This window comes from Sturnira hondurensis, unplaced genomic scaffold (assembly GCF_014824575.4).
Source record: "Sturnira hondurensis isolate 20B ecotype Veracruz unplaced genomic scaffold, ASM1482457v3 Scaffold0005252, whole genome shotgun sequence".
NCBI lineage: Eukaryota > Metazoa > Chordata > Mammalia > Chiroptera > Phyllostomidae > Sturnira > Sturnira hondurensis.
This window is the reverse complement of record NW_028077883.1, coordinates 6,642,305-6,786,483: the sequence shown is the minus strand read 5'-3', so window position 1 is coordinate 6,786,483 and position 144,179 is coordinate 6,642,305. Positions and strand designations below refer to the sequence as shown.

The following is a 144,179-nucleotide window of genomic DNA, read 5'->3' as shown; positions in this document are numbered from 1 at the left end:
CAGACTAGAAGTTCAGATATCCATTAATATGCACTTGATTGATTTAGAATGGGAAAGTGCATCATTACTTCATCTTGCCTCTGAATTCAGCCTTCTGAAAGCATATGTAAGTGTTCCTTGGAACACACTTTGGCAAATGTGTGAGATAACGATGTAAGGTTGCCTAGCAGCAGGCTCTGCAATGGGCAGAACCAGGCTTTTAGTCCCCGGATGCCCAGTAACTGCAACACTATGAGGCTGCAGAGTGTTTCCATGCCCATTTTCTCACCTAGCCTTCTCATCCCTCATTAAATCATCGCCCAGCTGCCACTCATTCAGAAAATAATTAGGCAGTCTGCTTTGTAACTTTGCACAGGCCTAGCCATTAAGAGTTGCTTTAGGATTGATCTGGAAGAATCCAGCACTTTCTTTTCTTTGGCTTCTCTGAACATAATTGAAATTCTGCCTTTTTTTGTTTAATGTCCCTTAGCAAAATCACCCCAGCAGGTATTTGTGCCGTGTCTTTGGATTTTCTTTTTGTGTCTGTGTCACAGCTGTGGCTGCTGAATTCAGTTCCCCTAAGAGTAATGACGCAAGTACTCATGATAAATATTTGAGGTTAGACGTGGATTTTGATGTGAATGCATTTCTGACTCTTGTGTTTTGTTTTATTTTATTTTATTATTATGTTTTTATTCTCACCTGAGGACCTGCTTCCTGATTTTAGAGAGAGGGGAAGGGCGGGAGAGAGAGACGGAGAGAAACACAGATGTGAGAGAGAAATACTGTCAGTTGCCTCTGGTACACACCCGAATCAGGGACCAAACCCGCAACCCAGGCATGTGCCCTGACCGAGAATCAAACCCGTGACCTTTCACTTTGTGGGACAACTCCCAACCAACTGAGCCACATTGGCCAGGGCATTTCAAGGAATTACTGTAATCTAAGTATCACTAACTAAAAATATGTGAAGCTCATTGTGAAAAACTCCCAGTGTTTGTCAATATCCTTTGCTTCTTTAGAGCTTTGGATATAGACTTCTAAGTGAGAACTGTGTGTGTGCTTCGTGTTTTGTAAGTATGTGTGTTAAGAAATTTCTCCTGAAATAAATAACATTATAAGCAAAATCAACCTGCACGGTTAATTGAACACTTTCTTAAGAGGACTGCTCTCTCTGTAGTCCTCACCAGGAAGTTGCTGGAGTGTGTTTTTAACTTTAAAGAGATAGAGACAGCAATAGATAATTAGGAAGGAGTAATTTCACGATCCAACATGCATCGAAATTAAACATCCTTTGCTAATCATCTCAGATCTAACTGTATATGCTGGCAGATAATACCAAACTGCATCCTTTGCTAAATAGTTCCAGGTAGAGCCTTAGGAGTTATCTGCGTGGTCTAAGGTGGAATAAATCACAACAGTAGAATATAGCTCCTACATTTGACATTGAACTTCATTCGCAAAGCCTCTCCACAGATTGGTTTTTGGCATTAGTTTGAGTGTCCCCATTTCCAGCAGCTGCTGCCATTCAGAAAGCCGGAAAAACTCAAAGAGGCAAAGATCACTCAGCTCCAAACACTGAAGAGTGTTTGGCACCTTCAGTATCACGGGAGGCCGGCCAACTCATGCTCCAACCCAACTTTAAAGAGACCTTTCAAAGATATCAGTGTCTTATTGCTGAGCTCCTGCTTAAGAAAGTCTTCCCCATGTTCTGCCCTCCTTTGTCCCAGGACCAGCTGCAGGCAGGCCCTTAGCAAGGGAGAGCCCAGGAGGGGAAGCTCTGACTTGCACTGTCTCCCTAAATCTCTTAGATGCTCAGGGTGACTGGGTTCCTATCAGAAGGCGCAGGAACAAAAGGAAAGTCATGTTGGCCCCTGCTTTGGATGTAAGGAGTGAAACGATAGTGTTTATTCTTCTTGTTTTGTTCATTCCAATACCTGTTTGAAGCCAACACTCAGTGATGCATATCGGGCCTCCGTCCAGCAGGACATCTCCTGGCTTAACCAAATGTTCCTCCACATGGGTCTGTTCCCTATAGCTTAAAAAAAAGCATCCATCAGTTCCTTTTACAGTTAGAAATTGAGACAGAGCCCTTCAGAGACGAGGCACTGACTTTTGACTCATAGCTTTAAAAATAATAATAGTCGGTCTTTTTTTTTTACTTACATGTATGTTCTAGACAGTGCCAAAGGCCCCAAATCACTAAGGGCATCCAGTTCATTGGTGGTGCAAGGAGGGAAGATTAAGCGGAAGTTTGTGGATCTGGGGTAAGCATCTTAGAACATAAAAAGTAAAGCCCTCTGTGAAAGGATTAAAGGAGAAAGTGTCAGCTTTCCTCTTCTGACTGTGTGCTGTCCTTCTAGGGCGCCGTTGCGAAGGAACTCCAGCAAGGGAAAGAAATGGAAGGAAAAAGAGGCCAGCAGGTTTTCTCCAGGTAGCAGGTATGGGTGAGTGATTAAGAACACAGAGTTGTCTCTGTATCTGAACTTTCTGGCCCCCATCCATTGTTAACCAAAACCAGTGGTCAGTATCTTTGATATATATACCTAGAGGTGAGATGAAAGAAAAATTTCACAACCTGTTTGTCTTCCTCCAATTAAAGCCTGCCCCTGGCCTTGGGTGTATCTGTTGGCTTCACTGCAGAATTATGATCTCATAAACAGTTTCACCAAATACTCATCTAAATACAGCATCATTGTATCTCTGAGATATTAAGGACCCATTGACTTTCAAGACTGTTCAGTCCACATGCATGTAAGAAGGACTGCCACCTCCTGCTGGACTCAGCTGTGAGTTTGTAGGCCTCACTACCTGCTGCTCAGTAAAGATTGTCCTTTAGAGACGTGGGCTCAGTACCGTGTGTTGCCAACGTTCCCCAAGTTTATTCGGAGATGACTTCGTTTAAACTTGGGTTTGTGTAGGGAGACAGTGAAGCACAGAGCTGCGAAGCTCGACCGCCTGGGTCCGAATCAGAGCCCTCACCTTCTCCATTCTTGGACCAGTTATTTCGCCTCTGTGTCTCCATTTTCTCACGTGTGAAATGAGGGCAGTGACGAATCTACTTTAGACGCTAGTGTAGGGGCTAAATGGGTTTTCCTGTGGAACATTTAAATGCTGCCTCGAACATGAGAGGTATCCAAAAATAGTAATAAAGACAACAGTTTGTAGGCTGTGGAGTTTTAGAGTTGCCATTTCATTTGCCCCTTAAGGTAAGATCAGGAGGACTGACAGTAATACCATACTTTACTGATGAAAAACTTCACCTTTATATAATTTAATTGATTACCCCAGGATTATGCAACAGGCAATTAATGCCAATTAGCCGGGGCTGGTGCCTCCTGTCTAGCTGCCTTTCTAGCACTCTGACATCCTCAGGTTCCTATGCATTTAATGCTTTAAAAAATTTTTAATTATAGTTTAGACTGAGTATTATTTTGCATTAGGTCCAGGTGTACAGCATAGTGGGTAGACAAGCATTTACTTCACACAGGGGTCCCCTGATATTTCAAGTGTCCGCCTGCCACCACACAGAGTCACTACAATATTATTGACTGTGTTCCCTGTGCTGCACTTTACACCCCTGTGACTCTTTTGTAACTCCCGATTTTTACTTCTGAGTCCCTTTACCGTTGGAACTCAGCACCCCCAGCCCTCACTCCGACAACTAACAGTCTGTTCTCTGTATCTAGGAGTCTGTTTCTATTATGTGTATTCTTTTATTTCGCTCCTTAGGTCCCACATGTAAGTATTTGTCTGTCTCTGTCTGACTTATTTCTGTTTCTTTATAAAATTTGGGAATCATCTCCAAAGCAAAGACCACGGAAGATGCAGATAACGCACTGAGAACAGAAGGCTGTACAATTCTCTGGGGACTACTCCCTTTCGTAGGTTGTCCTCTGCTGTTACCTGTTTCCTTTTTCTCTTTTCTGGCACACCACACGGCGAGAAATTATGCCCTCTCCCTGGGATTACGGAAGAATGGGGTGGGAGATGAGAAGAGAGAATCCCAAATTAATTTTGTTAGTGTGGGTTTTTGTCATTCTGTACAATCAAGAAAGGGTGGAAAGTTGTGTGTGTGTGTATTGAGGGCAGCAATCGCAGAAAAAAAAATAAGACCATAATGCAACTCAAAAGAGATTTAACTTTGTGTGCTTTTGGGGTGAGAAATATAAAGCAGTTTACTTTTATAGTTAAGAATAGAGAGTTAAGAATAGGAAACTGTCAAATATATAAGGGGAAGAAAAGAAACAAATAATAAAGCTTTGAAGAGAGAGAGATGCCCGGATACACAGTGGTAGAAAACTCGCAAGCCCCTGAAGGGATCTCGTCCCCCGTCTCCCCCCTTGGCCTCTGAGACAGTCCCTCTAACTTCGAGGCTAAAAGGGACGCAAACACAGGCGTTCAACAAGCGTGAGACCATTTGACTTGAGTGTTATCAGAGTAGCCAGAGAGTAGGACCGCCTTGTATAAATTCCAGAGGAAAATCAAGCAAATCTTGATTGTGTTGGTGAGCCCTCACCTGACTTTGGGCAGCATCATGGGTGGTCAGCTGTCATCACGGGCTGTCCTCCATGTGCAGTGCCTCCTGGTAGCCAATGCCAGCTTTTGAACCCGCCAGGTTTCTTGCTGGAAAATTTTCAGGTGGTTACTGGAAAATTTAGAAATAAATTTAGGGAAGAATAGAGACTTTTCTGTTTCAAAAAAATAACTTTTGAGCTCTCACAGTAATTTGGTTAACACTAGTCAAATCTACGGCAACCTTTGTTCTTCCATGAAGATGGATCACGGGTCCAGGACCTTGGGAAACGTAGTCCAGGAAAAAGCAGCCACTGACAGATGGCAGCGTGGTGCCCCTGAGCCGGTTTCACAGGGTCCCCGAAGGCAGGTGGCTGGAGGGACCAGTAGCCGCAAGGCCCCACTGCCGCTGTAGAAAACTGGCGATAAATTCACCACCCTGTGAGGCTTTCTCCAAAAAAGTAGAATCTAATTCACAGATTGAGCTTGTAATCTTATCTCCTAGGCATTTCTTCCAGTTGTTATAAGGTTGTAAAAATCTGATGAAATCATTCCAATGAGGCAAAAAATCTGATGAGGCAATTCAACATTAAAAAGGTGAGGCATTTGCTAAATTTGGTCTTTGTTTTAGTTTTTTCCTTCCCGAAGAGTAAAGAATTTACCTCTTTTAATTCCTTGTGGTGATATAACGTCTCAAATATATGACCAACATGAAACAAATAGATGCCGTTAAAATAATAAACAAACGAACCCCACAGATAAACATTGGCTGGCTTTATCCTTTTCAGATATGTGCTCAGTGAACATCCTGACTTAAATAGGTAACAGAGCAGAGAACAAAAGCAGGAGACATTTAGTTGTTCAAGCTTCTTCATCCCCTCAAGGACACATCAAAGAGTAAAATTAAATGCCAGCTGCAGTTCTAGATTGGCCACCACTGAGGTCAACACACTGTCACCTTTGGAGCTCTGGGTGGAGCTCGCAGCTCAGACCCTGCAGCAGAGGCCCTGCAGCGGATCTGGGGGTCTCGGATCAGGGCGGGTCAGGGCCCAGGGCGGCTGTGGGCACCTGTGGGCACCTGACAGGGCAGGGCACTGGCGCTTCTGTGGGGAAGCGAATCTTCACTTACCTGAAGTGTGAACAACGGCAAAAAGCCTGACCCTGACTTTGCCATAGGTAAGTCTCGGAATTTCTTGGGCCTTGGTTTCCTACCAAAAAATGAGTGAGGGGGACCCAGACAGCCTGGTCTCTGACCCGCATGCATCTCCAGCTGCACTCTCTGGTACTCAGCCTGTAGTCACACAGGGCCACTGAGCACCAGAGATGCGGCACATTTCCGTGGAGATGTGTTGTTGGGGGAAATGTGTGCTAGATTTCAAAGACAGTTGAAAAAAAGAATGGCAACTGTCTTATTAATTTATACTGATTACATGTTGAAATGATATTTTGAATATTTTGGGTTAAGTAAAATATATTACAAGAATTAATTTCTTACAATTTTTTCTGGTGGTTATTGGGAAATTTTAATTTGTATAGTGTGGTTCATATTCTGTCTCTCTTGGGCAGTGTTGATCCATACGATTCTATGAAAAACAAATACTCTTCGGATTTCTAACAAATACTTTTTTTAAAAGATTTTGTTTATTTATTTTTAGAGAGGGGGAAGAGAAGGAGAGAGAGGGAGAGAAATATCAATGTATGGTTGCGTCTCATGCATCCCCTGCTGGGAGTTGGCCTGCAGGGAACCAGCCTGCAACCCAGGCATGTGCCCTGACTGGGAATCAAACCACAATCCTCTGGTTTGCAGGCCCGCGCTCAATCCACTGAGCTACACCAGCCAGGGTACACTACTTTTTCCGTGTATAAACTAGCATGTATTCATTGGTTTACTCTTTTTTATCTATACGTACTTCCCTTTATTCAAAATATGATTTGTTTATATACAGAAAGTACATATGTTACAATATAATTTATTTTAAAAATAAATTTGACAGGGAAACAAGAGAAAGAAAACAGTAAGGTTGGTACCCAAAATAGAACATCTTCAATGATACCTTCACAGTGAACCTGGCAATGGCCTTCATTCAGTAAAAGCCATAATGTCAGCGTGGTGAGGAGCCTGTGTTCACACCCCCGCTGTGCCACTCACCCCTCGGGCAAGGTGCTCGGCCTCCGTGCCTCCATTTCCTCATCTGTAAGACGGAACGTGTATTTCACATGCCTGATCAGGTCATTGGGAAGATTGAGAAAGTCACATTTAAGCGCATTTAAAATTTTTAATGTCAGTGGCTATCCTTATCCTGTTTAAAGCAATTCTGGTCGCAGGGATATAAAACCAAGTAGTGTCCAGATGTATTTTGCTGGCAGTCGTGGTCAATCCAAGTGTGACTTTGGTAATATCTTGAAGAATGAACAAACTCTGGATTATAGTTCAGACAACCCTTCATAGATATTTCTCTCAAAGAAGCCTTAGCCAAACCATGGCATTATGGTGGGTTTGAGACCCTCCCATGGCAGGTCCCTGGCGGCACTCGGCCCTGCTGCCGAGCGAGGGCTGTGCCTCTGCACCTGAGCTGGCAACACCCTTTCAGAAGAGTTGAGGAGCGGGCTGAGCTCATGTGCAGGAAGAGAAAACACCTCACCCCTGCTCAAATCTGGCCAGCAGAGCCCCCAGAGAGGAGCCAGAATTGTCCTTTAAAAAAAGTTTTAAAAAGCCCAGGCTAGAGTAGCTCAGTGGACTGAGCGTGGGTCACCAGTTTGAACCAAAGGTTCACTAGTTCGATTCCCAGTCAGGGCACATACCTGGGTTGCGGGCCAGGTCCCCAGTGGGGGCCATGTGAGAGACAACCACACATTCTCTCCCTCTCTTTGTCCCTCCCTTCCCTTCTCTCTAAAAATAAATAAGTAAAATCTTTATTTTAAAAAAGTTTAAAAAAGAAAAAACAGGAAACAAAATGCAGTTATAAAGGGCCAGCAGAAAATGACCATGATAGGAAGGCAAAGGCAGATAATTGGAGCCTGGAAAGTCTGGAAGCAGACGTTCCGGAGCCCGTCTTGGCCGTGCACAGTGGTGACAGGAGCTCGGCGCAGCACCGGTGGGGGCTTCTGCGGGTTCCGCCCTTCACCCGATATTCTTCATCTCAAAGGCACCTGTGTTCTTACAAAGAGGATTACTGGGGTTATAAATTAAGAGTGAGTTATCGAAGTCTCCGATTTGAAAAGTTAGCCTTTTTGTTTTGAGTTTCAGTTCAATTTGTCATTTTGTTTATGCATTTTAATTTTTATATAAAATAAAAGCATTCGCTTTCACAGAGACCTTTGAATAATACAAGCTTAACCGCAGGAGAACAGGCTTGATCCCCCATTGTAATCTTCATGTTTTTAGCCACATTTATGAATTTAATCTGTTCTATTTTATTTGTAATACTTTCCAATGCCTGAAACCTGGTAGACTTACATCCCTAACAAGTCGACACTTTCCATTCTTAAAAATCCTCAAAAAATCGAGTAAGTTAAAATGATAACTGCAATGACTCTAAAGATCCCAATACTCCTGTCAGTTTGGTTATTTTACATTTTACGTAGTTAAATCTAAAATTAGTTAAATATATTAAGTTAGAATCAATAGACAGATTTCTCTCTCAGAATCATAATAGTATAAATTTTCCTAAATCTTAAGCAATATGTTATTCCTAAACTTAACACTCCTGTTTCAAGGATATGGATTTTATTTTCATAATCATCTTGCTGTTGCGTTTTAAACCTTCTCAGTACAGGAAGGACTCGTTAAGGGAACAGTTTCTCCATCTCAAATGAGTGTAGGGGAGGTAAAAAAAAAATATTTTTCTGTCTCCCCTCTTAGGAAACCTGATTGGAGCCGTGTGAGTTAGGTTGACAGGAGACAGATTAACAAGGGAAAAGCCTATCAACATATTTAATACAATTTCTGTATGACACAGAAGCCTCCATGAGGAAATGAAGACCCAAAGAGGGGGTTGAGCCTGAGTATTTTTGTGGAGAGTGCAGAGTTGTGGGAGGCTGGGATGGGATGAAGGGTTTCAGCTAAGGAGAACTGGAAAGCTTAGCCGGTCTGGCGTATTCAGTGGTGCCGATTCCTGCTGGAATCTCTGGAGGTAAACACGCTCCTTTCCTCCCTGTAGGGGAGGGCAGCCCCTGCCTGTGGGGCTTACGACCTGCTTCAGAGAAGACAGGGCAAGTCCGAGAGTCCTTGCTATATATGCCATTTCTCAAATTACTCCAGGGTGCCGTATTGGGGGGCAGCTGTCCCGAACCTTGTCTTAAATTAAAGTTGAACACTCTGCAGTGACCGTCTCAGGTGGACTGTTGATATTGGCCAGAGATTGAGACCACAACTCCGGGTCTGGAAGCAGGATGTGTCCAGGAGGTTGCCAGAGCTGCAGATGGTTGTGGGCTTGTCACAGCTGTTCCCTGTAAGGGTCTCCAAGTCCCCTCCAGAAAGGACTGGCTTTGCAACTTTAGTCTCCATGGTAGATGTTAGAACCTTACAGATTTACCTCATCTGATGTGAGTAAATAAATGGAAGTCTGCAACCTGCCCTCTGGTTGCCTCTAACCTTCTTCAGTTAACCTCCTGTATTACCTGCTTGACTTCTATATTCTGTTTATGCTTTTTCTGTCAGGCAGGTCCTGAACTCCTAATTATATTTTCATGCCATCCAATAGATTCTGCATACTGTACCTTGTGTTCAAAGTTAAAATCAAACCCCTAAAAATCTCAGTGGAATGTTTCCCTGAGTCATTTAATTTTGGAGTGCTAGCCCCAGGGTAAACTGGTTTCAAGATGTCCATAAGTGAGTTAATGGTTCTGTAAAGTTGTAAAATATTCATAAACTATTTAAATGACAGCTAACAGTTACCCGCCCACCCCCTCCCCTTCCCCAAAGACATGTTAGCATCACAGAGACTTAATTTCAAGTCTTTCATTCTTTCTTCCAGTTCCTAACAATAAAATAATAAGAAATAGAGCTATGACTTGGGATTCTACTTTTCCAAAAATGATAGTGAGCCATTAGTGTATAAGTTAAACAAGAAAGTGAAGGAAGCACAGAACACATACCTATTTTAAGGTTCTAGAAATTATTTTCAGATGCATTAAGACTTTGTTTTCATCAATCTTGATTTTCTTAGGGGGGCTATTAAGAATATATAGAGAGCTTATGTACTTTACCCCATAACCTGCCCCCAGAGTAAAAAATGTGAAGAAGGGTGATAAGAAGGGAAGAAAAAGAAGAAAGGGAAGGAATAACTTTATGTTATTCTTGATACATTTCACCACAAAGTGGAACAGAGTGTGAGAGTGGTTAATAATAGAGTAACTTACCAGAACTCCTCTGCTCCTTTTGTAGATTCAGGAGTTCAATTTATCCGGAAGGAAATTGGCACATCTTTTAGAAGGCAAGCCTGGTAAACTGACAGGTCTATGATCTTAAAGTAATGGACAGTTTGCTTTTTTAAATGAATTATCTACTCTCGGTCCAAGCAAATGGGAGCATACCACTGGTCAGTTCTCTGTGGACACTGGCCAACACACAGAGGTTACATCAGTTCACAGAGTTTTAGAGGCAGGGATATGCATGTAAATGGGCGGGACAGGCTTGCTCTGTTTTCTCCAGGACTTTTCCTCCATGCCTCCCATCATCTCCTGTTATCTGGGAAGCCTCTGGTTATCACCTGAGGCTGGGCTCCAAGAACTCCTTCATTCCACTCCTGCTGCAGCCTCCAGGCCCGTCTTCAGTGCCAGGTGTCCAAGCCCACCTGGTACCATCAGTCTGGAATGTATTCCCCACAGCGGGAATTCTAGGAAAGTCTCGTGATGTGGTCTTCAGATTTTGTTTGAAATGTTGCCAGGCCAGTATTTGAACTACCAAAATTCCTTTTCAAATAAGTTATTAGAATCACAAAAATTAGACAGCGGTATTCTTATTTCCTGCCTATTGAAAAAAAAAGGTGGTGGTCATTGTAAAAGTATTGTTACAAAGGCACTTGAGGATAGGACAGCATGGTCATGCTGTTGTTAATAACAGCCTGTTCGTGAACTTGAATACAGTATCCATGTATTGAACTTGAACTTCAACTTGAACTTCAATACAGTATCCATGTATTGAAGCTCTACCAGGCCTCATTGAATTGTGGATGGAACTCCTACAGAACTTCCCATGTTACCTTGATTCATTGATTCAGAAATATATGACCAAAGGAGAAAAATAATCATCAGGTCCAGTTTACTTCAAATATGGCCAGTTATAAGAGTGTGAAACTACAGAGAAAATATTTTTATATTTCTGTACAGCTAGAGCTTTCTCAGCATTTTTATTGGCTCATGGGACCTGAGCTAAAAGGCAAACCTGGGGAGTTAACCCCAGAGGTGTGCAGTTACATTTTCAAGGAGTGGGGACAGGGAGAGGAGGAGGAGACTCATCTCTGCAGAGACATTCCCAAGGCCCTAGAGCTGGACGTCCTTGTTTACCCACTCCCAGGGCGTACATTACCTTCCCATGACTAAGAACCCAAGCTCCTTCCCAGGTTGAATTTGTACACATTGAAGAGGTAGATTTCTCTCCCTCTCAGAGGGGAGGGGGCCGGCAGCTGCCGTCTTTTATACAACCGTCCCAATTCATATTTCTTAGATCTCTCACCTACAGTGTAGGCTAAGTAACATCTGGTCCTCATTATGTCACCCTGGGGAGAGGAAATGACAATACAGGGAACCAATGCAACAATTTTCTGTAAGTAAATAATAACCTCTTCTGACCCAGAAGCCTCCTTTGCATGCAGGATGATGTCAGTAAATACAGATATTAAAACCTTTAAGAACTCAGATACGTGTTAAAGTAGATCCCAGGTCCACTCCTCCCTTCTTCTCCCTCAAATTCTAATTCGGTACGTCTGGGTGTCCAAGAATCTGCACTTGAACAGCCGTCCCGGTGAGTCCTACCAGGCCAGCCCGCCACCCGGGAGTGGGAAGCACCTCCCGCAGCAGGCCAGGCAGCCTCTGCTGGCGCACGTCCGCAGGTTCAGCTGTGGTGCTCTTCCTGTCCTTTTGATAGACAGTAAGTAGGTGGATTTAGGGGTATAGAACTTTAAGATGAAGTTGAAGGCTGACATATCTCTCTGGTTGGCCTTTCCCTGTTATCCTTGCAGACACCTGTGTGTGTGTGTGTGTGTGTGTGTGTGTGTGTCTGTGTTTTAAGAAATACAACATTTGCGTCATCAGATCTTCTGGGATCTTTAGTGTGACCAAAAATTTGTCTCTCTCAACCTGTCCTGTCAGTGTTCCACCAAAACTTCACTGACTTCTCCATTCTGTTCACTTACCATCTTTACAATCCCGTCCCTTTTGTGTGTCGCTTTCCAGTTTACAAGATGTTTTACACTGATTGTCCCATTTGATTCTCACAGTAATCTTTGGGAATAAACAGGTATTGTTAGGAGTTATACTGTTTATGTAAATGAACAATATGCAATATTTCAAAATATTGTAAATAAGATGTGGGCAGGCTGATACCCAGTATCCACGTCAGACATGAGTTGTTCAGCTAAGGCGCTGAGGTGCTTTTGAATGAAAGGGAGTCTCTCTGCGGTCACGGCACCAGCTGCTAACACATTGCAGGCATCGGACATATCGAGGGGGACCTCTTCCAACGTGTGCAGAAACTACTGCCCATTCCTGCCTCAGCTCTGAGAATTATTTTTTTCTAACTAAAACATAAATACTAACATGTAAGATATTAAGAAAAATATGTTTCCAAACTGTTCTCAAGTGCCTTTGAATGTTAAACAATAAGCACAGAACATTTTAGTTTTCAAAGCACTTTTGACATATTATTTCAGGTGTGAGAGAGACCTGAAGTACCCACCGGTTACAGATAAGAAATCAGAGACTGAGAGGCCACAAGGCTGTGTGTTCAGGAGAGGGCAGAGCCTGGACCTCTGAGTGGAGAGGACGGAGACTTCCAGGCTGGTACTCCTCCTACGAGAAGTCTCTAAGATGATGATGCAAAACCAACAAGAGGTGTCCTCTGCTTGAAGGATCTAAAGCCCTGAAATTTCCAAGTTATTTAAGTCTGTCATTTTCTAAGGTGTAGACTCTTGGGAACATAAGTTCAGAGGAGGCCAGGAAAGAAGGCTGGTGACGAGCTAAATGTCACTAGCAGTGAAGCGCTGACATGTGACCCAGACAAAGTGATGCTGTGACGACTAACCAGGTAGCAGGTCCTCAAAGACTGTGCGCCTCCCTGACTAATGCATCCGCATACACAGGGCGGGGCAAGTGAGGTTTACAGTTGTGAGTGCGTGAAACACCGAGTTGGTTCCTGTATTATTACTTATTAATTTTTGGATTACTTTCCATATGAATAGCTATAGACCTCCTTTCGCCCACCCCTGTATTTATTAGGCACATTTCATAAAAATTCTCCATGGCAATAGCAGTAGGAAAGTGTCTATCAGGACAAAATCCAAAAAAGATAGCAAGTAAGATAAGCACTCTAGTCCAGAGCGAAAGTTTTTACTCTTATCTGTTGTGTAGGGCAACTTCCCAAACTGTCCCTTCAACCACCGCTCAGAGTCCCTTCAGAGTCTCTCTGTCCTTTCTTTGTCTGACACCCCCATTCTTCTCCCGAACAGGGTCTTCCGAGGCAAGCTGGAGCACTGGAAACCCACGCCGTCCTCCGCAGCGCCCGCCTCCCCGCGCTCGCCTTGCATGCCTTTCTCGTGGTTTCATGAAAGCCGCAAAGGATCCTATTCCTTCGGGAACCAGCCTTCACCTACCAGTCCCCTCCAGCCTTCTCCTGAAACTCTAAATTCAGATAAAAAGGGGTCCAAGGTAGAAAACACATGGATTAAAAAAAGCAAACAGGAAAACCCCAATCTCTTCCTCCTCTTCAACCTTTGGAAAGCATTCTCAACTTGTGTGTGTGCTCTGGACCCGAAAAGCAATGTGATAACACTGCAATAAACGTTGCATGGAGTTTCCTGTGTGGGGGGAAAAAGAAAACCTCGTTTAACCATCACCTTCTTTAATACTGTTCTGTTCTAGATTGTGCATTAATCTTTGATTTGCCTGTCTCTTCACATATTGCTGTTTAATCTCAGTTTGACAGTTAAGGCATGCTGGGAAAGGTGCATTTGAATTACGGCACAGTGTGATAGAGCTGCTTACCAAGTATTCCATTTTAAATTACATTACAAAACTTATTTTGCTGTGCTCTTCAAGATTTACAGGAAAACAAGTAAATCGGGGGCTGAATTTGTGTTCAATACATCTAAATGAAACTCTTTAAAACAGACCAATGCTGACCTAGCGCCCTTACTCATTCCTTCTTTTAAATCAGACTTCCGTGTCGAACAGCTGTTGTAATTCCATCACAAAAGTTCTTTAACTTCAGCAGAATTAGAGATTACGTGCATGGATGCTACTTGTATTTAAATGCATGACGGCTGTTTCCAGCATGACACTGCAAACCTTATCTAACATTTTATTGAAACACGTACGGCTGCTAACTTCCACATGTTGTTTGGTCTCCTTTCCTCTGTGTTCACGTTCTCAAACAGAAACACGTGGTTAATGTTACTTGAATTGTACCCTTTTCTGGTGGTCAGCAGCTCACAGGGTTTTGATGGGCCTCGGGGTTGTGCTTCCACGCACGATACCAAATGGTAATGCACTGTGTTAAGTGCCCTCCTGCTTAGATGATCTGCCAGCCTAGTCCCGTGTGCTCTGATTTGATTTCCTCTTCTGAAGATTTAGCAAACCTTGGAGTTTGTTTGGTAGTGAGCTCTCCAGCCTCTGGCAAGGTATTTATTCTTGGCAACCCACTAAACCACATTTAAAAGGATATAATGGAAAACGAAGAGTCTAATTTCTAAAGAAACAAGATGGTGTTGTTCAAGTTCTTAGAGTCCCCGGGAAGCCAGTCAATCTAGAATTAGAAAAGCAGTTTGGACAGCAGTAGACAGCTTTGGCCTTGAAACATTTTCAGTATTGGACCTGATATCTGTCAGTGTTGTTTGAATAATTCTACCATTAGCTTACACTGGAGAGACTCCAGGTTTAGTTGAAAACATTTTCACAAATGCAGCTCCGTAGTCATTGTGTATTTACTTGACTTTGATACCCACTGAACATTCTAATGACATCCTGGGGGAGTTTTCTGTCTACGCCCCCACCGCCCCCACCGCCAGGTAGTTATTGGGAATGGATGTCTCTTCCAGGTTCGGCCTCTTTGGCACTCTGAGGGTGCGGGGGAGAGTTCCACTTGGGCACGTAACTGGTGTCGTGTCTGATTGTGGCCTCCCCCAGAACACGTCATCTTGAAGGTTATGTCCAGGAGAAAGCCTGCCATTCTTCACAGTATTTATCACAGCCAACAGCAAGCGCTCCTTCCCAGGGGGCACTCAACCTACCTTTTTACCAGGGGTTGCCATCTGCTCCTAATGACTTCAGCTCTCCGCACCATCTTGTATTTTTTTTACTCACACTGTTACTCATCACGATTAGGGTCAAAGAAGATAGGATCATTAATATTACTCCTCTGAGCACTTGCAGGGGATAATGAATGCTGTACCCTTGAAGAGAGGTTGAAGAATCATTACCCCAAAATGCCTTTCCTTTCCTTTCCTTTCATCTGATGGAGAAAGCGCTCGAAATTTCCTGTTCACCACAGAGGGTGCAGTGTTCTGAAACACTGCCCAATCAGAGGTCGTTAGCAAACCAGAAATGAATTTCTTCTAAGAGTACTTCAAAATAACCTTTTTAGAACTGGTAAACACACCTACCTTGAGTTCTTTCCTGGTGCTCATGTAACGCTGAGCTCCATTTATTTTTACAGAATTTTACCTTCAACGATGACTTCAGCCCCAGCAGTACCAGTTCAGCCGACCTGAGCGGCCTAGGAGCGGAACCCAAAGCCCCAGGGCTCTCTCAGTCCTTGGCACTGTCGTCAGACGAGGTATGCTCCCGGCACCTGTGGCAGGACTGCTCTCCCGGTCATACATGGGATAGTCCACGGGATGCCCATGGACCATCCTGGGGAAAACGTGCTGAGGCAGATTTTGCGTGTAGAGCCCAGGGCCACGGTTTCATACTTGATTGGGGATTGTCCTCTCCCTCTCTCTCTGTCTCCACGTGAAAGCAAAGTATTGTTTCCGAGCCCGTTGAAGCTGCCCAGGGACCTCCCTTAATACCACGAACCCCGGCCTTTCTGATTTAAATGGGATGACTCTCAGCAGAGGCGTGGGGCTGAGAGGCAGGGCACTGGAGAGAAAAACCAGGAAACAGCTCAGAAATCTCAGGGAGTTCACAGATTTGCCCTTCCCTTTCCCCCTCACCTTCCCCACCATTACCCTCACCCTAAAAGTAAGTGTCCCCTCTGACTTGGGTGTGGCCCCTGACTAAGAATCCCTACATTGGAAAGGGGAGAGGTACCATTCGATAAGGAAGGACAACTAGGTGAGAACCACTAATTTGGATAAATTAGCGTCAAAACAGCATTGCTAAGAAGTCTCAGGAAAGGAATGCACAGAAGCGAGGCAGGAAATTTCATTGGTTGACTCTGTGCCCCGAGAGTTCAGTAGAGGGAAGAAAGAACCAGTCCTGGGGTGGAAAGGAGGAGGCGAGGCACGTAACCAAAGATATTTGTTCCTAATATGTGTTTTCAGTTATTTCTTTCTAACACTTTTTTTTGTTTTATTTTATAAAACTTTTTTTTCCTCTTAAACTTTTCTGCCCACATTCTTCGGGCTTGGCATGACTTTAATTTTATTAAGACTTTGTATTGTGTATGTTGTGTCTCCTGTTTCTATAACACTTTTCTCTTTGATTCCTTTGTCGCTCCCTCACTCAGAGCCTGGATATGATAGATGACGAGGTGAGCTCTCAGTGGCCAGCCTGCGGTGGCTTTGGGGGGGGGTGGTTTGACTCTTTCCTATCTTTTGTGCGGATGGTTTGAAACTCACACAGTGCGAGAGCACGTGCCCCTGTAGTGGAGGAGTCCCTGTGTTCTGTAGTTTCATACTCTGCTCCTGTCTATATCTCGGTTTAAATGGTGTTTCTGACTCGAGAGGGTCTCCAGAGCCCGGTGACGTGTCCCCATCACCATTTCCCGACTGACTCAGTTCACTCTGTTTCGCCTCCTTTGCCTTCATCTCGGCTTACCCATCCCCTTTGCTGTGTTCTCTCCGCCAGTCACTGAGGTGACGTCTGTGTCTCCTCCCAGACCTGTCATTGCCTCATCTCCTCTCAGCGTAGAGGGTCTAGGAGCCAGCCTGCCCTTTGCACTATTAAAAATAATATTCTGCATTAGACAGATGCGTAGACTTGCAGGGCCTCAGTTTCCTCATTTAATGAAAGTAATTATCGATGCTACCTGCCTCACCTTCTGTACAGGTTTGCTCACTGCCCAGATGAAATAATTGCTGTGGAACTTCCCCCTAAAAGTGCCTGTGGGCTTAACGCTTCCCTCGTCCAAGTGAAAGATACTACACTATTGTTAAATATGTTTTTACATATCTCTAATGTCTTATTAGAGAAGAAATGTAGGGGGATGCATTGCATAGAGGGATTAATGAAAATTTTTTTCCTGTGTCTGGTCATCTTTCCAAAGTGCTTTAATGTAGAAGCTCACAACATTAGAGTGTATTTGTCAATATTAAACTTCCCACATTAAAAATGCTGCTTTATTTGGGGGCATTTTAAAATTTTCAATTATCTGAAAACATGTAGGTAGTAGTAGCTATGTATGTGCATTGCATACACAGCTGGAACCATTAGTTTATCGGTTTATGGAGGAAAAGTCAATGTGGCTCTGGGAGGCAAGAAATTCCTTTTAAGAGCATAGTGTACCGTGCTGAGCCGTTGCATTTGGTCCTTTAACAACACTGCGTAACATTCCTACCTCAGATCCTTGATGACGGACAGTCTCCCAAGCACAGTCAGTGTCAGAATCGGGCCGTGCAGGAGTGGAGTGTGCAGCAGGTTTCCCATTGGCTAATGAGCCTAAATCTGGAGCAGTATGTATCTGAATTCAGTGCCCAAAACATCACTGGAGAGCAACTTCTGCAGTTGGATGGAAATAAACTGAAGGTAAAGAATTATATGTCTGTGTTAGGTTACTGAGTATAATTTGTATTACTCAGAGCACCTAAAGTGTTTTCATTAGATACGAGCATTCTGTGTATGGGAGAGCATTCTGTAATTCTCATTGACGGTCAGCAGAAAGGACGGTGAATCATTTCTGAGTAGTCAATGAAGTTTTGGAAAGTCATCAGGGGTTCTGAAGAGTAGGTTGCTCTTCAGTAGGAGAGCCAGGGACTCATTCCATTGCTCCCGCCCAGGGACACATGGTCCATGGATTAACCCCACTCGCTTCCCTGTAGTAGGAGTTTTAATGATGGCCAGTGTGGACTCTTCCATCATGTAAGAGTTAAAACCCAAATCCATGAGTCTACCCTTCTTTATTCATTTCTCCTCCATCCCCTACACGTCCCAGCACACCACTCTGAAACCAGGGTGATGTTTTCCCCGGAATTTTCTTCCCCAAATACGTGTAGGTGTGTCTTCCCTCCCCCTCCATTGCACACTCATTTTCACCCGTCCAGTCCATCTCTTTGCAGAGCCTGAGGAGGCGGCTCCCATCCCTATGGGAAAAGGGCAAAAGGAGCTTACAGCCAGCTCTCCACCCCCACTCTCAGCCTCTCGCTGGGTGGATGGGCAGATGAGTATCTCTTGACAGTCTTGTAAAGGTTAGAGATCAATCAATATCCTGTGAATATCAAGGCCCCATTGACAAGGCTATCCCTGTTGGGGAGATGGATGCATCCCGCTGTGAATTCAGAAGGTTATGAACATTTAATGGATGCGTCTGGCTCTCCTTATTCAGAATTCCAAGCTCAAGGAGCACCCTCCTCATGATAATCAGGCGTCCTGTATAGGTGTGACAGGGAGAGCATGGCCAGCCACCCTGACATGAGCACTGTGGTCCTGCGGACACTTTGGTCCCCATTGTAATTGAATACATTGGCAGGAAGGAAGCCCTGTGGATCCTCCCTGCCCTTCTCAGAGCCTTCTGTGGCTGTGACGTTCACTCCTGTCTTTGACCTGTAATTGCCAACAGCCTACAGGGTGGAAAAGCAGAATGGTGCCCTTCTGTTCATTCATTTGCCCACTAATTACCTATGTGGAAAGCATTTACTTAATAAGGTTTAGGGAGTACTGTGCTAGGGACTCCAAAGGACGAAAGAACAAATAAAGAGTAGTCCCCCAGTTTGTGGATGTTCGGCAAGTGTAATCAGCTCTTGCTCAGTTTTGAATTATGCTGAAATTTGTTTCGGAGTTTGAACAGAGTGTGGTAGTGACCTCATCGTGAACAGAGGGGTTATTGGTTTTCAAATGCAGTTTGTTTATACTTCCTGCTTAGGCTCTTGGAATAACATCATCCCAGGACCGAGCAGTGGTCAAAAAAAAACTCAAGGAAATGAAGGTGTCTCTCGAGAAGGCTCGGAAAGCTCAAGAGAAAATGGAAAAGCAAAGAGAAAAGCTGAGGAGGAAGGAACAAGAGCAAATGCAGAGGAAGTACAGAAAGACAGAGAAGATGACAGCTGCGGCCGAGGGCGCTGGCCAGCAGTGACCCACACCGTCCAAGGAGGTGGGGGTGCGCCGAGGGAGTCTGCCTCCTCCCGCCCTGCTCTCCTCCGGAGGAATGAAGAAGAAACTGATGACAGGGGTAGTGTGCTGTGTAGGCAGGTCGGGGAACCTTGTGTTGAGTAACTGCATTTTCTGTGATAATGGAATACCCTTCATTTTAACCTACCGAAATAACCCGAGCAACCTTTAGTTCATTAACAAACCAAGGAGTTCGTTTGTGAGAGATGCAAATTAGGTATGATTCCCTCTTCTCTGACTTACCAGTATCTTGTGGTGTGTCGCGTGGGTGGGTGCGTCACTTGAGGGAAAAGCCAGCATGACAGTGCCCAGCAAGAGCATGGGTTGTTGCTGAGTGCCATGAATTTTTGGAATGGGGTCCAGACCCTGCACGTTGGTATCCACTGCGTGGCTGAGAGCACTGCTCTGTCACAGGATCGGGGCTGCAGGATCCAGTTCAATGTGTGGGCAAGGTTCCCCCCCATTCCTGTGTCTGGACAGTGAGACGACCCCACCATGGAAACCTGGGTGTTCTGCCACATGATCACCTACTATGGCAAATGGCAAGCAAACTGCCCTGCTTGCTGGGCATCTGAAAGGGAGAAAAGAATTACAGTTATTTGTGAAGCCCAGAAGGAAGCAGAAGCCTTAAGAATGTGGATGTGGGTATTACTTGGGATTCTAGGGGTAACATTTATCCTCTAGACTCAGTTGAACAAAGCAAAAATCAGACATTAAGGCAGCCATGGGATGCTGGGATCTGTCGTTTGCTTTGCACCTGCTGCGCTTCAGGATCTTAGCGGCCCTGGCACACTCCACACAAGTTCCTTCTCCCCAACAAATTGAACAGGAAATTGATTTTTAGGGAAACTGACATTTTCAGGTTTCCTCTCCTGGGGAACGTTCTGGCTAGTCTTCAGCCTAACTGTGACACAGTCAGGAACTCGTCACACATTTTCTCCTCGAAAGATTTCCCAAGTGGACTCAGTGTTTTAACAAATATACTTTTTAGAAAAATAGAAGGACCAGTTTGAGGAAATTTAGATTTGAGTAACATTCAACCAGAGAGGCAATTTCATGGAGTGCCCAGAATGTCCCTGTCAAGGAGAGCTGTCAGGTACATTCAGCGTTGCTCTCGGTGGTTTTTCGGAGCCGTTCCCTTCCATCCTTCAGAGATTTTCACTTTACAGTAACGTGTGTCCAAGGCGGCACACAGCGTCCAGTCTGGCAGCGGAGGCAGTTCGGCCTGCTTTACAGCCAGCGCCTAATTCAAGTGCCGGAGACTAGAGCGGAAGGAGGAAAAGAGAACTCATCTTGAAAAATTTCAAATTATGGATCTTATTTTTGGTTTTGCTGTTGTTTTTGCCTTTTATGTTTATATATTGGGTTGTCTTTGCTGCATTGGCTCTGAAAATGAGGTCATCCATTTTCCAAGGGACGAGTTCCAAAATGAGAGTTGAGGGCAGACAAATTCTTGGACAAATATTTCACTTCCTTTCCTACATGGAGAGTCTCCATTCATACCTTCCCCTGGAAATGTTATATACGTGGAGCTTGGGGGGGGGCCTTTGGGGGTTACAGGGAACAGGTAACGAAGGGCTCCCACCCACAGAGCTCCATCTCATGTTTGAGCGTTGTGACTTTATTCTCTGCTTGCCTGAATATTCGAAATCTGGAATTGGTTAAACCAGAACACTGTAATTGTTATTTCCCAGATGTATTATCTGCTAAACTTTCAGTGCTTTTGTCTTTAGGTGCAGGTCATTCATTCCTTCCTCAGCAACACTGGCCAAAGGTTGCACTGTGCTTTACAGTGAGCAACGTCACCACGCGTGTTTTGTCTGTCTGTCTTCATTTCGGGGGGTGATAATGAAACTGCCATACTGGATATTCTGTCACTGTTTCGGGACGTGTGGTGCTTTGCTATTTATTAATACCATGAGAAACAAGGAACCACTATTATGGACTACAACATCCAGCAAACCTTTTCTAATACTGAAAGACGAAATTAGTCAAAATCTGGTACTACTCATGCTTGCTCTTACAAATTTTGGCATTTTTACTTGTCTTTGAAAAAAAGTGACCTGGATCACACTGGAAGTTTCACTGTATTCATTTTTAAAATGGAAATAGAAGGATGATTATCTTAAGTTATGTTTACACTTTGGTAATATTTGAAAATGGATGTATATACTGGAAATGTCTGTAAGTCTCAGTCTCTGACTGTAATTTATGATCTGTTATATTGCATTTTCTTAAATGTCTTAGAATATTGTTCTTTGCAATTTATTTGTACACTTCCAATGTTTAAATTAATGACCAACCGACAATATTATTAATCAAATTCTTCTCCTTCAAATCACTTAGTTGGTGTTGTAACTATTTTGATTTTTTAAGTTAAATTATAGTAGTTTTCACCTTAATTTGTTATTTTTAACATTACTATTTAAAGCTGCTGAAATTATAAAAGGCACTTAATTTGCTTGTCCAACAAAAGATAAAATGTAAGCTGATCGATCAAAGGGCATGAAAACAGAGGGAAGGACCTCAGAACTTGTGAGCATTTTCTTTGCCCGCTATTCCTTTATCCACACCAGTGCATGCTGCCTCGTTGCGGTCCCAGTGTCTCACATAATTCCTGCTTCGAAGCTAGCGCATCTCGGGGCCCGTAAAACCTAGCACAGAACTGTTGCTTTGTGAACCTTAAAGATTTTGCCAGTTTTTTTTCTTTATCAAAATGAACAGAAAAAGAATACCTGGTTACTGTGAACTTTATTTTCCCTAAACGACAGTTCTGTATGACTGACAATAGCCAGGAGGGTTTGGGGGTACAGGTGATGCTTTGGGGGGGCAGGGAATGTGGCGTGAGGCCAAACTGTGGACCAAGAGCATTGTATCAGCTCAGCGAATGGCTTTAGCTTTATAACAACAGAATTGCTTCATTTAAGACTATCTCCCAGAAAGTAATTCACAGTTTCTGTCATAGTTTTCTCATTCTTTTTTATTTTCTTTGCCTGAATCAGAAGTTACTTTTAGACTAATAAGTTTATGACAGAAACATAATTTTGCCCATTCTAACAGATTGATGAAGTCCACCTCTAGTTTTATGATAATAAAGCTATTCTGTGCTCTGTTTCTTTAGCTAGGGTTGATGAACTTCCTACCCTCAATGTCACATAAGCATTTTTACCCCAAGAGCTAATGCCAGACTCAGCTTTTAAGAGGCGTGAAATGGGAACACCTACCTGGTGCTCCTTTGTTATTGTTGGAAGCAAAGTGGCAGGAGGATGAGCGAGAAACCAAATGAACCTTTGCGGCTGCCTATACTGCAGTTGTCTCCAGCCTGAAACCTTGAGATCTCCCAGGCCCAACCTACGCAAAAATAGTCACAGGTCGTTTGACCCACAATTAGCCTTTTTGGTTTTTGCTGGAGACAAAGAATTCTCACCTAGGTCATTTGTGTGATTGGATTAATATGTGCTTTAAAATTATATTTTAAAAGGTAAATGAAAATCTGCATTTCTATGGATATTCTGACTCATTCAGAAGTGTTACAGGTTGTAACAGACCAAGCCTCAAAAGAGAAAAACCCAGTGTTTAACAGTCGTTTTCAAGAAGACTGTTAAGGGAGGTGTCCTAACAATTCTAGAGAAGTCTCTACATGTTGAAGGTGTTAGAGCCTTCTTGCTACTTGGAGACCTTTAAGAATTACCAAGTCTCATTTGAGTAACTCCATACACTGCCCCAAGAGAGCTGTAGATGAAGGGCATTTCACTGTGGTAGACAGCAGTCACTAAGGTTCCTGTCCCTGAACTAATAATGCAAAGTCCTAGGTGCTTTCCGAATTTTTCAAATTTACTTTTAATCAAGGGCCTACCTGTACACTGTTCTTTAGAAGCTAAACCATTAAGGATGAGATCCAGAAATCCAATGTCCATATTTTTGACTAGAATTGTTTTCATTACAATGATGGGGCGGGCAGTAAATTTCTAAAGAAAAGCGTTGTAAGAAATAATGAATGTGGTTGCTGCAGTTCACTCCTGAAAAACCGCCACGTTCTGCAGGCAGATTGTAGTTATATTTGTCTTAGTTATTTAAAGTCTCAGGAAATTTAGTCTTGGTCCAAAACACTGGGAGAAAAAATAACAGCAGACAGCACACCGGTGGTGTTTGCATGGCTTAAAGTAGTAGTATGGAGTAGACGCAGCCCCAGTCACAGGGCAGAGACAAAGCCTACAGATCAGCTTCCGCCTGGAAAATGAAAGCAGCAGGGTCCACCTGATGGTGGACAGAGGATCCTTACGTGCCTGTGCGTGTGTGGGTACATTGAGGGCATGGTTGCTGCTTGAAGGCTCACATACCGAGCACAGCATGTGTCCTGCTTCCAAGCGTACAGAGCGGGCAAGGAAAGGAACGGGATGATTTCCAGTCCTTGGCCCAACCCCAGTGCCAACCCCCAAACTGCTAGGGATTTAAGAATGAATAAGAGGCAAGGGAAAAAAAGAACAAGAGGTAACGTCTCAGTAATGTGCATGCCACTTGTGTAGATATACAGACTACATATGTGTGAATATATCTTGTACCTTACGCACACATACTGCAATGCCATGGCATTTAAAAAATAGATATTGTCTTTGGAACTTGGTATCGTCAGTTAGGACACCCAGCAGTAATCACAGCCTTATTGCCACTTTTTGTGTTGTATATACATCGAATGGCTCATAAGATTTTAAGAGATTTTTTTAATGTATTTCTTCTACTAAATGCACTTATCCTTCTACATGTCTATATATTTTGGTAAAATTGATTTATTAGAAACTTGGTATTTTAGTAAGATAAAACTTCCTGAAGTGTTTGGTTAATGCTTTGATGTCAAGATTGCACATTGCTGAGTTGAAACTCAGAAGTTTATGCAGCTTTGGGCATTTTCAACTGCAGACTGCAGTTTCCTTGGCTAAAAATTGCACTGTGTGTTCTTGTGCATTCGCTCCTGCTCTACCAGGACATTTCCGGTAGCTGTGATGCCTAAGTCACTAACTACTGGCTCTCTGACGGCGGTGTTGCCGTCACGTGACATTTGGCTTCCTTTTGCCGAGCAATGGCCTGGTTAGGTCATTGCCAAATGGATGTCAGTGTGAGTGTGTTGTTGGAAGGTGTATACTCCTCGTTCTCTCAGCTATTTTATTAACACCCCTGGGCTTTCTGGTAGGGATTTAAGCTTTCACGTATGAAAGAACAATTGGCCAAAGATAATTAAATTACCTTAAAAAGTGGGAATTCAGAGGCACTCTGGCGAGGTAACACGTCCCAATAACATAAGACTTAGTTAGTGCTTAGCGAAATCCCTTAAATACTTTTGTATATGTTTTCCTGGATATTATTTATGGTCATCACTACTGCTTTTGTATTTTTTAATGGAGTTACAATGAAACCACAAGTATGCGTGCTGCATATGATGGACAAACTAAGCAGCTGAAAAACAAGGAGGAGAGAGAATGAATTCTGTAAGAAGCCGATTGATTTTATTCTTTCTTTATATAAAGGCAAAAAGTTGTTTGGAAGTAATTTTAAGTCCACGAGATGTGGACCGCATGTTCTCTGACACTTATGATTTGTGCTCTTCGGTGTCTGATCATTTGCATGGAAGAGACAATAGTGCCACGTCTGAATTGTTCTCCTGTGCTTGGTTGATATGTATTTCTCTAGATCATTCTGTTTCAAATGGCATTTCTTACTCTTTGGTTTTCAGAAGCATTCGAAGCAAACTATCCTTTGTTTTCTGACCAATCTCAAACCCCCGTGTGATTAAATCCCATTTGTCAGTGTAAATAAAGTTCTCGCCAATGAGTGTTGTTGTTGTTAGACGGCGAATGCAATAAAAAGAGAAACCCTGCAGTCTGTCGCCACCATTTCTGTCCCTCTCCCGGTGCACCTTCCACCAGCCTTGACTGGGTAAACCTGCACCAGCTGTCAAAGTACATCTCTCCATCAGGAGCAAAGTGCATGTTTTCCATGGAAATGAAACTAAAGATAAGTTTTAGCCCTGGTATAGTGTAAATTGGCAGCAAGAATTACATTGAAAGCCCAATTATGGAACTGGGCATGAAGGTAAAAGATCAGAGCTTTCCTAGAAGCTCCCTCCCTCACCTGTCTTTCTGTTTCCACCGTGGTTTCGCCATCACAGGTTCCGACACCTGTCGGTCAGGAGAAGGTCGGTAACAATTCCTCAAGCAGCCGACCTCACACAGTCCCACAGTGTGGTTGGTGGGGCAAGCTAAGAATCGGGCCATCCCAGACAACGGGGTTGCTTTCAACAATTTTGTTTCCAAAGCTTTAAGTGGTGAGAAGACTCAAATATATCAAATGAGGGGTGTTATTTTCTCTCCTTCACACATACACACGTGCACGCACCCCATAATATATCTGTGACTAAACCTTTGGCCGTGCAAAAGATTGAGATCCAAACATCAGAATAGATGAATGAAGTGGTTTTTCTGGGAGTTTGTTAAAAAGGTCCCGACTAAGATGAAGGAGGGTCCCTCCTCCGTTGCCCTTGAGGGTAAGCCACGTCAGACTGGGTAGCTTTCCCTTTGGGGGGGGCTGGGGGGCAGGATTTGCTTACTTTATTAAAAATGAGAGAACAGGCTGTGGTCATTTTATTGATCACATCAAGCTATTCTGTTTAAAGGAAATAATGTGGCCTTTTTTCGAACTAAGCAGCACAGCAACTGATCAGTACAAAACGGTATTTCTGAGAATATGGCATCGAGGGCTGCAAACAGCATCACTGAATCCGTGACGTCACGTTCATCAAACGGTGACTAAAAATAACCCTTGTCCTGTTGGGAGGACGGTGTTTTTCAAGCCAGACAAAATGTTCCTGCTGATGACTTGAAGGCAGTGAGTGGTCTTAAACTAGTAGCCTTTCTCAGTTCATCAGCAAAACACATTTCTCCAAATGCCAGACCACCATCACGGCAAATGCCTTAGAGAAACTTTGTTCCTGACATGGCTGCCTTAACATCCCAGAGAAATCATGCAGCCTGGAATCTATACCTTCAGGCGGCTTTTATAAGAAAATAATAGCCGTATTTTTTTCAGAGTCATGTCCCCCAGAAGATAGCCAAAGGTACCGTTTCTATTTTTGTTTACCTTTCTATTGTGCTCTTCTTCGCCTCCACAGAGAGTTAGAATAGAAAAAGAACCACCACCACCTCAACCACTGAGTTGTCTTGGGGGCATTCAAGTTCATATTTACAAAGAAAGTCATTTGGAAAGGCGGGGAACAGAAGTCTGACTCCATAATGTGTCCAATGGCTTCACTTAGGGAGAGATGCCTGGAGTACAGATGTGGCTGTTAGTGCACACCTGGTTTTCTGGTGCGTGAACCGGAGTTCCCGGCTGGATACTGGGATTCTGATGACTGCTGAGGCCATCCTGCTCTCCTGTTTTATTTATATATATACATATTTAATCCTCACCTGAGGATACGTTTATTGATTTTAGAGAGGGGGAAGGAGAGGGAGAAACAAATGTGAGAGAAAAACAAAACATTGGCCTCGCATTCACACCCTAACCAGAATCCAACCTGCCATCTGGGTCTGGGAATCAGACTCACAACCTTTTGGTGTATGGGATGACACTCCAGCCAACTGAGCCACTCAGCCAGGGCCTGCTCTCCTGTCTTCTGAACAAGATCCATCAAGGCAGCAATAAGCTCGTCTGTGCTTAGGAAAAACAGGTCTTAGGGAAAGCATCTTTTGGGTCACATACAGTTACATGATTTAATACCTGACACCTGACGTGACAACATTAACCATTTTATTGTGAAGGATTTTTTTCTGGTAAATGAGGTTTTAAAATCTCCCAAGACTGATTTGCTAATTGTACTCTCAGCAAGCTTTACTCATCATATTTCTCAGCTAAACAGCACTTGCATCCTTAACAGTATCCTCCTGTAGGGTCGATGTTCATGGTTCAGATGAGATCACTGTGGTCTCCTGTAGGTGGCGAGCAGTTGAAATGACAGGCTCGCAGCTTCCATGGCATGGGCGCACGTGCACCCCTCAGAGCTCACAGTACAGAGTCTTTTGGTACACAGTGCCAATCAGCAATTTCCCCTTGTACACAGAGGCGACTGAGCTCCCTTGCAACACTGTGCCATTTTCTGCGTAAGCCACTGTGACTTTCGGTTCCTCTGTTAAAATGTTCTGGATCTGGAGCACCTATCAAAGAAATAATATTTGGTTAATTTTTTAATCACTCATAACTCTAAATATGGGATCATTTCTGCAGAAGCAGCCTTTAGGTGAACCATATTTTGTTCCAATATTATTGTCAATACAAGACACCTGCTTCCTCGTTGGTAAAATGACAGGCAACCCGAGGCAAGGCAAGAAATAACTGAGGAGCATCGCTTGCGTGGGAGGCATTAGGCAGCAGGAGGGACTATAGTAAATTTGGGGGTAGCAAACTTAGTAATACACAAACAGTGTAGTGTATTATCAGATAAACTAAGAATTTGGATGTTTATACTTGATTCTCAGTTTTTAAATGCTGGCAATTAAAAAAAAAAATTGTCCCCAAAGAGAATGTGTCTCTGTACCACACTTGACCATTCCTCCAAACTTAAGGTCCCAACTCTAAATAGGATTGTGTAAATTCAGTTTCCTTCATTTAGTTGAGCAGAAAGAGGATTGTATCTTGAGCAACAATGTAGTTAGGCTGACTACATGTAACAGCCCATACTTGACTTTTTTGGCTGATAAAATGGCAATTTCGTAGGAGTCATTTTACTCTAATGAGCACACTAAGTCTGGGGTCCAAGGTTGTGTTGTGGGTCTTCTATTTGCCATTCGTTTCTCGTCTGTAGAAGGAGATGGGTTGAACTAAGTTCCCTTTCTCCTCTTTGTATTCTTCAGCTTTGAGGATGAAATACAATGACTCGAGGAAAGCATCTCTACGTACAGAAACATCGAACACGGCAGACCAGGAAGGCCAGTGCCTGGACAGTAAAGGGTCCATCCGTAGGAGCCTTTAAAAGGACCTCTTTAAAACAGCTGATGCCAAAGAGAGATTTTAGAAAATTGCCATAGCATTAAACCGTAGTAGTTACTGGGAAATAGTTGATGGTGCACCTTGGCTCAAGTAATTAAGTCTCTTTTAGTAAACCTGAAGTACTCTTCTGTGGAAGAGAACATTAGATAGTGGGGTGTTATTAGTTTTTGTTATGCTTTAACAGATCCATCATTAGAAAGAATTATTTCCAGAACAGCAAACCAAGTCCGTGCTATATAGCAAATGACCTGAGTTCACCAAATGAGCTAACAAATAGGAACAAATTAGAACCTAACATTCTGCTAAGTCCCAGTGAACACACCACAGCATACATTCTTCAACTCTGTTAAACATCCCATACAGGATTTTGCTAGTAAGAACATTGAAAAGGTGCAAAAGATTGCACCTTTAAAGATTGCCATTAAACATAATCACAATTGTCCTCTAAACCTAAAAATTAAAGGTATAAAGGGCGACGATGTAACTGGAAATACATGTTTGGTTGTGTGTGTGTGTGTGTGTGTGTGTGTGTGTGTGTGTTTTCTTTTAATCCAAGACACATAGGCTATAAAAAATTTTTTTCTATTGAGGGGATGGTGTGAGACTGACTCTTAAAACAGCTTTAAGCCCTGGCTGGTGTGCCTCAGTGCATTGAATGCTGGCCTGCAACAAAGAGTCTGGTTTGATTCCCAGTCTAGGGGACATCCCTGGGTTGTGGGGCAGGTCCCCAGTAGGGGTCACACAAGAGGTGAGCACACACTGATGTTTCTCTTCTCCTCTAAAAATAAGTGAAACCTTAAAAAAATGAAGAAAAAAAAAAACCTGAAGCTTTAAAAAGTATACATCACTACATCAAAAATGGTAGCATGCATTTGATGTAAATAACAAGTATAAATAGCAAACCCCAGGTAAGTTATAGTAAACATTTAACTATCTGTGGCCACAAACATTTAAACAACTGTGAAGTTCAAGTTCTTGTACTGATAAAAGTCCACTAACTAAAGACCATGGACAGCAATTGAGTCTTTGAGCAGTATCACTAAGATGGAAGAAAAGGTCTTTCAACCCAAAGTAATCCAGCACGTGATTTATCATCCCACTACAGAGAAGGTTAGAGGCAGCCCCTCTGAGCTTTAGGACTGGTCCACTGCGTTAACTTGGGCACACACTGACACACGGGAAGGGCCCGTTGGAGGGGCAGGCAGGCAACAAATGATGATACCACAGCAATGTGGTCCATGATATTTTTTAACTTGTGAATTCCCAAGTTGGAGAACACATTAGTGAAATAAAGGCATGGACTCCTGTTCAATGCTGGCTACCCTAACGCAGCCCCAAGGTCCACTCTCCACTCAGCTCGGATGCACGAAGACTGACGTTGAGGGATCCCTTGCTCTCCAGCTCCTGGTTTGAATCTACCAAGGGACAGCAGCAGCGGGGGAAATGGGAGGTCAGAGGGGAAGATGGGGTACCTGTACCTGGGGGTCTCTGATGGTTGGCTATGTCTCTCAACCAGAGGCCAGGATCCTTTCAGAAGGCCCACTCCACCCACAGCCCTCTTCTTGCTCTGGTTTCTGGGAGCCTTCCCTGCCCCCTTCCCAGCCCTGGGCTACGGCATCCCAGGTTGATTTCCCTACACTTGGCCCACAACTGTGTACACGGTGTCCTTATTTAATTCCTTCAAATTACCCAGTTTAAATGTACCATCTGTCTCCTGCCTAGACTCTGTCTAAAACTCCTCCTAAAATCAAATTTCTTTTTCCAGCTGATCATTCGGACCATCTCTCCACGTCCTCTTTTTTACTTGCCCATATAATTGAGGATTATGTTTTCAACTGAAAAACAGCTGGGAATAAGGTCACTGAATGGATTCATTTTTCAAACTAACCTCTGATGCGGGAGGATGCTTCTCGTCATAGAAGAATATTCTCTTGCCATTGGGGTGGCATCCAATCCACAGGTCCCCTGTCACAGGATCCACAGATATGTTGTCCACGAGGGTGTTGGTGACCAGGGACTTCCAGAGCAAAATCAAGGAGAGAATGAAAGACAGAAAGTGAAACAAATTTAGAAATGATAGAGCAACGTGTCAGGGAAACTACTGTCTTGTCCTCGTCACCACACTGCCGGTATCAGGGACACGAGAATTCTGCCCGTTTCAAGAGTGTTCGGGGAGTCCCATCCATGCTGGTGCAGGATCAGGACAGGCGAGGGAGCAGGGAGATACAGAAAACCATGAAAGACAAAATTTCGGTGAAGTCATTTGGACTAACAGCTGTGCATGAACCTAAAAAAGGAAGGAAAGAACACAGTTTTAAGTGCAGCTTCTAACAGTTCATTTCTAAAATGGCATGCACAAATGATATTTTTATAAGCAGCCAGAAAAGAACCAGGAAATGTAGATTCGTTTCTGATGAGAACATCAGTGAAACACAGGCTCGTCTTCAGCAGCTGATCATGTGCTGGGCAGCCAGAGGACAAATGATCACCCAGCGTCGAGTTTCCGCCTGGGAGTTAAGGGGAACTAAGTCTCCGCTTTAGTTTCCTTATGTTATTCCACTCCCTGTTCTTCTGCTGTTTATTTGCTCCCTATAAGGAGCAAGCATGTGATGATGGCACATGTTGCTGTCAAGGCTTTGCCCCAGGATCGTAAATAATACCAACGATTCTTAATTCCACCATTCATCATCTTGGCTGCCTTCTACCAGGAAGAAATCACATCTATTTGTTTCCTGCTCACTCTCAGTTGGAGAAGTAATATCTACCGTGTACCTCAAACAGAGGCCAGCGTACCTCAGCGCCTGGAGACCCTGTAATAACTGGTGGTGATGCATTGCAAAGGCCAGAGGGTGGGCAGGCAGCTGCAGGGAGCCAATGCCACCCTGTGCTCCCTACTCAAAATGAGAGCCATCCCTACCTGTCCCTGAAGGGACTAGAGGGCTCAAGCACGGTGGCAGAGTCTCCTTTTCACCTTCATTGAAATCCATCACTCATTCGTACCCTGACAACAGGCAGGGCTGGCCAAAGGAGGTGGCTGAGCAAACATGCTCTGGTCAAGATCAGCTCCAGGCCTTCCTCACCTGCCAAGCCCCCATCTGTCATAGTGTCAGACCTTGTGCTGATATGTTACTTTCTTTAAACAAGGGAAACTGTTTGTCTCGGGGCTCTGCTATTACCTTTAGAAGAGGTGATAGCCAATGGGCGAATTCCACGGCAGATAAAAGCCTACGAGTTGGGAGGAGATGGTGGGAGTGGGAGAAGGGCACAGAAGCCTGGGGTCCCCTTCATTCAACACACGATTCCCGAGCTCCCACTGTGTGCTCTGCAAGGAGCTCCGCCCCTGGAGAGAATGGGGTGAGCGGCAGGCCTGGTTCCTGCCAAGGAAGTGCTCACGGTCCAGAACGGGGCCTGTGCTGGGCCCCTGCCTTGCAGACCTGCGATTCCTAGCAATGCTAGTTCACCACAGTGTACGCACACACGCTGCGTTTCACACCTCCACAAAGCCAACTGCAAAACTGTACATTCCTCGCTCAAGGAAACTTAATAAATTATTCTTTTGGGGAAACACTGTATTCTCTGTTAACAAGTACCCCAATTTTTAGAGAACTGCAATTCATTAAAGTAGGACTAATTCATTGGCTGCCTTGAATTTTGGGGAGGGGATTATATTTTTATTGTGGTCAAATACGCATTCCATGAAATTTGTCACATTAACCATTTTTATGTGTACAATTCAGTGTATTTAAGTACGTTCACAATGTTGTAAAACTACCACCACTATGTATTTCTGGAAGCTTTCATCCTCCCAAATAGTAACAGCCCAATAGCTCCCCCTTCTCCCCTCCCCCAGCCCCTGGCAGCCTCTATTGTACTTTCTGTCTGTGCATTTGCCTAATCTAGGTGCTCATGTAAGTGGGATCCTATAATATTTTTTCCTTTTGTGCCTCGCTTATTTCGCTTAGCATAGTGTCTTCAAGGCTCATCCGTGTTGTAGCATGTGTTAGTGCTACATTCCTTTTTAAGGCTGAATAATATTTCATATGGATATATCATACTTTGTCAGGACATAAGCTCATACACATCTCATTGAAAATTCTAAGATCAGTTGCAGCACATTTCTTGGCACTCCAGGTATTAATTAACTGACTTAATTCATGTGATCCTTCAAAAGGAAGAACATTTCAGCCGCAGGGGCTAGTCTCAACTGAGCTATATCAGGAAACCAGTGTGATCTGTTGCCAAATGTGGGAGCCAATTCTGAAACAGGACTTGCCCTCCAGTCTTGCCTTGGTGGCAGCTGCGCCTTAATCATTGTATGTTGAATGTATATGGGATTGGGTTCTATTCTTAGAAAATTCTTTACCTTTCAATTTATAGAAGTACATATGGCTATAACCACAGTTTGTTCTTATTCCCTCAGCCCATGTGAATGTGTGAAATTCCATTTTACTTCAGCCAGTACCAAACTAGCCCTGCCAATGATTTTTAATGTCACACATAGCGTTACATGTGACGTTGCTTCAAGGTAATTTCCTCGGAGTGAAGTCCCTCAGATGTGCTGACGGGAGTAGTCGCAGGGCCTGGGGACAGCGCTTCACGCCGGGGCGGCTGGGGCAGGAGAACGATGCCTTGTTTTTCAAGGGCAGGCGCTATATTCACAATGCTTCGCTTTGCTCTTACTACTCTCCTTCCTCTCTTTTGTGTTTTTACCTCTTTTGACCCAAATCTTCACACTGGATGAGAATTGGTAGGGGTAGAAGATGAACCCCCTGACACAAGCCCAGCCCCATCATACTAATTTAACAAATACGTGTTGAATGCCTACTAGGTGGTGGGGGTGGGGAGTCTTCCAGGAACAAATGGGGGCAAAAATCTGTCCCCATGCAGTTTACAGCCTCATGGGAGAGGCAGCCCACAGAGAGGATAAATAAAATATATGGTATGTTCGTAATGAATGCTAAAGGGAAAAGAAAGATGTAAGCTCTCAGGCAAGCTCCAGGCATGTGCTGTGCTGGCAGGAAGGGCAGGGCAGAGGGACAGGGGTTGGGGACAAAGGCGGCACAGGGACAGGGGCTGGGGCACCTGCCGCCACTGCCGATTCTTAGACTTTGTAATACTGTGGAGAGTGCTGTCCTTTTAAATACCTGTGGAGGTGATTTCTTGGCGCTTCCATCAACATAAAGGGAGAAAGAGAAGAAAGGATGGGAAGGAGGAAGGGAGGGAGAGGGACCCAGGAACACAACCCCAAGCTTAAAGCTCACTGGAGTTGAAGGAATCAGAGTATCATGGGTGAGACGTGTGGCCTGCTGCTTCCTACTCCACAGACGAGTGGAAGTGAACAGCAAACACATACCATGCAGATGGCTCGAAGTAAAGGAGGGAAGAATTGGTTCTCACCCACTCCAATCAGACAATCCTTTTCCCCTCACCTTTCATTTCACAAATCAGTTAGAATCTAATTATCACTCTCCAAACTTACAATGTTAATACCTCTTACCTTCAGTAAAGTTAAAGTCCAATTAGCATGCTTTTCATACACATGAATCTTATGGGCCAGAAGTTCAGCTATATAGACGTACCTTCAAAGAAGAAAGAGCTGCATCAAAGCACTTGAAGTGGCGCGATTCTGAAGGTGACAGTGAAGTTGTGAGAGCTCTTCCTCGAGAGGAACTTTGCTTAGAGACTGGAATTGGAGCCCAGCTCAGAGCACGCCAAGTTCCGACAGAACTAATGAGCTCACACTGTGCACAGGACTGTAGTCCTGTGACGTTAATTCTAAGGAGAGGAACCTAGTTGGCCCCAGTTAGCCCGAAACACCAGCTCTTACACCCGGGAGAGAAAAGCATTCCAATTCTCCTCTCAGTTTGTCAGTACAGGGGTGAGCGCCAGGTCCTGCCTCTCGGAGGAGAGTGGCCTCTCCCCACTGGGCTGCGGGAAAGCCCATTGACGCTCAGCTCCCAGTTTTATGCCAGAGAACAAAAGCAGGAGAGAAGACGGATGCTTGTCCTGGGTCTGAGAGAAGTCTTCCTCCCTGCCTCCCCTGAGTCTGGTCCTGACCCTGCAGATTTGGTATCAGTGCACAGTGCAATGCTACACTCACCGCACGGGCTGTGATTATCTGCTATTTTTGAAGACCAGGAGATGATATGAATAATTGCAAGCTGTTCATGTTTCTGTCTCTAAGCAAGTTACTGACCCTCTGAAATTCATGGTGTTACCAGACGAGGAAGGGTACGTAGGTGGATGGAGACATAGATTTTATATATATATCAGTGCAACCCGAAGTGTGCATTTCCTTGCTTTGGGGCCACCACCAGATAGTAACGTAAATCAGCTACATCACCAAGCCCACTGCTTAGTGGACTTTCTGGCTCCTAACAGCACTCTTCTGACGAAGGGAGCACTGCCTCGATTTACATTTTCGTGCAAGCTCTTTAGCTCGTCGTAAAGCAGCCCTACTGACATAAACACCTACCACCCTTCATCTCACACTCTAAAAAACCTTCCCTCAAAGCAAAGCTATTTAGTAGTACTAAATGACTGTCACAGTATTATTTAGTAATACTAAGTGTTTATCTCAATATTGTTTAGTGATACTAAATGCTCATCACAGTATTATTTAGTAGTTCTAAATGTTATCACGGTATTCTTTAGCAACAGAAAGCAATTATCACAGTAATCTTTAGTGATACTAAATGTTTATTCACCTTTTGGAAATGTACCTTCCCTGTACATGCTCCCCCCCCGCAAAAAAAATTAAAAAGTATATCTTCACCAAATAGGAAATTTTGATTTGCTAAATTTGACTTCTGAAAATTTAAGATATTTGACATTTTTCTTAATTTTCTCTCAGTAGGATAACATGTTAAAATGTATCACATTATTTAGAAAAGGAATATGTTCAAAAAGGTATCTAACAAGAATACAGGCAAATGCACGACCTGTTAAAAGTTTCCATACTTGCCGTCAGGTGAGATGTTGATGCCATTAGCAAAGTCAAATCCATCTGCCACCACTTGAACTTCATCCGGGCTATAGTACACAACGTATGACAAGGCTAACCCCAGATGCAGCTCCAGGGATTTCAGGAAGGGGTGGGTGAAGTAGCGATCGTTTGTGCCGTAAAAGTGCTCAGGTCCCACAGCAACGATGTCATTCAAACTGCAATTCAAACACACACACAGGTCACATATGCAGCTGGAGGGATTGTGTATTACCGGGTTATGCACTGGCATTCACTAAAATCTATTACTAACATCAAGATATGGGATGGAGCCTTCATTCTATCTACCTGTGTGTGTGGCAGAGAATTCACGTGAAACCAGTCCCACCTATACAATCCCCCAAGACCATGATTACCCTAAGAAACCCTAAGAGGTGATCACAGTATAATATAAAAGCCCTATTTACTACATGTTAAAATAGTGCTGTGGCCGGGTTAGGGGGGCGGGGATGTGCATGTGTACATGTGTGTACATTCCAAATTCAGCAGATATCAGGCCAGGAATTGCTGTGGAAGCACAATTTACTGGTGCTCACACAGCGCTCACCCTCACAGGGAACGGTCAAAGGCATCAGCAGCAGTAGCAAGGACACGGGCAATAGTACGACTTGCATTTTAGTTAAAGCTCTGCTGCTGTTTCTGTGTGACTTAGGGGGACCCATTCATTTCACATTTCAGGGCCTCAGTGTCCTTTTCTGTGAAAGGCGGATGCGATGGGCTGATCTCTTTCAGCTTTATAGAGTCACTTCCAGCTTTAAAGTTTCCTGTTGCTACACGGAGTAAAACGCCTGTAGAACAGCGCTGCTCAGAAAGAGGATGCCAGGGCTTTTTTCCTTTATGCTTTTGATTCTCTCTGTGTTACTGAAAATCTAAGATAGATGAGCCTATTTTTCTGCTTTAATAGGTACAACGACAAGCACCTAAGGGAGTCATTCTTTGCTGATTGAGGTGACAGCAGTTCCCTGGGGCCATTTATCTGGGAGAGAATGATCTTTGCTCTATTGCAGAGCTCTGACGTGGCCCTGGGCTCCTGGGTGACTTAGATAAGTGTGCAAAGCCTCAGTTTTCTCATCTGTAAAGAGAGGTTAAGTGATTTTCCCAAAGTCGTACAGCTCATTAGTCTAAGACTCAGGGTCAGAATCTTAATTTGTGGAGTCGCAGTGTGAATTAAAATGAGACCGTGCCTGTCGGGGGCTTTGCAGGGAGCCCACCACTCCCCAAAGCCTCAGTCAATGGTAGGCACTCTCAGTGCATGAGAAAAAAGGGTCTAGGGATTTGAGATTCGTCTGTAGAGGCTCCAGGCACAAACCTGAAAACCGGTTTTGTTTCTCTCTTTTTTAAAAACAAATTCCCAAAATTAGTATGCTTTACAATCATGTGCTGTTTTTCATACAAAGGAGCGGAGCAGAATGCTTTAGGGAATAGATTTAAAATCTGACGGACTCCATTTGAATCCTGACTTTGCTCGCTCTCATCTGTGGGGTCACAGCATGTCACTAAACTCTGAGCCTGTTTCTGTTCTATGCCCTGAAAGCCTGTGGTGAAAATAAAATGATATAATGAATGCAAAGCCCTTCTCATCATGCTTAGCAGATGGTGAATGACCAATAATGACCATTGTGTTGTTATTAATAATCACAAGCCTAAATTATAATGAATTAACCATTAAAAAATTAATGGGATAAACCATCAAATACAAAGCAGAAAATATACATAGGTAGTCCTTGGGTTGAGAGAGCAGATTTTCAATTAATAGTGGCACTATAGTTATTTTCAGGTCTGCAGTGCCAAAGACCAGTATTTTTGCCATTGGCCCAGTGGAAAAAAAATACTCTAACCCTGAGAAATTATACAAGTCTGAGATTTCCAAGATTAGATGGTGAAACAAATACATTTTCAGTCTTTCACAGTGGCTCTGTTCACCAACTCCAGACCCAAGTTACCAGCATAAAATCCCATGTGGGGCAAGTTAAATACTCTAGGCCTCAAATTTTTTTATAATAATGAAACCTAAACAAGAAGGTGGTTGTAAAAAGTTAATAAAAATAACCTGTTTAAAGTGCTTATTGCAGCACCTAACATAGTTAAAGCTCACAAAGTTATTATCACTACTGCTACCACTATTGTTATTATTAGTCCATCTTCTCCATCGTACAAACTGTCCCCTAATTTAGATCTTGGTACTTGGCACATTCTCAGTGTCACTCTCTTTCTAAAATATATTTGTGGCAGGAATGTACATATAAACTCTCCCATCAAAAGCTCTTTTTGGAAACTTCTCTCATCCTTGGGCGGCAAGGGAACACCTGGGCTGCAGCTCCTAATTGACTACTATTTGGTTGGTTGGCCTTCATCCAGTAACTCAATTTCTCTCCAATCTGTTTCTTCATGTTCAAGACCACCAGGTACAAAAAGGAGAGGAAAGGCCAGTGGTAACACAGAGCACAAACCCAGGTGTTTAGCTAGGTACCTGCCTGTAAATAACACATAGTCTTAAAAAACCTAGATTTGCAAATACAGAGGTAGTTGAATGCTGTGTGTACATTATTCGAATAGAGTTTGGGATTCTAGAAAGCCATAATGATTAAAGGATAAAAAATGGGGGGAAAAGTACAGATTATTATCCTAAATCCACCCCTCACCCCATAAATCAAATCCTAAGGTCAGCAGGGTCATTGACTTTGTGTCGGCTTCATGGGGATTAGGGGTCCTTGAGTGTTTTCTTTTTCTGTGTGTCACATTTCCCAGGAGCCCAGGCCCAAGCTGTTGTCACAGATCCACTGTTTAATAAATCCCGTGCAACCCTAACTAAGGTGAAGGCGGAGTGGAGGGACTTGGGCCCCAGGTTGCAGGTGCCCTATGTACAAGTCTCTGATTCACAGAAACAGCTAAGGCTCTATTTTTAAAAAGCATAAAACTTAGCAAATACACTCAAGATGTGCAACTCATTGGGGTTTGAAACACTCAGTCTGTTTTGGGAAAAGAGCAGAGATTTTCCTTGGTAAAAGCACTAACAGACATTCCATGGCCAGGCATCATAACCCAGTACCCAGACAGCTTAAGAAATGAGGGTGGGAGGGAATGGGTCTTCTTCGGGAGGCTTGGGTTCTCAAGAGTTTCTGCAGAAGAGCATTTGGAGGACGGTGTGAACGTTAGAAAGGACAGTTGAACTGCCATTATCCTCCTTACCCACCCCACCCCCCAGCCACAAGGAAAACCTACAAGTAGATTAACCATTCGCCAATATTAAAAGGAAATGGAAATAAGAGAGATTTCAATACTTAGGTAAGAGTTTGTGTCTGATGGTTTTCAGATGCAAAAGTGATTTTTCTTCCTTTTGAAATTTAAAGCATTCAACGGTAGACTTGACATCTGGATGGTTCACCACCAGCAGATACACGGTATTATCTGAGAGGAGATTAAAAACAAAAATTGAAACATTAACTGAGCTCTCAGCTGTCAGAACTGTCTCCGAAAAGCAATTTCAACCCACCTCCAACTAGTACTTAGGGTGTCAGGCAGATGGAATATTTTCATCTCTTTGTGGAGAGAAGCATTTGTGGCTGTTCCAAAGAGAAATGGCTAAAGAAGGAGCCACTGACAGTTTTTAAAAACTCCAAACTCCACAGGGAGAAAAATATCCTCAAATTTAAGAATGAGCAGTGCTTGATACTAAAACCCCAAAGAGCTTGGTAAGCTTTCTATTGCAGATGGTCTCAGCAAGATGCAGAGTTCAGATAAAAGAGATAATAGACGTGGGAAATACTAATATGAGAAGGTGTGTTGGGATATAATTCACACAGTATAAGATGATAAATTCCATAAAAGAATACCTGAGAGAGTATCAAAGGAAGCCACTTCTGTGAGTCAGTGAAACTTTGGGACGTGAAAGAGACTGGTCTAACTGGTCAAGAAGGAGGCAAGTAAAGTTAAATTATAATCTTAACAATCAGTAAGTCTTTGGAAACCTTTGACATGACCAAACGGGTGTTTAAAGGAGAACAATGCAAAGTATAGTAGGTAGAAACGAACAGATTTGAGCAGGGAAGCCATTGAGGAGGCCCTCCATTCAACATACACGTATTTATTTTAGTTGGTGTTAAGTGACACACAGGGAAGATGAAACGGAATAAAGGGATGGAGAGTAAAGAAGTCCTCTCTGTGGAGGTGATATTAAATCAGAGACCTAAATGAAGTAAGAGATGAAGCCACATGCATATCTGGTGAAGGAACATTCCAAGCTGAGGGAAGAGAATGTGCAAAGGGCCCGAGGCTGGACCTTCCTGGTCACATTCTCATGATGGCGGGGTTGTAGCTGGAGTAGAGTGAGTGACAGAAAGAGTACGAGGGCTAAAGCCATAGGTAGGGAATCATGGTTAGTCTTGTTAGGGCTTAGGGTAAGGATCTAGACATTAGTCATGGGGAATAACATGAGGAAAGTCACATTAGTAACACAATCCAAGGCTACAGCAGCAATCCGGGCTTGTAGAGAGGAGGGACTAGACCAGGAGGAAAAGCAGGAAAGGATATGAGGGGCCCCTGACAGGAAGTATCAAAAGCCCAGGATGATGTCTGAGGAATGAAGGAGTCAGACATCAAACATAAGTGGGGACGAAAGCCTGGGCTCATCCTCAGGAATTTATCTTAAAGGAATATTCACAGAAGATATATGCAGAAGAACATTATTTCGGCATCATTTAGCATTGTTTGCAAGGAACATGAAGGTAGATACACACCAACCATCCTTGAACAGTAGCTGCAAAGTAACTGTAAGTGCACTGTCACAGAAAGTAACAGGGTGCAGCTAAGGGGGACCCCAAATAGGGATTTGTATTGGGGTCCAGAACTCAGGGTTTCCAGGAAATATTAGAAAAATACATGTATATAGGATGTCCTCACCCTCACAAGTCTGAGGTGGGGGATGGGATGCATGGAGCAGGGCCATTGAGAGTTGCTTTGAATAGCAATAGTGTTGTAGATAATCTCTGGAAAGGTCATTTAACACATCTATACCTTTAACTGGTTTCATAGATATGTGAAACAGCTGTGGCCATGCTTTGAGCCAGGGGGATGGGAGTGCCTTCCACCCAGGATGTAATTGGGAGGCAACTCCCTCTGGTTACAGCACCTGTGTAAGAGCTTGGAGATGATTGGCTCCACACCACAGGGCCACACCTGCCTGGACTTACTATGGCAGCCCAATAAAGCTGGGAAAACATGGAAATGCTGGCAGCTGTGGCCAATTGTTGTAGGAGCCAGAAATGGGGCTTCTAGGAAGATTGGCGCTGGGATTTAAACCCAGGCCCAGCAGCCACATGCCATCGTTTGGGACCACGCATCTTTTGGGGACCACGTGGCTTGGGCAGAGAAGAACCATGGACTTCTATTTCTGAAATATGGTACCCCAGACTGGGCAGAGGGGGAATGAAGGACTGTGCGTCTGTGGGTGTTCTAAAGGACTTTGGGGTCTCAGTGAAGACATTAAGTTATTACACTTAAGTTTGTATAACTCTTTAAATAAATAATCCCTTTCCTGTTCACCAATGTCTGGCATTGAGAGATGTCTTGCCCTGGCAGCAGGCAAGGCGAAACTAGTGTGGGGCGGGGGACCCCCAGAGTACAAGGGCAGATCCATTTAGTAATAGTATATTGTTCACAGCCCCCTACCCTGGTCTGTTCTGTAACAAAAGGAGTGTAGTGTTTAATGCAAAAGCATCTTAGAGAAAGGTGTGCATAATATTTCTATAGTATTCCCCATTTTTATTTAAAAGTGTATATATATATACCCAACACTATATTTATGTGCACTTAAAAATATTTTGAAAATAAAATATAATATGTAAAGAGCTCATCAAAAGGGATATATATATATATATATATATATGGAAATTATACTTTGAAGTGAGAAAGGGAATATTAAAAGATGGAAAAAAATTTGCAACATTTTGTGTTGAAAGTGCTGTGACAGAGGAGCCAAACAGAACTATCAAAGTAAGCTGAAGGAATGGAACTGAAGAGCTGATTTAAAAACAAACAAAAAAAAAGGAATACTCTATTGGAAGTGTTCTCCTGGAAAGTAGGTACAGTCATAGTTGTGATATGGTTACACTTTCCACTTTGGAGAAAATAAAGAAGAGGCAAAAAAGTAGTCCTTTGGAGAAGGCTCCGAGATTTTGAAATGAACGATAAAACAATGAGCAGGAGAGAAAACCTGCGGCAGGATCAGAGGGAGGAGCAAGTGACTTGAAGGAGGGAGTGGCCAACTGCGTAAAATGAGGGGCAGGGAGGCAGGAAAAGAGGGAGGGAGGGAGGAAGGGAAGGAAGACAAAAGGGGTGGGGGACAACATATTAAAGTGTGGAGAGGCAGTCTGAAGACAAAGGAACCAGTGGACAGGGGGCCATCGAAGGGGACAGGGCTGAGAGAAAGTTGCCTGTAGTGACTTTCTATCAGTGGAGCCACAGGCTGCAGATGGCTTGTGTTAGAAAAACCCATTCCTGTACATGCCTCGATCTGTTAAATGGTTTAAAATTTGAAAACCTATACTATTAGGGCTGAGTATTATTACTACAGTAATTATAGGGATACTGTGAATGCTGGTAGTATTTTTTAAAAATCGGTGCTTTAGGAATCTTAAATATTTTAACATCCTCAAGCATTTAAGTACTTATAATATATTTAATTAACACAAGAGGTATGTTTAAAATGCAGAAGAACATTATTCATGACTGTACTCTAGTTGAAAAGAAATATTCATGTGTTAACTTTTTTCTGCTTTTAAAAAACAGCTTGGTTTTATTTCTAAGAAACATTCCATGTTGCCACCTGCATCTGTGAATGTGCTGATCCCGTGAGGGTTGAAGGAAGACAGATCAAATGCACTTCCGGTGATGTTCAGTTCCACCACTGCTGGGTCTGCCTCATTCAGGTCCATCAGAAGTATTCTTCCAGGCTTATCAGGTTCAGGGCTCTTTAGTCCAGGATATTTTAATCCCTTATGAATAACGAAGGAGAAAAATCCAGAAACATTAGAAATGCTGCTGGAGGTGGTAGATGGCACATGGGTTCACTCTGTCTGCTTCACGCAACCAGGCCACATGGGCAGCCTCTTCTCTGGCTTGTGCAGTGGTCCCATCGTGGGCTCTGGAAACCACCTGCTCCATCAGAGCCCCCCCCCCCCAACACACACACAGACACAGACCCATCACAAGCAGGGAAGCTGTATGAGTCCCATATCACAGCTACCAACGCATGAGAAACATAAAAAAAATATGGGGGGAGGATGGGAGTGGGATGGGATGGGAGTAATAGACAGAAAACTGTACTTGAAAAATAATTAAATAAAAAAATTGAGAAAAAAAAAGAAACATAAAAAAATAAGAGAGCAGACCAAAAGGACGTTTATGAATGGGGTTTAACAATGTAAACAAGGACTATGAAGGAACACCTCAGGCACAGAGGTTTAGGGGAAATCTAGTGAGCCCTAGATTAGAATAACACAGCTCTTACTGGTTTTAGACATCAGGGCCCTATGTGTGATTTGCCTTAAAATATGTGTTCTATTGCTTTGAAAGAAGTTTGCAAGAAACTGTTGTAGAGGATGACTGGTCCTCTATCTTCATAAGAGAACACTGGTCTACACAATTTACAACCGGCAGCAAAGGATTTTCAGTGGCTACATTTGCGTACGGTACCTTATTAACTCTGTCATCCCAGACTACAACCTCATCTTTTGTTTGGACCCATACCACTACCACAGTGATCTGTATGCATGAGAGTTTCCAAAGTTGTGAAAAACGGAATAACCTATCAGCAGTTTTGCACTGAAGGACTTACTCCTTTACAAGAAAAGTACAAGAAAAAAGGTAAAAATCTAAATGACGTGTGAGGGGGTACAAAAGTACACTAAATTCATCAAATATTTGAGTACACCACTCAAATAAGTCAAGAGATAGACAGTTGGATGGGAAGCCATTCTTGAACTTGTCGGGCTCACGATCGTTACAATGGAAGATAAGGTAGCACACGAGTGCAGTATGCACACAGGAACACAAATAGGAACGGAGCTCATGCATCATATTTATACCACCAGTGAAAATGCATATACGGTTTGTTTTTTGAATCATGTGACTGCTCACTTCATTTGAAGGTGGGCATCAGGATAGAGAAGGGTCAAATGACAGGCACAACTCCTGGTTCTAGAAAATGGGGTAGTGAAACAACACACTTACGGAGCTAATCAAAGCCAGTCCATCAGGAAGGATCTCCAAGTCTTCAGAGCCAGCCTCTGCCCGGGGGGAGAACAGACAGGGCAGACTGTGTCACACTGTTGCAAGGAGCCAGCGGGCCTGTGTTCAAATCACCCCTAAATCAAAAATGGGACTGCCCATGCAGCTCTCTCTGACAGGCTCAGAATAATCAATTCTTTCATGTATTTTCCAACTGACTAATGTGATTATTTAAAATTTAAAAGACATCAGTATAATTAAGTGTAATTAAAATTTATACTTAATATATTTGTTTTAAATTGATGAACTAAAACTTTTTTCTCAGAGTCTGAAATCTCATATAAAGTTCATGTAAATTCATGAAATGTATAAAAGGTACGATATTTTGAAAATAGCTTGCTGTTTTTTAAAGACACAGAGTAAACTACCAATATATATTGATATTATAAATATTAATAGTTCCAAATATATATTGATATAATACATAAATAGTTCCAAATCAAATAAACTCTTTGAAAACCACATTAGAAATACAAGCAAATTCTAAACCAGTTAAAATGAAGATACATTTCATATGAAGAGTATGCATCTACTTATTAATTATAAACACCAGTAAAATATCAGGTTAGTTATATTTTAAATACATGTAAATATAAAAAATTTCAATCACTCTAGACACAAATGAGAACTTTTAGTTTTGCATTGATACTCTAAGAGAGAATGTTTGTTCTTCAGATATCTAGTGATATTTAATATCAGTGTCATATCTGTTTTCTAGGGAAAAAATGCACTATAAGATATCTGACCAAGCTTATCCAATCTAACTGAGTAAGTCACCTGGTCTCGCCTTTCTAACATTAAACAACTTAGATAATTTTTAAAAGAGAACAAACAACATGAAACAACGCAAGCATGGATCTCAAACAAGTCATCCTCAAATAACAAGGCTTGTTGGATGAAACCAGAAGGGGACTTGAGTCTTAATGACGCTCCCGTTGGTTGCCTGCCAGCTGTTACTCCCCGGCCCTTTTGTCTTTGCTGACAGGGCTGGCCGCCTACACTGGAGGCCTGATAACTTCCCCACCTTCTTTTGCAGCCAGGGCATCAGTCCGTTGTCTGGCTCTGACTAATGAGACCTAAGGGGAAATCTACTGAGAGTCTCAATAAACCTCGTGGTTAATTGCAAAAGTGTGTGAGGACTTTTTAGAAATGTACCCTGGCCCTGGCTGGGTAGGTCAGTTGATTAAAGGGTCCTCCCCAATAGGCCATGATTAGGGTTCAATCCCCAGTCAAGGCACATACAAGAAGCAACCCATGAATGCATAAATGAATAGAACAACAAATTAATGCTTTTCTCCCTCTTTCTCTCTCTAATCAATAAATTTTAATTTTTTTTAAACAAATTTTACTCACTACTTTTTCCTCCCCCTTGCTCTCTCCTCTGCCATCTCCACAGGTCGTGTTACCATAAAATCAAACATTGTTCTATTGTTTTACTAAACTGACCAAACAAAAACAAATGGACAAAACACTGTCAACACCCCGGCAATAAGTTAGTGAAGTCAAAAGACACGTAATTGATTTATAAGACCATTCATTGACTTAATCATACTCTTCTGATTTTATAGTTTTATTTTTGAAAAAAATTTAACGGGGGTAGTAAAATAATACCGCAAGTTTGAATGAGCTAGTTCCTTCTCTCACATACTTACCTAGTCCTTTAACTAAGTTACACTTAGGAAGTTCCACTGGTTTCACTTCTCGGAAAACATTAAATCGTGTTCTGGGACAGAAAAAAAGAGTAAAATACATATAAAACCATTCAGATATTATAATCAAGTTGCAAAGGTAAGCAGCCAGTGAAGTATTCCTTAACTTTACTTCACCTTGCTTTCAACCTGAGCTTTGTGTTCCTCGGAACCTCAGCAATTCTACCAGGCAAGACACGTGGAGCCTGTAGGTGCAATTAGTATTAATTAGGCAGAGGTGAACAGATACACAAATAAGATACATAGTATCTTCTCCAGGGCTCTGTGCACTTTGGCAGGAATAGGAACTAACTATTTCATCAGCTGTGTAAGGAGTCCTAAGTGGAAATTTGGTAAATAGCAACGTGGTTCCAATTTATTCCATTGATGTTTTAGGGCTGCTGACAGATGGGTCTCCAGCCCATCTGCTCCGTGGGACTCCGGAGCCTGGACTGGGCATCTGCTTTTAGGTGTGTTAACTTGAAAAATGCAGGTGTGCTTAAAAAGATTTATAGCTTCAGAAAATCATACCCAAGGCCAGCATACAAAAAGGCATTCCACACGAACACATCCAAAAGCAACTTATTAGATCTGAGTGCATAAGCACCGAGGGGAACGCTGGAGTGAAAGACCAAGGAGAAAAGAACAGACGTGAGAAGGAAGCACCCACAGGCGGCCTGGGCAAAGCAAAGCTCTCGATGAGCCATTTGAAAGACATGGATGACAGCACTGGCACAGCCAAGAGATTTAAACAGTTCGGTAATGTATTATCACAGACAGAGTGAGCAGTAACAATATCTAAGAATCCCTGGAGATCTTATTTGGTAAAGATAGGCCAAAAAATTTACTTGCCATCCTGAGAATTTAGTGTCACAGAAGGAGGAGGATGGGCTAGAGGTCAATGGGCACTTTGGCTAAAATTCTTACCAACCTGGTACAAAATGATAGGAATTTGGGGGCAACTGACTTTTTGTTATTCATTCAGGGAAAAGAAAAAGTAGTATGTTTCTATTACCATGCCACTGGCTACCAATCCTCCTGTCTAAGAGGGTCTGACCTGAACGGCTAGGGGCAGGGTCCATAATCAGTTTTATTAAAGCACCACAGTTTATCCGGATGCACAGCCAGGGCACAGAAGTCCCACTCTGGCTGCCAGAGACCCAGTGATGAGGAAGGCCCAGCTTGCAAGGTGGTTCCCTGAATGATGAACTTGAAGTTAGAAAACAGACTTCAAAGGGAGGCGGGGATCTCCTCCACCACCTGAGAGACTAAAAGCTATTTCAAAAATGGGATTCTGACATACAATCACAAAAAATTGCAATAAAGAAATAAAAAGGGAAAGTGATGAAACTGCAGCTTGAAAATGTTCCAAATGAGAACCACATTAGGAAAAGCATTTTGTAGAGTGGAAACACACAGAACACACAACTCTCCCACTGCGTGGATCTGAAATAGGGTTCACGAAAAATTTCTCACCCTTATGTGTGTGATAGAGACATCTTTAGCGCTTTGATTTAATTCTCTTTCATTTATTTTAAAATGCTCATCATGATCTGTTATGTGGATTCTGTGACCCAGCATTTGGAAAAATACTGGAGAAGAGAAATCTCAGGGAGTACTCATATAGTGTGCCCCAGGGAACTCGAAGGACATGATGCTACGGGTGAAGGTATAACCAAGGGCAGAGCAGAGAGCAGCATGGAAGAAGAGATTCGGGGATGTGAAATTGCTGAATGGGTCAAGGCTTGTGAAAATTGTCAAGGACAGCCCAACTAGCTTAGAGCAAAACCATACAAGCAGAGTCCACATACTGCCTGGCTCTCAAGCTTCATTAAATGTGGTGGGTTCACCGAGGGCAGAGAAAAGCTGGCCTACTCAGCCTCTATCCTAATTCCAGCCTCTCTCTCATGGCAGATCATCTCTAACCTCAAAAACATAGGATGACCACAGGTAAGAGGAGTCCAGGGTAGGTAAGGAGGCATTAACTCAGCACTAAGTTGCTTTGAGTTCAAATTTATGGCCCAAACACATCTTGTCTCAACAGGATCATTATCACTACTACATTTCAGGTATGGTATAGACCCTCGTTTAATTCATGAATACCTCCCTGAGGTATTATTGGCCCTATTTTACAGATGACTAGGATTAAGTGGCTTTCCAAGGCCACAAAGTTCCGAAGTGGCTGAGCTGGGATTTGAACTCAAGTGTGAATGTACAGCTCACACTCAGTCCTCTACCCAAGCGAAACTCACAGATGGCAGTGCTTAAAAGCCGGACAAGCACTAGAGGACAATTCTGCCTGTGCTGCTGTGTAACCCTTCTGATATTTTTATATTGTTCTCAATTATTAAGAAATATCTTTTCAAGGCCCCGATGAGCTCCAAATGTTCCAAGTGCACTGCCTGAGATGTGTCTCTGATTTCTAAGCCTCTGAATTCTGGCCAGAAATCACATACTCCCTGCTGTGGATTATTCTTTGTGAATATGGGTTTACTTGTTACAAAAGCAAGTGTGGATCTTCAGTGGTGTATTAAGGAATCCACTGTGGAAAAATGAAAACTAAAAATAGAAATAAAAAAAGAAATCCACTCTGGAACTTTCCCTGGGGCCAGATTCACCCTCATCAATCTATTTCCTGCCACCACACAGTCATTCACTGAGTTCTCCCTGCTGGGACCCACTATGTGCCAACCCCTGTGCTCAGGACTGTCATACCCACTTCCTTGTTTACTCTCTAGTCACCTTTGAGGCAAGGATTAATATGTTCCCTGTTTCATAGGTGAGTAAACGGAGACACAGAGAAGTGCAGTAGTTTGCCTGTGCTCACTTATTTAAAAAGGTAGAGGTGAGATTTGAAATCAGATGTCATGATGCCAAGGACCCTTGCCTCTGTCACTTTTACACTTCTTTCCAATTGCTCATACTTTCCCCCCCACCTAGGACACCCTGCACCTCCTAACCCACTGGGAAGACCCCCCACTCATCATTTTCCGCAGCTACTCCTCATCCTCTGGGATAGAATTAATAATCCCTTTATTTATCCTCAGCAACCTTCACATGTCCCTTTGTCAAGTCTCGCACCATAGTGTTTCACAATTACCAATTTTTGGTCTTGTCCTCACAGTGAACTCTGAAATCTGGGGTGAATCCTATATCCGAGTCATCCCCATGACTTCTGGCATAAACACAGTGCTCACAGCAAGAAGGCGCCCCATCAAGGTTTGCTGGATTGTTTCGTGGAGTTAGTAGGTGAGTGTGTCCGATGGAGGGCACAGTGTTGATTGCATCGATAAGGTAGGCTGGAGCGTTGTTTGTCCTTAACTTGGGGTCTCCATGAGGTAGTGCCACAGTGCATGTTCAAGTACCACTCACGAGATGGATCATGCATTGGTGGATAGCAGATGGCAATAATAAAAGCTAGCATGTACAGAGCACCTTCTGTGTGCCAGGTTTTATGTATATTCTACTGTGATATGTATTATCTTTCCATAATTTTTAGGTGGAGAAGAGGCTCAGATGGGAAAGCAACTCGAAAGTTGTAGAGATGAGATCCAACCCAGGTCAGCTGGAATCCACCACTGCCATCTTCCCACTAGCGTGTGCTGCCTGGAGTGAGCACGGGCGGCGGCAGAAGTGCAGTGCGGGGGGCTAAGGTGAGTGTCCTGGTCTCCTTCTGATAAAGAAAAACAGGAGACTCAGTCTCCTTCTAATAAAGGGAAACAGTGGACTCACCCATCATAATCAGCAACTTAGGAACGGGAAGTTGCCACATTAGACACTTAGATGTGGGAGTGCAACACTGCAGGCTTCCAGAAGGCTCTGTTAATACCGTAATCTGTTCCCTGGATTTGCACAGTGAACACCTGCAAGGCCACAGGCAGGTGACCATGACAATGGGAGGAGAGACTACTGACCGAGGGGAGTTATCTCAGTTCCTTCATCTGTGCAGCTATCACCCTGGAAAGGTCAGGGACAGGGCCAAGATGCCCCTGTATCATTCCACAAGTTTCCTCCAGCCCTAGGCCTATACAACTGCTGTGAACCTGCTCCACTCCCATACGGCCACCTCTGCAGGAGAAAAAAAAGATTTATCCACTGGAGATCTGGCTTGCCCCTGATGCAGCCCTCTGGACATAATGTCTGTCCTTCTCTCCTTTGGGAAGACCCATCATCTTGTGTGGGACTCAGGGACCTTATCTCTAAAATTCGGATAAAGGTATTTTACTTATCCTCCAAGATCTTTTGATCTGGATCTAACAGTTGCTGCAGGAGTTGGCTGTGCTTTAGAGAAGTACATGCAAATCCCCTGGGGAGCTTGTTAGGTTCTGCTGATTCCGATTCATTAGTTCGGGTGGGGCCCAAGATTCCGCATTCCAGAGAAGTCCCAGCTGATGCTCACGCGTCTGGTCCACAGCCTTTTTGAGTCAGGAGGCTTTAGGACCTTTCTGCCTGGACTGCTCCAGGAGGCTCCAGCCTCCAGTGCCCTAACCACCCATCCTCTCAGCCCCGAATTGCTTGTGTGCCTGCTCTTCAAGCCCTCTTCCTGTTCTAAAACCAGAGGTCCATCCCAGTCCCACTTGGCTTTTCCCTCCTTGGTCATCTGATTACAGCTGCAAGTTCAAGCACTAAGCTCCCTCCCCACTCAATGGATCCAGGTGCTGAATGTGATGCAGTAAGTTCTTACTTACAAACCAGACCTCAGGTCTTCCCACTGCACCATCCCTGCGGCAAAAAACCTCCTGCAGGCACCCTATCCACTTGGAGAAGCTGCAGGCCATGCCAAGAAAGGGACTCACAGAGACTGGTGACGTGGTCAGCTATGACCTTGGTGTGCTTTGGTCCTTCTTGGGAAAATCAGAACCAGACTTGGGGCCCTGAAACCATTTTCCCTTGATAATTTCTTGTTTCTCTAATATGAGCCTCCCCTGATGTCCAAGGCCGAGACCCAGCTTCTTTAGGGTGACATCTGAGTCTTGGTGCAAATCGATGATACAGAAAGTCCCTTCTCAAACTCTCTCAGAGGGTTATGCAGGATGTTCGTGGATCATCCAGTGATGGTCCTTTTCTTTTACCAAGAAAAGAGAGTGGAGGACATGGATGGATAAGTCTGTGAATTGATGACTTAAATGAAGCAAAATCTTTTTTTTTTTTAATTTTACAGAAGGACTTTTCAATATGCACAAGTTCATTGCTGATCTCTAGAAGAAGGCTAAAACAGACATTTCCCAAATATATTTGTTCGAGGAACCCGTCTTTTGTGTGTGTGTGTGGAGCAAGTCCTGAGATTCATGTTCCAAAGAACAAACTTGGGGAAGTATTAATGTTGAATAAAATAAGCTAAGACCTCATATCAAGAGAGAAACAGTTTAGGGTGGAGGGGGTAAAGCTGTACTTTTCCATGAAAACGTATACAAGGTGCTGGAGGGTCCAGTCTTAGAGTAAATGAAGGAAGGTAAAGAAACGTAGACCCTCCCTCCTTCCCAGCTGCGGAACTTTGTGGAAGGCGTCTCCCTGAGGGGAAGCCTGGCGGGTGCAGCGGAACAAGCCCAGGCACAGCTGCAGGGCAGAATGCAAAGGAGAAAGCTTAGATGCGGCGTTAGGGGGCGCTCTACCTATCTCATCGAGGCTCTTTCCCACCCAAGTAACATCACAATGCACATATATGCTGGAGTGTCTGTGTGTGTTCTCCTTTGGTAGCAAATAATACCATGATTCATAAAAATTCACAAATTTTCACATGATTTAAACCCCCAAATAACTCTTTCTGTTTTCTAACAGTTTATGATTCCAAAAATAACCAACAATTAGAAAGAAAAAAAAGCTTAATAAAAAAAAAACCCTCTTCTGAATGTAAGCTTCTAATTAGTCCATTGGGTTATATAATTGTTTTAAACCCAAAATGTTCTATTTGACTTTTAGTAATGTTTTACTTCAAAGTAAATAAAGTACTGACTGGTGAAGTAAGTCTTAGAGATTAGGTGATTTCTAGACTTTGAGCCCTTATAAAAAGTTACCAATAAACTACTGAGACATTCTTAAAAAGTAGCTCTCTCTGCCCACCCCACCCCGGTATCTAACAATATAGAAAATACTTTAAGGGAAGCAGGACATTAACATACACCGGGTAGTTACTACGTCCCAAGCGCTGTGTTAGTTGCTTCCTTATGTAAGCGTGTATTACCATTTCAGGTTTACTGAAGTAGCACATATAAGAGATGCAAGGTAATTTACCCAAGATCCCACAGTGTAAGGGACAGAGCGAAAACCCAGCGCATCAAATGCCAGAGCCAGGGCTCACCCCCTCCCACCCCAGCCCCCCAGCCAGTCCCTGCTGGAGAGCACGGGCCAGACAGCCACGGTGGGGGCTCCATTCCCTAATTCACACCATATCAGGGCGACCCCCAGTCTGGTTATCTGTTTGGAAGAGAGGTTGAGAAGCGAATCTGTAGAGAAGGCACACGGGTCTTCGTGAAAAATTAACAACTTGGCTACTCGCATGACTGACAGGCGCTCCTTACCCCAGCTCTCAGGTCGCAAGGGTGGAGCCGTTTCCAAGGGCCAGCTGAAAGTTGGACAATCATTTGTGTAAACCCTGCGGATGTGCATCCAGCACTTGCCTGTGAGACTTTCTGTTAAGAGGCTGGACCCCACTTTTGGGGGCGAGGGAGTCCTGGGCAGGCAGTGGGGGGCGGGGGTGGGGGCGGGGGAATCAGCTGCTGCAGCTCTCAGCGCAGCCTGACTTACTGGTAAGAAGACTCATGATCCTTGAAGAGTGTCAGTCCCAGCCCCAAGAGGGTGAACAAGCTCAGTTTCGCCATGGCCTAGAACAGAGAAGGGTGAATGGGGCGACGCATCCAGGGAGGGAGAACCAACCTGCCTGCAACAGGAGTCCTGCTTGCACTGCCTGGGATTGGCCTTCCCGGCCCCGCCCACCCGGGTCTGCTGGCAGGGCACACAGACCTAGCTGGCTTCGGGTCAGCACCTGCCTGCGGCCAGGAGCTGTGTGCTTCTGCAGACTTTAAAAAAAGGAAATCGGGAACAGCGTCTAGACCAGGAAGAAAGGGAGAACGAGCAGATCAGAGCTGATGGTGAGTGGTGGGAAAGGAGAGCGAAGCTTCGATGAAGGCTCACTTTGTGTTGATGAGGGTTTTAATCCTTGGGTCTCAGAGAGTTCGGTGAATTTGATCCTCTAACACAGCCAGCTAAGGTATGGAAGGAGGGGAGAGCTGTGATTGGAAGCTCTAACTTTAGTCTTCCCCAGCATACCACTGTTTGTCACTTGCAATCATCTGGGCAGCAAGCATCTCATTCTCTCAGCACCATCCCTGACCTTATAGTTCACCAAGGATGTGGCTCCAGTATTCATTAATTCCAGTACTTGCTGACATTTGAGTACCTGCTATGCACAGAAATCAGTGAAATATATTACTACTGCATATATTACTGTGGCGAATGCACATATTCTATGGGAAAGTATAAAGCAAAAAGGGGAAAGGGGAGTACTGAGATCTGCTTAAGGAAGGGTAGTCCAGGAAGGCCTCACAGATAAGGGGATGCCTCACTGATAAAGTACATCTGAGCATAGCCAGGTAGGAGGTGCATCTGTCTGCACACTCATCTCTCCTGTCACCATGACTCAGGGCTTCCTGCTTCACTGGTGACCAGTCCCTCCCTTTCTCTGAGCCCCTTTCCTTCTTAAGGATTTTGGTCCCAGTTACACCTTCTCTCTCTTACACCATCCCTCTCTTCTTTTTTTCCGGAAATATTGCCATCAAACACCAAAGTGCTTTATTGTCACTCACGGTTTCCTGGGGGGAAGGCTCTTTGAGCCCCCATTCTAACTACTGTCCTCTTTCTTTGCCCCTGTGTAGAAAGTAAATCTCTTTGAAAGACTGTCAATGGTTGCTGCTTCCATTTTATCAGATTAGGGTGCCAGATTAATGGTGGTCGTGAATTCTTTCACACTCCTCCCATTGAGAAGTTGGGTATTGTTGTAGACCGCTCTGCCTGGTTCTAGGAATTGTACCTTGACCCCTTGTGGCTAAGGGCGAGGGGCAACCTCTGGAATGCGAGCGGCAGGAGACAAAGCTTGTCTCTGGTAGCAAATGCTGCCTCAGTTTCCTCTCCTTGCCCCCAAAGCTTGCTAGGAAGTCAATGACGGGTAAGACCCCTCACAGTGGGGGGCAACCTAAGCCACACTCGATCACTTGGGAGGCCTTCATGGAAGGACAGGGTGGGGGGGGCTGCAACAAAGAGCAATGGACTCTCGCTCCCCCAGCTTTGTCATAGCCCGAGTCCCCATGATCTCTGGGAGAAGCGCTTCCTAGCTCTAATCCCCTTAAGCCTGAATACCTGTTGGGGAGAGGTGCGGCTCCTTGCCTTGCTAGAGCGTGTCCTGGGGAAAAATCTGGCATCACAAAGACTTCCTGATAAACCTGTGAAATCTGCTCTGCTAAGAGTGCTTTCATTCACATGTTAAGGGTTAGAGCAGAAAACCCTAAAACTCTGTTCCTGACTGACTCATAGTAAGCCCTCAGATTTCTTTGAAATGTTATCTACTGTTTGATCCTTGCTGCCCTGTATTCCTGTGTATTAGAACCCAATAAAAGGCCCTGGAGGAGGGGGCTTGAGGCCTTTTTCTCCTCGGAGAAACTGGCCGCTGCTGGCCTTTTTCCCTTGAGAAACTGGCCTCTGCCCACGGCCTTTTTCCTCTGGGAAAATGGCCACTTCTCCTCCCTAAGCAGATCACATCATCATGTCTCAGTCATATTTACTCTCATCCGTGGCACTTAGGGGGACTTGAGAGAAAAGTTGCCCCACAGGGTATGACATTGCTCCCCTCAAGGTGGGGCTGACTCTGAGAATGCTTTGATTCATAAATTATAGTGGTGCTATTTTAGTTTGAAAGCATGGCCTTAGGTACCTGCAGCTTTCACTTCCTGTCACTTGGAACACTGGCTCTTGAACCTTGAGCTTCTACAAAATAATCTGACCACCCCACTGGAGTGTCCATGTGAAAGGCCACAAACACATGGAGGAGGAAAGTGGACAGATAAGACCAGCCTTCTAGCCATCTCTACCAAGGCAGCAGATGCGTGAGTGAAGTCTTGGGCACTCCAGACTACTCCAGCCACTAACTGAATACATCTGAAACACCCCAGTGGATGCCATGTGGAGCAGATGAATGGGCCTGCTGAGCCCTGCCCAAGTTCCTTACTCATTGTTTATAAACCTAAGAACATGATTGTTCGGTTCGGCAACTAACTTTAGGGCATATCTCCACACTCCCATTCTTTTTTTTTTTAAGATTTTATTTATTTATTTATCTTTAGAGGGGAAGGAGAGAGGGAGAGAAACATCAATGTATGGTTGCCTTTCGTGCGTCCCCTGCTGGGAGTTGGCCTGCAGGGAACCCGCCTGCAACCCAGGCATGTGCCCTGACTGGGAATCGAACCGCGATCCTCTGGTTCACAGGCCCGCACTCAAGCCACTGAGCTACACCAGCCAGGGCCCACACTCCCATTCTTTATTTAACCCATTCTAGCATAGCTTGTGTTCCTTTCACTCATTCTTAGAATTTGCTCTTATTAAACCACCCATAACATCCATGTTATCAAATCCAGTGCTTTCTTTTCTGCTGTAATCATACTCAATTTATAACTACATTGGACATTGAAAAAAAAAAAAAAACTTTCCTCTCTTGGATTCTGTGATCCCATTCCCTCCCAGTTTTTCTTCTGCTGTGTTGGTCTTCTTTGCAGGGCCCTCCTGACCCTGACCTTTAAATGATGAAAGCCCAAGGACTGGTTCTGAGATATTTCCTCTTTCTCCATTCTCCCCAAGGAGATGCCATCAATTCCAGTGGAATTAACTGCCATCAGTATGCTGGAGTTTCCAAAATGTTCGCACCCAGCTCGAGCCTCTTACTGTGGCTTTAAAAAACATCCTTAATCTCTCTAAGTAGCATACCTTATCTCCAACAACATTATTCCATCATTTCATTACTTATTGTTTCTTAAATCATCTTGTTAATTTATGACCTGTTGCTGAATAGAGTAGAAGCTCATTGAGGTTTATCTTGTTTCACACTATGACAAGAAGGCATAGAAAAAAACCTGGTGAGCAGTGACCGGTTACTAGACATTTAGCAACTGGCTGGCTAGTAAACACTCACTCTGTATTCACGGACTGGCTGCCTGGTTTACATGCCCACTGGATGACTAACAGTCTCTTCAAAATGTGTCCAAAGCAGAACCCAATGGGCTTTCGATTCCCCCATCCCAACATGTTATATTTTCCAAACTCTCCACACGGCAGTGAATGGCACTGATACTGTTCAGTTCTTCAAATCCAAATCTGGACATCTTCATCTGTTGCCTTCTCTCAAATCTCCTTGCACCAAATATATCAGTCCCATGGGCTCTACTTCTGTATTAATTATCCAGTGTTTCACAAGAAATTAAGTGAAAACCTACCCATTAAAAACAACAAACAAGTAAACAAAGTATAGCCAGAGACATTGAAATAAAGAACAAATGAACATTAACCAGAGAGGTGGGGGGAGAGGATAAGGGGAGGAAAAAAGGGAAGGGGTCATCCAAGAACATGTATAAAGGACACACGGACAAAGCCAAAGCGGGGAAGGATTGAGGGTGGGAAGTGGGGATGGGTGGGGTGGGGGTCAGCGGTGGCCGGAAAATGGAGACATCTGTATTTGAGCAACAGTTTTAAAATGCCATTAAAAAAGACATACAAAAAATTAAATGCAAATAAATAAAAACAAACATCGTCATTGCATAGTTTCTATGGGTCGAGGACCTCGGCGTGGCACAGCTGGATGGCTCTGGCTCAAGATGTCTCACGAGCTGGCAGCCAGAGTTGTGATGGTTCATCTGATGTGCCACCGACCTGGCTAAGGGATCTCTAGATAGCTGGTAAAACATGGCTTCTGAGTATGTCTATCTGTGAGAGTCTTTCCAAAAAAGGTTAGCTTTTGAATCAGCTGTCTGAATAAAGATCTACTCTCATGAAAGTGAGCTAGCACCATCCCACCCTTTGAAGGTCTGAATAGAACGAAAAGGTGAAGGAGGAATTCGCTCTCTCTTTACTTAGCTGAGACATCCATCTTCTCCTGCCCTTGGACGTCGGAGCTTCTGGTTCTCGGGCCTTTGGGCTCTGGAACTTACATCAGCGGTACCCTCATTCCTCAGGACTTTGGACTGGGCTAAAAATTACACGACTGGTTTTCCAGGGTCTCCAGTTTGCAGACAGCATCTCGTGACATATCTCAGCCTCCATACCCATGCCAATTATAAATGTCATCTATCTACCTATTCATCTACCTATCCTTGGCTCTGTTTCTCTGGAGAACCCTGACACAGCCTTAGTCTCATCTAAAAACTCAGCCTAGCTGGGGTGGAGGAGGATCTGGGGTCAACTTCCAAGACACTCACGTGGTGCTTGACAGGCTCTAGTCCCTTGCCACAGGGATGTCTCCTCAGAGCAGCGGCACAACAAGGTAGCTGGCTTCTCCTGGGGTGGGGAGTCTGCAGAGCAAGACAACTCGGCCCCCGGATGGAAGCCGCTGTCTTTTAACAACAACCTCAGAAGTGACATCCCCTACTTCTGCCGTATTCTCTTTACCAGGAGGAAGAAAACGGACTGCTACCCACACAAGGGGAAAAGATTAAAGCTCCACCTTGAAGGGAAGCTTATCAAAGATGAGTGGACCTATCATTAGAACCACCACAACTTCCAGGTAAATCTTGAATCAACCCACTCCTCTCCAATTCCAGTGCTCTCACTATGGTCTAGGCTACCATCCCCTGTGTGCTCAACCAACCTCTTCACTGTTTCCTCCTTAACATCCCCCACCTAGGCCCCCAAGCCTGTCTCCTAACTGAAGCCAGAATAATCTTTTAAAAATGATTAAAGATTTAATCTGTAAGTCAGATCATATTTTCCTGTTTAAATTCCTCTTTCTCAGAGCTTCTCATTTTATTTTCTAATCAGGACTAAAGGCCCCACTCGACTGGGCCTGTGCCCCTCATCTGACTTAACTTCTTATCATTAATCTAGTATAATATTCCAGCAAAGTTAGCCTTCTCTTCATTCTGTAAACATGGCAAGTTGATTGCCCCTTTTTGTCTTTGCTATTCTTTGGCTAGAATGCTCTCCCTTTCCCCTCACTACCTGCTCCCTGAGTTTTTCTTTCTGGTCATTTGGGTCTTAGTTCATATGTCACTTTNCATCCCCCACCTAGGCCCCCAAGCCTGTCTCCTAACTGAAGCCAGAATAATCTTTTAAAAATGATTAAAGATTTAATCTGTAAGTCAGATCATATTTTCCTGCTTAAATTCCTCTTTCTCAGAGCTTCTCATTTTATTTTCTAATCAGGACTAAAGGCCCCACTCGACTGGGCCTGTGCCCCTCATCTGACTTAACTTCTTATCGTTAATCTAGTATAATATTCCAGCAAAGTTAGCCTTCTCTTCATTCTGTAAACATGGCAAGTTGATTGCACCTTTTTGTCTTTGCTATTCTTTGGCTAGAATGCTCTCCCTTTCCCCTCACTACCTGCTCCCTGAGTTTTTCTTTCTGGTCATTTGGGTCTTAGTTCATATGTCACTTTTCCTGAGAGACCGTTTCCAGGGCTACTGTCTGTAATGTACTCCCTTGCATCCTCTGCCTTCCACCAGTCCCCCAGTGCCCCAGGGCCGATACCAGTGAGAGCTACTGATTTTAGAATGGTGCCGTATTTCTGTACTGGTTGATACATACAGATACTTCCTAACTCCCCACAGTGCCGGGGTCCCCCAGACCACTGACCATTCCCTTTCCCCTTCCTTCACCGAGATCCAGCGACTAAGGGGTTACCCTCTGGCACGGCAGAGTCTCTAGATTCCCCTCCCACAGCGTGCCCTGTTCAGTGGAGACTGATTGAGGAGGTGCTGTACGAGGGCATTAAGGATTCTGCCACCCCTGCGTTCCCAACACTCTTTTTTACTTTTAGTTAAAGTATAGTTAAAGTATAGCTGAAAGTATGGTGTTGGACACGAGTCAACATGTAAATACCTTACAAAGGGATCGCCACAAGCATTCTAGTAACTATCTGTCACCATACAACATTATTACGACACTGTTGACTGTATTTTCTAGGCTGTGCATTAGATCCCCTTAACCCATTTATTCTATAGCTAGAAATGTGTGCTTCTTCATCCCTTTCACAGTTTTAATCCAGCTCCTCACCATCCTTCCCTCTGGCAACCATCAGTTTGTCTGTATCTATGAGTCTGTTTTTACTGTTTTGTTTTTTTAGATTCCACATAGAAATGAAATCATACAGTACTTATCTTTCTCTTTCTGACTTATTTCACCTGCCATAATACCCTCTAGGTCTATCCATGTTGTCACAAATGACAAGATTTTGTTCTTTGCATGGCTTAGTGGTGTTCCATTGCATATATGTACCACATCTTCTTTATCCATTCTTCTATCAATGAATACTTAGGTTGCTTCCATATCTTGGCTATTATAAATAATGTCACAGTGAACATAGCATATATCTTTTCAAATGAGTGTTTACATTTTCTTTGGATAAATACTTAGAAGTGGGATTGTTGGGTCATAGAGTAGTTCTATTTTTAATTTTTTGAGAAAACCCCCTACTGTGTTCCACAGTGGCTGCACGAGTTTACAATCCCACCAACAGTGCACAAGGGCTCCTTTTGAGTCCATATTCTTGCCAACACTTGCTATTTGTTGAGTTTTTGATAATAACCAATCTGACAAGTGTGAAGTAATATCTCATTGTGGTTTTGATTTGTATTTCCTTGATGGTTAGTGAAAAGATATTTGTAAGCACTATGTCATCAGATAAGGGGTTGGTACCTAATAGATATAAAGAACTCATACAACTCAACATAATCTGATTCAAAAATGGGCAGAGGACCTGAATAGACATTTTCCCAAAGAAGACATTAGGTGGTTAACAGACACATGAAAAGATGTTCAACGTCATTCACTGTTCACAACACTCTTCACCACACAAAACCATCTTGTTCATCTATTTGTTTATTTGTATGCAGACTGCTTTCCATTAGGAGAGTGTAAACTTGAAGAGAGCACTGAACTTGACTAATTCATCATCTACCTTCTTTTTCACTCCTAGAAGAGTTTCTGGCACACAATGGGTACTCAAAAATTGGAGAAGAAATGAAAGAATGAATGAATTACAAGGGATGGGAGATAAAACAGGCAGGCAAAGTAGAAACTGAAGGGTCAGTTGGGGATTAGACAAGAGATGCCCCTCATTCCTCCTCTGACCCAGTTACCTTACCAACCTTCTAATTTATTTACTGTGTAAATTATATAACACATGAATATCTCTTCCAATCTGTTTGTTGACTCTATGAGAACTTAGAGCAGTGATTCTTTTTTTTTTAGTGTTTTTTAAAGATTTTATTTATCTTTAGAAGGGAAGGGAAGGAGAAGAGAGAAATATCAATGTATGGTTGCTTCTCATGCGTCCACTGCTGGGAACTGGCCTGCAACCCAGGCATGTGCCCTGACTGGGAATCGAACCGCGATCCTCCAGTTCACAGGCCTGCACTCAATCCACTGAGCTATACCAGCCAGGGCAGAGCAGTGATTCTTAACTTTCTCTGAAGGGACCCAACCAACCTGGAGACTTTGATGGATGCAGTAAACCCTCTCTTGAATTCTTATACCCACAGAACACTTACATTTGATTTCAGTGGTTCCACCCACTACTCTGAACTCCATGGTGACCAAGGCCAGATATGAAGGACCCTTGTCTAAAAGAAAAGTAAAAACTCGAGTAATTAATGATATCCAGTGGGCTATCAATTACTTTGAAATGGTCCACCCTCTGTGGAAGGACCTTTGTACCCGCTCTTTTGTCCAAAACACTTTTCTCCCACGCCCTCTCTATTGCCTAGTTTTGATATGACCAAATACTACCAGGTCCTCCAGGCATCAGTTTGGAGTCTACTTCAACTGGCCTTTCTTAACCCTTAAATTTTAAATAGCCTTCTCATATGTCCATTGCATCCTGTTTCTCTATTATTCTTACCACTTTATTATTAACACTCTTTTCCATTTTTCTCACTAGACTATTAACCTATGTAACAATGCCTTGTTTATTGTTACAATCCTGATGTCTGGAACAGCAATGAACACAGGCTAAGTGCTCAATACATAGTTGAATGAGTAAGTGAATCCATGTCTGAAAACTATGACAGGAGCTCCTGTGGTATACTGGAATTCCTCAGTATCCCATATTGTACTGACTTTAAAATGCCATCAGTGTTAAATTCATAATTGCTGTTTTATTCTTGTATTACTTGATTATTTTATTATTTTATGTATCACAAAGGAAACAAGCTATCAATTATCCTACAACTGAATCCTAGGAAACTGTCAATTATGTAATAATTGCCTATTTCAGAGTTGTTAAAATATGTAAAAACCTAGTATATTAAAGTCTATGAAAATTTTAAGTTTATAGGAAATAATGGAGCTTTTTTAAAGGCACAATTTCTTTTTATCACTAGCAATGTATAACCCAACATTAAAATAAGAGCCCTTATAAAACACTCAGATTTCACTGTGACTTTTATAATTCCTTTCCTCCCTCAGTCCTCATGGACTAAATACTTACATGCATATGTTCAAATGTTACTTCCTAGATATATTTGGTAAGAAGATTACCTGCTAATTCTTTTATTTTCCCATAAAAATGCACTGGTAGTCAGTTAATGCATTGGCAGAGAGCCAAAGCCAGATTTGAGGCGTTCCACTCTGCGCAGGCGCAGAAGGGTTAACAGAGGGACTGCGCTGGGCGTTCTTCCACCAGAGGCTGAACTTCTTTGGCATTGGCTGCAGTGTTCTCAGGTGTCTGAACATGTGAAATTCCCGTGTCCTAAGAACTCCAATGATGCCATGAGGCATGCGGCAGCTCTAGGAAAGATAGGAAAGAAACCCAAACCACGCTGGACTTGAATACTGGATTCACTGTGACTTCCTGAAATTCAACAGTAGCGAAATAACATTTGTAAAATAAAGATAATTCCTGTAGGTTTGCCATATGAAATAAAACAAGCAAGCATCTGTGAAACCTCCATGCAGGTATAATGCAATGGCGGTGCGATCCGAGTTCTATCCAAGTGTAGGAATGAGTTTAAAAATTGCTTTCATCTGCATGAGCTCCCCACATCCTCGTAACTGGGTGGGGTAGGTCCGGCGTTATCCCATTTCGTGCACAGTCACCTAGTTAGAAAGTATAGGAGCCCAAATGTGTTATGCGTAGCTTGAGCGAGCCAGAATTCGTGTGCACCTAGAAACAGAACCTCAGAGTGCATAAAACAAAAATGAACGGGACTCTCCCACTTCCCTTCATTTATGTAAACATGCATCTCAAAAACTGAGAAACTCAGAGAGTAGAAGGAGAAAATAATGAAGATCAGACCAACAATCAATGAGATAGAAAGCAAATTTTAAAAGCCGACTGTCTGTTTTGTGGAATGTTACTCAGTCATAAAAAAATGAAGTCCTGATACATACTACAACATGAATGCACCTTGAAAATGTGCTCAGTGAAAGAAGCCTGATGAAAAAGGCCATGTGTTGTGTGATACCATTTATTCAAAATAGTCAAAAGAGGCAAATGCACTCAGACAGGGAGCAGATTAGTAGTTAACAGGGGCTGCAGGAAGAGAGAACCAGATGGAACAGAAAATCTCAATATTTTTATATTCATTAAAGAAATTATAAATTTAGTACTGACTGGTGTGGTTCAGTTGGATAGGTGTCATTCCACAAGGCAAAGCGTCACCAGTTCAATTCCCAGTCAGGGCACATGCCTAGGTTGCAAGTTCTATCCCAGATTGGGGTGCATAGAGGAGGCAACCAATCAATGTTTCTCTTCTTCTCTTTCTCCTTCCCTTCCCCTCTCTCTAACAATACATTTTTTAAAAATTGAAAAGAAATTATGAATTTAAATTATGAAACCCATAATTTCAAATAGTCATTCCTGACTGATGTGGCTTAGTTGGTTGGACACTGTCTCGCAAAGTGAAAGGTCACCGGTTCGATTCCGGTCAGAGCACATACCTGGGTTGCAGATTCAGTCCCCAGTCAGGGAACCTATGAGAGGCAGCCAATTGATGTTTCTCTCTCACATCAATGTTTCTCTTCCTGTCTTTCTCCCTCCGTGCACCTCTCTCTAAAATAAATAAATAGCATGTTTTAAAAATATACTCAGTCCTATACCACTTCATGAGTGAATGCTTCCAAACAGTTAAAGAAAAAATACTAAATTTTACACAAACTCCTCCAGAGAATAGAAAAACTCTCAACTCTTTTTTAAGAAATATTTTATTTATTTATTTTTAGAGAGTGGAAGGGAGGGAGAGAGAGAGGAAGAGAAGTATCAATGTGTGGTTGCTTCTCTCACACTCCCTATCGGGGACTTGGCCCATGACCCAGGCAGGTGCCCTGATTGGGAATCAAACCAGCGACTCTAGTTCACAGGCCTGTGCTCAATCCACTGAGCTACACCAGCCAGGGTTCTTTCTCACCTGTTTTAACAAACCAATTTAACCTTAGTATCACCACCTGACAAGTTAATTATAAGAAAGAAAAATTTAAATAATGTAAAAATTGAAATTTACAGTATTATGAACATGAACATTAATATCTTAAACAAAGTATTACCCATTGGAATCCACAATATATAGACAGATAATATATTAGAACCAAGTCAGGTATATTTCCAATATACAAGTTTGGCTTAAAGCTTTAAATCAATCATATACTTAGTAGAATGAAGGAAAAAAATAATTTGCTCATCTGAATAGATTCAGAAAAAAATACTTAAAAATTTAATATGCACTTATAATTTAAAAACTGTTATTAAATTAGAAATAAATAAAAATTTCTTAATCAGATTTTAAAAATAGCTACCAAAGGGGAAAAGCTATAGCAAACATCACACTGGATGAAAAGTTAAAAGCTCTCACTGATGACTCAGAAACAGACGAGGATGCTCACTATTGTCAGGTACACTCAATACTAAGCTAGGGGTTAAAATGATTAAAGATACCAAGTTAAAATAATCTGAAACACTCATTATTCTCAGATAACATAACTGGTATGTAGATAATCTAAAAGACTTACAGGTAAATATTAAAATTTATATTTTGGTTAAGGTATATACAGGGTCAGTGCACAGAAGTATTATGTTTTGTATAATAATGAGAAGAAGAAATTTTAAAAAGATACCATCTATAGTAGCATCAAAGTCACTAAATTCTTAGGATCTAACAAAAGATACAAAAAAATCTCTACACAAAAAAATTATAAAACTTTACTGACAAAAACTAAAGATCTAAATAAATATATGTACCAACTTCAGTCATTACAGGACTTAAAGTGTAATGATGTCCATTTTCCCCAGGTCAGTGGGACCCCAGTCACATTGTGACTCCGGGTGATAGTCAATTCGACCCCAGTCAAAATCCTGCCAAAGCTTTGTAGTCATTGCCAAACTAAATTTAAGTGCAAGTGCAAAGAGTAGAGAATTAGCCATAAAAACTATGAGGAAGAATAAATTTGAAGGATTTTACCACCTAAATCAAGATTTATTATAAATATATTATAATCAAAACAGTGTGATATTGGTGCACTGATTAACAGTCTAGTAAAACAAAATGAGGAATCCAGATATAAACTCACAGATCTATGGCCACCTCATTTATGACAAAGTGCCACTGCTATAAAAAAAGGATTTTCTTTTCAATAAAATAATGCTGTATTAATTGGATATTCATGTGGCCACAAATAAATAAATCTTGATCCCTGCTCACATGAGACCCTAAAATATATTCCAGATAGGTGATAAATCTAAATGTGGGAAAGAAAACAATGAATCTTTTATAAGATAACAAAAAAGCATAATTTATAGCCTATACAAAGATTTTTTTAACAGGATATACAAAGCCACATCCTTAGAGGAAAATATTGATAAATTGAATTTTATTAAAATTATAAATTTTTTGTTCATCAAAAGAGATGATTGAGGTGAAAAGATTCACCAAAAAATAGAATATATATATATTATCAATGCAGATACCTACAAAGGACTCAGACCTACAAATTGATAAGAAAAATAATGTCAACCAATTTTTTTTAAAGTATGAAAGTTGAACATTCACTGCACGAAAGAGGCTCCAAAAGGCCATTAAGCATAAGAAAAAGTGTTTAGTTCCATTAGTCACCTGAGGATTGGTAAAAATCAAAATAAGATATTCCTACATACCCAGCAGAATAGTTAATTTAAAAAAGAAGAAGAAGAAGAAGAAGGAGAAAGAAAGAAAAACGAGCACTGCTCACAGACAAGGAAGTGGAGCAACCAGAACGCCCCAGCACTGTGAGTGAGAGAGCGTGTTGGCACAGCCGCTTTGGAAAACCGCGTGTCAGCATATATGAAAGTTGTGCAATGTGTTTCCCATTAGCCAGTAATTCCAATTCTGCATGTATACCCAACAGAAATGCATACATGTGTACATTAAAATACATTGTACAAGAAAGTTCACTGGCACTTAGCTCATACATAATATTAAAAACAAACATAACATAAATGTTTATAATAGTAGAATAGATACATGAACTGTGGTATATTAACACATAGAAACACTACATACAACAAATGAAAAAGAATCAACTACTGCAGCATGCTAGCCAGAGGCTTTCAATGACAATAGTTTATTTATTGCTCATTTTACATGTCCATTGAAGATTGGCCCCGGCTCTGGTTCCTGTCATCTCCCACCTGGGATCCAGGTTGGCACAACAGATAGTATCTAGAATATTGCCAGTTTGGGGTCAAAGAGACGCACTGAAACACATACTGACTCTTAACATTTCTACCTGGTAATGACGTATGGTTACTTGTACCAACATATCATTGGTCAAACTAAGCCATATGGCCACTTAAGCTCAAGAACACAGAGATGTATCAGCCCACTGAGATCAGCATACCAAAAAGTGAACCAGGGTAATTGGGCAATTGTTGTCCAGCCTACCATAGAAGCTGTGAACATGAGTGTCTGGTTTCTCTCCTGGGCAAGCGGAAATCACGTTGAATGCCTGTATTTGGTTTCTTAGAGGTAGAGGCTGAGACAGGATTTCAGAAGTGCATGATTTAATGAGCAAAAGCCTATCAAGAAAAATCCTGGAAAGAAGTGAGGTAGCAAGGTGAAGGTTTAAAGAACTGAAATATTTAAATCTGTCAATGGTAGGGCACATCTGACTTTATTATTTCCACTAATTAAGTATGTATGGTGTGTGTGTGTGTGTGTGTGACTTTTAGCATAATATGGTTGTTTTGACTATTCTAGGGCTTCTCTAGAATTCCTTCATGAACAATTTATTTTAAGATCTTGAGTTTACGTTCTACCCACAGACAATCTTCATATTCCACTGCAGAGACCACTATTTTTTTCTGCAGTGGAAATTGCTAACAGTCCACAGAATGCTCCATCTGCTCTTCATTTAGGTTTTACCTCTTGATGGACTCAATGACTTCTGCAGGTTCAGGTGATTAGTCAGTTGGCTGTTAGAACCACAGGGCTCCTCTGCTGGGCCATGTCTGGGGCTTCGTGGACACAATTTTGTAATAAGCATTTATATCACCAGTTTCCAAAGTCATCCCTGATGGACTGGGCTTTTTCAGCTTCATCTGTTCTACACGGTATCAAGCTGTGTGTTAAAAGTTTCCATTACGTTCTCTGCTGCTACTGCAGCACATTCCTCTTGGTTTTCCCCAGTTGGACAACTTGCCTTTGACTGTGCTAATTACTGTCTTTTACATCTCCAGTAAAATTGCTTTTCTGAACAATCTCATTGCATGGGAAAATGAATTTTGGTGAAAGGTGAGTGACTTGTTTTCCTGCTATAGAAAACGTCCTGCAGTATTGCAGTGAACAATATGAATGCAGTACATCAACAATACCAAGCGTGTGCCGGGTGTGCTGAGATGGTCTGATGGAGAAACTGTATAGACACTTTGTGCCTCTTTCCCAATATCCTTTGGGTGTGGACTTTTAAAACACTGGTTACATATTAGGATGGTGTGGGGAGATTTTATAAAATACCCATTCTTGAACCCCACCTGGGCAGGAGGTAGTCGGACCCTATCCTTCTGGTGTGCCTTCCCGCCCTCTGGAGGTAGAAACTAGGACCTATATTTCTGTCACTATCTTGAAGCCACTGTCTAGTATGTGACTCAGTGTCTGTAAATCAGAATGGCTGGAGCAACACTAAAATTTGGAACTAATTGGGGAAAGATCCAGTATCGCAAGCATGTTTTCCTTATGTGGACCTTGGCTGCAGACATGGCTCTGACCTCTACAGTGCTTTTGATTCCTTAAGCTCTGGTCTTATCTCTCTTGGCTGCAACTATCCAGCCTTCTACCAACGAAGCAGAAGTTTCCTTACATCCCTACCTCCCCATCAACTCTTGGCAATATCTAGCCTTTGAATGTCTGCTAGTCAAATAGAGCTAAAATGATCTGAGAGTACTGTTTTAATTGACACCTCTCTGATTACTAAAGACTCTCAACAGCTTTTCGTGTGCTTCATTTCCCCCCCACCCCATCTTCTGTAAATTGTCTCTTCACACCATTTGCCTCTTATTCCTTGGGGTTACTATCACCACTTTGATATTCTCCAGAGTCCCTAATATACTGTTGGTATTAATGCCTTGCCAGTTTAACATTGCAAATAATTCTCATTCTTCTATTGATCTATTATCTTTGTCAATGGTGTCCTTCCCTGAATGAAAAGCCTCAATTTTGATGACTCCAATTTAATCAACATTTTTGTCTTAGGGTTTCTGTTTTTGAACTTTTGTTTCACAGCCCTTTCTACCCTCAGGTCATAAAGATACTCTCCTATAGTATCTTCTATCAACTCTCAAGTTCAAAGAGCCTTGTTTGGTAGTTACCTAGGAAGGTCAAGAATGACACAGTTTTCTTTCTTCCCCCAGAGTGAGTGTATCCTCCCAAAACTATACCCTAAATGAATATCCTTTCCCTACTAATTGGTGCTGCTCACTTAATCTTATACTAACTCCCTAAAGGGAAATATGTCTCAGATATCTATCCTAGTATGCTTATCCATTTGTTTTTCTTCTTGCACAAATACTAAATCTTTTTTATTAGGACCATCCCTGCCCTTCACTTTATTTTTTTACATATCCATGAAAACCCACTGTGAGACATATGATGTATACCTTTGAGTTTATAAAATACATATGTACAATTATAGAGTAATTATAAAATAAATAGCGCTGTAAGCCACAGACCAGGTTAGCAAATGCAATATTTCCAGAGTTCCAGAAGTTTCCTATGTATCTTGCCCTGAACAAAATAGCCTCTTCCCTAGAGCCAACCAGTATCCTAACTTTTTAAAAATACATTGATTTATTTACTTATTTACTCTTATTATTTTTAATTCTCAAGTGAGGACATTTTTATTGATTTTATAAAGGGAGAAAGTGGGAGGGAAAGGGAGAGAAACGTCAATCAGTTGCCTCCTGCACACGCCCCAGTTGGGGACCAAGGATTAAACCTGCACCCTGGTGTACGGTTGCCGCTCCTGTTCTCTCCAACTTAACCACCTACACGTGATCCGTAAGTAACACCATTTAATTTGGCCCGTTTTGGAGTTTTCCCCAAGTAAAGTTATACACACATATTTATTTTTGGTTTATTTAGATCAATATTATTTGTGAAATTTATACATGTCATTGCATGTAGCTCTAATTGTTATATACATTGCTGTATAGTATTTCATTACATGAATTAATGATAAGTTACTGATCTACTTTAATCTTATCAACACTTGATTGTTTCTAGTTTTAATTTCCTTTAATGTAAAGATTGTTAAATCACTAACTCAACTTCTTTAATGGTTTTAGAATTATTATTTCCAAACTGTCTTTGAGTCATTTTTTAAGGAGCTGTGGTTGTGGACACTAGCTACCTACACAAATCCCTGCTTTCTGGGCACAAGGCTACCCAGATAAATTAAATTTCCCAGCATCCCTTCCAACTAGGTATAGCCATATGACTATGCTCATATTAATGAATGTCAGTGGAAGCAATTTGTCTATATGTCAGTGGAAGCAATTTGTCTATATATTTTAATATATTTTATTGATTATGCTATTACAATTGTCCCATTCCCTCCCTTCACTCCCCTTCATCCTGCACACCCCCTCCCACCCACATCCCCCCCTTTTAGTTCATGTCCATGTATCATGCATGTAAGTTCTTTGGCTTCTACATTTCCCACACTACTTTTACCTTCCCCCTGTCTATTTTCTACCTACCATCTACACTACTTATTCTCTATGCCTTTTCCTCCTCTCTTCCCCTTCCACTCCCCTGTTGCTGACCCTCCATGTGATCTTCACTTCTGTGGTTCTGTTCCTGTTGTAGTTGTTTGCTTAGTTTGTTTTTGTTTTTGTTTTAGGTCTGGTTGTTAATAATTGTGAGTTTGCTGTCATTTTACTGTATATGTTTTTTTGTCTTCTTTTTCTTAGATAAGTCTCTTTAATATTTCATATAATAATGGCTTGGTGATGATGAACTCCTTGAACTTGACCTTATCTGAGAAGTACCTTAACTGCCCTTCCATTCCAAATGAAAGTTTGCTGGATAGAGCAATCTTGAATGTAGGTCCTTGCCTTTCAAGACATGGAATACTTCTTTCCAGCTCTTTCTTGCCTGTAAGGTCTCTTTTGAGAAATCAGTTGACAGTCTGATGGGTACTCCTTTGTAGGTGACTGCCTCTTTTTCTTTTGCTGCTTCTAGGATTCTCTTCTTCATTTTAATCTTAGGTAATGTAATTATGATGTGCCTTGGTGTGTTCCTCCTTGGGTCCAACTTCTTTGGGACTCTCTGAGCTTCCTGGACTTTCTGAAAGTCTGTTTTCTTTGCCAGAACGGGGAAATTCTCCTTTATTATTTGTTCAAATAAGTTTTCCCCTTGTTGCTCTTCCTCTTCCCCTTCTGGTACCCCTATAATTTGGACGTTGGAACGTTTAAAGATGTCCTGGAGGTTTCTAAGCCTCTCCTCATTTTTTTGAATTCTTGTTTCTTCATTCTTTTCTGTTTGGTTGTTTCTTTCTTCCCTCTGGTCCACTCCATTCATTTGAATCCCAGTTTCCTTCCCATCACTATTGATTCCCTGTACATTTTCTTTATTGCACTTAGTGTATCCTTCATTTTTCCATATAATTTGTGACCAAATTCAACCAATTTTGTGAGCATCCTGATTACCAGTGTGTTGAACTGTGCATCTGATAGGTTGGCTATCTCTTCATTGTTTAGTTGTATTATTTCTGGAGCTTTGATCTGTTCTTTCATTTGGGCCATTTTTTTTTGTCTTGACGCACCTGTTATGTAGTAAGGGGTGGAGCCCCTAGGTGTTCACCAGGGCGGGACAACCCATGTTGCTGTGTTGTGATGCTGTATGTGGGGGAGGGGTCCTAGAGGGAACAGTGGCACTTGCTCCACTCTCTGACGGATTTCACTTCCTTTGCTTCCCCCAAGCAAATTGGGCCCTTGTGGTGTTGGTCCTGGATGAATGGGTCTGTGTACATTCTAAGACCCTGTGGGTCTCTCCAACAAACTCTCTTGTGAGGCTGGGAGTTTCTCCCACTGCCTCCTCAACACCCACAGGTGTTTTCAATCAGTGATTTGAGGCTTTATTTCCTTGAGCTGGAACCCTGGGTTGTGCAGTCAATCCCACTACCCCTTTGTTTTGCCTGGTTTATCTGTGCAAGAATGTGGGAGAATGTGGGTCCGCCAGCTGCTGCCTTGCTGTGAGTCCTCAGTTTCCTGTCTCCGCCACCTCATACCAGTCTGGATGAATGTTTCTTCTTTAACTCATTGATTGTCAGACTTCCATACAGTTTGATCTTGTCAGTTCTGGTTGTTTTATTGTTTTTAAGTTGTTGTTGTCCTTCTTTTGGCTGTGCAAGGAGGCACAGTGTGTCTACCTACACCTCCATCTTGGCTGGAAGTCCCCAATTTGTCTGTATTCTTGCACTTTATTTGGAGTCACTTTGTTACAGTAGCTTAGTGTGATAAAAATTTGAATCTAGAAGTGGGATTTTAAAAATGACATTAAATATGTAGTTTGACTAGAATTGAGGAAACAGATCATGGGCTGTACAGCTTTTGTGAGCAAGATAGCTTTGGCAAGTTTTCTTATGTAACCTACCCTTAGCAGTCACAGGTCATCGTTTCTACTATATGAATTTCTCACACAGCTCAGCCATGTTGGATGTGGGAGGGAGCTCCACACAGGAATGAGCACCAGGAGGGAAGGCTCATGGGGGCACTGCTGTAGTTTCTACCACATTGGTTTTTGTTCTTATTTTTACTAGTCTTTTTTCTGAGCTTAGCTACCCCTAAATCATTACCCTAGTATTCGCACCCATATCTCTGATGATTTGAACAGAAAGACTGGGGAGGGAAAGACAATGTGTCCTCAAAGTGCAGCATTTGTGAGGGGCTATCCCGCTCCTTCACCAGCCCAAGCCAAGGGAGAGAAGAGGCTCAAGAAAATCACATAAAGATTGGGGTGTCTACATGCAGAGGCACCCCAGTGCCTGGTGACTTTCCTAGGCCCTTCCTGTGCAAGCACTCACTGCTCCCTCAGCAGTCAGACCCCCACATCTCTGGGGGTTCATCAACCACTCTTTCCTAACTTGGTCTGGGTAGAGCCCTTGGTGAGGAACCCCCCACATCTGAACACCCTCAGTTTTCCCATAATCTGGTCAATATTACCTAAACTAGTGGGGACAGGGGAAAAAAGACTCTATTTTTCAAAATTGGTATACATGCTTAGTTATCATTTTTTCAGTGTCCACCTGATTGTTAAGCTTTTAGAACTTAAAATCTGAGAACTGACTATAGCATTCTGCTGAGTAATTCCTCCCCTGAAGCAAGGGAAAGTCTGATCTTACTCTAAATCAGGAAGAGTTATATGGGCCACAAAGTAAAGTTGCACCCTGCTACAAAACTTTTCAGCAAAACTTTCATCCAACTGTGCAAAATTCTCTAGGAAATAAAGGGGCCTCCCCAACTCTCCATTCTCAGGAGAGAGAGAGAGGAAAAATAAAAGACCAAACCAACCACTTCCCAATAAATGTCAGAGAAAGGGAAGGGGTGAGGTGCTTGGGAATGCTGGTTCCCATCAATGATCTGCTAAAGGCTATCCTGGTTTTTGACCAAGAGAGGGACAGTTCTATCCATTCTAATAAAACTAAGTCTGAGTCGGTCCTTAAGATAGAACTTTAGGCCAGAACCATGCTAGTTCTGATTCCTCAGGTCCAACTCTACAGGACATCACTTAGTGTTTGTTGCATTAACCAGGAGAGCGAGTCTAAAGCACTCGAAGGTAACATCGCTGAGGCGTCTTCTCACGTTCGGAGCCCAGCTAATGGTAATACTTCAGACTTAGAAATCAGTAGAGTAGTGCCCCTTTATCTGTGGGGCGTATGTCCCCGAACCCCCAGTGGGTACCTGGAACTATGGGTAGTATGGAACCTGGTACACACTGTTTGTGTCCTACACAAACTTACAGTGTAAGCAGAGGTAGGTTTACAGTTGTCAGTATGCAAAACAGTGTATTCTTGCCTTATTATTTATTAGTTATTATATAATTTATTTGCATTACAACCGTAAACCTGTTTTTTTCCCACCACTGTATTATAAAGTCTAATTTATAAATTAGGCACAGTAAGAGATTAGCAATAATGAATCATAAAACAGAACAATCTTTAAAAGTACACTGTAATGAAAATTGGGTGAATAGCTCTGGGGCCACTGTTAGGTAAAATAAGGGTTACCGCAACGCAAGCCCTACGATGCCACGGGACAGTCGACGTGATAAGCCAGAAGGTCACTGAGTGATTAGCAGGCAGGGAGCAGGTGCAGTGGAGACGCTGGACAAAGGGGCCAGTCACACCCGGGGCAGCAGGTAACGGATGGCTCGGGATTTTGTCCTGCTACTCGGAATGTTGTGCAATTTAAAACTTTTGTTTATTTCTGGAAATTTTCATGTAATGTTTTTGCACTGTGAATGACCCCAGGTAACTTAAACCATGGAAAGTGAGATCATGGATATGGGACAACCATTGCACAAATAAAGGCCGATTACGAAGGAAGAGGTCAGCCCTGCTTGCCCTAAGTGAGGCCTCTCTCAGTCAGACTTCCCAGCCCCCGATGGCCTGTGTCTGCCCTGGGGAGAATGCAAGTTTGAGGAGGTCTTTGGGGAGTCCTGTGATGCCAAATCTTGCTTTTATCTACACGCTGGGCATTTGATTGGCATTTTGTGCCCAGCACAATTGAACGAAGAGAAGGGAGTCGTAAATACTTGAACAGCAGCTTTTCTCCCACTCTGGATGGCGGGTGGCTCAGAACATGACAGTTCTAGGGGGTGGTTTTGCCACAGCTACCAAGGAGTCTTAGGGGAGCTGGCCAACGCACTCACCGCATCTTCCTGTGGAAAGAACCCTGGGGGTACCAGACCAAACGAGCCGAGAGATTTGGCTTATTGTTGGACTGTCACTACCTTGATTTTCATTTTGGTGAATAGTAGGTAACCTCTCTGCTTCTTAACTTCTACCCATCAGGAAAGCCAGGCACACGTTTGTAGGTGTTTGCCATTTACTTGCAGTTCAACTTCTTACAGAATGAGGGGTTTGCTTTTACCAAACACGTAGCCTTTGGGGATTAGCTGGAGTCTAGAGCACACAGCGCAGAGCTTTGTGATATATGGTGCCTATGAGAAGGGTCCTTTTGTACACAGAAGCTACAGTGCTGCCCTGGAGTGCGGAGCCATTATTGGCGTACTCGGTGCTTATCCTGGGCTTCTCAGACAGAACATTCTGGATGCGAAGGACCTGCCAAGAAAAGATAATTTGTCAGTACACTGTATGAGCAAACAGCCATCAGTGACATTTTCCTTCCCAATACTCTAGGACTGATATACTTCTCAGAAATCAATAAGCTAAAATTTGTGTATCTTCAATCATGTTTTTCTTCTTCTGAAGAAAGTGTTAATGTCCTAATGATATCTATGCAGTCCAGTGGACTAGTTTTCTGACGTTAGACATATTCTCATTAGAGGCTCAGGGAGAAAGGAAAATGGACATCTAGTTACTAAGCCAACCCCTCTGGGTAGCGAGTAGGATGGGAGTCATCCCTGCAGGAGCCCCCTCACATCCCAGAATTGGCTAGGAAACGTAAAGAATGCATGCTTCGGAATTCAGTCTGACTTGTCCCTACCTCAGACGGTTATGGATCCCCAGGATTAACATATGTTAGGTTGCTAATCAGTAAATATAAAAGTGTTCGTTTCCAAAGAGGCTGGATGACGTTCATTCAAACTGGAGATGATAGGGATTAAAGAAAACCAATTCAGAATTCACAATTCATGAGTCTATATTGACATCTCTTATTAGAATAGTTTAGTTGAGGGGATTTTTTTAAATCTTATGAAAAATCCTACAACTGCCTCTCAGGTTTGTTATGGAAAAATACTCAGGCTTAGAAATGATGTAGAAAACATTAGCTTCAACCAAAAAAAATAGGGTGTCAGTGACTGTGAAGAAAGAAGTCTTAGCTAAAATATGCAAATGATTAAACTTGAAAACACAGGCATGAAAAAGATCCTAAACAATTTTCAAATTATCGTATAGGTTGTATTTTAATTTTCTTAAAGCAGACATTTTTGTTGGGTGTTTGTAGAATAGTTACCAGTTTTGGCGGGGTGCACTTCTGAGACAAAGTTAGCTTGCTAGTTTAGGGTAACAATTCTTCAGGCTTTAGGTTCAGGCTGGACTTTTTTTTTTTTTTTTTTTTTACATTTCTTGCTTTTTTTGTTAAAGAAGATATGACTAGTATGTTCATAAGAGAAACAATTTTAAAGAACTGAAGAAAAGCAATACAAGAGGGGGGACCCCAAAAGACTGAAATTATCTTCTGAAGGGCCAAGTAGGTGAGTGCTCTAGGAACCCATCGGTGTCAGTGTACCAGCTGGTGTTATTGTGAGAGGCTGTGTTCGGCTTCAGTGAATTTTTGTTTGAAGACTCTTTCAACACATTTTCCCATTTTGTGATGGCTAATTTACAGGAGCACCTGTGCTGAGTGTTCAGCAGTTTCTGACCAAAAACGGCATGACCCCATGCCCCATCCTCCCTATTCACCTGATCTCTCCCAAGCTACTTTTTTGGGGGGGGGTCCCTGGATGAAAAAAGTCCTTAAAGGAAAATGTTTTGCCAATGTGGAAGGGACAGAAGCACTAAAAGACATCAAAATCAATGAGTTCAAAAACTGTTTCGAGCAGTGGAAAAAACATCTCCATAGGTGCACTGCATCAAATGGAGAGTATTTTGAAGGTGACTGAAGTTTAAACATGTGAGAATACACAATACCCTATACATAAACTCAGTGTTTTGGGGTCCCCCTTCATATTAGAAGCAGAAATAATTGTGTGTTCTAATTAATCCATGGGTCAGTTATGAGCCTAGGGTTTGAATCTCAGTTTCCCAACTGCCCAAACCTGGATTCAAACATTGTATCTCTTTTCAAACCTAACTGCCTACCCCGATCTCTCTATTTGATTATAGGCTCCATCCATCCCCCTGTTCACACTACTCCTGATGCTGTTTATGATACTTTCTCCCCATAGAACTTACCACCTTCAAACTTATTATATAATTTACTGTTTCTCATGCTTATTGTTTATTGTTTGCCCCTCCTCCTTAAGAACAAGGATCTTTGTATATTTTGTCTGCTGATATATCCTAAGCATTGAAACAAAGTCTGGTATATACGTTCAACACATTTTTGTGACTAAATATCTCAGAGTATATCTGCCAAGAATTTATATCTATATTTCAATTCACTTGAGATTATTTTATTCTTAAACGTAGTGCTATGGAAAATGCAAGGCATTAAGCTATTGTTTTTAATGCCATGTAAAAATGCAAAGGCCTATGCTATTGTTTCAGAAGAGACGTTAAATAACACAAATAACATCTTTAAAATGAGACATTCTTTAACACTATCATATATATTAGAACCTGGTGGCAAAAAATTAACTGTTTTGAGACTACAGCCATTTAAACCCTTTCATCCGAGCTTCACGTTTGGCCGTGTGAAGGAAAGTGGTTCTGTATATCGGTCTCCTCGGGGCCTGCTCCGAGCCTCCATCCTGATTGGAAATATGAATAGCAACCTTGGTAAATATGAATAATCAAGCTCCTATTTTCCCACTATTCCCAGTGGAAAGTGGAGCCCGGGCTAGGATGAGGCACATTTACCATCTAGGACTGATGGTAAATTTGTATCCCATCACCTGACAGGGTCAATGGGCCATTTCTCCTTATCCTGGCAGAATCTTTCCTCATTCCCTATGTTCATTTGTTCATTTCTAGAATGTCACGTGTGACCCACTAGATACTCCCAAGTCAGCTCAACAAATCATTCGTCTTACAGCCTTGCCCGTGAGCTCAGAGAGGCATAGGAACTTACTTCTGACCCTGGAGGATCCTCAGGGTTATAGAAAAACAGCTTCATGGCATTAGGATGGCATCCTACCCAAATATCCCCCGTGTCAGGATCGACAGTCAGATTATCCACCAAGGTGTCCAACTGTATTACCTTGTAACAAAGAGGAAGTATGAGGATGTCGTTTGACTTTCTTCCTTACCCCTCCTCCCTCACACCAGCTCCTCTGGCTTCTCAAATTAGTATTAACAATGGGCTTTGTTACTGAATTTTAGAAATGCATGCACACCTTCACCATCATATTTTTTCCATTGATATGTTACCTTCATTCAAGGAGCACATTCCTAGATCAAGTGTGGGAGCTAATATCAGAGGCCACATTGTGTGGGCAAGCCAGGGCACTTTTACCTTCAGCTGAGTTAAATCCCAGTTACCGTGTATTTGCATTACATGGATATTCTTATCCATCACATCAGCTACATAGATATACCTTTGAAGTAAATCACATTTACATGTTAACGGTATTGGTATTATTAAAGTATTATCAGTACTATAGTAGTTTTAAAAGATGACACTAAATTTTATTTGCTATAACATGTATAAAAATTAACAGTAGTTCAAGACACCATGATAATGGCTTTCTAAACCATAGCAAAAAAAAAAAAGATAATGGGGTGGTATTTTTTATATTCTTGAAGTGCTTTAAATATGCTCTGAACGTGTGGTATAACTAGTAAGTAATGAAATTGGTATTTCTAGATGATATACAAGTTCAGCCTCAGTATCTGGGGACTCTTTAAACTTAGTGTCTTTAAATCGAATGGAAGTAAGTGGACCTCTTATAAGACAAAAAGAGTCTCTACATCCAAAAACTAGTTGTTGGCAAGACCCACCAGATGACCACAAAGCTCAATCACAATCATTTCTAAAAGGAGGAAGAACACTTAGAGTTGTTTTCCACAGGGATCATCTCTATTCGTGGTCTCAAATGTATGCATTTATGGTACTTCTGTTTTTTTTTTAAAAAAAACCTTCCATTTTAAAACACTTTAAAAGAATTTTCCATAAAACTGCATGCTTCCTAAAAAGTATTTTCTCATAGAAAACTACTGCAGAGAATCAGTAAGTCTGACATTCATACAATTGCCATGCCCAGTCTAAATTGCGCCTCTCTTTCTAGTAAGAACTTTTGAGGAACTGAACTCAGTTACAAGTGGTTGAAGGCCTTCCAGTCTCGTACGAGGCAAAGGTATGGTGGCTTTACTTTCCTTTTTAGTGTATTAGATTAAGTGTATTTCTAGAGTTGCGTAAGAAAAATTGAAACAAGGACTTCATATCCTGGAGTCCAAATTCCTCATTTCATTGGCGGGGGAGTCTAAGGCACCAGAAGGCAAATGGTCTGCTTCAGGTCAGACGGTGAGTAAAACCCCTGGCTACTGCTGATCCCTCCACACATGTATTGACTACTTAAGCTAAGGAAGTAACCCACCTCTTAGGGGAAGGAGCCCACTAAAACGCCAAGGCCCAAGGGGAGAAAAACCATAATAGAGCTTACTTTTTGTCTGGTGAGACTGTGATCCCATTGGCAGAATTAAATCCTTTGGCCACCACTTTGACCTCTCTCGGACTGTAGAAAAGAACGTAAGTCCACTGAAGGTCCATGAGTATCTCTAACAGTGACAAGAAGCTGGTGAAATAGTGGTCTCTGGTGGCATAGAACTGTTCTGGACCAAGAACCACAATGTCATTCACACTGCAGTGGAGACAGACAGGGAGAGAGAACCTATGGAGTATTGCTAAATCAAGATTGCTGTCAAGTCACCAAATCTCTACAAAGACCAATATGTTCATCAGTTTGCAAAAGTATACACGAACTAACATACATTTTAAAAATCCATGGAAAGTACATGGTTTTTCATTGCCCTTATGTTTTTTTTCTTTTTTAAACTGTTGCTTCCTCACTCCTCCCTTCCATAGACATCAGCAAAAACAAGTAAACATACAAAGAAGCCTCAAACTCCAAATCTTGGACGTATAAATGTTTGTAAGAATCATCTGTGGCAGCCGTAGTGCAGTTCACCAACGATTCTGGTTCTCTTCTTTCTGGAATTCGGCTCCTCCGATGCCCTCGGTGTTAGGCACAGCTATCCCACTTGCTTCGGCAGATGAAATGAAGTGATGTGTGTGGCTTTCAAATGGAAGACTTCATGAACCAGTTCGTGACCTGCCATGCTTCCCCAACTCTTCCCCAGGAAGTGGAACCATTCTGAGGATACACAGTGTGGTCCTCCTAGGGCCCTACATGAGGATAATACAAAACCGAGCCCCTGTATTGCCTACAGGGGACATGGCAGGAGTGAGAAAGCAAAACGAAACTTTGTGCTTCTGAACCCTAAAGATGTTAGGGTTTTTCTTTTCTGCTATTGCAGCATAACCCAAGTCATCACGATCTTTATATTTTCTCTGAGTAGGTGAAATTATAAGTGCTATTATTTCTTAGTTACGTTCTTTAATACTACTACAATTTTGAATGAAGTAAGTCTTACTCTTACAATATTAAAGAAAGTGAAAGCATTTCGATTTTGGAAAAGTAAAAAAAAAAACAATGACTTGAAAGAATGTAAAAATCATTAAACCCTTTTAGATGAATTAGGAAAAATCTTGGAAGAATCAGGGAAATATTCTGAGGTTTTGATGTATAATGACTTTCTCGAGGTCACTGGGCTACTCATCTTTTGCGTCTCAGCATAAGTATTCCTTTCTTCAAAAAGTATAGACCCCATAGATTAAATTCCCTCATGATGTGTTTTCATAGCACTTTGTTCTACCCCTTAAAATGCTTGTTCAAGTAGGTGTGTCCAAAACACAGGATATCACCAGACATGACTTGTGACTTAGGCATGTACAGGCGTGTAACACCCTTTGAGGCAAACCTTGCACTAATGAGAGATAGGGCGTGTGGACAAGCTCTTTTCCCTCTCTTACCCCGACCACGTTTCCTTATGTGGCTTCCTGGAGCACAATTCCATGCATTTAGCAATGGCTGACTTGATAATGTGTTGGCTATAGACTGTCCCCCATGTGAATGTCTAGAATGCTGCCATAACAAAGTACCACAAGCTTGGTGGCATAAAACAACAGAAATGTATTACCTTAAAGTTCTGGAGACTAGAAGTCTGAGACCAAGGCAAGCACTGACAGGGCCCTGTTCGCCTGAAGACCCTGTGGTAGGATCCTTCCTGGTCTCTGCCTGCTTCTAGCAGCCCCAGGCGTGCCTGCGCTTGTAGATGCAACACTGCAGCCTCACTCTCCAGTCTCGCCTGGCATTCTCCCTGTGTGCCTGTCTGTTTTCTTATAAGGACACTGGTCATACTGGATTAAGGGCCAACCAACATGGTCGGATCTAATTATGAATCATTATCTGTCAATGACCCTTTTTCCCAAATCAGGTCGTGTTCTGAAATGCTGGGGTTAATATTGCAATGTATCTTCTTTAGGGAACACAGTTCAACCCACAACACCCCCTTTGCCCTGCCTCAGGCTGGTCTCTCACTTTTGCATTCTGGAATTATACTCCCCGATTAAGTAGTCCTGTATGGGGTTTTCTTCCAGGCTGCGATTTCTGAGGAACTCTCCCTGGGAAGGCATACATTACTGCACCTGATCCTCACAAGGCCCGGTCAGGTGAGTTAGAACAATAAGAGAATCTGCATTTTCTGAGAAAACTGAAGCACAGGTTAAGTGACTCATCCAGTTTCTCAGTCACCCCGTGGCTGTCCTGCTCCCCACTGTGTCTCAGAACCCAGCACAATGGACCATGAGAGAGGTTCAGGAGCTTCAACTTCACTTACTTCTTCTGCCCACTGCTGTTATTGCTCCCAGATTCTATGGGAGAAGTTCATACACAATGTTGAGAAAGAGAGCAAAGACGAGAAGGTGAACTTTCTTTTCTTTTCCCCTTCTTCAATCTCATGGAAAGATTAACCTCTACTGTTTTACAGCCCGTCTTTCAGGGTTGGGTCCATCTTATAAAAGACAAAGTCTTCATCGTTTGTGACAGCCTTGAAACAGGCTACCAACCTATCCTCTAAAAAATGTACTATTTTTTTTTCAACACAATAAAGAAAATGTTTTTCATGGTGATTGAGAGCCCAGCTTGAATTCAGACAGATCTAGGTTTACACTCTGGTTCTGCCACTTCCAAATTATGTAACACGGACAATTATTTCATCTAAAACTCTTGAGTCCTAGTTTACTAACACCTATTACTAAAGGCTATTGTGAGCAGTAAATTAAGTATTTTGGTACAGAGCCTGGCACATCGTCAAAATTTGATAAATGTGAATTTTTCATACGTGCCCACAGGCTTTAAAAATTCCACTTTGAGCTCTTGTTGAACCAAGGCGGAGTCCATGTGGAGGTTGGTTATAACACCCAGTGGGTGTGGCTCTAAGAACACAACCTACGGAGATAACTAGGAATGGGTGGGGTGTTTAAACAGAGCCCTGCATTCGTACTGCACTGTTGTGGTGTAGAGGATGGAATTAGAGCTAAGATTCTAACTGAGCACCTGTACAGGATTAAAACGCTTTCAAGAAGCTGGAAAGCATAAAGACATTCAATACTAATACAACAATTTCCAGTAGGCAATAGGCTTGATCACCATGGGAACTTTCAGAGAGCTTCAGAAAACAATGCTACAGAACAAAAGTTTAAGAAAGACTGCTGAGCCCAAGAAAACAAAGCACACAGCAGAAGTGCAAAATAAATAGAGTACAAAATACCTTAATTCCATACCTTTTGAGAAGTTCATGTTCTATAGTTTTCAGGTGTACCAGAGAACGTTGTTGTTCCTCAAATTTAAATATCTCCACAGTGGACTCCATGTGGGGATGATTCACAACATAAAGATACACAGTATGGTCTAAAGTGGGAAAAAACATCATTTCCCATAAATTTACTTCTATTATAACTATTACTAGACTTGGTGCACAACTCGGTCATGTCCAAGGGTTTTTCTCACACATCTTGAGTTTGATCCCCATAGTCCGCCTCATAGGTAAGTCAGACAAATGTCAGTATCCATATTTTATTGAAGAAATTGAGACTGAGAGTGGGAAATGACTTGTCGGCAATTTTACCACCACCAAGTGGCTAGCCAAGCCCTGACATTTCTACATGGTCCCTTCACCCTTAGCTACATCTCCTTGCTAACAGAAAGACACAGAACTACCTTAGTGCGCAAACACGGATGTGGTTTCTCAGGATGGCCCTTCACCAGAAGAAGTGGGGGTGAGCAAACAAAGCTTTGTTGAGAATGCATTTTGGTGAGAATCCCCTACATTGCAACACACGTTCAAAAGCTCCCTGGGCTGTGTGACTATCTTAAAATAAGCAACACTTGACAGCTAGAGAACTTTCAACATAAGTCAATCACCTGATGTTGCAATAACAATATTTAATGAGGCCAATGGACGCAGAATGTAAATATGAGTGCAATAGGTAAGAGACTAGCTGATTTGGGGGTGTTACTAACCTCAAGAATGTTCAGCCACTACTTTTTCATGCGGGTACATGCACTGCTGTGAACAGGATTGAGGGTAGTAATCGACTTCTTCAAGGACGGTTTTCTGATTTCTCAGGAACTCCAGGTCAGAAGCACTCTGGAGTTTGAAAAGACCCACCACACCCTCCCCCTTACCCCCACAAGGATCTGAGTTCATCTCCCCTATCCCCTCCTTTGATGGCATTTCCAAGCACACAATGGAGCAAATTTGGGCCCTGAGTTGGCCCCCAAAACACACAGACACTTTGACCCAAAGTGTCAAAGGAGAGGGGCTCCCTCACAGATGAATCTGTCTTTTGGTCTGACCTGACTGTTCCGGGGCCAGGGGTTTGCATTTTAGCTAGCCCTCAGCCAGACTCTCTGCCGGACACGGCAAGAACAATACACATGCTGTCCCGGCCTGGCCCTCCTTTAGGCCTCCTCTGGACCACTCCTCTCATATAAGCATTGCTTGGAGAGAGTGATGTTCCTCTCGATCTCCTCATTTCATTCCAATTTATATGTGATGCTTTGGCCTTATGAACCAAATGCACAATTAAGGGAGGTAACTAATAAAATAAGATGTCAATCATACACTCCACTTCTGAAAGCCTGATGAAATGCCTGAAGGTTAATCTGTAAACTGTGAACTAGTCCCATCTGAAAAAATAAACAAACCAACCCCCACTACCCCTCCAACATCTAAAATACCTCCACTTCTAACACTATCCCATGCAATAAAATAGCTCCAAATCAGTCTGGTCACTCATTACACCTTCTCCAGTGAAGCATCATATGTCTAGTTAGGTGTCAGCCCAAAAGTGGTCACTTTTGTATTATTCAAGTAGAGCCTGGAGCCCAAATTTTACCCAAATAAAGGATAGAGGATTAGAAGTAAGGCCACCTGCGTTCCAGTCCTGGAACTGCCACTTACTCCTGACAGGAGTGAAGCCACACTTCACTGCGTTCCTCAATCTCCATGTCTCCACCTACAAAACTGAGCATTGATGTCTGAACTGCTTGTCTCATGGTGTTCCTTCACTTATTCATTTAATACATATTCATAGAGCAGCAGATATGGTTCTAGACTCTGGGAACCCAGCAATGGGCAAGTCACATAGGCTTCTATGGTGATTATATTCTAAAGAAGAAAACGGGGAGGAAAGAATTCGTAAATAAAACCGAAGTGGGAGATGACTTCTTCATAGAGCAGCCACTTGAGCAGGGACGGTTAATCTTGGCTCCAAAGGAGCCAAGAAAGAACTCCTATAGAGCAACAGTAGAAGAAGGAAAGAAGGTTGGCATCTTTTAATGTTAATAAGAAACATTAGTTGCCATTTGATGAGTGCTAAAAGAAGTGCAGGGAAAAGAAATATAACCAGGTTCGTATCCTGAAACAGGATGGCGGGAAGGCTTCCCTGAGAAGGTGACATTTAAGTTGAGGCCTGAATGATGAGGAAAAGGAAGCCAGAAACAGTGGAAAGACATTCCTGGCAGAGGGAACCGCCATTGCAAAGGCCCTGAGGCATGTCGCATTGTATGGGAGTAAAAGAAACCCAGGATGGCAGGTCCAGAGAGTCAGGGGGAGAGGAATGTCCAGGGAGGCTGGACAGAGCACCCAGATGGTGGAATGTGTCAGAGGAGTAACTGAGAACCCCGGTTATTTTGGAGGTTTGCAGTTTATCTTCAAAGAAATGGGCAAAACATGGAGACTTTTAAGAAGAGAGTGACATGATCAGATTTGCATTGAAAATAACTCTTGCTTATTATGAAAACGAATTGAGCCCTGGCTGGTGTGGCTCTGCGAATTGAGTGCGGGTTGAGGACCAGGGGATCGACCGTTCAGTTCCCAGTGGGGGCACCTGCCTGGGTTGCGGGCTGGGTCCCCAGTGGGGCCACATGAGAGGCAACCACACATTGATGTTTCTCTCCCTCTCTATCTCCCTCCCTTTCCCTCTCTCTAAAAATAAAATATTTAAAAATTATATATATATATATATATATATATATATAGGATTGAGGTAGTATAAGAGGGAAGGTGCAGTCATGGGAAAGACATGTGGGACGCTTGGACTGGGACGGTGGCAGAAAGGATGGGGAGAGGTGGACAGCTTGGGTAGGTATTGAAGAGGGAAACTGGACAGAGTGTTGTGATTGGTGGACTGATTGGGGTGGGGAGAGGATAAGTGTCAGGTAGGATCCAAGGTTTTATTTTGAGGAATAAACAAGTTACATATACTGGAAAATGCTTTGTAAATTAAGCAACAGAAAATTGTTAGGTACAACTACCTTTTAAAGATGGGCTTGTTAAGCAACTAAACAGACATACAAGGGTGAGCAAAAGTAAATTTACAGCTGTTTGCATGGAAAGACATGCAAGTTATGATTTATTATAATAGCTTTATTAACTCCAAAGAATGTCACAATGGCACAGTAAATCTACTTTTACCCACCCCTGTATAAGATTTCAGGGTAATATTTAACCTACTTAATAAAATAGTACTCAAGCATTTTAAAAAGGTATCCATTTATTTAAAATTGAACAAGTCACTGTTGGAGCAGATGAAAGTTACTGGATAAGTGGATAGAAATAATTACGAATCATTCCTTTTTACTCACTAAACCAGTCTAGCAAAATTAGACTGACCAATGCACTGTAATTCCAGCACAGGTTTCGGATTAAAGGGCCGTTTCTTTAAACATTCTGCATTGCAACACTTCCATTTGGCCCTCCGTTATGTACTTACTATTAGCTGGGTTTCACTGCATGCTGTTATTTTCTGCATGCTGTATGGACCCACAGATATTTAAAGATTAAATCAATCTGTACTTATGGATTATCCACAAATAAAAATAATATTGGAAATTGCTTAAAAGCATATGCAATGTATTAATACATAGGTTTTGTTTTTATAACAGCTTTTTTTGAGCTATAACTCATACTTTTAAAATGTACAAGTTAATAGTTTTTAATATATTCACAGAGTGGTACAACCAGAGCTACTAATTAGTACCAGAACATTTTCATCCCCGCAAGAAGAAACCCCATACCCATTAGCGGCCACTCCCTGTTCCCCACGACCCTCAGCCCCTGCCAATCACTAATCTAGTTTTTATATCTATGGATTTTCCTATTCTGGACACAATAGAAGTGGAATCATACACTATGTGGCCTTTCGTGATTGAATTCTTTCACTTTGGATAATGTTTACAATGTTCTTCCATGTTGTAGCATGTCCCAGGACATCATTCACTTTAATTGCTGAATAACATTCCATTACACAAATGTACCGCTTTGTAATGCATTCATCAGAGGATGGGAATTTGGGTTATCTACACCTTGTGGGTATTAGGAAAAATGCTGCTCTGAACACTTGTGGAAGGTGTGTGTGTGGACCTCTGTGTTCAATTCTCTCGGGTACGTGCCAGGGAGGGGAGTTTCTGCATCATGCCGTAACTCCATGTTTAACATTTTGAGGATCTGCTAAACTGCTTTCCAAAATGATGGCCCCATTTCACAATCTCACCAGCAGAGTGTGAGGGTTCCAGTTTTTCCACAGCCTTGCCAACGTTTATTGTCTGTTTGTTATTGTGAAGTGGTATCTCGTGATCGTTTTGATTTGTATTTCCCTAATGACTAAGGATAGTGAGTAGCTTTTCATGTGTTTACGGGCTGTTTGTATATCTCTCTAAAAGATGTCTACTAAGATCCTTTGCCCATTTTTTAATTGGGTTATTTGTCTCTTTATTGCTGAGTTGTAAGACTTATTAACGTATTCTGGATACAGGCCTCTCATCAGACGTATGGTTTGCAAATGTTTTCTTTCATTCCTTGGGTTGTTTCTTCCCTTTCTTCGTCATGTCTTTCGAAACAGAAAGCTTTTAGTTTTGGTAAAGTCTGATTTACCTATTTTTTCCTTTATGTCATGCTTTTAATGTCACACAACTGTTTTCAAAGGTTCTTTAGTTTATAGGCTCCATTTCTAGGAATATGCAAACTCGCTATGATGGTCAAATGAGAAGAAAAGGGGCTAGGCGGAAGAGGGATGGATCACTTCTCGTCCCCTTTCTTCAATGTGGTGCTTCAAAATGTGTGGCTACACATTGATTATTTTACGAACGTACATTTTTAGAGTAATATAGCATCTTCTCTCTTGTCACATGAATGTTAAGTAACTGGCAATGAGTGGTTTGCATTTTCCTCATTACCCCTCATTCCTAAGCTTTCAGGCTTTACCTTTGTCAGTGAAAATACTGATTCCATGTGGATTAAACGATGCTTTGTCAAAACCATCACTGATGGTTAGTGCCTGGACCCTTGGGTTTTGCTCATTCAGATCCATCATGAAGATCTGTCCTGGCTCATCAGGTGCAAAGCATGGCATGCCTGGATATTTTAATCCCTTTAAAAAACAGAGAACAAGTATGAACATATATACATATCAAAACGATATTTTCATAGGGAAGTCAAAATCTCAAAGCTGTAAGTTTCTCATTGATTTCTTGGACCCTTTTCCCTTGTCAGCATTTGCCATTATCTGATCTGAGGGATTACCAATGTCATCTAAACCATTGGAGAAAGAAAAAAACCCAGAGTCAATGTTTAATATAGAGAGAAAGGCGTTGGCCGAAACAGGTAATGCAAGACACTAGGCCGTGTTACCTGGGGCAAGTCCCTCAGCCTGCCTTTGCCTCAGGTCCCTCATTTAGAAAATGAGGAAGTTAAAATGTGTGATGGCCAAGAGTCTGTCCAGTCGTGACATTCTGCAGCTAACGTCCCTCAACGCAGGGAGAAGGGGTGCATGGTTTCACTGCATTGCTCCCATCCCTACATCGATTGTATTTTGCAATAGAATGAGTCAAGAGTTAACATAGGAGAACCAGTCTCAGAGAGACTGTTGAGAAAGGCTGACTCTTTCTGACCTATTTTGTTCCTATAGATATGTCTGAAAATTTGAACGCGAATCTTTTTCTCTAAATAACGCAGAAAAATTCATTCCAGTAACTTGGACAGTGGCTCTGTTTATTGGAAAAACCAGGTGTTCATCAACCAATGACGATTGGCATCCTGAACGTGTTGGGCCTGGGGGGGCGTCCCTGGTCACTGTGTCAGGTCTTGAGGTTGGTTTATTCCACACAAATTACAAAACTCAGCTCACTTCTTCCTGGCATCCCTCCCCCATCCCTCTAACATATATCAACAATCTTGTATCTTTTCTTGAACTTTCATTTTCACTTATACTCAACATAAACTCTCTCCTTCCTACTCTCCCTTCCATCTCTGTCTCTCTCCCTTACCCTTCCCGTTCTTACAAATACACACACACACACACACACAGACAGACACACTCTTACTTATCACAGAACTATTCTTGGCCCCTTCCACTGACTTCCACCTCACACCTGGGTGAGGGAACCTACATCTGTACATTTTTCTTTGAATACTTTTTCTTAAGAATGCCTAAATCTGATTGGAGGCCAGCTTCCCCATAGGCCACGCTGAAACGCATCAGAGAAGGTACGATGCCCTTTTACATTCTCCTTAAGTCACCACACCCGGGGAGGGGGCAGCATGCCCCTAGCCACAAACTGCTCTTTCCAGGCCACAAATACGCCATCATCAATCAGCAACTGGTCTTCTACAGAAGCCATGCTCTTTGCTTACTGCCTCTGTATCAAATTCCTTACCAACTCCCTTTGCCCCGGTCCACCTCCAGGGCTAGTCTAAAATCAGGTTAGAAAAACCTACACACAAAGTTACCATCCCAGCTTCAACCAGACATTCAGTGATGATTATCAGCCTTTTTATTTATTCTAATAGGTAATCTCCCATCCAATTATTAACCAGGCCCGACCCTGCTTATCTTCTGAGATCAGAATAGATCGGGCATGTTCAGAGTGTTATGGCCATGAACTCTAATAGGTAATCCATTGCATTTCTCCAAGTGTCTATTCTAAATTTATTTCTTATCTTCCAGAGCCCACACTTTCTTCCTCTTTATTCCGATGGATAAAGTTACCTCCTATTTCTCTGGGGAAAAATCATAAACAAATATCATCCAACATAAATTTCCTCTGATTCCCTGCTTTCTGTTTCTAATTCTCCCGTTTTACCAATTCTCCTTCTTTCTCCCTCTTTTCTTAAGGGAAGAACATCCTTCTTCAGCTCTTCACTCTGTCGTCTGTTTGTGTGGTTCCTTGTTCCCTAGGGTCTGTCTTTAGAAATTATATCTATATCCTCTCTCTTGCTTAACCACTTATTTTTCAGCAACGCCCCATTCTTTTGCCTGAAAAATTGCTCATTTGTTGTTCCTTGAAATGAACCACCCCCTAACTTTACTATTTCTTCAAACATGCATTTAGCTTGCCTTCCCTTCACTATCAAATTGCTTGGAAACATCACTTGATATTGTGACCTGGTTTAATTTGCTCCAACTCTAATTGCCTAAAAACAGTATTCTAGAGTTTATAGAAATCCCTCCATAAAGGCCCTATCAGTGGCCTCTAAAAGATCTGATAACCCTTCAACTTCCTCTTACCTATATGTCTGAAAATAACCTGATAGGAAAATAAGGGCGGGGCACTGCAGCGTCTGACACCATGCATACCCCTTTGTTTCCGGTCAGAAGCCCTAAATATAGAATTTCCCAACAGAAGTCCTGCTGCTTCTCTTCCTTCCGTTCTCATTCGTCCCTCTTTCCTTCTAGCTCTATACCCTTTCACTGAAGATCTTATTCATAAGATTTTTGAATCTTAGGGTCTACACCAATGTCTTTTAAATCTACACATGTACTGGGAATCTCTCTCCGGAATTCTAGCTTGCATTCCTGCCCAACTTTTTCCTGAGGGCAGCTCATAATCACATTGTCAAAACCAAAATCAACATGCTCTTCTCCCATCCTGCTTCCCATTCACGTTCTGCTCCTTTAAGGACATCCCCAATACCAGCCTACAAAATTCAGTCTTTCTGAGGCAGGATAGTAAGAAGCTAAGAAAATTCCTTGGCAGGGGGAATGGGGAAACCGAGGCAGACACTGGCTGAGCAATTTATGTCCAGATACAGAAGGGCACCCAGGCAGAAAAACTGGGTACCTAGCACCAGGCAAAACTGGCATATCCTCCCCCTGGAATATCACTGGCCATGCATTTTAGACCCCTGACCTTTCATACCACTGACCATGGTGTTTAGACCCCCCTGGCCTTTCCTCCCTGGATAGAACATCTAGGCCTCAGTTGTATTTCAGCTCCAAGCCCAGAAAAGCAGCAAAACCATGTGGGCAACTCTAGGACCAACCGCAATGACTAATGACACTGCTGTCCTGGCTCCCACCAATTAGTAGAGACCACGACCCTAAAAGGACACACCTGGAAAAGCTGATGAATATTCCCTAAAATTCCAGGTTTTAGAACCCTCAAAACAGAGGTCCCAGCAGTCGCTATTTCTTTCAGAAGCACAACCGTGCCTCTCTCTTCTCCCTCTTCTTCACCCACTGGCACACATCTCCTAAAGTTAACGGATCCCATGAGACTGGCAACCAGGGTGGCAGTGGGCAGCAGGATCTCAGGGAAGACTAACCCCCTGAACCTGTCTCCAAGGCCCCCTTTTCTTTGACTTCTCAGTGAGCCAAAGCAGCCTCAGAGTGGCTCTTTTCTCTCCTATAACACTTCTAAGAGCCAAAGCAGCCCTGCCTAGGCTCTCTCCTGTTGCTTCTTCTAGCTTAGGTCCTTTCTTGTTTCACTGTCTCCAATTGTCATAGACATACTCTCAAAATCACCTGGACTTGTGTTGTAAAATCGCTCCTGCACAAAACCAAGAACACACACACTGCAGGGCGGCCCAAGGCAGACCCACTCCAGGCCTGGTCTACCTCTCCCCACCATAGGCAATCGGTCACCAACGCCAGTGCATTAGATAATGGTAGTATTGAGGGGAAAAATGTCAGAGACACTGAATCCTTTCCTTTCCACCTATGGAAAACCTTACCTTTCACCTGAGGAAAATGAAGCCCAGAGAAGTCTATTGCCTAAATCACACAGATCATTAACTGTAGCCTCTTTTGCTATACCATACAGAAAGGTTTGATGGGCAACAATATCGCCTGGGAAGGTAGCTCGAGGCAGAACACCAAAGCAAGTACTATGATAGCTTGGGCATATATGAGGGCATTGTCAGGTAGTACGAGACTGGTCATTCTAGAAATGAAAATAATCTGATAGGAAAATAAGGGTGGAGCACTGCCAAAAGCTTGGCTAGATTCAGTGTCCCGATGAATGAAGCACCTCTGATGAGATGGCTTCCCACTCTGTGGTGTTCTGTTTCAGGCAGTTGGGTGAGATTTTGTGGCAAGTGATTGCACACAATTCTTTTAACATCATTCATCACTGAAAACACCGAAAATCACTTGGAGGTGAGGCAGGAGAGTAAGAAGCCAGGAAAGTTCCTGGGCGGGTGGAATGGGAAAACTGAGACAAGAAAATTACACAAGGCTGCACAGTTTGAGCAACTTACAGCCAGCTGGCGAATCACAAGAACTTATCTCCCCTACCCAAGGACACTCGAGAGCAAGTGGTTCACACCTCTCCTTCCTAACCAGACAATACATAGCTTAAATCTGCCCGGCCTGGGAAATAGAGAACAGAGATCCCATTAATGTCTTGTGCCAGCTAAACCCAAGGACAGACTAAGTCAGGGGAACAAATGAACAAAAACCCCATTAAAAGCCAGACAGACCCAAGATAAAAGTAAAACAGTATAGCAGAACAAAGAATATTCCCAAACCTCCCTACACACTCATTTTCACACATCAGCATATTAAAAAAACACCAGGAAAGCTGATGAATATTCTGTTGAAACCCTCTCCTAAGGTTTTCACCTGCAGAAAAAAGATAAAAACCTCTCAGGACAAAGACTCAGGGTGCGCTTGCTCGAGAGCATGCCCATGCCTCTTCCCGGGCATGAACTTTTTACTTCCTCCTAAACTCTCAGGGTCCCCATGAGACTTGCAGCCAGGGGAGCAGAGAGCAGTGGCAGTTCAACCCGGGCTAACCCCACCCCCAATGTTGTCTCCAAGGCCCCCTTTTTCTCTGACTTCACAGTGAGCTAACAGCAGCCCCACCTTGTCTCACTCCCTTCCTATAGCTTTTCTAGGGAGCCAAAGCCTCAGTTCTCTCCTGTTACTTCTTCTGCACTAAGTCCTTCCATTGTTTCACTGTCCCCAGCCTTAAGGTATGTACTTTCAAAATCCCCTAGACTCATGTTATGAAATCCTTCCAACACAAAGTCAAGAACTCACACTTTCTGGGCTGGCCCAAGACAGACCCACTCCAGGCCCATCCCTGCCCTGGTAGCAGAGGTACAAGCATCTGATTTCCCCCAAGAGACTACATCTCTGTGTGGACAGGCAGCGATATCCAGGCCTCATTCGCCAGCACATGCATTCAGTAAATATTCAAGCACCTGCGTATGCCAGATAGTATGTTTGGCACTGAGCACGGCCATGAACACGCCAAAGTCCTGGCCTCAGGGAGCTTGAAATCCACAAAGACAGCACCAAACAAGCTCATCAGATATATGGTATTGTATGTAAGCACCTAAGCACAGGAACCCAAGGGACCAGGGAAGAAGCACTACACCCATCAAGAGTGTTAGGGAAGGCTTTTCTTGGGAATTAAAGTGCCGTCACAGTGAGATCTCACAGAGAACTCAAAGTTAGCTGGCATGTGCAATGAACTTTGCAGGCAAAGAGAAGCATGCCAAGGACCAAGGTAAGGAAGGAAATAGCCTGCTTGGCCTTTCTAAATAGACAAACGATACCACACAGAATTAGCCTTGAGATCAGCAGCTTCCAAACATGTTCTAGGGTGGCAAGAAAGGGGGGCAAGAGAAAATAAGAACAAGGACTTGAACTGATTATAGTCATAAAGATTAAAAAGAAACAAAGAACATCCTCCTTGGCTTGTAAGTTACCAGTTGTTTGCTAGTTTACAAAAATAGCTCCATTATTTAAAACTTCATGTTAACATTTCTCATGGAACTATTTGTTATGAACATCTCTATTTTCTGTATAGCACTAAGTCAGTAGTTTTAGTTCCAGTGCAAGTAAAAAAGAAGCATACAGTGAGAACGACAAGTATTATTTCCTAACAGCACAGAAATCTCCCAGCTATATTTATAATCATTTTGAAAGGTCTATTTGGCATAACATTGAAAATCTAAATTGTCCATAGAAAATTTAAGTCAACAAAGAAAAAGCATTTCTAGAAGGCTCTGTTTTATCTTTGGTTTTGGAGGAAAACTAAAGAAATAAAATCCCTCCCACCCCCCGCCCACCTCCACACTTACCACCACCAGTAACATTTAAAATACAAGTAAGACCCTGACTATACTGTGCATATTTAAGACTTTAGACATTCATGCCATTAAGGATTATTATACGTGCCCCCCTTTTGACCAAAATGATATAGACTTAAAAGGTCATGTTATTTGGCAGTAAATGGAACTAATGGTAGTTCCACTTTCTTGGCCAAAGTGGAACATTAAGACATGCAATTCCAGAAATCAGAATTCACAAGGAAAATGTAGTCAATCTACTTTTTCAACGTCTTACAGCCCACTCTAAATTGCAACTGATTCAACAAATTTATGACAATTTCCAACATCTTCACAACATATACACTTTAATTCATTGAAATTCAGTCCCTCGCATCGTGTCCTGATCATCCCAAGCCTGTGAAAATGGTATTGGGAATAAAATACAAGCTTTTCTCTACTTCTCTTTGAAAGAGCTGGAAAGAATGATAGGGAACCCAAGATGGAAAATGCTTGGGTTCTGAATTGAGTAACATGGGTAACATTCAACCCACAAACATTTACTGAGCTCCCAGTACACACAGGCCTGGTGAGAATACTACTAGTTAGTGAAAAAAATAATTACCAGAAGCTAAGCCTGGCCAAATAAGGCAAAGGTGGGGATGGACAGCAAAGAACAGAGCTGGAGATTAGTGTAGGAATTGAACAAAAATCATTAGACATTTACTGAGACCCCACTGACTATGAAATTGCCCACGGGGAACCAGCCCGAGCATTGCTCTGGTGCCCTGATTAGCCCCCCAGAATCCTGTGTCAGCTTTTTTAATCGGCTGGGTTACCTGCAGGTGGGCTGAGTGTGTACGGGTCTGTCTGGCAGCTTTAGTCGGCAACATTGACGTGCTGCCTACACACATATTGACATGAGCTTCTGAGGGGTATGGAAGATACTTACACTGGAGATAAAAGCCAGCCCACTGGGAAGTATGTCAATATCTTCAGAGCCATTTTCTGCAAAAGAAGCAAATGATTACAAAAAATGCATGTTTGAAGACTTAAGAGATAAATCTCACACTCAAAAGTTTGAATTTCTTTTGGAGACCTTATCGACTTTTGGCAACTACTTACTTGGGAAACTGTATTAACTTTCAGGACTCCCGGAGGCATTCTACAATAAAACCTGAGTCAGACTCCAATATGATCTTTTTTTGTTTTAGAATTCCATCTCAAGAGGAAAAAAGCAAGTAACTATAAAATAAAGTGATATCTTAGATTTATTCTTTAAATAATGACTTCTATCGTCTGTCCTGAGAGGTTCCACTTTATTCTCCTGATCTACGGACCAAGTGGTGACATTTGGAAAGCCATCCATCATTTTGAAAGTCTCTTAAAGGCCTCTCTGCTGAGTATTTCTCTTTTTCCAACTTGCTGAGGCTTAGAAAGTCTATTGTTATACAATCATACTGGGAAATTGTTGAGTAATTGCTCTCTTTTACGAAGGCAATTGTCTGAAGACAGACGACTAAACTATAAATGCATCTGAAAGAGTTTGGTCAGATCTCTTTCCACCGAGAGTTGGTCTTAAGCATTTTTCTTGGGAAAGAAGCATGTAATAAGCAAGTCACGACTGAGACCAGGATGGAAAAAGGGTTTTCAGGGCTCCTAGCGGATAAATGCTTTGACAAACAGAATGCGGTAGAAATGATGCCATAGGATGGGTGTAGAAAGTCACGGCCATAGCTTTTGCTGGTTCTCTCTCCTCCTCTCTCACCTTTTGCACAAAATCTGGGAGCCCTAAACCTAAATGTAAGACGTCTGGCTACCTTCAAGCTACTGAAGAGAGAGACTACAGAGAGACCACACAAGACTGAGAGGGGATGCCCTAAGGCACCTGTAGAAAGGGTCAAGCCAAAGCATGACTATCAAATACTGCCAATCCTGTCACGTCTTGGAGAGAAGGTTGTGACAGCCTGCTAAAAAAACAAACAAAACCTACTATGGAGTAGAGACGTATCTTGGACACATGGGACACTGCAGGAGAGGGAAAGGAATAGAGGGGAAGATAGGAAGCCACCAAAAACACAATGGTTGTCCCTTGATCATCCTGCTCAGGACAAGTCCTAATAAAGCCATCTAGATTTCAAGTGTAGTTTTTTTTTAAACATTTTATTTACTTATCTTTCGAGGGGAAGGGAAGGAGAGAGGGAGAGAAATATCAATGTATAGTTGCCTCTGACGAGGACACACAATGTATCGTGTGTCCCCTGCTGGGAACTGGCCTGCAACCCAGGCATGTGCCCTGACTGGGAATCAAACCGCGATCCTCTGGTTCACAGGCCCGTGCTCAATTCACTGAGCTACACCAGCCAGGGCCTCAAGTGTAGTTTTGAGGAGATGCCAAGGGCAGCCAAATACTGCCTGATACTGCCTGGTTAAAACAACCATCGACTGTAAAGCCTTGGGGAAAAGATGAATGCAATATAAAAAGATCTATGAGATATGATTTCTGAATTTTTATTTATTTATTTATTTTTACCTTTCATCCTTTCTACCCAGAAAGCATATTGGAGAAGGAAAAGGAAAAGACAATTTTTTCCACCAATAAAATGACTCCCAAAATTCTGGGTCATGAAGAAAATACAAATCAGAATCCTGCCCCTGCCCCTACCCTATTACTGCCTACCACACTCTGACTAAAATCCTTTAGTGGTTTACCATTGCTTCACAAAGCCATTCCCTCATCAAATAATTGGGTCTCGTGAGTACTGTCTCATTAGTGACCTTTTCTTAAATACCCAGCTGGCCTTGTTTTGCTCAGCCCTACTTATTAATAGTTCACCTTTTTGCACCTCAGACTTTGTTTTCTGCCACCACCAAACTTCCTGAATCTTCGGTAATGTGCTGGCAGTAGATAAGAAAGGCAGCACCACCCAACAGAGTGCAACGCGCAGAAGAAAACCATCCTGGCTCAGGATCTAGGCCCGCTGCCCTCTGGTGCTGGGCCGCTGGCGAGCGGCCTTATTCTTCTGGGTGTCAGTTTCCTGATCTGCAAGGACCGACAGCCGCACCCACCTCACAGGTCAGGTATGAGGATGACATAAACGTTGGTAAAGGTCTCAGCAGAGAGTTCAGGGACACTAGGCAGTCTTATTATTATTACTTCTAAATACGCATCAACGCTGTCCTCTTGACAAATGAGCCCTGATCATTCTAACTTGTTTAGTGCTCCAAAATAAAACGTAAACATGCTACCAGACACAAGAAGAAACGTGACTTTTTTTTCCTACTGCCGCCCTGCTTCCTTTAAATCATTCTCTTCAAAATAGTTGGATAATCAGTACATTGATTTGCAAGTTACAACATGAGCTGTAGTTTTATCTTCTCCAACATGTTTGATTTACATAATCTGAGAGCGTGGCTAGATACTGGCGATCACCTAGTCCAGTGAGTTTTGACTTTTTTCATCCCATGGCACCCATAAACTAATTACTAAAATTCTGTAGCACACACAAAAAAGTATATTTTTATTGATCTGACAAAAAATAGGTATAATTTTTATTTATTCACCCCAGATGGCTATTGATATGTTGGCTGTTGTCATTTTTTTTTTTAAATTTGACAATCTAAGTAAAAAGAGGTCAGTGCCCCTGACTAAATAGCCAGGTATTGCATGTTTAAAAAACTCCTGGGGCACACCGGTTGAAGATGGCTGATTTAGACAATTCTGTCATATCCAGGTCTTGCATGGGCACATGCCTTTCACTCAGGCTGGGACGCACAGCACAAAGAATCTAGCCTCCCTAAAGGCGCCTTGTAGCCATTCCTTCCCAGATCTTGTTTCTTCCCCAGGATAGTGTCAGGCAGTGGGGCAAGGGTCCCTGTTATTCAGAACCCACACATTCTTATTCTTTCTCCATCAGAATCCTGGCAGGAGCTCAGGCTGTACAAACAAATGTCAGGAAGGAGTTTGTCCTCAACTCTTCCTGTTTTCTAGCCAGCAGCACAAACCTCCTCTAAAACCAGGGAGCACAAGGACCAGGCCACTTTTTAAAAAGAAATTGGGGTGGGGGGAGAGAGAAAAAAGAGACCCAATTTTAAAAGAGTTCTTATTGTCTGCAATTTCATGTATCTATATTACAAGCCCCTATCATAATGGACTACGCTGTCATCCTATCACATGTTGATAAATAAGCCACAGTCCTTCACCCTAGGGAGTCTGAAACCTGATACTGAAAAAAAAAACACTGCTAGCAATCAAATACAGCACGTGGTAGGTGTCGTAAGTGAACCAGAGTTTCAGAGTGTTGTGAGAATTCAGAGGTGGGAGGGAGATATGCTGCCAACTTCAGCAAGCAGAGGGAATTTCATAAACAAAGGCAAGAGAGTGTAAAGAACTCATTCCCAGAAGAGTGAACAGAATCTAACTAAACTTTTTTTCTGGGGAAAAAGTGCTGGGGAAAACTGGAGGCCTGGAGCCAAAATCAGCAGTCCCGGTGGTCGCTCACAGGTGAGATCAGCCCTGTGTGCGGGCACCAGGAGGCTGCTATCAACGTGTGTCCTGTGGAACAATGAGGGGCAAGGGGAAACAATGGCTCAATTGTGAACTGAGCCTTTTTGAGAATGGAAGTATCATGTCTAAAGGAAGTCTAGAAGAAGAGCTGGTTGTGGGTGGCGAGAAAATACCAGAAATACAGAGTAGAATAAAGTGGATTTTAGATCGGAAAAGAAGGCCTACTGTTTGAGAGGTTAGGGGTCTGGCTATGGAATTTCAATTAATCTCTTTAAAGACATCTCAGTGGGCTGTGAGGTCCTGGAAGGTAAGGGGTAAGTCCTATTCCTCATGGTACTTGCAGACACATTTTGAATGAGGTGGCCCTTGAAGCCAGAAATATCATTGAGAGGGAAGAAGGAGAAAAAAGAAGACAGGCAAGAGAAGACAACAGAGAGGAGGAGAGAAATGTCACAGAAGGGACAGGAGGAGAATTGGGTGAGGGACAGGACAAGGACTAGTCAATGACATTGTTCAAATGATAGAGGGGCATCAGTAAGCAAGAGACCTGAGAAAAAGCTGCTGGTTTTGACACTGAAGAGAACCCTTGAAAACCTGGGCTGAGGCAGCTGGGGGTTAAGGGGTGGCAGGGGATTAAATCAGTTGGCAGCGTCACTCAGGTGGGCGGTGACCAAGAAGCTTTGCTGGCCCCTCTTGGTACTGTTCACATACATACCAATTCCCTCAATGAAGTGGCAGTTAGGGCGTTCTACTGGCTCCACTTCTCGAAATGCATTAGTTCTTCGTCTGCGGAAGACAACAGTACTGGAAGCGAATGCATGACTTCCAAAATCAATATCTAAACATGGTCTTTAATTATTTTCATATTCATGAACTCTCTGTCATCATTTAAGGGCACTAGAACAAGTAGGTGACTCCTTTTGTTTACATTTATTTGAATAATGTGGACATTATGTGGGTAATGTGCCTTTATCAGCTAACCTCACCCAGTTATTATTGAAAGACTAAAATGCAATTATACATGGACAATGCTTTGCTGCCCAAATAGAAGATAATATTTAATAGCATGAGTAACTAACTGCACAGTATTAATTGATTTAAAAGTATGAGATGTGTTATCTAATTTGATAAAGTATTGTCTGTTATAAATCTGCACTTTGGCACCCCTTAATCCACTATGGCCTTGCCTTTTGACTCACCCCCTCCTCAAACTGCTTTCCCCAAGTTCAAATTCCCCAATAAATAAACCCTGTGGCCTTTGCTTGAACTTCATTATCTTAAAATTTTTATGCTGACTTACTTTGCAGTTCATCAAACTAACCACAATCTAAGTAATTGGCCACATTATTTTTCAATACAGTGCTCTTGTTTCCACAGTGAAACATTCTTTTAAATGCCAGGGATATGTTTAAATTTGTATTAAGTCGTATTCAGGAAGGCTCTACACTTGGACTTCTCTGTCACTGTTAAAAACATGTTTTAAATGGAGTTTATAATAATTATTTTTTTTATGATTCTCTCTCTTGGGTACCCTGGGAGCAAATGTTACAATAAACACACTCAAGCTGAACTAGAAAGTATTACCAAAGGCATCGGTCTGTCTCTTCAAGAGATTCCAGCTTCTACTTAGAGAAATAAATAAAAGCACCCCAAGGACAGCTGGAGGCAAGCAGAGGTTTTAGGTCCCCTCAGAACTGTGTGGCATCACCTAACATTTCCCTTTCCTAGCACAGCACTGGCTCTTCTGAGATATTTTGGGCTATCGCCACCAGATCTTCCACTTCAAAAGCTCATACACCTACAGCATAGCAGTTACCACCTGAGAATTTAGACTCATTCTCCCTCTGTCTGAATAGCTCCTACTTTGGCATGAGTTCTTGCAGCTAGGACGCCTCAGTGTTTAACTGAGGTGGACAAAGCCTGAGTCTGCCACTAACAGCCGGGCTGGCCTGGTTTCCAAAACCCAGCCCATACGGTGAAATTCTTGCAGGACCAGAACGCTGAGAGTGACCTGGAAGCGGGGCTTGGGCAGGTGACTTTCAGAAAACAAACGGGGGCATTTCTGCCCTACAGTCCCAGGAAAGGCAAACAATTCCCTCATTTCCACCGCGCTCACTTTCCACTGGGTGGGATTGAGGAGTGAGTTCCAAAACTGCTCACTCCTCCTACTGGCTAGGAAGGTGGCACTGGGAAGCCCTTGACCTTACCTCAGGGATGAAAGAGGGCCGAGGACGCCCCACCAAGATGCCAACTCACCTAACCGCCACAAACCTCTCCCCGATCAGGGCCAGGCCGGCCCCGAGCAGGGTCAGCACCACCAGCTTTCCCATAGTTCTGCGAACCTAGTGCTGCAGACCTGAGCCGAGTCCTGTCGGAGGGCGGGGCGATCGGGCTCCCAGACCCGCCCCTGAATGGCTGCCCGCCCCGCCTTCCCGCGCCTGTCCCCAGGGCCCTTCCTGGGTTCTAGGCCATTTTTCTGCGGAGGGGTAGGGGATCCAAGGCTACCTTTCAGCAGGAGGTTCAAGACCAACTTTCTTTTCGTTCTTTTTTTCATTAAAAGTTTTTTTATTTTAATTGTTGTTCAAGTGCAGTTTTCTGTCTTTTATTCCAATCCCAGCCCGCCCACCCAGCCCTCCCCCGTCTCCCATTTCCACCCCCCTTTACCCCCCTTGTGTAAGAGTTACCCGCCTTTATACTTGTTCCTGTAAACCCCTCCCCTTTTCCCCTGAAATTCCCTCCCCTCTGGACACTGGAGAATAGGCTGACAGTGTCAAAGCCAACTTTCTGCATGAGGGTCAAAGTGAAACCTTGACTCAGGGGATTTCTCTCTCTCTCTCTCTCTCTCTCTCTCTCTCTCTGTGTGTGTGTGTGTGTGTGTGTGTGTGTGTGTGTGTGTGTTTTCTTCAAGGCTTGCAATACAGGGACAGAGTCCCGGGCTGCAGGTAAAATCCCCGTGTTAGCCCTCTGGACAGCTTGGTCAGGAGCACACCCAATGGTGTGTAGAGGGAGTTTGCTGCTAAAAGCTGCAGAATTCCGCCTCCTTAAATGAACCGGAGGGACCTCAGGGAGCATGAGGTCAGAGCCCCAACTTCAAGTTTTTGGAAGGCAAGATGTGAGTTGAACCAGAGAATTGCTCCTGAGACAGTGGGAGGACCAGACAATGAAGATAATTAAAGTGAAGAGAATTTTAATTCACCCTTCTCCTTGGTCCTGGGCACAGGACCTCACCTCCTGGCCTTCATGCCCGGCTTCAGTGCCCAGGTCAGTTCGTTGACTGGGTGGATTTGTGAATAGCAATATCCCCCCTGTTGGTGATGGGATAAAGAAAAATCGGGAAGAGCGAAGAAAAAATAAATAGAATAGGTAACAGGAAGATTAGCCAAGTGGGGAGAAGGGAAAATAGTTTTGGGGGGTGGTTAGATTTTAAAAAGCCTCCCTGATCCTTCTTTCTTCTGGGTCTTCAGTTCCTTCCCCATGAGGAATACTCACCCCTCTCTCCTAATGAAAACCAGACTGGAGGGAGGGAATGGGGAAGACAGGAATTTGAGCAGAGTAGCATCTTCCAGGATGACCTGTTTTATTTAACAACAGAAAGAAATAGTAGTTCTGTTGAGTTCCACTGAGTACATAGGTGTTGAGAGGAGAAGATTTAGCAGACCTGGAGATATTCAGAAAAGAAAAGGTGCCCCTGATCTATGGGATACATAATTATAATATGAATACATAACTAGGCTGTGAATAGCAAAGCCTACCACTAATGCAGCACCTACTATGTGCCTAGCATTGTGCTTAGAACCATAAACATGTTCATGTCCACTCAGTGTCTACTGTTCTCTGGACTGGTGTGTGGGTGGAGCCATGGGAGGCTGAGAGAGAAGGGGAGGAACATTTCTTGTCATTCAGCACACAGAAATATTTGACAACCACTTACAGCCACTTGTGCAGCGTTAAAGACACAGTGCACACACGATCCCCGTTCCTTTGGGGAGTTCGCATTCTGGTGGGGAAATATATTTTGGAGAAGGGAGGGAGGGATGAAGAGAGAGAGAAAGGAAGAGGAGGAAAGAAGGAGTGGAGGAGGGAGAATAGGATGAAAGGAGAAAAGACAAAGTAAAGAAGCAGATCGTTCTGTATTCTTTTACGAAATGGTCAGTCAAGTGGGGTCACACAAGAAGCTCAGAAAAAAAAACTTTATTACACTCACAAGTGCTAGTGACAGGAGGCATGGCAGCCCTGCAGGGCCACATGGGAAAGATACCAGAGTGGGCAGGAGGCAGAAGACAGCAGGGGTGGTTTAGGCTTCTGCTCTTATTGGGGTTTCTTTGGGAAAGGCAAAACAGGACCAGCTGAACAGTTTAGGATTGGCTGCTACAAACAATGTCACCAGGCTTGGGCTGTAGGATGGTCCCTAGTTGCCTGGCACCTGGCCTCAGGATGACTAGACAGAGGAATGCTATCCCCTGGGATATATGGGCCCAGGACTTATGGCTCCAGATTGGTTACTTTGCCTACCAAAGACATACTCCTGCTGAGCCCTTGCTCTCTCTAAGAATTGGAAAGGCCTCCCTCAAGAGGTAACGTACAACTGAGACCCTAAGTACAAGAAGAAACTGTGCTTATGAAAAACCAAGAAGCATTCCAGATGAAGCAAGGGCTGACATCGGCCTGGCACAAGCTGCTGCAGGAGGAGAAGGGTGCCAATAAAGTGGGAGAGGCGGGCAGAGCCCAGATCCCATGGCACCTGGCAGGTCTTCGCAAAGAGATTGGATGACTCAGAAATGCATAAAGCAGGGGATAATATGATCCAAGGACTTGGCTACTGAGTAGAAAATGGTTTGGAGAGGGAAAGTACTGACACAAAAGGGCCCACTTGGAAAACATTTGGGTGTGAAGTAATAGAGGGCTCAACCGCAGAGCCGAAAGTGGAGGTTGGAGAAGAGATTGGAGCCATCAGTTGGAGATAGAATCAAGTTGAGTTTCTGACAGTTAAGGAGTGAGACAAAAATCAAGGATGACTGCAAGGTTGTAGCTGGGGATATTAATTTTGAAGTACAGACAGTCCCTGACTTATAAGAGTTTCACTTATGATTGTTTGACATTATGGTGGTATGAAAGTGTAACCATGAAACTGGGGCTTGCCCACTTAGTGCCTTGAATCTACATGACCCAACAATATGTGTGGAAGGAAACAGGTTTTTATAAACAGGGTTCCAACCCTGTGGGGGCTGAGAGCACTTCTGCTCTGAGCCCTTCTCTTCCATGAGACCCAGAACTTCCCTTGCTCCTCAAAAGGCTACAAGCCAAAAAAACATGCCCAGAAGTTCCCCATTCCCTTATCTGTCCCTCAGCCAGACGTGCAAATGGATCTCCATCCTCTCTGGAACGTGCACTTGTGGGTATCAGAGTCACATCCTCTCACAGTCGCTGTCTCCTTCAGGATCTGCAGGGCAGTGCTCTCAGTCTGTGTGGTGGTCCAGGAAACTGTGCCGTGCTACACTGTCCCAGAGGATGGAGCCCAGGGAGGTGCGCGTCTCAGTGTGGGACCCTGCCTCCAGGAGTGGGCTCCCATGCTCTGTGGGGTCTAAGCCCTTGGTGGGCCCCTACATCTCCTGGCCCCATGAGCACTCCTGTCTGTGTGGGGAGCAGACCCAGAGGCCGAGAACATACAGATTCGAAAAGCCCAGAGGGAGAGGGTTTGCACCAAGCTCCAAACTCCCAAGCTCTAAGCCAAGAGCCTCCATACCAAAACAGTGACTTCTCCTTGCACCCTTCAGAAAAGCAGAAGTCAGTAGCTCAGCATTCCAGGTCACAGTTCAGCTCCAAGCACCTCTCATGTGTCAGTGTGCTTGGCCGGACAGGTCCCCACAGCTCCGGGCCAGCTCTGCTGCCATCTTCTCCTGACAGACCTCTAGGATGACCTCCCAACCTCACTGCAGAAGTTCCTATTACTAAGCCCAACTGAATGCTTGAATTTGAATGGTAGGGTTCAGGCATTCAATTTGAATGCTCAGCTCAGAACTTCCTACTGTATGTTAGTTTCCACCATTTTTGTCAGTTTCCAGTGTCTTTGACCCTCTTTTGACTGCCATCTTTAGTCAGGGCAAGAGTTCCCAGGGAGTCACAGGCATCCAGTGTAGGCATCCAACCCCACTGCTCACACAGGTGTTGTACGAGCTTCCCCTGCAGCTATGTCTTGAGTCACTGCCAGTGCACAGTTGCACAGTCATGTACACGATTTGAAGCTTCTGCAGATTTTCCCTTCAGGAAGGCACAGGCTGCTAAACTGCCTTTGCTACATAATGTGCCTTAAACTCTGCACTTTCTGCTCTGCGGGCACCCTACCCCACCCCCTCCAGGATTTGGGGGATGTAGGTCTCTCCTGCCCTCAGCAGACCCATGCTCTGTACCCCATTGCAATAGCAATACACATTTACTACAAACTGTACTTTGAATTGTGAATTTTGACCTTTTCCTGGGCTAGTGACATGCAGTACGATACTCTCTCACAGTGCTGGGCAGTGGCAGTGAGCTGCATCCTGGGGCAGCTGCGCAATCACGAGGGTAAACAGCCGGCACTCTGCAGTGTCCTATGTTGCCGGCGTTTTTCAGGTACTGTGTTCTGTGCACATTTAAGGTAGGCTAGGCTAAGCTATGGCCTTCAGGAGGTTAGGTGTACTAAAGGCTTTTTCATGATATCTCCAACTCGGGATCAAATGGTGCAGTACCACAAAAGCCTCTACACTCACAAAGCGATCATCAGTGATTGGTAGATACAGGTAAGTACAGGTAGTCGTTGAACTAGTTTTCCATTTTCCTCTAGGTTTAAACTTTCCAAAAGTGGGGGGGGGGATGGTTTCTTCAAATTATTTTCTAATCACATTTGTTTAGTTTCTTCTAGTCATTCTACCTCTTAATCTATTTTTCTCATTTGTTGATTGTCTCTTTAGAATATAGGCATTGTGTTTGGTTCACTGTTGTATCCCAGTGCTTAACTCAGGGGTGGCTACAGAAAAGCCACTTAGTATATAAAAAAAATTTGAATTGAATTGGAAGTTATTCTTTTTTTTGCAGTTATAAAAATTAGACGGGGCTCTTTTCTCTTCTTCTCTGCCTTTTCATAGAATAAAAATCTTGAAAACCAGGCGCAGGAAGCCAAGAGAGAGCTGCTGGGATTCTCCCAAGCCTCCTCCTTCTCTCTCACCTGGGACTCCTTTCCTGGAAACCTGAGTGAGTCACGAAAACTATGAGTAGCTAAGGAGAGGTGGGCAGATGTGGGTGGTGTGGTGGTGGGTGCTATTTCAGTTCTTCATTGCTTTGCTAAGTAGATATTCCCCAGCCTAGGTAGGTTGTGACTCTGGGAAGATTCAAATTGAACAAATCAAACTCTTAGAAGGATAAGCCTTAGATTAGTTATCATTAACCAATTAAACAATCACTACACAAAATGAGAAAAAAATACTACTATAGCTGATATTTTATTTTCCTTGATCCCTGTATTAGGTATTTGTGTTCACATTTAGCTGTTGTTAAAGAATGGAAATTTTGTAAAAAAACTAAACAATATTTATTGTCACAGAACAGGATCTCAGATTAAAAGAAATACACACACACACACACACACACACACACACACGGGACCTATATCCATCTAGTGGTGACGTACCCCAATTGCAATTTCAGTCCTTTTGAAAGACTTGGCCTCTTAATAACCAATCAAATTGTTAAACTCAATACATGACCAGAGTAAGAGCACTGTAAATAAATACACAATACATTTATGATAAAATAAAATCCAAAAAAAAAATCCTTCATGGATCAAAGGCCAGAGTTTATTTTTAAAATTCTTTCTGTATTTCTAGGTCAAATGATACATGTGCTTATTATATTTACTTTTGTCCAAATAAAAATTCTAATAAATACAATAAAAAAACAAGTTCATTTTTTTTTAAAGATTTTATTTATTTATCTTTAGAGGGGAAGGGAAGGAGAGAGGGAGAGAAATATCAATGTATGGTTGCCTTTCGTGTGTCCCCTGCTGGGAGTTGGCCTGCAGGGAACTGGCCTGCAACCCAGGCATGTGCCCTGACTGGGAATCGAACCGCAATTGTCTGAGTCGCAGGCTCGCGCTCAATCCACTGAGCTACACCAGCCAGGGCAAACAAGTTCATTTTATGCCTATTGAATTCTGGTACTTTAAGTGAAAGTAGCTTTTGAGATAGTCATTGTTATAATCTAAAATTAAAATATATGCTTTTTGGTTTTGCATCCCTAGTGAACCGTATTTAATCTTGCTTAATTTGTCTATGACTTAACATTTTTTGTATGGATAATGGAACCAGCAAAAAAACCCAATATTTTAGCATTCAATAGTGCCAATATACATTAGCAACAGGCCACTTAAAAGTGTAAATAAAAACACAGGCCAAATGGACAGAGGCCAAATTTAAGAATACTTCTTCAATTTACATTGAAAAGCCATTAAATGATTTGTCTAAAAGCAGAAATCAATGAACATATGAAGGGAGAAACTATACATTAGAAAAAACCATTAAATAACAAGGTCCTCATTAGTCCCATGTCTGTGGCTTTCTGTGTACAGACTCCAGCATCGGAAACAGAGAACCACCCCTTACCGGATGTGACGCTGAACATCTGCGAAATGTTAACGCATATAATGTTATCGTATATAACATCAATATCTACTCCCTTAGGGCTGTAATTAGGATTAAATGAGATAATGAATGAACCATTTTTAACCCATTGCCTGGCACATAGTAAGTAACTGACAAATATTTTGATAATGATGCTGAAGATATGGAAAAGTATGAGAAATGAAAGGAATTGTTTTCTGGTTGTCATGGAAAAAAGTCTTTCTCAAGGGCTTTAAGACGGTTTTATAGGAGGTATAGAGAGTAGAAGGAACTGTCCCTTATGTGGCCAGGGGCCCTTGGCCTCAATCCTAGCACAGCCAGGACTAACCACGTGGCCCTGGACAGCTGACTTCAATCTCTTTGATAAAGTTCACAGTTGTGTTCAATGGGGAGATGGCTTCACCCTCCAGCTCCAACCTTTGACCTCTTCTTTGTAGGCCAGGTGGGCTCGCATTAGGAAAAGAGCTGATGGAACACTCCATACTAACCGAGAATTCGAGCTGTCATATTTAGTTGATTGTTTTATTTTACTCAAATAAGAGCTCATTTACATTCAGCTTTCAATGAGAAAAGACAGAAATTAACATTAGGAAGCCTGACTGTCCGAAGAAAACCCCACGAGAAATCAGCCACTTTCCCATTCCCCCTGAGGACCTGCCTTGAGAATGAAACACAGACAAAACTTGGTCTTCAGTTAGTCTTTAATAGAACTCCAACTCTTTAGTAGTAAACAAAGATGTAAGTATAAAACATCCAAACCTGTTATCTCTCAGTAGTTCCAAACAGTCACAGTGGTCATGCTGTTGAAGTGAAGGTCACTCACATTTTAAGGAAATAGATCTACCCTGTTTCAGTGGAATTCACCGCTGGCCATTGAAAGGAAGAGGTAAGGCTTATTTTGTGCAAAGTGTATTCACTTTACCAAAAGCAGCTTCTCTCTAACTTGACATTTTTAAAAAAAACCTGTTCATTCTCCTTTTGTTAAAAGTGCTACAAGAACGGAAGGGCCTTCCCTTGCTGAAATAAAATTAACCACACAAGTCATACATTCCTGGCTCGAGTTGGCTGGTTAAATTCTCTCAGAATTAATGATTCATAGAAAATTAATTGTTAACAGAAGTTAGCACGCTCACATACCAAGAGTACAATTTAGAGTTCACAATATAGGGCTCTGTGGTACAAAGTGCCTATAAGCAGCTTCCTGTCATACACTGAGGCCACAGAACTCCCCTGGAGGACAGATCCATTGTTGGCATAAACTGTTGTCACCGTAGGCTTCTCTGATAGAATATTTTGGATGCGGAGAACCTATTGAGGAGAGACAAAGGATTACTATAGAACCACCGTATGCCCATCAGTCCATCACCAATAATCCGTCTTTCACCATGAAACAATGATTAAGAGGGCATGTGGTTGAAAAATAGCAGCTACCAGTCATTTTAAATGTTTAATTGAAGTGCTTTCTTAAACCTTCAAAGAAAGTACTTTCTTAACATCTACTTATTTCATGCCAACACACAGAATTTAGTATTATTATAGTAATTGAGCATTTACAGAAATACTTCCACACTAATACACCTACTGTCACACTACTTTAAAGCTGGAACAAAAGTCATGACATGTGGTGAGTTGACAATAAGCCAGGTATTTAAAAAATTGCCAGTGTGCCACATAGGGAGCCCACGTGTCTTTATAAAAATGCCCTTTCACTTGCTGCCACCATAATTGAGTGCATCAAAAGATTACCTTTCTAAAAGTATTTAAGCAATGTGAAATGCTGCCAATTATTGGCTTATAGCAATTGCAAAACCACTACGTTAGTTTATAGTATTACTGGTTTAAAAAGACTAATTAAACAAACCATCCCCATGACAGTGTACTATATCATTAGTTCAAAAAGACTTGCATAATTAAGGATGAGAACGAAAAACATAAAAACCTCAGATGAAGGAGGATTGTTTGGGTCATAAATGAAGAGCTTCTGGCCATTAGGATGACAGCCCACCAAGATGTCCCCCGAGGAAGGATCAATAGATAAATTATCCACCAGTGTGTCCAACTTGAGTACCTTCCAAATGAAAAAACATCAATAGCTAAATGACATGAGAAACTTGATTAAATAATTTAGGGCTAATCTTTCCTGCCTCTATGCACGTGAGGAAATTATATCTCCCTGCTTCCACTCCTTTAACATCAATATTGCTTAGAATAAATTTAATAAACTGAGTTAGAGTCGCTCTTCATCTTCCCCGAAATTAAGAAAGTTAGGGTGATAACCCATCTCTCTACAAAATGAATTCCTTTTCCCTCAAAAGATGCACAATGATCAGTTAGACAAAGAACTCATTCAAAGCAAAATAGAAAATTCTTAATCAATCTAAAATATGTGTTGTCAAGCAAGAAGAAAATAATAACGGCGTGAAACCCAATTTCTACCTTCATTTATTATTGAAAGAACTGACAATGTGCATAAATCTTCATTTCAGAATTCATCTATTCGTCTTTTCAATTGTGAAAATTCTTATTGGAATTCATCAGGTGCCATGGCTCCTTCAAGTAATGGGCTCTAAACCTGATGCGAACATCACCCCCCGCCCACTGCGGCATGCAACCGCAGCCGGTCTTCACGACTGCTAGACTGGGAGACTCAGCCAGCTGTAAGGTGGCAGTGTTTGAAAAACTGGAATGCCAACACTGGCATGCATACTCTGTTCTGAGTGAGGCACTGCTATACTACAGTATAACTATGTAACTTCAAAGTAGAATAGATTAATGTAGACTTCATATATAAAGAAATATTTCACCTTCAGTTGAGTTAAATTCATATTGGGATGTTTTTCCAAAACATGAATTTCATGAGCCAAGGTGTCAGCCACGTAGATGTACCTGTGCAGAAGGGACACGCTGGTCAGAGGTCTGTGGCAATATGGAGGTTCACTAACACAGCAGGCAAGCATAAGTCTTAATAATCTGCCAATAAGTTAGTCAATGATGGGCCCTCAAGAAATGCTTGATTAAGTCAATTCTTATTTAAAAAGTAAGCTTTCAAAATCAATTCAGTGTCGCTACAACAATCATGGAATTATTAAATTATTTTTCAAAAAGTTGGTGAGGAAAAATAATATAGAGAACATCATTTTGAACATAAAGGCTGTGATATCTGTCACTGAAAGGACAACAGAACAAATATTTGGCTTCAGGAAAAAAAGCTTTTATATTTCACAATATAATTTTTTATTTCTAGGTATCATTTACATGTTATAGTACAGTTATTTACATGTTTTACTATTAATATTCATTAATAGTTAATAAAGTATTTATTAACATATTAAAAACTTTAGGAGTAAGAGCTAGGTACTTATTCAGAACAATCTGTCCAAAGAATGAATTAACGGACCACTTTGATTTCACCCTTTGAATGGACTGTTCTGGGGCAACTGTTCTATTAAGCAATCGTCATGTGTTAGGCCATGAACTCAGTATTGTGACAGAAACACAAAAAAGACACAGCCTTTCCCCCTCTAAAAGTTTATAGTATATTGGAATGATCAGACTGGTTTGTACACATTAAACAAATAATGCAGCATGACTGGTACTATGAGAAATACTTCAGGTCTAGAGACTGAAGAAATATCTAGACTCTTGAGAACATAAAAGGGCTCACAAAGGGAGGAGCATCTGCACCGATACGGTACTAGAGACGGGATTTGAGAACATGAGGACAAAACACCTTCAAGGCAGAAGGAAACAAGTGAGCTACTGCACAGGGGGAAGAATGAGAGAGGCATGTTTGCAAAATAATGAGTTCTTTGTCTGAAGCATGAAAAGTATCAAAACAGTAGAAAAGGGAGGTTGGAGTTAGCCTGTTAACGAAATTCCAACCCTTTAGCCTGCCTTGATTTAATAAGCAATTGGGTTCCACTGAATTTTTAGAAAACAAAGAGGCATAATAACAAATGGTCACTTCCATTCAACAATTACTAAGCATTTGTTCTGCACCTGGCAGTGCTTAGCATGAGTCAAAGATGAAGCACAGAGAGCTCCCTCTTTTGGGGGCTCTTAAAGGCTGGTTGAACACAGAGAGAGAAGTCGACAACACTGGCAGAAAATGGAAGTGGGCTGAAAACAAGTTGGAAGAATGTCTAATGCTCCAGCCAGAGGATGAGACGCTGCACCAGGCAGATGTCAGTGCAAAGGACGGGGGTGGGAGTGGGGGTCCACACAGGTACAGCTGACACGACTCACTTACTGTTTGGAAAGAAATGATACAGGAGAAGGATTAACGCGGAAGCCCCTTTTATTATTATTATTATTATTATTATTATTATTACTATTTTTAGCTTGAATGACTGGGAAGTTTGACTCAGAAAGGTGAGAGTTGGAAAGCAAAACAGATTTGGATGGGGAGGTTAGACAGTGTCAGTTATAGACAAGATAAATTAAATGATCGGACACACATTTTCTGTAAACAATGTGAAAGAAGTTTTGCCATAAAAATGAAGATATTTAGGTGTCAAGGACTGCCAAATTTATTTCATGTTATATCTGTAGTAGTTTAAATTGTTCAGAGTGCTTAGGCAGCAAAGAGGAAAGTAATAAAGAATTTAATATCTTTTCTATGGGCTGTGGTTGGACCTATAAAAATAGTAAGATAATTATGGGAGGCAATTTGACAATATGTATTAAAGACATTTAAAGGGTTCACTTTTTGAGCAAATGGGTCTACTTTAAGGGGATGTTCTACAGAAACACTTCTACAAACAAGCAAAGAGAAGGGGCCCATTAGCACCACATTTAAGCCAGCACCTAGTGGGCACTGGAACCTGGGTCTGTATGACTCCAAATCTGAAGATTCTACCATTATACTATAATGCTCCCAAAGGGAGTTTGTCTTTAAAAAATATTTGGCTAAGTTTAAGTTGTAAATGAGACATACAAAATGGCTTTTACAAAGAAAAAAATAATCTACGTATCCATCAACAGAGAACTAAATTAATTAATCATCCTTATAATAGAATAATATATAGCCAATAAAACAATGAGATATTTATTTAAAAGAAAACACCTACCTGATACTTTGATATGTATATATAAATATGATCCCATTTTATTAAAAATTACATTTACACAATTATATAATGATATATAACAAATGTCAGATATTGTATATAAACATATAATGCATACACTTATATAAGAAATATATTACATATGCATATTTAATCGTCTATCATGTATATTATATATAATGGACCAAAAACATCAAGTAAGCTATTTCCACGCTGAAAAGAAAAGTGAAGAATTTGGCCCATGACCACAACTGAGAGGAAATGAAGCTACTTTTATAAGGGATCATACTTTTTGTCAGGTGAAATACTAATCCCATTTGCTGAATCAAATCCATCAGCTACCACTTTAACTTCACGTGGACTATAATAAACAACGTTTGTCCAGTGCAAGTTCAAGTACGTTTCCAAATACTTTAGGAAAGGATCAGAGAAATAGTGGTCATTGGTGGCATAGAAATGTGCAGGTCCAACAGCTATGATGTCATTCACACTGAAAGAGAAAAAATAACATGTAAGAGAAAAGAAAAAGCCAGTGGGTCTCCATATTAAAGATTAGGAATCCGGAAGGTTTACACAATACATGCTTTAAATTTGGGGGAAGAGGTTTCTCAGGTAAAGCTCAGCTAAAATCACATAGCTGTAGCAACATGCAATCTAGTATATACCATTTGCCAAAGAACAATTTTGTATGGTACCAGGCAATTTGAAGACAGGCCAGTTAGCGATTAAAGCAGGGTCATTATAGTAACAAAGGACTTGGTGCCAACACTATGGTTTTGACAGCAAGAAACGTAGGGCCTTAGTATAGAGCCTTTTGGTTGGTGCGCTGGTTGGGAGGCCAGTAACATTTACCTAGCTTGCATTTACTCAGTTGCTGGGTCTTCCTGAGTTTCTTTGCTTAGTTATTAGTCAAACTATGGTTGACTGTTCAATTTCTACCTCACTCACAAAGCCAACCAGCCGAGAACAACCTGGCATTCAATAAACACTTGCAGAGAAATGGATGATGAAATTGCCACAGTACAATGCTTTAGGTGAGAGATTTATATGCTAAAAACAATTACATTTTTAAAACCTGTTAGGCAAATGTGTTATTAAATTTAAATTCCAATTACCCGATGCAAAATTTTCTGAAAGAGCGGCTTTCTCCATTGTGAAATGAGAAACAGAGCTACAGGATAGGTGGGTCCCCTCTTTCTGAAAGAGCTCTGTCATGCAGGGGCTACCTGGGTGGTATTTCTGCTCCTGTTTATTCTGAAGCGCATTTCTGGAAGAATGGCTGAAGTTACATGCTTCCCTAGGTAGGGAAGTAGAAATTAAAAATATCTATCAAATTCAAACTCTAAAAAAGCAGTAGGTTAATGCCAGCTGAGCTAGGGAGTTACACGACTCTCTTTTGGTCACATTATCAGTCAGCTGTGTGTTCCTGAAGGAGTAGTGACCCACTTCCAATCTGAATCCTTCCAATTCTGTACGGTCATTACCTTGTGGCCACCACTGACCCCATGAGAACACTTTGCATTAGTCCCTCACAAAGCATACAAATTCTATACAAAGCAGGCTGCTCTTCCTTGACAGGAGAGGTATTGTTGTTTAGTTGAGCAAAGAGTTATCTACGATGGAAGGGGACAGCAGGAAAAATGGTGAGGTCCATCTTCTACTCCCAGGATGGCCCCGAAAAGCCTCTCTCCCTGTAGTTTTGGCATTTCATCATTTCTCAAGGGAGTCCAAAGAGCATCTCTCCCTGTAGTTTTGGCATTTCATCATTTCTCACGGGAGTCCGCATAGGACACTGATTATTGTAATGAGGGACACTGACCTTCCCTGCTCTACAGGGAAACCACACACACGAATGCATGTTTATGTGCGTGTGTTTTAGGGGAGAGGACCGCCATGGGGAGCATCTGAAAATTCTGGAGCTAAAATGGAGAATAAACAAAAGGACTAAGTACCTTGGGAGAAGCTCATGTTTGATTGTTTTTAGATGCAAAAGAAAATTATCTTCTTCTTCAAATTTAAAAATTTCCACCGTATTCTTGGATTCTGGGTGGTTTACAACAAAGAGATAAACTGTGTCATCTGAGAAACAGAAACAACAGGGTTAATTTACCTGAGAACCCTAGGACTCCTGGGCAGACACTGACATTTAAATACCACGGGCAAGCAAAGGTTAAATGTCTCAGATCATTCTTCCTCCCTGTCTTTCCCATCACTGTTTGCCTGCTGTTATTTCTGATCACTGGTCCCCTGACCTTTAAGAAAGAATGTTTTGCACTCCAATACAGAATTCATGAATAATCTGTGGACAGTTTAATTCAGAAATCCAGCTCCTTTTTTTAATGCAATGATCATAGGTGTATATAAAAAGGTTATGAAATCTAAACATTCTTTCAGGTGTTAACTGTTCAAAATTTCAAAAGGCAGCATAATTTACACTTGGCTGAAAAGGCAAAGGATTAACTTATTTGTATGAAGGATACAGGAATAATTCATGAGTTAACTGATCTCTTACAATAGACATGATCCGAATCTATTTTCCACAGTCATTTACAAACCACTGCGAGTTTCTTAACGTTGGTAGCTCATCAGCTCTTACCGTCTATGAAAGTGCTGATCCCATGCGGGTTAAATGATGCCAAATTAAAGCCACGGCTAATTCTTAATTCCAATGCCCTTGGCTTTTCATCTTTCAGATCCATCATCAGTATTCCTCCAGGCTTATCTGGTGCAAAGCTGTGCATTCCTGGACATTTTAGACCCTTTTCAAAACAGGGGTAAAGGTTAAATATAAAGGCTTCAGTATTTTTATGGACTAAAGTAGGAACTATAAATAAATGATAAATAGAGACTTTGGTTAAAGGCAGTGGCATAAAGCTACAAACAAAAAATGTAGAGAGGAGACAATAGGAAAAATAATAGTTAGGAGAGGAAAAGCTGAAAGGTGAACAATAACTGATTTTTCTGAGTTGAGGCAGAAGACTAGGGGTTTTGGCTCTTCAGAGGGTAGCCGGAAGGTTAGTGAGCAGGAAGATACCAGCTAGAGTTGAGGGTGGGGATACATGAAAGTTTACACACTGACTGTGTACCTTCAAGCCCACAGCCTGCCCTTTGCTTCTGCAAAGCCAGAAGCCTTGGTGAACGGAGTCAGTCAAGACTGCCCCCATGGGACGTCTCACGTCCCATGTCTGCTGCAATAGCAAATCCTGTTGACTCTGCCTTGAAAATACACCCCTTCATAAGGATGTGACCACCCTTCACCACTGCCTCCGCGACTGCCCTGGTCCAAAGTGCCACTGTGACTGGCCTTGGTGCTTCTGTCCCTGACTCCTTGCAGAAATCTAGTCTCACATCAATGCCTGTTCTGTCAGATGATGTTACACCTGTGATTGAAACTCCCATCTCAGATTAAAAGTGAAAATTCCTACGATAGCCTAAAGGCCCTGTAGGATCTGCCCTGGTCACCCTCCTTCACACTACCCCACCCCGAACGCTCTATCTCTGGGCCCTCACCTCCTATGAACCTTGTCTTCACTCATGCTGCCTCGGCCATATTGCTTCACTGATGTTCTTCAAGCAAACCAAGCACACTCTCACCACAGGGCCTTTATACACACTGTTTCCTTTGCCTGGGAATGCTCCCCTCCCTAGACTACAGATCGAGGCCTTCTTCCCTCAAATTTTTCTTCTTCTTTTTTAGAGATTTTATTTATTTTTAGAGAGAGGGGAAAGGTTAGAAAGAGGGAGAGAAACATGACATGTGAGAGAAACAGCGATTGGCTGCTTCTCTCACATCCCCACTGGGGACCTGGTATACAACCCAGGCATGTGCCCTGCTTGGGAATGGAACCAGCAACCTGTTGGTCCACAGGCTGGTGCTCGATGCACTGAGCCACACCAGCCAGGGTGTGGCTTCTTTATCTGCGCCAAATGTCACTTACTGCCATTTGACAGATAAACCTATAGAAATGGCAGCCCGGCTCCACCCTCACCACAGCTGTCACTCCCCACTGCCTCGCCCTACGTAACATGTTGTTAAAGCGAGGCCACTATCTGCACTTGTTCCCTCCCCGCTGGAACACGAGGCAGGGCTCTGTCTCATTTGTTTACTGCTAGAACCCAGGACCCGGGTTAGTGAATGGCACACGGCCTGTCCTTTTTCCACTGAGTCCAAATGCCGCCTTTATCGTGTTCTAGGTTCCTGTTTACATATTGGTCTGTTTGAGGGTTTGTGCTTATTCATATACCACATATTAATTACCATAGCTTATTTATAAAATATGGCAAAATACATATATGGCAAGTCCCCACATTACTGCTTTATCTTTACACTATAGTCCTCCATATTTCTGCTCATTTATTTTTCTGTATAAATTTTGGAAATTTAAGCTGCTATTGTGAATAAAATGTTGCTGTTGTTGTTTATTATTATTATTATTATTATTATTATTACAACTACATTTTCTACTTGCTTGTTCCTGGTGCACAGGAAGGCCTGAGTTCCTGGAGCTTCAGATCAGGGTTGAGTTAGAATTTTACTTAATGATTTTTTTGGCACCCACTGAAATAATCAAGGTCCTTTCTCTTTTAAATCTTTTCAGTCATACTTTAAAAGAGTACCAAAAGAAGTCTCACTTTATGCACGAAACTGGACATAAGAGATAGTCTCTCCAGTTAAAAAAAAAACTGAACAAGGCTGGCAGGGCCGGCGAGCAGAACGGAACTGGAGTCACGCTATTGCCGTCCAGCAGTGCCCCTCAGTGGGTAATGATCTTCTCCTTTATCAATATCCCACCAAGAACAGCCTGGCTTCCGCACACAGGAAGCTCTGCCAGGGAGGGCGGTAACTATTTGTGGTTATTTTCATTCTCTCTATCATTTAAATCCGTTTTTCCTCCCTTTTTAAAATCTTAGTTTTACGTACAGTAAACCACACACAACATTTACCACCTTCACCATGTTTAAGTGTACAGTTCAGTAGTGCTAAATACATCCGTGCTGCCATCTAAATCTTTTTCAGAATCTCCTGGGTGTCATCCAATTCCTCATTAAGTGTGACGCTGGTTTTGAGGTGACCCTCAAACCCGTAACTATGGAACAGGACCGGCCGGATGAGTTAAAACGCTCAGAAGAAGAATGAACAACTGACAAGACATATGAGTTATTAATTTAGAAAGAACCATATTCTGGGAAATATCAGAAACAGTGCTGAGTAAATTAAAGGAATAAGTGGGCTTATTTCTAGATTTGAAAAAAGAGAAATGAAAGTCATATAACCAAGGAAGGATACAGAAAAAAGGAACCCAGACCCTGGTTGGTGTAGCTCAGTGGATTGGGCGCGGGCCTGTGAACCACACAATCGCAGTTCGATTCCCAGTCAGGGCACATGCCTGGGTTGCAGGCCAGTTCCCAGCAGGGGATGCACGAGTGGCAACCATACATTGATATTTCTCTCCCTCTCTCCTTCCCTTCCCCTCTAAAGATAAATAAATAAAATCTAAAAAGAAAAAGACCCCAGGAAATTCTGTTAACATAGTTATGAGACCATTGTGACTATAAGCCCCTCAGCTGAAATGGCCATAGATTTCGCCCTGGCTAGTGTGGCTCAGTTGTTTAGAGCACCGCCCCATAAGCCGAAGGGTTGCAGGTCTGATTCCCAGACAGGGCTCGTATGAGAATGCAAAGAGGGCAGCCGACTGACGTTTGACCAACATTTCTCACATCAACGTTCTTCTTTCCCCCTGCCTGTCCCCCTCCCGCTTACTCTCTCAAAAAAGCATCCTCCTCAGGTGAGGATAAAAAAGGAAAGGGAAGAGAAGAAAAGAAATGGCTACCGATTTACGTGCTTAGAAACCTCAGTCCTCCAAATTCAGGTATATTCCTATGGGGAGAAAATCTTGAACGAGGTGCATCCTGATGACACAAATCTCTGGGAGCCCCTCCTTGTCAAAAAATAAAAATTACAAAAGCAACTGCCTTCGACTTTACTCAGGATTTTTGCATCTCCAGTTACGAATAATTTTGACTCATAGCCCTAGTGTTTCTTCTCAGCCTGTAGGTGTATGTGCAAGCTTGGGCCTCTGAACAAACCCACAGACCTCCTGGACATGCCATTTTACTCATCCTGTGGAGGTTATTATATACACTTTGTTTACAACCATATTTTAAAAATTTAATATAAACATTGGTGTTTCTATTGGAAGCGCACAGCATTTCCTTTTTCCCTCAGCGCTAACAATCAGCTGTGCACCGGCTTCCACATAAAAACCATCGGGCGCCCAGAGAGTGGTCTAACCTCATTCTCATCTGAGCCGAGTCCTCTCACCTCTCTCGTGAGTCTGACAACTGTTTTATTAGTGTTGTGACTCCCGACTTTCTCACATCCCTCCTGAACCTCAGAGCCTGAAAATAACACATGCCGAGAGGAAAAGCAGTAATTATAGGCTGCCTCCAAAGTTGGGGACTTCTTCCTCTAGGAAAACCGAATCCACGAAGATGCCAAGGACCCTTGCTTTGGGCCCAGCCCGGAAAGAACGACGGTCTGAACACCCTCATTGGCCCACGGAGACAGTTTCCCAATTGCAGTGCCTACTAACGTAGGCCAGCATCACACAGACCAAGCAACTTCAAAGTCATACTCTCATGGGCCCTGAAAAGACTATTTTTCTGCTTATAAGAATCAAGGCACAGTAAAGGGTATAAATAAGCTGTCGATGACTTTCTACTTATGATTGGCTGTGTAAGGGGAAAAGAAAGAAGGAAACACATTGGCTCTCTCTGAGAAAGTTGATACATTGTTTGAAAATAAATAAATGACAGCAAGTTGAATATCGAACGGAAACAAAGGTAGACACTATATTTAAAACAGGGGATGCTGTATAATGTCCCATTGAATTTTCAAACCAATGCCCACAGTACCCCCTCCTCTAAATAAAAACTTTAAAAACACAGACTGCACTGGAATATTTTAGTACAGTGCCGTGGGGACATAAAGGGCAAAATAACCAACTGACAGAGACCTTTTGATCTCTGCATTTAGATAAGTTTGAGGAAATTTTCCAAGATCCTGTTTGACCTTTTTTTTATAAACATATTTTTAAAAGTGAGTAATGTAAAAATAAGTCACTGCTCCGCAGGTCTCATCAAACTCCCCTGGACCTCCTCCCCCGAGACTGGGAAGACCGAAGGTACTCACCACACTAAGGAAAGCCAGACCATTGGGGAGAATGTCAATATCTTCAGCACCAGCTTCTGCAAGTTCAGGAGACAGATAAATGTCACGTTCAAATTCTGTTATTTGTTTAACAGAGCATAACTAGGATTTTGCTTACTTTATCAGTGCCTGAATCTTTAGGGATGGTTCCGAGTTTTTTTTTTCTGAGGAACTAACACTCCTCAGTGAACATCAGTCTAAATCCCTTCCGGCAGTGAACTTCTGACTTTAAATGTTACATATTTTATGTTTACTCAAATCAAAGTCAAGTAATCACCACATTTCCAGGGATAATACAGAAAAAGTTGACATCTGTACACCCTTATGATAAACATCCAGATGTCTGTACAAAAGTAATTGACATCAGGGGAATATTACTTTCAAAATGAAGGGCTCCTAGTCATTTAACCATGCAAATAGCCTTGTCCCTTTCTCTGCTCATTCAATCTAAAGCAAACGTAGACATTTCTCTCATTAGCAGAGAGAAGACACCTGGGATTACATATTCCCTCTTTAAAAAACAATGCCTGCTTGTTCTCAAGAGCAAAGAAAGCTTTCTGTTTAATCTTTAAATTTAGGCTTTAAATTGCAAAAAAAGCTAGCAAAGGAAATTAATGAAAAATACCATGCACCTAAGCCAACTGAAGCTTTAATGCATGTCTCTTAGGCAGACCACAATTACTATTGATTGTTTATTGACTGTGGGCAGTACACTCCACGCACCACAGCAAATAATTAGATGTAAGACCTTCCCAGTGGTCTCACTGTGTAAATTGTGCAGACAGATAATAGACCCAACACCAGAAAAGAGGAATAAAAATGGCAGAGATTAAGCCAAATCATGACACATTCTTTGAATCCACAAAATCAAATCTTTCCCTTTCCGTAAGATTTCTCTAAGATTATATTTCTAGGTTGTCCAAAAAAAAAACAAAAAACCCAGCAACTATCTGGCCAATTTTGGTTTTGATTCATAAGTTTGCATTTGGCTGGTTGTCTCCAGTGTTGCTGGCTCTAACATAGTAAGGTAAAAGAAAATTAAAATGCCAACAACTTCTTTGTAAAGATGATCCATCTGCCTGTTCCTTGGAAAGGAGATATCTATCAACTTAATCACGATATAGTGAAAGAAATTTTAACCTGGGGTTTGTGGATTCCTACGGAGCCAAAATGGGTTTCAAAGAGTCTATGGTCCTTTTGAAATTCTGTGCAATGTAAACTGTCTCCTGTATGTGCAGATGAGAATTTTTTGTGAAAAGGTTCCTGAGATTTCCAAAAGGATCTGTAATACTTCCAAAAAGATTCAGAAGCATTAGGCTCTAGTGCCATGGTGGTTCTCCACTGGCAGGGGCCAGGGGAACTCCACAGCACATCCACATGTACACACACACACACACACACACAGAACTCAAGTCCATGTTCTGCTTTCTGGGTCTATTTCATTGAGTAGGAGCTCAACTCAAATTTGTAGTATTGAAAAAACTATTAAGGCCATTTTATTTCCATGTGTGCATGCTTACACACAGACAAAAAAAATACATAAACAATTTTTAAATGTTTCTTTGGATGGTAGGATTATGAGTAATTTTCATTGTCTTTATATTTTTCTTTTGTTTAAAATTTTCTACAAATGATAGTATTGTTTAAATAATCAAGAAAGAACAGTTTTTAAAAGATATTCTCATTTCAACTATATTGTAACTTCTTCTTAATGTTTCATTCCATGGCCTAATTCCACAGGGCGAAAAGATACCTGCAGCTTTCCTTAGAATACTCTCCAGATTTACTCCCCCATCTTCTTACCTACAGCCATTACTTGGGCTTTTATCATCTTTTATCACCAATTTGGTGGGATTACTGCAAGGAAGTCAAATGCCGGAAACATTTTTTTCCCTCCAATAATAAAAAACAGAGGAGTACTAGTAGCATTAATAGCTACTAACATATATTGTTTACTAAGTATCAGGCTCCTTAAGCAAAGATACACATTATTTCTTAAGTCTCACAGCCCTAAGAAGCAATATCATGATCTCTTAATATATTTAGAATAGAGAATATGGACACTTTGAAAGGTTAAGCAAATTATTCAAGATCACAGACTGAAAAGCTGGGACTCAGATCCTTTTGTTCTGACTTAAAAGCATATAAAAAAAAAACAAAAAAAACAACAGCCTGGCATTTAACAATGTTTCTGTCAGAACCACTCCCTGGTTCCTCTCTATGGACACTTCACTTTGTAAGTTCAGCTGTGGTCAATTCCATGGGTTGGCTTCCACCCCAAAATGCTTGCGTCCATACCTCTCACCAAGATTGTCACCAATTCATATCCTGTTCTTTAAAACCCCTTCCAGCCCTGGCTGGTGTAGCTCAGTGGATTGAGCACAGGCCTGTGAATCAGAGGATGGCGGTTCGATTCCCAGTCAGGGCACATGCCTGAGTTGCAGGTGGGTTCCCTACAGGCCAACTCCCAGCAGGGGACGCACGAAAGGCAACCATACATTGATGTTTCTCTCCCTCTCTCCTTCCCCTCTAAAGATAAGTAAATAAATAAAATTATAAAATATTTTTAAAAAACCCTTCCAAACCCCCTTTTCTCCAGTCTTCTAACTTAGCACACAGCTGATTCTGACCCCTTCTGATTCTGTTGACAATCACCTCTCTTGCCAGAGCTGTGTTGCTTTGTCAGCCTTTGTCCCAGAGTGACCACATTGGGCACAGTCACCTAGTCAGGCTAGGCCATTTGCTCTTTTTGGGACTATCATGGTAAATACCTTTCTCTGTCTCTAAGTTACTTACTGTAACTTTGTAACAGCAAGTCAGCCCTGGCCATACCCAGCAGAGTATCCTATATGTAATGTGGCTTTTCCTCTCCACTTTTTTAGTTTACTAGTTAGCTACCTGTATAATCACTCTGGGAGAGTGATATTAGAAAGAGAATTTGCAAAAGTTACTGAGCCTTAGGTCCTCATCTGTTATAAAAAGAAAAAAATACTTCTATCTCACAAGTAGTAGGGTTCTGTTGTTTTCTTACTCACAGGCAGACTGTAAGGTACTTAACGATGAGAGCTACACATTTTAATGCCTTTAAAAAAAAATCTCCCAAGCAGCAATTGTTGTAAAGGTCTTGATTGCCAAGTATATAAATCTTTAATTCACTCCAGTGAGATAACACATTCAAAATTTTGTTTTAGACCAGGACTCTGAATGCCAGCATTTTGAAAACACTTAGAAAATGCTTTAAACTTTCAAGCTTCACATACAGTCCACTACTTCTTGCCATTATAGTATTTTTTATTTAGAAACTGGCATTTTCCCAAATCCTAGGCGTGTAAAAGCGTAGTTTCTGTCTGTAAGACACACTGGGAAGGAATAAAAAAATGGAACAGTGAACTCCCTTTCTGTCCCACAGAAGGTACACATCCTGTGTGTGTGGTAGATGATTATTATTTATTAAAAACAGAAAGACATGATAGGATATGGACAAAACACCAGTCATGGTAAAGGCAGGATTGCTCTGTGTGTGTGTGTGTGTGTGTGTGTGTTGAAGAGGAAGGGGTAGTGGTCTCACCTCCTGGAGGGATTACTTGGCCTTGAGTACATGGCTACTACTGTTTCCAAACTGGAAAGTAAACATGAGAACCTCTCTATCTCACTGCATACCATAAGAAATTGCTTTTACCACTATGGGGAAGAATGGCCAGCACAGTGATTCCTTGTAATCAAAGACCACCGAATAAGCAACTGTTGTTAAAAACATACACCCATGAGCTATGATTAGCCATTATGCATCACACACATAGCATTCAACACATGTTCTTATAGTGTGTGCCAACCACAGAGCAAAACCAAAATAAAGAGGGGGGAAAAGCCCAATTCTTTTTTTAAATATTTTATTTATTTATCTTTAGAGGGGAAGGGAAGGTGAGAAGGAGAGAAGTATCAATGTATGGTTGCCTCTTGTGAGTCCCCTGCTGAGAACTGGCCTGCAACCCAGGCATGTGCCCTGACTGGGAATCGAACTGCAATCATGTGGTTCGCAGGCCCACGCTCAATCCACTGAGCTATGCCAGCCAGAAAAAGCTCAATTTTAATTGGATCTAAAAATGTATCCCAAATGTGCTTCTAATCACTCATCCTCTGCGCTCTGTTGCCTTCTGAAGTGTCTCGGAGGCATTGAACACTTCACAAGAGGGGCCACAGGTGACCTATTTCCTCGCTCTTTCCAATTCCAGGCAGCAGCTCACGCACATCACAACATAAAGGTCACAAACAGAGACAGATGCTTGTTCTGAATACAAATGTTGTTGGGCTGGTTTTTCTCTGAGGGGCCCTCCATCCCAGTGAGTTACAACAGCAATACGGTTGGCAGTGCGTCCTGCGCTGCATCTGGCTGTGCCCTGTTGTCTCTTCTGAGACTTGAATTCACAGAAGCTGGGATTCACCGGACAAGGGCTGCTTGATAATTTGACGATTATTAACTCAGTGGCAAACATAACCTTAAAGATTACTAACTCAACCTCCCGACATCCCTTCCAGATGCCATCTGGCTTTTGCTTAGTGACCAATTCTGAGGGGGCCCTTTGCAATGGCAGCCAGAAGGCAGGATGCATTGCTGAGTTTCTTGGGATTCCAGATAACCTTAGTTCTAGAACTGTCTGTATAATTCAGCACAGATCTGGTCCATCTGGTATTTGATACTGAGTTTATAACTTCCTGCTAAATGTTTGGGCAACCGAAACAAAGAGGAGCCCCAGGAAGAAGAAGTCAGGAAGTCTAAGTGAGGAGAGCTAGGACTGGGAAAAGGAGAAAAGCAGCCACAGAGGAAAGGAGACAGAGCACCTTGGAAACAGAAGGGCAAAGGAGAAAAAAAAAACTTTGAAGTGGAAAAGGCTCTTCTAGATGCTGACAGGGTTCACGAAAGTGAAACCTCCTTGCTTTTCACTTGTGTGAAAAGCAAACACACGCTTGCTTCTGCTGATGACCACACTTTTGTGTTCGCTAAGAGCACTGTGAGCCATGTCTGGAGAGGGCCTGGTTATAAATATCAGCCATGGAGTTTCCGAGTGTTGCTAACTCAAGGGCAACAGAGTGATGACTGTAAGCATATCTGCTAATGGAACAACCGTCCCACTACAAAGGATTTAACCTGCAGACAAATGCAAGAGCTATACATACAACAATCATGTTCACTGATTTGTTTGCAGCTGCAAAAACTGTAACCACCCAAATGTGCGCTGAGGAGGGAAATGGTTAAATAAATCATGGTACATGTATGTACCAGAAAAAACGAGGCAAATCCCCATGTGCTGATGTGGAAAGCTGTTCACACTTCATTCAGAATAAAGCAGGTCGCGGAATGTAAGCTTATACTAAGATGCCAATGGTGGAGGAAATGGATACATACTGCTTCCCAGATATTGTGTTTTTTACAAATTAGAAGCAACACCCTCCACAAGCAAAAGGACTGCAACTCACTTGAGTGCAGTAGTCACTTTATTGTGATGGTCTGGAAGCAAACCAGCAACATCTCTGGAGGAGGCCTGTACATGTCTGCATTTGCAATGGGAACACTGGGAAGGATAAGAAGCAGCCTTTGTGGAGATAAAGGACGATTTCTGTGGGGCATAGAGATTTTGTTGAGAGATTTTTATTTCCTATGTCATAACCTGTTCACCTTCTGTCTTACCTCTACTAGCTGACTACCAAGCTAATGGAACACAGATCTCGAAGGCCACACATGACAAAGAATATCGACTTTATCAAAAATGTTCCTAAAAGTCAGTAAGCAAGCAAGAGTGCAAAGAATAAACATAGGATTATAGAAATAATTAATAAATTACAGTCAGAGTAAAAGAAGAAATAAAGGGAGCATGAAATCAAAAGAGATTGGCTGAAGATGTTCTGTTGCTCTAATGTGATTTTTCCTCTGATAAGCAGTAATTGTGTGCCAAAATACTGTTAAAGAGTTTCTGAGTGTTGGTGGCCAACCAATGTGAGGTGGGTAACAAGCAATTTCTCATGCTTACCGATGCCTTTAATCAGGTGGCAGTTTGGAAGGTCTATAGATTCTATTGTACTGGAAGCTTTAAGTCGATTCCTGTTCAAAAAAAAAAAAAATCATCTGTTTATGTATTCCCTGCTTTGTTGCAGAAAGGGTTTAAGAGGTTTATAGCCATACAGAAAACATAGCATTAATCTAAAGTAGAGCAAGGAGAAGGTAGAAAGACGAGGGGAGGGACATAAAATGGCACCAGAAATGAAGTTAAAATAGCAATGCATATCCTACAGTTCTATAGGTTAATGTGGGCTACAAAAGAAAGTCAGTAACTCAACCAACAAAACTTCTAATGCCAGTTTCTATGCAAATATAAACCTGGCCCCCGTCACTTGTCCCACGGCTCTGGTGCTGTGGGAAGAGCCCTAGCTGTATAACCAGGAGCCCTGTCTTCCCTCTGAAGACCCAGAGAGCCAAGAAATGCTCAGACCCGCTGCAAAATGACACCGTGATTGAAGGGAGGGCAAGAGAAAACAACACTGGTCAGAGCCTGGCACACAGAAGACACCCACCAAGAGCTACTAACGTAGGTGGAGAAGGCCCCGTTCCCAAGACAATACACACTGGGGTGAGGAGTTTGGAGAGCACCCCTTACTTTGGCAAAACTACTTGCTGTTGATTCAGGAAAACTAACGTGCAGAAATAATGAGAAAATGATGAGCTCTAGCAAGGTATCTTCCCTCTTTCTTCCCACCCTAGGGTAGAAGGCCACAAAGCAGGTTGGGCAAACACATCTGGGATCTTCTGTTTCGAAGGTCATGTACTACAGGCTTCCCTTTTCTTCTCTCACTGTCTCACCTTCTATATCTGTTCTCTACAGTCATAAATAATAACAGTGCAGCTAGTTTACGCTGGTCAAGGCGCTTCACACATCCACATGATGAAGAGACCAGAGCACAACTTGCCGCTCGTCTCTCTCCTATTCATCTCCGAGACAGCTTCTGACTTATAGACAGTGAATATGGGGAAGGCTACTGGTTTCTCAACAAAATCGAACAAGAAAACCTAGGCCCAGATGACCCAGAATCACAAACAGTTCGTGGGCAATTACTACCTACAGAGGTGGGCAAACGTAGGTTTACAGTTGTTCATATGGAAAGACATGCAAGATGATGATGCAATTTATGATGATTACAAGAGCCTGATTAACTCAAAAGTGTCACAATGCAACTGTAAATCACTTTTGCCCATCCCTGTATTTTGGCAATTCTAACTGAAGCGCTAGCATGTATTTGAAATCACAGAACTACAATAGTGTTAAGTTTCTTGAAACAATATAGAAATAAAGCAATCTAAAATAAATGAGGGACCTGGCTGGTATAGCTCAGTGGATTCAGCGCGAGCCTGCAAACCAAAGGGTTGCTGGTTCAATTCCTAGTCAGGGCATATGCCTGGGTTGCAGGCCAGGAGCCCAATGGGGGGTGTGCCAGAGGCAACCACACACTGATGTTTCTCTCCCTCTCTTTGTACTCCCTTCCTCTCTCTTAAAAAAATAAATAAAATCAAGTAAATGAAATAATATAAAATTTATTGATATACTAAAAAACAAAAAGTAACAACTAAAATTTAAAAATAAAGCAAAAATACATTAACTCACATTCATGAATTGTAGGAGGGATTTAAAAAGGAAAACAAGTATATTTAGCCTAATGTTGTAGCTGTGGTAGTGATACTAGTGATGAGGACAATGGTGTCGATAATTATAGGCGATAAAAGGAAACCAGTAATAAAAATAGCTAAAATATACTGACACTGCCATAATTGTGATTTACCGGAATGAACTCAAGAAATTCTTTTTTAAAATTCTCATTTTATTTATTTATTTATTTATCTTTAGAGGGAAAAGGAATGAGAGAGGGAGAGAAATATCAATGTATGGTTGCATCTTGTACATCCCCTGCTGGGAACTGGCCTGCAACCCAGGCATGTGCCCTCACTGGGAATCGAACTGCAATCTTTTGGTTCGCAGGCCCGTGCTCAATCCACTGAACTACACCAACCAGGGCTTAAATTCTTTTTTAAAGTATTTATTATTGATACAGCTGCCCCAAGTCTTCCCTTTGCCCCCCTCCACTCAGTACCCCCCTTAAAGTAGGTACCATTACTTCCACGGGTTCAGAGGTGAAGCAACTCTCCTGAGGTTCGGCATCCAGCCGGGAGGCACCACCCAGAGGCTGTGCCCTCATCGGCTCTTGCGCTTTTCTCAGAAAGGAGCGAAGAAAGCCGTGTATCTCCCTTACCAGTCAGACTGCCTGACCATTGACCAGTCAGTCAACCTCTATAGGCCTCAGTCTTTATGTATGAAATAAAGATGAGACTAGATGACCTCCAAGGTTCTGGTGACACTATACGAGTTCAGGCGTAGCTATGTCAGCATAGCTGACACATAGCACAGCCACAGCTGCAGTTTTAATCAAGTTTATGTACCACCTATTTGAGTGTCAATTTTATACAACTTCCTATTATGCCCATTTAACTGTACAAAAACGGGACAATGATGATTACCACCTACCTTTTTCAAAGATAGACTAGATGGATAAAATAAAATCCAGATGTGCTGGAACAGTTTAATACGGGGTATTTTTCAGAGTCAACTTAGTTTGCATAAACGACTGACGATTACACTCTGCTAGTGGGGCAATCTTCATCAACTAGTTCACTGCTGCATGTGCAGACGGCCTGAAGAGTCACACAAGGGCCATGCACAGCTTCCAGTTCACCAAATCAGGTTTTCTTGTCTTTAGGATAAAAGAAAGAGAGGATTGCACTCCCATCCTTTGGGATCCGTCGAGAGTTTCAAATTCTCTCGGTAGAGAACTGCTAGGGTTTTGCGTGGCACAGCGACCAGCTCCCTGGTCCTTGGGAAAGGACCTTTGTATTCCGGAGCGGCAGACCCTACTAGCTGACTAATCTAAAGTCAATCTCACCCACTTCCTCCTGGAACCTTCCCATTGCAGAGGCGGGCAAGGGAAACAATTGCTTTTCCAGCCTCCTTGGTATTTCAGTATAATAACGTGACCCGGGCTTTTAGGAAAGAGAGTTTTTGTTCTGGAAAGGAAAGGCAGACACAAGGAGAGAGCGGGCAGGCAGGCGTCACTCCTCCCTTTGTGATCTAACCGCACAGGCAGTGTTCGGGCCTATGGCCACCATCCNGTGCCAATTTTATACAACTTCCTATTATGCCCATTTAACTGTACAAAAACGGGACAATGATGATTACCACCTACCTTTTTCAAAGATAGACTAGATGGATAAAATAAAATCCAGATGTGCTGGAACAGTTTAATACGGGGTATTTTTCAGAGTCAACTTAGTTTGCATAAACGACTGACGATTACACTCTGCTAGTGGGGCAATCTTCATCAACTAGTTCACTGCTGCATGTGCAGACGGCCTGAAGAGTCACACAAGGGCCATGCACAGCTTCCAGTTCACCAAATCAGGTTTTCTTGTCTTTAGGATAAAAGAAAGAGAGGATTGCACTCCCATCCTTTGGGATCCGTCGAGAGTTTCAAATTCTCTCGGTAGAGAACTGCTAGGGTTTTGCGTGGCACAGCGACCAGCTCCCTGCTCCTTGGGAAAGGGACCTTTGTATTCCGGAGCGGCAGACCCTACTAGCTGACTAACCTAAAGTCAATCTCACCCACTTCCTCCTGGAACCTTCCCATTGCAGAGGCGGGCAAGGGAAACAATTGCTTTTCCAGCCTCCTTGGTATTTCAGTATAATCACGTGACCCAGGCTTTTAGGAAAGAGAGTTCTTGTTCAGGAAAGGAAAAGCAGACACAAGGAGAGCGGGCAGGCAGGCGTCACTCCTCCCTTTGTGATCTGACTGCACAGGCAGTGTTCGGGCCTATGGCCACCATCCAGTGCCCTTCACGCAAGTGTGGGGACCTAAAGCCATTAGATCTAAGGACAAAAATATAAGAACCTAGTTCTAGTGATTCGATGGACAAGCTCTAAAATGACTCAGAGTTTTATCATGTGAGGAAAACAGCCTCTGTCTGTGTAAGCTACCACTAACTCGATGTATGCTCTTGCAGCTGCAACACTACAAACGGATCACAGATGTCAGCAGTTTGGGAGATACAGAGAGACAGTGAGATGAAGTTCTTTGGACTAGCAAATCAATGAGCCTAAACGCATTTATGCTAAAAAAAAAAAAGGTCCAAACACTGTTAAGTGGTATCTTTGCTAAAGCCTGTTGCTCCCAACACTTTCTGTCCATAGCATGCTCGTGAATGGACTAGGTCAGACAGCTCGGCCTTCGCCACTTCATGGTCATGCAGGCGTTGCTGGCCAATCACAGCACTTCTCCCCACCCCCCAGGGCTGAAGATGAAAGCTAGTTGCCGTCTCTGTTCTAGGTTCCTTTTGTTTTTTCTCACATCCCCTTTCTTCTTCATTAAAATGTAGTTATTTTCCTTGGAGTTACAAGTATATGACAGGTATGATACGGGAAAGAGCATATACTGCCTTCTTTCGACTGAGCCAGCCATCACTCTCCAGATGACGGCCACCAAAAACATGCACCTCAGGGTTCTTAATTTGGGGTCCAGTGACCTTGAAAGAGTCCATGGGAAAAACTGCAAGATCTGTGACCTTGGGTGGAGAAAAATACCTCTTTACTTAAACCTCTAACTGAAACTGAGTAGTTCCTTTGACGATGGGAGTAGGTAACAAAGCAAATTTTCTACTAGCAGTAGCCACAACTCTGTCACTAAGAGAAATTACAGGCACTGCTACGTCACACGTCAGACGTGGTCAACACCTCAAAACATCATTTATACTCATCAGTACTTCAAAATATATCTGCCCTTAGATATCCAATTACCTCTAGATCTGTTTAAGGCTTTAATAAAGGCCATGTTATTATGTCATACATCAAATTAAAAGACATTTTGGCCATGGTATTTAAGCACTAGAGAGCATTTCAGTTGGGTTTGCACTCCCGTGTATTTTGTTCCATGCAGTTACAAACAGGAGGCCGAGGAGCCACAGCTTCCCAGGACTGCCAAAGGGATCCACGGATACCAAGGCCAGAACCCCTGCTTGCACATCCTTGTTATTATAGGTAATTTCACCAAACATTTACTAGGAGACTGACATTGTTTCAGCACACTCCGAGAATGACCTCATTTATTTTTCACAGCCCCTCTATAGAGCAAGTAGAATTATCATTCTCATCCTACAGATTAGGACACTGAGACACACAAAGGTGAAATAAAAAGCTAAGGTCTCAGGTGAGCCATGGAGCTAGGAAACAAATTCAGGCCACCTGTCCACAAAGCATGAACCAACGGTCAAAGCCGTGAAATCGATGTAGATTTATTTCACTCAGGAAACAATATTGCGCATCTAGAGTGGAAGGAGACAGGGCGGTCAATCATGCTCACGCTTCACTGGGTGGGAGCGGCAAGGCTGTGCCCGGCTGTGTGACCAATGTGCCCTGAGCGAACTGGAACATGTGTGGTCTTGCTACCAGGCACTCCTTTGTTCCATACCTCACAACCTCTGAATTTACAAGCCACCACTGGGGCTTTAAGTAGAGACTTAAATACTGACAAACCTGGGCTTTATCTTTTATGGACAAACCTGTAAAACCCTTTGGAATTTACCCCTTGAACCCCTGTAATGCTTGCACATAGTACCTAAGAATTTGTGCTCTAGCCTGCGAGGCTGGGATAAATCTCTAACAATGGCAGGAGAGCTCGGAGGCTGTGGGGACCTGGGGAACTCGGTATCTGGAATGAGAAGACCTGGCTTGGAGTACAGACAGGCTCGGCAATTACTTATTGAACTAACTGGTTAACCCCTCTCAGCCTCAGCTTTTACAGAGACAACATTGAAAGGAAGACATATATGAAGACTGAATAAAGTCAGAAATGTAAAAGGGATTACTTTCCAAATGTCACTAAATGTGCATTTTGGTTTAATATAAAGAACTTCTGACACGTCTGACACAGTGATGAGCACACTGTAGCCACACACAAAAATGATGAGGATGGTGGTTTGAGAAAGAAGCTGATCCTTTAGAGAGATCCAAAAGCAGACTGGAGAACTTCTGGGCGGAACGGTCATAAAAGTGTCAGGCAAGATGCAGAACGTTCAGACGCTTGTTTTGGGGGTTCCTGCCCCCACACAGGTCTCTGATGCACTCAGGTCTCATGATTCATTCCAACGTGCCTGCTCTGCAACGGAAAGCAGCTGGCCTGGTGACATTTGCATACTTCTATTTTCCCTTTTATTGCTCAACCAGAAAGGAGCAGAAAAGTTGGGTATTTTATACCATCCTCCCCTGGGAACCTTAGCCAGTTACAGTTCAGAGGAAGAGAGACAACTCTGATGCCATTTACCCACCTGGGACATATTTATGCTAAAAATTTATTCATTGTTTATCTGAAATTCAAGTTGCAATTTAAGTGGGCACCCTGGGGGAGAGAAATAACTTGAGTGCCAAAGTACTGCCTAAAAACACTGAGTAATGAAACAGCAGGTACCAGATGACAGCAAACAAACAAACAGAACCCCTGTATTTTTGAAGAGCCTTTTCTTATGGGGGGGGACGGGAAATGCTGATTTTTTAATTAGACTTAGTCTATGGCCATCCAGCACTGAACGTGCCTTATCTCTTCTGAAACAGACATTAAGGGTCTGAAAGGAGAAATGGAATGCATCTGAGCACTCCACCCAATTCTAGAAACAGTAGGTCCTCGACAGTCTACAATCATAAAGTCGCCCAGTGGCAAGATACAAGGTGCTCACTTAATTTCACATAAATAATAGATGATATTTAAGTGTAATTATGTACCAAGTATTGCATGGGATATGCTTATTCTAAAAAATGATTTGTTGTTTATCTGAATCTCAAATTTAAGTGGGTATTCTACATGTTTATTTGCAAAATTTGCCACCCATCGCTCATCCCAACATTCTCACCTCAGCTGACATGGGGCTTCATCTATCCGATGAAGTTACCACCCTATAAAGTCACTATCAATACAGTTAATTACAGTGAAATCTTTATAAAGAAAAAAATGCATTACATTGTAAATTACCTATCAGGTACTTTCTATGTACATAAGCTTTATTTACGTTTTCTGAGGTTTGCAGCAGTGAGATTTATCATTTAAAGGGACTTGCATTTAAAAACTCAAGATCAGATTACACAATGGAATACTATGCAGGAGAAACAAAAAAGTCTCCTACCTTTTGCAGCAGCATGAATAAGCCAGTCAGCGAAGGACAAATACGTATGACCTCACTTATAACTGGAATCCAATGACCAAAATAAACTAATGAGAAAAACAGAACCAGAGACACGGAAACGTGGAACAGACTGGTAGCTGTAGGAGGGGAGGAGGGAGGCGGAGAATGGTGGAAGGAAGGGGAAGGGAGTAGTTAAAGAACACGTGCGAATGACCCGTGGACGTGGACAACGGAGAGAGGGTTGGCTTCGGGTGAGACGGGTGGGCTGGGGGGAGGGGGGCCACAGGGGAAAAACTGGGACAACTGTAATAGAATAAACAATTAAAAAAATAAGAAGGAGAAAAACCATCAAAGTTTTCATCTACCTTGAATATTTATGAGCTGTGTGGATGTGATAAAAAAAACTAAACTATTTAATACTTCTGTTAAATAACTGAGAAAATCATTGTGGCATACAATGAACAAATAGTTGTAAAATATCTGAAAACTATAAACTCTATGTAAACTACAAAATGTATTACAAATTTAAAAAACTACAACACCAAGATTCGTAGGAAGGAAAACATGGTTAATTGAGAAACCTCCAATTTGCAGTAAGTAATTGGTGGGTAGAACTTTAGGGACAACTTAATGAGCTTGTGAATTTTGGTGGTCTTGCCTTTGAAACTGAGGTCTGACAGAGGCCAGACTGACCACACAAAATCATCCAACTCAAGAATGTTCTGCAGAGCAGGTCAGGCATTTATATAACATGAAAATTAACGCCAACACATTCATTTCCTACCCATAAGCAAGCCTCTTCCAACTCTACCACCAATCCCCTCCAACACATACACATCCCTCTAGCTGCAGATGAAGCTATAGCTACTGCAGAGTAGAGCTGAAAACTTTGGTGTCTATCACCTGTGACTACACCCACTTCTGAGGTTCCAGAGTTTGGGCCCCTGTTATTCCCTCCCAATGACTGGGATACCTTAACTGGTTTCCCCTTGTGCTCTCTCTTCTAATACTTCTCAACCCAAATGGCACATTAGAAAGATCAGACCGACTGAATCAGAATCTGTGGGGCGCAGCCTGGACATCAGTCCTGTGGGAGAACCGAACTGCAGCCAGGACTGGGAACAAAAGCTCTAGTGCAACTCATCCTTTCAACTTCATCTCCACCCAGCATGACAGTGCTCTATGTGATTTAACAGGATCCTGTTTACAACAAAACAAACAAGCATCAACAGTTCCCCTTTGCCTATCACAGCAGACCCAATTCTGTAACATATTCAACCATCACAAATCTATCCTCCCCTCCCCTCACGATTCACATACCTTACCTTTACGCTCCCCTCAAAACGTTCTATTGCTAGTCTCCACACTGCTGCCTGGTAATCCCCTAGTTCAAGCCGCACTCTCCACCTGGGACGGCTCCTCCATCCCAGTGTGTTTCATCCGACCTTCAAGGCCAATGTCCAACGCGTCTTCCTACTGGACTCCACCTTTAGCGGTGTAATTTTTCCTCCTTAAGTCTGTAGGGGTGGTTGTACCTGTTCTGGGCATCCTAATTTATACATACATATTTTTATCTCCTCCTCTGTAATGGGGTAAACTTCTCAAGGGTGAGGACTGCACCATACATAGGAGGTGCTCAGTACTTTTAGAATTCTTCTGCATGAGGCTTTATACAATTTGAGTTGGTAATTTAGGAACGATGATGTTTTCCCCACCCGTGTTTTTTTCATTATCACTAAAATGTGAGATAAGACTAGGCTGGTGCTGTCTGGCATTCTGGCTTCAGGGTTCCAAGGTGAAGAGAGAAACAAGGAAGTGATGTAAGACCGGTAGCTGAATATCGCCAATTATAGTTGATCCAGCGCGCCAAGATTAGAAAGCTGCTTAAACTATGCAGGGGAGAAGTGGAGAACTTTATTAGACGGAGGCTAGCGTGGGCAACAACGAGAAGCAGCGCCAATGACCTGAAATAAACCTTCATAATTAAAGTTTCAACGCATGAGGAATCGTTTTGTTTTCAAGATAAAGCCCCTAAGTTTGCCTTCGAGCACTTGCAAAGCACTTGCTTGTCCATCTAAGCAGAAAAGAACTTTGTAAGCGGCAAAGGGTTGCAAACTTTCTAAAAAATCTGGAGATTCAGCCCAAAGTGTGTCAGGTTTTGCTGGAAGTCGGGGGCGGAGTCAGGGGGTTCAGCCAGCGGGGAAGCAGAACGACCAAGAGTCCCCACCGGCCACGTCCCCGGTGCGGAGAAGCCCTCCGCGGCCTCCGCCCTCCCCGAAGCCCACGGCCCGGGAGTCCGGGCACCCAAGGGCGGGGGAGGCTCCGGGGAGGGCGTCCCGGGGACGGACAGCCGCTCCGAGAAGGCCCCACCTACCTGAGTGCGAGGAGCCTCTCGCCCAGCAGCGCCAGCGCTATGCCCAGCAGGCTCAGACCCACCAGCCGCCCCATGGCACGGGAACCCCGGCCACTCGCCCCGGCCGGCGCGGGAGCACTGTGGGCGGTGCCCGCGTCCGGCTCCCGCCGCGCCCCGCCCCATCCTCGGCCTACGCGGGCTCCACCCTCCGCCCGGCCGCGGGCCTTTGTCGCCACAAACCTACTTTCCCAGAAGACACCTACCCTGGGAACTGGGACCGTCCTCTCTTGCCCCTTTAAGCAAAGGTCGTGAACGTCTGAATTCCTTCACCCTCTTTCCCAAACAACCCCCGCCCAAGAAACTTAGGCAGCCCGCATACCTTTCTCATTTCCTTAGTTTTTAAAGACAGTCTTTACTTCATTTTCCACTAAAAATCTTCTAAAGTTTTAACGATTCTTTAGTACAGAAAAGAACGCTGAGTTATCTTGTAAATACTTCATGTTGGAATCATGAAAGGTAAGAAACATACTATTTCTAGTAATTCTTAGAGACCTAGAGATCTAAAAGGTTGGACACTTCTTTTTTTTTATCTCAACTCAGTTTATGGAAATAAGGTAGGGCTTGCTTTCTTTTATTCTTCCTCCCTCCCTCCCTTCCTTCCTTCCCTCCTTCCTTCCTTCCTCTTTCCTCTTTCTTAGACAGTTACAATGAGTAAGTACTCTTGAAATAAGCTTCTCATGGTTGCTAGTGTTTAACTGCCACCTTACAGTATGCAGGCAGAAAATGTCCCAATTGCCAATTTTTGACAAATATCAGTTTTAGTCAGTTTTATAAACAAGTAATAAATAAAAGCATATGCCAGTTTCTCCCCTGCGCCTGCCCTGGGGTGGGTGGGAAGAGAGGGGAAGACCCTTTGCCTCCCCAGCGTGTATCTCTGACTCAGTCCCAAGGGATATTAGGTTGTATGAATGGTAGATACAGAACTCGATAGCAGTCCTCCCAAAGCCCAGGATGCTTATTTTCTTTGTGCCACAGGCCCCTCTGGCTCTAGTGAACCTATAGACACCTTGTCTGAATGATATGTATAAGTGCATATAATAAAACACACAGGATAGCAAAGGAGAACAATCATATTCAAATACAGTTATCAAAATGTTCTTTTAAAAGTGTGTGCTGTAGTAATATAGTCATGTGATGTGTGCTGCATCACTAACACAGTAACATGCAGCCCCGTTCTTTCAAACAGAGGTGAGCATATTGTTGTTACAAGATACCTGCAACACGGCAGGGAAATGATGAAAATAACTGTTCCCGTTAGTAACAAAGTCACAGGTATTGCTAATGCCTTTGGCAAACCTGCTTTCTACTCTCATTGAGTTCAGTTGAGGGACATGCGAAATTCCATCTGAAATCAAGATTTCCTCTTTCCCTCGGTTATAGACCACTGAAAATCTATCCATGGACTAGTGTGGTTAAGAATTGTATCATAGTGACCTTATCACCATCACTAGTGGTATGGTCTCTCCTCTAATAGCATTTTTGGTATCAGTCTTTGGAAGAAGAGAAAAGCCTCACATGTGAAATCAGAATTTAGAATGAAGACCTAAAAGAGAGAGTGTGGGATTCTTGCCAAGGCTTCTGGTTTAGTTCTGAGAATCTTGTTCTAAGGACTCTGGACAGTGACGAGGACACAAAACTGTGGAGTCTAGGTCGGACAGAAGCCAGGCTTCAGTGCCTTCCCATGGGTCACATAATGAGTAAACCATACATTGTAACTAAGGTTGCCTTGTTGTTGTGTGTTATCTACTCTCCAAGTCTATTTCCCTCTTGCTATTCCCAGGGTGGTGGTTGTTGTCATTAGATTCTTAACAATTCAGCCTGCTTTCAGCTGACATTAAAGGGCTGAAGGCGTGTGAATCTTTTAGGGTGCACTTAGGGTAGAATAGCAGAATACGGCCCTTGTGCAGAATACGGCCCCTGCTTTCCTCCCTTCCCCAGGGCAAACGTCACTAATTGATTCTGACAGCGTTCCTCACCAAGCCTGGACTTGTCTTCACAATCATTTCAAACAACAACAAAAGGGAAATAGTCCCTGAGGAAACCACTGACAAGTCTCAATTCAGCAAGAAGCCTCATCTCCATCTTGGTACTAGGCCACCAATGAGAACAATGCTTTGGAGTTTAGGTCAGAGTCATTTGTGGTAAAGAAGCAAGACTTGCAAGTCCAGCAAAACGTACCTCACCTCAATCTCAGAGAATCTTGGAGTCACCTCAGCTTAATTTTATTTACATCACCAGTGAGTTCCCTCAAACTGGCCTCCTAATGCCCTCACTACTCTATGTGAACAGTGCTATGGCTCCTTTCTCTTCCTCTTCCAAGTATTGCTGTGCAAACAGCTTCTGCAGAAGCAGCCCCCCCTGACCCCCATCCCCATGCTAGGGCTTGGAATCACCATTTCTCACGGGCAGATGGGGAAGAGAGAGGTTTTCTGATCTGGAAATCAGAAGCCTTTCTTTTCCATTGTAAGAAGTTGGAGAAGACTGGTTATTAATTTGTATAGTGCAGGCCAGTTACTAGGCTTTATAGTATAGCTTGGCCATCTTTTGCTTCATAGGGTACACGGAGAACATGACCCTGGGTTTATGTTATCGCATGGGAAAATAGCTTCTGACTCTAAAAAAACCAGGTTACCCAATACAAAACAAACTTGTTCTGGAACATGTTTGTATGCTGGCAATGCCTTGCACTTGGTGTGAAACAGTGTTTCTCATATAATGGCATATAACTAGTTTACAATTAGACATTTAATGCTTCTTCAGTTAAACTGCAGAAATAATAACACCCTTTTGTCAGTGCTTCTCAAATGACGTGTAGTGAAGGACAGGTTTTTCTTTGATGTTCAAAGTACAATGAAAATAAATTACCAGGAAATGCAGTAGATGAAGTAAAAATAAATCAGACATACAATCCACAAGCCCACATCTTTTATTATTTTGACTCAACAGACATAAAATTACTTTGTCAATTTTCTAGAATAGTTCCTAAATGCCTAATTTCAAACGTTCTTACTTATTTCGCCACAGGCCAGAAACGGAGAGTTCACTGGCGGGAAGGGATCCTTGGAGCACCTGCCAGGGGAACCGACTGCCTTCCGTGGTTGTGCTTTTAACTTTCAAAGTTCTCTGCGGGTGTGACCATGTGCGGTGTTCCCGGTAACTTGTGAAATAAGCGACTTGTGATTAGTGCCACTTTGTGTGCCCTGGGATGGGGACTTTGTCCCCCCACACCCCTTTCATTTCTTTCCTCTCCTTACTTCTGTTTTAAGAGGGGGGCGAATCTTTGAACACAAAAATACCTTCAAGAGAGGTTATAGAATGTAGTTATTATCAGTAAAAGGAAGATTTGCTTTGTAGATGTTTCACTCTAGGGTCCTCAGAAGGTAGAGGGGTCCTCGCTCACCAAGCCATTTTTGAGAATTCCAATATATTAGAATGTGAAGACTTGCAATATCAGGACAATATGTGTATATATATTTTAACATTTATAGCGAACAAATTAACATTCTTCTGTTATTAGTTTGAACAATGAGAACTTGCTATTTATAGAGGGCAAAAACACACACAAATGTAAAATACAGTGTAATATGATAGTTACAAAATAATGCAATTTATTAAAAAATATTTTTTCTGGTTTACTGTAGGAGTGGTCTAGTAATGGAACTCAAGTTTAAAACGAATGAATTTTTGCCCTTTCCTCAGCTTCCTCTTAAGGTGCTTGGTCCTTCTGAGGAAGCTAAGCCCGCGTCCGCATGAGGCCCTCACGTCATCTGACGATTGGCACCTCTCCAGGCAGCCTTCGCCTTGGTGTTGGAGCTCCCCTGGGTCTACTCCACCGGAGGAAGGGAGGGAAGGTAAGATCCGCGCTGTCGTTAAAGCAGCTGATTGAATGTGGAACCTTTCTGGCCAGGGTTGTTTGCAAAGATCCTGGCCACTCTCAACATCCGGAGCCTCATCTGCAATGTAGGGGCTGGTGGGTCTGCCCGGGCAGGAGGTCTGCCCCTCCCCCACTGCTGCCCTAGCCCAGAAGGAAGAATCTGAGGAGTCTCGGGATGACGTGGGCTCGGAGCTTTTGGACGAAACCTCTTTTGTAACACATTCAACGAAAAGCTGAACTCTGAAAACAACACCAATCAATAAAATACATGCGTTTTTTTTTAGTTGTGTCAATGTATGTCTTTGAGAGAAAAATAAAATTTTGAGATAATGTTGGAAGTCAACCAGACCGCCCAGCTGTCCCCACTAGAGCGAAGCCGACTCTCTGCAGAGGGCTGTGCCGATTGGCTCTTCCAGGAGCAGTCAGAGCCTGTTGGGAGAGGTCAGAGGGGCAAATAACACTGGGAGTGAGAAAAACTGGGGACACCGGAGACAAAAACTTTTCAACCTCCTTCACAGGCTTAATCTATGGAAAACATAAAGACATGTTTCTCCTATTCTAGAAAACATGTTTTCCAGTGTCTAATAGCAAAAATGTTTCTGGTTATCTGTTAATGGACCACCCTTGCAACCTGTTCAGCATAACAACCACATTTATTATGCATTAATCGCTTCCTATTCCATACACATGCTGTATACGACTTCATTTAATCTCCATAAGAACGACTTCAATTAGGTACTATTGTTTTTTTAAAAAAAAATGTATTTGTTTATTTTTAGAGAGGGAAAGGGAGGGAGAAAGAGAGGGGGAGAAATGTCAATGTGTGGTTGCCTCTTGAGCAACCCCTACTGGAGACCTGGCTTGCAACCCAGACATGTGCCCCAACTGGGGATTGAACTGGCAACCTTTGGTTTGCAGTCTGGCGCTCAGTCCACTGAGCCACAGCAGCCAGGGAGGTACTATTCTTATCTCAATTTATAATTGATGAGACTGAGGCCCAGGGTTACATACCTGCAAAACAGTACAGCCAGAATCCAATATAAGAAGAACATTTATATTAAGACCCCCATTCCCACTCTTCATATACCTTCTATTAATGATCAAATTAAAAGATAGCTATTCCTCTGCTATCCATAGAAAGAGCAGGGATGAATGAGCCGATATTGCGAGCTGTGGAAACTGATCTTCTGTCAACTCTTGTCACCAGTGAAGAAAGTCTTGTCCTCCCTCAAGATAGAAATCAGGAGAGCAGGCAACACAGATCCTTTAAAAAAAAAAGTTTTAATAAAAACAAGGTGGAGGGAAAGGAGAAGGGGGCTTGGCTCATCGGGGGAGCACACACTAAGGGGAGCACACGCTAAGGAGAGCACGGCTCCCGGACCTGCTGCAGGGTCTGGCTGAGGAGGGCTGGGTGCTTCATGCAGGCACAGAGATTCCTTTGCGATCCAGGGTCTCAGCGGGGGCTGGTGTCCACCAACGCAGGCACCCAGCAAAGCTCCGGGGAGGGTCTGAAAAGAAATTTAAGCTTGTGTAGCAGAGGCTTAAAAATAACTGAGGAGTATTCTCATTCGTTTAGAAGAGGCTCAGCCTGTCTGATGTTCATGAGAGAGTCTTTGAAACTATGCTGTTTTTTATACGTCTCCTCTGCCTGCTGGCACATTACTTCGGTTAACATTTATGGAGTGTGTTCTGCATCTCCAAGCAGTAACTGGGAATTCAAATTAAAGGAGGCATGTACTCCTGCCTTGTGAGAGGTCATAGTCTAGTGAGAGAGAGAGGCACCTGAACAAACACCTGGGTCAAGCGGTAAGAACTTTGATCTTTATCCTGTATAGGTAGGACGGAACATTTGTGTTTTGCAAAGGTCACTTTGCTGGGAGGTGAGTGGGAGTAAGTGCACTTCCCATACTTGAGAGAAGATACAGCTGTGAACCAGGCAGGGGCAGTGGGGCGGGCCAAGGGGCAGACTGAAGGAATTCCGGCGGTTGCATGAATAGAAATGTGACCGATACGATTTGGGAGAAGAGGAGGAGGTGAAGATGACTTGGGTGGTTCCAATGGGTGTACACTAACTAGGGAGAGGAACACTTTGGGGTGTCAGGGACAGGAGAGGATGGAAGAGTACACTTGAAGCCCTGGAAGCCCAGGAGACAATCTCAGACAAGTTCTGGTTCTCAGGAGTGAGGTCTGGTCTGGACATGGAGACATAGGGCTCATTGGTATAGAGGGTAGCAAGCTGAATAGATGGCCTTCGGGAAGGAAGGTTCATGGTTGTGGCCTGAAATGAAATGGAATATACAAAAGTCCTGAATGCTTTATGTGTGTATTAGTGGTTGGAAGGCAGGTTGGAAAGTGGGGAGTGAGATAAAGAATTAGGCATTGAATGGAGCTTTAAGGATCACCTTAAATAGGGAGAGCAGGTACTGGCCTGGAGGGGGCTATTTACCTTCTCCCAAACATGGATGTGGCCAGAGTGCTCCAGATACTCACTCCCTGTCCATGGAGAGTGAAACCTAGTTGTTATCCCTCCACAGGGACTGGGAGCCATGGAGAAGATGAAGGTGGGGAAAATCGCAAGGAATCTCCAGAGTTATTTGTGCTCGACCTTAAACAGCCCCTCTCCTGGCCTTTGTATCTCCACTGGCAGGAGGGACAAGAGAGCCCCGAGCATGCCTCTGGCAAGAACACTCTCTTCTTCTCTTCTTCATCACCCACCGCCTCACCTCCAGTATCTGTGTGACCTCAGTAGGACCTTCGTTACTCTGTTATGTGGGTGCCTTGAGAAGCCCAGGCTCCCCAGTCAAGTGCCATCCTTCAGATGGGCCTTTCCTATGGCCGGGCCTTTCCTATGGCCTTTCCTCCCACCTCCCTATTCCCCACTGTAACTTCCAAACCTCTCCTTGTGTCCTCTGGAAGTCATAGTCCGTTGTAACGAAATCTTCTATGTCCTCAGGCGTCTTCTCTAAGCGTTCTCTTCAACTTTCTGTGTGATGTACGGACCCCCAAGCCTGGGGCACTGTCCCGTCTGCCCCAGAAGGTTCTCGCTCCTGGCTCCCAGTCAATCACTTTCAGACCAGACCGTCAATATTCTCGGTGATTTAAACGCCCACCTGTACGGCCTTTCCAGACCCAGCTTTTCAGTTGCATCACACGCTTTCCCCCAGTGACCTTATCACTACCCCACGTTGCCGCTTACGCCTACGGCGATACTTTAAGATTTTGCCTTTGCCCCTAACAACTCTGCCTCCCAAATCTCAGTGTTAAGGTGTCATTTTACAATCACCACCTCTCTTTTTAGTCTATTCCTTTTGGTACTCTTTTTCCACCCTGTTTTGAATCTGACTTCTTGTTAAAAAATCGTATCCTTTCACTACATACATACGCCATTTAATTCCACTTTGCATAGTGCCAGTTGTTTATAATGTAATTTTTTTACTGAAATAGTGCATATGTGTGTAGGTATATACATATATACATGCATATACATACCTGTATATACATACAGGTATGTATTTGAATATATATATATGCATGTATGTATACGCATACATATACAGTTGTAGCATACTGCAACTATATGTATATTTTTTCCTAAGTTCGGTGGGCAATCCTATACTCTTATACAGTAAGAACTGGTGAAAGCTATTCTGGTAATTTCTTCAAGCCGGTGAGTTTCCTGAAAAATGTACAGATTCCTCCCTTAAGAGCCCTATTGTGCCCTTTCTTCTCTGCTCTGTTGCGCAGCTTTGACTCACCCAGACAGACCATGGGGCTGCCTGTAATAGAACTGGGCCTGCCGCAGGGAGCAAAGCGAGAACGTCGAGAGGGGTTTGTTTCAGACCGACTCAAAGCCCATTCAAGGAAGCATCCGAGGAACAAAACTAAAGATCTGGCTCTCAGATTCTGATGCTAGGCCTTGACGTGGTCAGGGACATTACGGCCTGACTGCAGCCTGGTCAAGCGGACCGGGCAGCACTTCAAAGGGGCGGTAACTGAAAGCAGCGGTTGTTGGGGTCAGAGAAAGGACAGGGATGGGCAGTGAGAGAGGTCAAGAGCCGCCTCTGTAGGGGGCAATGTTATAAAGACCAGAAAGCTTCTCACCCAGGGAAGGCTTCCATTTCCGGGAACCGCACCCTGTTCGCTCAAGAACCGTGTGTGCACCGCACAAACGAGCGAGAGGGATTTAGAGTGTAAGTATTGTGTATTATTTTAGGAGAGGAGATATAAGAGCCTTAAGGAATTACTTTTAGAGGCTTATTTCCTTTTCTGCCTTCCGTTTGTTTTTTCCTGCGAGCAGTGTTTTATTATTACCATGATTGTTTTTTTAAAGCCTGTACATTTTATTTTATATTTCACAGAAGCTCTGGAACTTGAATTTGCCTGGGTACTTTAGGGGGAAGGTGAGCTCACTTTTAGCACGGGGATCATGGGCAGGCCTATTTCTTTTTTCAGACAGATCATGGTTATTATACATGTTGACTTAATACTTTATGACTTAAAAGCATATGGTTGCTTACACAAAGTATAATTAATTGCAGAGGTGGAAGGGGATGCTAAATGGAGTCCTCAATATTTTTTGTAACCTTATGATTCATTCCTAATCATTTCTTTTACATTCTCTGACACTGATACATACATATATATATATATATATATATATATATATATATATATATAAAATCTTAGAAAGTAAGCCTTGGGACTTTTCTATGGCGAGAAGAAATTGAAGTTGAGGCACCATCGAAGTGAGGAACGAAGCCAGTTCCATCGATGTGAGGCAGAGAGGCCCATGAGTCATGAGCAATCACAGGAGTGTGTCCAGGCAGACCGGTGACAGATGGGAAATCCTTGGTGGAGTAGGCTGGATAGAACCAGGCAGTGCGGAGCACACAGGAGGAACAGAGGAGAGGGGCCGGTGGTCTTGTGCGGCTGCAGCCTCCGCTCAGACTCCGGGCTGGGGACTGTCCACGAGTGCAGACTGCTGGCCTTCTCCTGACCCAAGGGCAGCTTTGCAGCTGACTTGGGATCAAAAATCGTCCCCAGTGGCACCTCAGAGACTAGAGAAAGATTCACCCAGACAATCACCTAAGTCTTTGGTAAGCAGCCTCCTTTCTCCAAAGAGGGAAGTGGCAAGAAAAATCACTTTTTCTTCACTCCATTCCACTCCCTTGCTTTCATGGAATTTGCATGTTTTATTGGTTTTTGGTAGATGTGGCCGGAGACTTCATTGGTGTTTACTAATTCTGCTGCTATTATTAATCAGAAAAGAAATTCCCTTAAACACACACACACAAAAAACAAACCCCATTAAAAGCTTAGAGAAAATAGTGGTATTGAGGAAAATTGGGAGTGGACAAGTTAATAGATAAAATGAATGATGGATGGACAAAGAGGTAGGTAATGAATCTCAGGGTCGGTGGAGCACATAGACCCATCCTTTCAGCCCTTCATTTCTCCGTGTCTGGTGTGAACTGTGTCACTTGTATTGCAGCCTCCAGATGTGCCCCAGGCCTACAGACATTAGGTCACCTTTCTCTTTCATGTATTTTTAAACTTGAGCAAGCCCCATCTCACCTATTCTACACCAAAGACTCTTCAGGATGAAGTTCCAGAATCACCCAAATTTAGTTACATCGCCGTTCTTTCTTGTGTACTTGGAAGTCCCTGCCTCTGTTCTGTGTCTTACTTCTCTTTTCTTAACGCTGTGGTAAGGAGCTCCCTTCCCTTTCTTTTCTTTCTTTTCTTTTTTTAAAGATTTTATTTATTTATTTATCTTTAGAGGGGAAGGAGAGAGGGAGAGAAACATCAATGTATGGTTGCCTTTTGTGCATCCCCTGCTGGGAGTTGGCCTGCAGGGAACTGGACTACAACCCAGGCATGTGCCCTGACTGGGAATGGAACCGCGATCCGCTGGTCCGCAGGCCCTCACTCAATCCACTGAGCTACACCAGCCAGGGCAACCCTTTCTTTTCGAGATCAACGGAGTCCATACTAGAGTTAATGCACCTGCCGCTCGGGCAGGTGGGGGATGGGGGACAGTCACATCACAGCTCAAATAAACAGTGTCCAAGTTACGAAGTATCCTTATTTTACCTACCCTTGTTCTAGTTCTCAGGCCTCTCCATCCCTGAGACGAGTTCTCTCTGGTCTTATTTCTTCCTTGCACCCAGTTGTCCCCATCCATTTCTCCAGCACCGCTTTCTCCCTCTCGGGTTTCCAAAGGCAAAAACACAGTTCTCTGTGTTTTTGTTGTCCCGGGAGCACACTGGGGACTGTGTCTCTGTAAATAATCCCAACTGGCCTTCCGTTGATTAATAATGCCTAACAACTTATGTGGGAACAGAAATGGTCTTTATTGCCAGCATCCCTAGACACTGCCTTCTGGGGGTGGGGGGAGGGGCAGGTGTGGAGAGTCGGGGCAGGAGGCACTGGTCACCAGGGATTTGAGAAGAGTTAAGTTCTCCCCATGACTCAGGTGTCTCACCCGGATAGTCTGGGGCACTCCCTCTCTTAAGGCTTCGCATGTAGGGGCAAAGGAAATAGGCTTTCCTTTGCAGAGGAAATAGACTTTCCTTTGGAAACTATTGGATCAAATAGTTCAGCTCCTGGCTCTGGTTTCCAGGTCAAAATGTCTCCTGCTCTGGGCAAGTTTTATGCATAAGTTTAGCAAGGAGTTTTGTAACCCTATTAGGTATTACTAAAGCTTTAGCCAGGGAAGAGGATATGTGCCACTGACCTCTTTCTTAAAAAAAAAATAAAATAAAATGTAAAGTCCCACAACTTTACAGCCTAATATTATTTTCTAAGCATATGTTTTTGACAAGTAGAAGTAACCTTAAATCTCTCATCTTCCAAAATCCTTTGTGTGCCAGCTCATGTTGCCACTTTGTTTTCTCTCATTGTTTTTTAAGACAGGATCATAGACGATCATTTTAAAGGGACCTTGATTCCGAGACACTTGACTTCAGTATCGGGACCCTCCCAGTTGTGCCCTACGATGGAAAATTTATGCCAGAGATTTTAACCTTTCCTGTGTTCTGCCTTCCCTTCCAGACCGCGCCCCAAAGCCTGCGATCTCACACCCGACCTGGCTGCAGGTTGCTAGCCAACAAACAAGAGTCTTAGCCCTTCCTTGAGATCTTTCAAAATAATATGAGTATTCTCAGGGCTACACGTGGAAAAATATGGTCTCATGCATCCATAGCTCCCCACCTCTGAGCCCCTTTTCAAGCATGCATTTCTACTTTTTTCATGGGTATTCCCTAAATTATTACAGGATGTTTCACACCCCCACCACGGTCATTTGACGAGTACAACCAAACACTCAATAGTAGTATCAGAATAATTACATTCTGAGTCTTGTTTGTACTTTTTACTTTTACCCATTGTATAAAGATCCTTAAGTAGGGAGGTGGTTGGAAACAGCAGTGCTAGGAGAATGAATGGCTTTGAGTTAGTACAAAAGGAGTCGCGTCAACTCCAGCTGACACAGGCTTGTGTTGCGACGACATAGAGTAGGG

The 144,179-nt window shown here is 42.8% G+C and overlaps 4 protein-coding genes across 8 annotated transcripts in view; 1 reads left to right on the top strand and 3 right to left on the bottom strand.

Moving 5' to 3' along the window:
- PPP1R9A (protein phosphatase 1 regulatory subunit 9A) overlaps positions 1 to 25,071 on the top strand; it is a 274,499-nt gene extending 249,428 nt beyond the window's left edge. For 2 of the 5 annotated variants that reach the window (XM_037046456.1, XM_037046455.1), the window contains 7 exons: positions 2,159 to 2,246; positions 2,343 to 2,420; positions 13,161 to 13,359; positions 15,365 to 15,484; positions 16,379 to 16,402; positions 17,434 to 17,616; positions 18,950 to 25,071. In XM_037046456.1, coding sequence (XP_036902351.1) covers positions 2,159 to 2,246; positions 2,343 to 2,420; positions 13,161 to 13,359; positions 15,365 to 15,484; positions 16,379 to 16,402; positions 17,434 to 17,616; positions 18,950 to 19,159 — 902 coding nt within the window. In that variant the 3' untranslated portion in view covers positions 19,160 to 25,071. The remainder of the gene's footprint in view (positions 1 to 2,158; positions 2,247 to 2,342; positions 2,421 to 13,160; positions 13,360 to 15,364; positions 15,485 to 16,378; positions 16,403 to 17,433; positions 17,617 to 18,949) is intronic. The other 3 variants (XM_037046457.1, XM_037046458.1, XM_037046459.1) reach the window with 3 other exon arrangements.
- Positions 25,072 to 26,976: 1,905 nt separating this feature from the next.
- Positions 26,977 to 52,090, bottom strand: PON1 (paraoxonase 1). The gene is made up of 9 exons (XM_037046454.1): positions 51,952 to 52,090; positions 45,172 to 45,242; positions 43,463 to 43,518; positions 42,057 to 42,225; positions 38,515 to 38,641; positions 35,191 to 35,391; positions 33,728 to 33,809; positions 30,119 to 30,247; positions 26,977 to 27,398 (listed from the first exon to the last, which is right to left on the bottom strand). Exons 1-9 carry the CDS (start codon positions 52,023 to 52,025, stop codon positions 27,240 to 27,242), a joined length of 1,068 nt encoding a protein of 355 aa, XP_036902349.1. The 5' UTR covers positions 52,026 to 52,090; the 3' UTR covers positions 26,977 to 27,239.
- Positions 52,091 to 72,083: 19,993 nt separating this feature from the next.
- On the bottom strand, positions 72,084 to 98,572 carry PON3 (paraoxonase 3). Its single transcript, XM_037046453.1, has 9 exons — positions 98,438 to 98,572; positions 96,897 to 96,967; positions 92,627 to 92,682; positions 85,603 to 85,768; positions 80,618 to 80,744; positions 77,376 to 77,573; positions 76,229 to 76,310; positions 75,845 to 75,973; positions 72,084 to 73,209 (listed from the first exon to the last, which is right to left on the bottom strand). The coding sequence occupies exons 1-9, from the start codon at positions 98,509 to 98,511 to the stop codon at positions 73,051 to 73,053; spliced, it is 1,062 nt and encodes a 353-aa protein (XP_036902348.1). The 5' UTR covers positions 98,512 to 98,572; the 3' UTR covers positions 72,084 to 73,050.
- Positions 98,573 to 105,497: 6,925 nt separating this feature from the next.
- PON2 (paraoxonase 2) lies at positions 105,498 to 132,883 on the bottom strand. The gene is made up of 9 exons (XM_037046452.1): positions 132,747 to 132,883; positions 123,138 to 123,208; positions 117,094 to 117,149; positions 112,498 to 112,660; positions 111,854 to 111,980; positions 110,191 to 110,391; positions 107,637 to 107,718; positions 106,772 to 106,900; positions 105,498 to 106,140 (listed from the first exon to the last, which is right to left on the bottom strand). Exons 1-9 carry the CDS (start codon positions 132,818 to 132,820, stop codon positions 105,982 to 105,984), a joined length of 1,062 nt encoding a protein of 353 aa, XP_036902347.1. The 5' UTR covers positions 132,821 to 132,883; the 3' UTR covers positions 105,498 to 105,981.
- Positions 132,884 to 144,179: the final 11,296 nt, after the last annotated feature.

Excerpts from the sequence above, each read along its gene's own strand:
- PON3 (XM_037046453.1), bottom strand. The coding sequence starts at position 98,511 with ATGGGAAAGCTGGTGGTGCTGACCCTGCTCGGGGCCGGCCTGGCCCTG. Across the intron at positions 77,574-80,617 it reads GAACATGAACTTCTCAAAAG|TGTGAATGACATTGTGGTTC; the intron begins GTATGGAATTAA and ends TCTCCACTGCAG. Across the intron at positions 75,974-76,228 it reads GGGATTTAACTCAGCTGAAG|GTAATACAGTTGGACACCTT; the intron begins GTAAAAGTGCCC and ends CTTTGTTACAAG.
- PON2 (XM_037046452.1), bottom strand. The coding sequence starts at position 132,820 with ATGGGGCGGCTGGTGGGTCTGAGCCTGCTGGGCATAGCGCTGGCGCTG. Across the intron at positions 117,150-123,137 it reads CCACCTGATTAAAGGCATCG|AAGCTGGTGCTGAAGATATT; the intron begins GTAAGCATGAGA and ends CTGAACTTGCAG. Across the intron at positions 112,661-117,093 it reads GTCTGGCTTTCCTTAGTGTG|GGTCTAAAATGTCCAGGAAT; the intron begins GTGAGTACCTTC and ends TGTTTTGAAAAG.
- PON1 (XM_037046454.1), bottom strand. The coding sequence starts at position 52,025 with ATGGCGAAACTGAGCTTGTTCACCCTCTTGGGGCTGGGACTGACACTC. Across the intron at positions 33,810-35,190 it reads AACATCTCACCTGACGGCAA|GTACGTCTATATAGCTGAAC; the intron begins GTATGGAAACTT and ends TCTTCTTTGAAG. Across the intron at positions 27,399-30,118 it reads AGCATCCTCCCGCATCAGAG|GTGCTCCAGATCCAGAACAT; the intron begins GTTAGTTTGAAA and ends TTTCTTTGATAG.